The sequence below is a fragment of the Nesoenas mayeri genome, assembly GCF_963082525.1.
Source record: "Nesoenas mayeri genome assembly, chromosome: 14".
Classification (NCBI taxonomy): Eukaryota; Metazoa; Chordata; class Aves; order Columbiformes; family Columbidae; genus Nesoenas; species Nesoenas mayeri.
The window spans coordinates 1,711,813-1,854,056 of record NC_137556.1 but is presented as its reverse complement, the minus strand read 5'-3'; the positions used below and the strand labels follow the sequence as shown (position 1 = coordinate 1,854,056).

The 142,244-nt window shown below is 46.2% G+C and overlaps 3 protein-coding genes across 8 annotated transcripts; 2 read left to right on the top strand and 1 right to left on the bottom strand.

Annotated features, from left to right (window-relative positions):
• Positions 1–28,418: 28,418 nt before the first annotated feature.
• HTR4 (5-hydroxytryptamine receptor 4) lies at positions 28,419–83,944 on the top strand (the record flags this gene model as incomplete). Its single annotated transcript, XM_080352934.1, has 6 exons — positions 28,419–28,477; positions 45,299–45,424; positions 46,385–46,585; positions 53,914–54,067; positions 55,826–56,394; positions 83,857–83,944. The coding sequence occupies exons 1-6, from the start codon at positions 28,452–28,454 to the stop codon at positions 83,942–83,944; spliced, it is 1,164 nt and encodes a 387-aa protein (XP_080209060.1). The 5' UTR covers positions 28,419–28,451.
• Positions 83,945–92,517: 8,573 nt separating this feature from the next.
• FBXO38 (F-box protein 38) lies at positions 92,518–114,846 on the bottom strand. 6 transcript variants are annotated; one of them, XM_080353536.1, is made up of 24 exons: positions 114,778–114,822; positions 113,528–113,659; positions 112,829–112,934; positions 112,093–112,278; positions 111,087–111,220; positions 109,800–109,963; positions 109,209–109,374; positions 108,720–108,857; positions 108,277–108,414; positions 107,777–107,870; positions 107,225–107,355; positions 106,735–106,905; positions 106,344–106,486; positions 105,275–105,497; positions 104,527–104,646; positions 103,276–103,455; positions 101,282–101,983; positions 98,168–98,268; positions 97,314–97,416; positions 96,161–96,327; positions 95,669–95,814; positions 94,758–94,861; positions 94,386–94,499; positions 92,518–93,151 (listed from the first exon to the last, which is right to left on the bottom strand). In XM_080353536.1, the coding sequence occupies exons 4-24, from the start codon at positions 112,218–112,220 to the stop codon at positions 92,973–92,975; spliced, it is 3,546 nt and encodes a 1,181-aa protein (XP_080209662.1). In that variant the 5' UTR covers positions 112,221–112,278; positions 112,829–112,934; positions 113,528–113,659; positions 114,778–114,822; the 3' UTR covers positions 92,518–92,972. The 6 variants fall into 6 exon arrangements, 5 of the variants coding, with proteins under 5 accessions (XP_080209662.1, XP_080209663.1, XP_080209664.1 ...); XR_013922835.1 differs by lacking the exon at positions 92,518–93,151 and having other exon boundaries at positions 94,452–94,499; positions 94,758–94,859; XM_080353537.1 differs by lacking the exons at positions 112,829–112,934; positions 113,528–113,659 and having other exon boundaries at positions 114,778–114,846.
• A 2,173-nt stretch (positions 114,847–117,019) lies between these two features.
• LOC308045937 (organic cation/carnitine transporter 2-like) lies at positions 117,020–138,391 on the top strand. The gene is made up of 10 exons (XM_080353496.1): positions 117,020–117,586; positions 125,511–125,614; positions 126,468–126,622; positions 127,921–128,092; positions 128,862–128,988; positions 132,958–133,058; positions 134,329–134,543; positions 135,699–135,881; positions 136,344–136,479; positions 137,090–138,391. The coding sequence occupies exons 1-10, from the start codon at positions 117,194–117,196 to the stop codon at positions 137,175–137,177; spliced, it is 1,674 nt and encodes a 557-aa protein (XP_080209622.1). The 5' UTR covers positions 117,020–117,193; the 3' UTR covers positions 137,178–138,391.
• Positions 138,392–142,244: the final 3,853 nt, after the last annotated feature.

Sequence of the window (142,244 nt, the reverse complement as noted above, 5' to 3'; positions counted from 1 at the left end):
CTCCTTCTGTCTTAAATCCGTGCCTGAAAGCACAGCCAGTGATCTAAAGCAGCGATGGAGTTACCACTGCGGGAGCGAAGGCAGCGGATTCCACCGCATAGTGACTGTGATTCAGTCCTGATGAATCACTCAGCCACGTTTTTCCTCAACTGGATCTTTGGCTTTATTATTGTTACAGAAGAAAGAAAGGAAAAGGGGGGAAAAAAAAAGAAGAAAAAGGCACTGCCTTATCTCTCTCTCTAATCCTTTCCCAATTTTATATTTAAAAATGTAATTATTTTTTTGTAGGCATCCTATTCAGGCTGAATAAACCCTTTGGTAATCCTGGAGGGGAATCTGCAATAAAAAGCGGTGTGATGTAATACAACCAAAACTGATGGCAGCATTGGGGTTCAGCATAACCTGTTCTTGGGGTTCATAAACAGCCAGCGATGGAAGGGTCTCACGCTCTGCCTCCTCCATGCATCAAAAGCCATTCCCCACTTCATGCTTTGCACCTGGTAAAGCAAAAAGAGAGCGAGGATCCGATTGCAGAGGAGCGGTGGCAGACAACCTTGCTGTGCTCAGGCACTGCTTGCATTCGGGTATCTTTACATAAGGGGCTCATTTTTGTTTAAGCTTCTGGGAATGACTCCCTTGGCTCTCGATCCATGCGTCCCACTGTGCAGATAGAAAAACACTGCGCTGTGGTAGGGTTTGCCTGGGTGGAGAAATGGCTCCGTATACACCTGTTGCTTGTGGTGTAGAATATTAGTCTTCTCCAAATATTGGCATTACGGGTGCACCGAAGGGTCAGGAGGTGAGAAATGGGGTGGCAGGGCCAGCACAACCAGCGCAGCTCGTGCAATGGGTGAGCACAGGCTGGGGTCGCTGCCCTGTCCTCCGGCGGGACGTGACCGAACCCCGAGCAGCAGCGCAGCGTTTACCCGGCTCCAACTGCTGCGGCTGGGGACACGGGGCCTAAGGTGTCAACACCCTTCTCCGAGTGCAAATTTTCAGTCTGTCTTCCAGCATTCAGGTCGTCAGCGCATTTCTCTATGACTGGGACAGGAGTTCGCTGCGGTGCCAGAAGGAAGGGGACTGCTCATTTCTATGCTCCATCAATCTCCGGCTTGACGGACATGGGAGAGCAGCTTTAATCCCGACCCACAGTGCTGCCAGTCTTCGATCCAGTGAAGCATCTAAACACCTGCTAGGCAAGTGCACAAACCCATTTGACTTTGATTGCCTGCTCATGTGCAAACTGCAGCACGCGCTTGGCTTAGGGCTTCACACTCTGATGTTTTCCCTTTTACGCTTCCAGGCTCATTAGTAGCTGCTGCTGGAGATCCTGACTCAGAACAACAGTGAAGGCAACTGAGCAGCCTCTCTGAGGAGTCAGATCTTGTCAGGAGGAGCTACAGCTTCTTGCTCCGTGAACAGATATCAAACCATGTAAATCTGCATTTAGAGTTGGAGCTAGAGGCTATAAAAACAAACTGTCCAGGAAGCTCGCGTTACTCTGATGGAGAAGAAAATGAAGGCAATACAAAATTGTTTCAGGAATGAAACTTCCAGTTTTAAAATGATCCTTCTCGGCTCCACCCAGGCCAGCCTCATCTACTTTGTCCTTGGTGGTGCAAGTCTGAGAAAATCCAAACTATGACGAGGTGTTTCTTTGTGGATATGATCCCAGTTTTACTTTTCTTAAAGTCATTCTCTATCTTTCCGTTACTATAGTGATGAACAGATGCATGCAATAAACACGAGGCCTGGCAGCCTGGGAAGGCGTGTTTGCCTGAAAAGGCTGAAAGTACCACCAAATTTTTGGAGAAATAAGTTGAAAGATCTTTGCCAAAAACCTTCCAATATTTAAAAAGAATGGGTCCTATCAAACAAGTTGATAATAACTTGTATTTAATATACACTTGTTTCTTTAAATGTTCTGTATCTTGTCAGCAAGCAACATATATTGCAGTTTGTTGGGTGCTCTGGTTTCTCCTGCATCTCCACATCACAGAAGATGTGCAAGGACCTAAATCGTGATTATAGGCCATGAAATGGATAGCTACCAAGCAATAATCTGAGTTTTTGTGTGCTCTGGATCACCCCATTCCAGTGCAGTTCTGCTCTGAGAAATGACAGCTGGAAGAGCTCCAAGTGACGTTCCTTGGTGTGACCCACAAAGTGTGAGAGGTGCTGTGCGAGTGCAGGGATCTGCCTAAAGCCATGCCATGGATCTCGGCCAACAGGCTCTGTCTCTTGGAGTCAGATCTGCTGATGTTTGTAGCCAGGGGCTGCATCGAGTTGGAGAGGCCAAGCCAAAGGGCCTGCCCTATGGATTTGGTTTCAATTTGTGAGTTATCTGTATCATCAGTGTCTGTTGTGTGTGTTTCTAAGGGCACAGCACAGAGCCATGTAGGACAGGAGGAGCCCAGTCTCATGCAGACCTGGAGATACCGGTGATGGAGGAACCTGGAGCTGAACCTGGAGCTGTGGGTGAAGCTGAGTGCTGGCAGCTGGAAGAATATCACTTCAATTCCAACAGCAGGACCTGTCAGAAATCCTTCCTGCAGCTGTCAGTGCTGAGCCCCGTGTTTACACGAAGAGAAACTGCACAAAGGCAGTGCAGCTTGAAATCCCCCAGACACAAAATACAGATGTAGAAGGTGAGCATAGCTAAAGATGGAGCTGCTCAGATCCTGCTTTTATGCTCAGTCCAATATTGCAGTAGGTGTTTTAAAAATTCACATGATGAGCTAGTTGTGGTGTCTGCCTTTGCCAAGACTGAGGTTTGTGAAGGGTCACGGGGACAGATTTTCAGCTGCCAAAGCTCTAATAATTTCAAAGGAACTGGGCTGACACTGCAAGTGAAAAATGCGCTTCCAACATTTCACTGGGCTCCACTTCCCTTCTGCTATTTTCGCACACAAACAAACAAACAAACAAATCCCTGAAGTTGGCCTTACAAGCCGAGAGAGAGGGAGAGAGAAGCATCCGAAAGTCGTTGCCAGGGTCAAGGGAGACATGCCCTTCGCTAAGGGCGCAGATAAAAACTTGGGAGACGCGTGAGAGGGCGCTGCGGGGGCAGCCACCGTCCACCTGCGGAGCGCAGACGCGCAGCCCCGGGCGCATCGCGGCGGGACCGGCTCAACTTTTCCCGGCGCGGGCGGGGAAGGGAGCGCCGTGCGGGGCGGGCGGTCGGGGCTGCGCAGCCCCTCTGCTCCCGGGGCGGGGCGGGAGGAGGCGGGCGCTGCACCGCGGCCGCGGAGCGGGGGCAGCGCACCCTTGGCAGGCAGCGCCGCAGCACCGCCAGCACCGCACCGGAGACCGGCCCGGGCGGCCCCGTCCTGCCCCGCCGCCGCGATGCGGAGGCGGCCCTGGAGAGCCGCGCCGTGCGCCGCGGGGCTCTGGCACGGCGGAGGTAAGGAGGCGGCGGGCCGGGGGGAGGTGGCGGGGGGAGGCGGAAGGCACCTTGCCCCGGGCGGGCCGGCAGAGCGCGGGCTCCGGCGGTGGCGGGGTCGGGGTCGGGGTCGGGCTGCGCTCCCGGGCGCGCTCCACCCCCCTGCGGCTCGGCGGGCACCGCGTCCGGGAGCCGCGCTGCGCCTGCGGCGAGTTGAGTCGGTGTCGCGGGTTTGTTGCCGCCTTCGCCCGTTTTGTGCCCGTCTGCGCTCCCGCGGGGCTGCGCCGCTGGAACCGCGCGTGTCCGGGTCGGTTGTGAATGGCTGGTGTAGTAACCGGGCGTCCCGGTGGAGAGGAACGTTGTCCGCCTTTGTGTGCAGTGATTGTGGGCATCTGTGAGTGCCTACAGCTCTGGCACATCTCCTGGGGCTGCTTGTCTAGAGGCAACAGAAGGGGAGGTTGATGTCTGTGTAGTTGCACAGACAACCGGCCAGGTAGAACGGTTTTGTACTGGTGTTTGCTATCGGTGTGCGTACCGACCAGCTTTGATGCTACTGCATCAGTCCATCTCGTGGTATTCAACAAACTGCTGGAATTGTCAGTCGTGATCCGCAGGAAAGCAAGAAACATGATTCCAGCTGGGACAGAGCAGGAGCCTGATGCCATTGAGAAAGCTGGGCAGAGAGGCTGGTCGGACTCTGCAGGAACAGGAAACTTTGCTTGAGTGAAGGTGCTGAAAGAAGACGTTTGCCAGGAATGAGGCTGTGGGGATTGCAACAGCTCTGTGCGCTGCCAGTCATGCCCCAGGGTCCATAGTGCAGAGCTTTCCCTGCCACATCAGAGCTACCCAAGCTCTGCATCCTTTCCAGGCTCGTGTTGCTGGAGATGAGCATTTCATCGCTGCTGAGCACCGACCTTGCTCAGACTTACTCCGAAGATGAGAAAAGTTAGTGGGAGTCCTGTTCCTGTCTAAGTGCTTTGGCTCAGATACTGGGAGTGGAGCAAGTTTGTGGATCTGATGCCAGGAGAGACAGAGCTGTGCGTGTGAGTGAAAAGCTAGTGTCATTTCCTCAACCCCCCCGAGGCGTATTTCCCACCTCCAAAATAAACTGTCTCTCCCTGGAAGCTTCCTAGGAGGGTAATTAAAACATTTAACAGCTATAAGTTTCTGCTGCTTCAGGGCACTGAGGAAGGAGCTGGGTCCTGGTTTGCCAGCTCGAAGCTCCCAGGCAGCAGGGGCAGTTGGCCTGGACTGTGCTTTGAAGTGTGTGATGTCATTACAACTTCATTTCGTTTTAAAAATAAAATACTTTTAATGGGAATACTGCCCAGCTTTTCTTGAAGGAGAATAATTTTCCCAGTCCTGCGTTACAGCAGGGGGCTATTTTTGCTTGGGATAGCGAAGGTAAGGTAGGGTTTCCACAGGTGCACCCACCTTTGCTCCGGGGCGGGGGGACCTGGACGCCAGGCTTCCCACGGTGTTCCCACCAGGAGGGGGAACTCCTGCGATGTGCAAGGAGCAGCACCAGCCTTCCTCTCCTCTGCAAAGATCTTCACTGCTTCCTTTCTCCTCCCCCAGCCTGACCCTGGCACCGTCAATACTGTCCAATAACGCCATTGAAAAACAAACAGATGAGTGAAGCTGTGTGTTTGCTTAAATAATAAATACTTACAGACTAAGGTATGTTTATGTTATTTCCTTAAACAGTCTCTTACTGGGGATAGACATAAATAGTTTAATTTCCCCAAGACTTTGTAAACACTGATTTAAAACTAAGAGGAGCAAGTGCACCAACTGCGCTTGTTGGCTCATTAAAGCCCCCTAGGAAGTCTCCAGATCGTACATGCAGCTCCTTTGCGCCAACTGTGTTCCAGTGAGTGCCATCAGTGGTTCTCCCCCGTCCCTTCCTCCCCGTTCTCTCAGCCAGCTGGCATGCCACGAATTTTCCACATTTGCTCCCTTTTTCCCAGTAGTCCTTATCTCCAGGAAATCTGAGGCAGGACAAAGGGCAAGGTACTCCTACAGGTAAGGGTGCCAGCCAGCGTGGGTCTAAGTCCTTTGGGTGATGACTGTCTGGTCTGGAACTGGTAAAAGGGGTTGCCAGGTGAATGCAAGGGAGATACAGTTTGATATGGGACAGGACTGTGGGCAGAGGTGTGGTGAGAGGGATGTTGGAGAGGAGGAGATGGGAATTCCCCATCTCTCCTTTAAAGGACACCTCAAGTCTCTCCCAGTTTCCGTGCTCCTCTGCTCCTGGGCTGGAGAGAGCAGGAGGCTGTGCCTGGGGAGATGGGGAGGACACGGGGCAATCCAGATCCTGGTGCCATAGTGTACTGGGATGGAGGAAGGAGCTCAAGGTGAGGTTGCAGGTGTCCTGTGCGAGGACCGGCCGTGCCTCCTACCGCCTCCCTCGCTGTAGGAGCAGCAAGCGTACAGAGAACATGCCAAGATGGTGCAAGGAGGCAACATCTTGCCTCGCTCATCCAACTGTCACACTACACAATACACAAATATTCCTCGTGGGTTTGTGTTTGAAACCAAAGCTGTTATTTGAGTGAACAGCAGGGGAGTGACGTCCTTCCAGCATTTACTGGTGCATGGGAGGGGAGAGGCGGCGTGGGGTGGTGGCCTCACGCCTGGGTTGGCTTACAGTAATCTCAGTAATTTCGTGGTGGAGCTGTGCTGATTTAGGATGCCTGGGGATCTAGCACAAGAACTGCAGTGCACGTTGGTATAAATACTGAGAATTCTGCAGGGATGACAGTGTGCCGAAACAGTAGCGTCTGGCGTGTCAGGGCATGATGATTACTAAGCTCCTGAGGGTTAAAGAAAAATCTTCCCTCATGGGAGAACTACTAATTAATTATCCACTTATGGCTTCCCTTGCCCATTTGCTGAAAAAGATGGTCATGAGTGCCAGGTTAGAGATTGTTCTCTGCTCACATGTGAGGGTTCCTGTGCTTGATTCCTCAGGTTGCTTCTCAAAAAGTCTTCAAAGTCTAAGAAGAGTAACACACCGAATTATATGGCACAGACATTTCTTTGGAAACCCAGTTGATTGCTCTGGGAAGCAGAGTTTTTAACACTGACTGTGAGGATGCTGAGGAGTAGAGGTGCCTGTTTCTGCTTGCCCTGCACTGGTGCCCAACATTTTCACCCTGCTGGGCTCAGCTGATGATGGCAACTTCTCCCTTCAGGCCTGCACTTCAGGTTTACATGTGTGGCATCGTTTCTTACCATGTATTAATTACTTCTGGGGTTGGAAAGCAAGGCAGTTCCTTCAGGTCTCCTGAGGACCAAACACCAACATATTTTCTGCTCGTGCCTCTTACATGTGTGCAGGAATAAAGCCACAGGAAAGGTAAACTCCACACTTAGCTTAGGGAGAGCTGCAGCCCTGAGGTCTCTGCCATGTGGGCACTGGGCAGGCTGCATGAAGTTGCAAAGAACCTCATTGTGGTGCAATTTATGGGGAAGACAAGAAAAGTGCTTTGTGGCTTTGACGTTTAACCTCCTTGCACTTACGTTTCCCGGGGTTCCCTGTTCTCCCTGGTGTGTTTTGTTGCAGGGCTGCCTTTTTCCTGCAAAAGCTGGTGGTTGTGTAACCTTTGCCTGAGCTTGTGTGGAGCGTGGATTACCTCCCACAGGACCGTTAACGAGCGGGTCAGGAGATGGGAGAAGGATGAGCCATATGCTTCTTCTCTCAGCTAACATGAAACCGAAACCAGTATTTTCAAAGCAGTTGACTTTAATCTGGTCTTGTTGTATAATTCCATTGGAGTTATTTGTCTTAGAACAAATAATTTAATTTTGGCCCCTCCTCAACCGTAATGCGTTCGAGTGGCTGCAGACACATGGGTTGCAGTGAGAGACACAGCCGGCGAAGCCCGGTGGAAAGCAAATTACCTGGTAATAAGACAAATTGAACGTTGACAATTTTATGTGATTAGGGGAACAATTAGAGAAAATAGCAGAAGTGCACTTGCCCAGCGGTTCGTGTGCTGGTGGACATGGGGTGGCAGCTGTTCTGCAGGGCTGGAGACATCCCTGGGCACAGCGCAGTGACCGCCCTGCCGGGTCCTGTCTCCCGACTGCGATGGGAAGATAACAATGAAAAGCCACTTGCTGGCTTTCTGTGCTGGTGATGCTGGCGTGTTTTTCCCATGTCCTGATGCAGACAGGCAGGTTTGCTTATTCACAGATGATCTGCGTTATACAGAGCCATGACTTAGTTTTGGCTGGTGCAGCCAGGGTTGTATCCAGACCTGTTGCACAAAGTTGAGCAGGGAGAGCATTTTCTTCTGGGTTCTCCCCTTTTCTTCTGAGATCCCTGTAGCTGTACGGATCACGTTGCTGAGGCAGGTGGTCAGTGCTCTGCCTTGGGTGTATCTCATCCCCTCCTGCTCCACCCTGCTCTCACCTCTGTCTCTAAAGATGCTCACACCCACAACGTTGTTTAAAGTCAGTGAGCTCTGCGTAAGCTCAACACCTTCCAAAATGAAGCCTCCGTGGTGCCACTGACACATGGATCGGTTCCTGGCTGCATCCCCGCACTCCCTCTGCCTCCTTCCCTGTCTCTGTCTTATCTCTGAGAGTCGTCTGTGCTCACACGCTGCGAAGCTGAAGTTGCAGTCGGTGGCCGCAGTTCAGCGCTTGCTTTGTGGTGGCACAGCTGGCGGCCACACGCCCCGGGGCTGCCGCTGGCTGTGGCAGAGCAGCAGGGCAAGGACTCCACCCCAGCTTAGAGCAAGCCGAGCAAAGGGCCGGCATGGGGTGGCGACGGGGCACGTGCTCAGCCATCTGCTCGGGCTCCGCTTGCTCGGAGCTGTGTTGCTGTCAGGGTCCTTATTTTCTTTGACTTTTCTCCCCCGTTTTCTGGTTGAGATGGCACACACAAGTTCTGCCCTTACAGTTCCCATGGAGACAGGTATGGTGCCATACATTAAAAGGGGGTGAGGCACAGTCAGCTCTTGCCCGAGCCAGCAGTTACCTGCGTTGATTTGCACAGCATCCCTCCCAGCGGGAACCCAGGATAAGTCCTTGTCACATTCTTTGTCTTCAGAAACAAAACCCTAACCCATACCCTCCTCTCTTATTTTGTGTGTGGGGCACAGCAGGAACATCCGAGTGTTGGGCTCTGGCACCCTGGGGACACCTACACTATGGCTAGTCCTGCCTGCAGGTTTTTTATGCTTAAAAGTCCTTGAAATGAGTAAACTTTGACATTATCCCTTTCAGCATCTGAGCAGCCATTCTCATAGCGTCCATGTAAAGCTCACAGTACTGTGTTCAAATGCAGAAGGGTTAATTTGGACTGATGAATGGCAGCAACTGAATCCATCTATTTCATGTTCTTTGAGAAGGGAAAATAGTCAGTACTCTGTAGGATACTTGTAAGGTACAGGAGACTCTTTTGGGCTGGGTTTGCTTGTGAAGTGCAGTGGAATGGGTCTGGACGTGACCCCTCTACCCTCATTCCGAGCTTGGTGCAGGTAAAATGGGACCCATGGCAAGGAGACCCACTGTGCAAGTGTGTAAGAGCTCGAAGCCAGTTGCTGGTAGAAGATGAAGTTCCCTTCTCTCCTCCTCTTCGCTTTCATCCACTTTCCATTCTGGAGTTATCCATGTTCTTGGATCTGACTTCCAGGTCATGTCGCTCATATTGCTCATGCAGTTCAGCATCTGCAGCTTTCAAAGTCTTGCAGTAGGAGCCAAGCTAAATAATCCACCCCATTTTTTACCATATGGATATGTCAGTGAAGTGCGAAGCAATTATCTTGTTGCTGGTATGAGTTTAAGAGCCTTGCTGGTCCAGGAAAAATCACAGAAACTGACTGCAAACTAATTGCAAAGATGCCTTTTATGAGTGCACGATTCTCTGTGCGCTGTGCTTGGCTGCATTATCTTATTGCTCAGATCTCTTCCATTATAACTCGTAAAAGAAAACAACCAGCCCTATCTGCACTATTTACATTTAATAAGATAAAGCGAGCATTACTTGCACAATGGTGATTAAAAATAACCAGGAAAATAGGAAATCAGAGGAAGGAGGGAATTTCCTTTCTTCTGCCCGCTGGGTTCAGGATTTCCCCGATCCACTGAGTAACCATTACTGCTGAGGAAGTAACTGCTTAAAGAGAGGAGAAGAATGGGTTCTTCATGAGACGCCGTGGTGTGTGAGACCTGCGGGGGAGAGTCTGTCATGAAGTCCAGGCAAAGTGAGTGCAAATATCTGTGAAGACCTATGCACAATGTAAATTATTAGCTCATGGAAGGATGCTAATGGTTTTAAGCTGAATGGTGGATGATCCATCCCTGGAGACATCCCAGGCCAGGCTGGACGGGGCTCTGAGCACCCTGAGCTGGTGAAGATGTCCCTGCCATGGCAGGGGTGGCACTGGGAGCTGGGAAGGTCCTTTCAACCCAAACTATTCTATGATTCTATGATCTCATGTGTTTCCAGGTTCCTCCCCATTGCATTGGATGTCAGGGTGTGTGTTCAGTCATCGCTGTGAGCCCAGCCTGCAAGCCAGGGACGCCAACATGTGCTTGGTGAGGAACAAAACAGGCTTTGAAAGCTCATTTATAGAACATTTCAGGTTACTTTGTAGTTTTCAGGGTAAATAGGATTTTTGCATGTTTACCAGTAGCCAGGCGTTCCTGCTGCGTGGCGCTTTGCTGACGAGTGGGACTGTGGTCTGTGAGCACGCTCCGTTATTTATTATTAGCAAGGATGATAACGGTGGCACCAGATTGACTGTGTCTCTGGCTCATCCGTGTTTATCCGCATCCCGAGAACTCCGTCCCCCTCAGCATCGCCACCTGACAGATGAGCTGTGAGCTACTCAGGGATGTTTGGCTCTGCAACGTTTCCCAGTCAATTCCTCTCCCTTCCACAGCCGCATCCCTCTCCTTTAGCAAACAGCTGATCCTTTACTACTCTTTGGTTCCCCGGGCATTTATTTTTACAGCTTTTGTTTATTTAAAAACAAACACACATAAAAATTAGCAACGAGAGCCCAGATCAAGGATCCAAAAATAGGGAACCCAAGAGAGACCGAAAGCTCTCATCCTGGCACGCGAGAACATTTTTAGGTGATGAAGACTTTAAAAATCCCAGCTAAAAGCAACAACAGCAAGAAAAGCACCCCAAAGACATCTGCAAAGAAAAATGGCAAACACTGCACACAGTGATTATCATCCGTCACGGAAGCTCAAACCCCAGGCAAAAATAGCGTTGGGCAGAGGGTGCTGTGCAGCACGGCATGGGGCAGCCGCCCCACATCGCTGCCTGTCCTCCCACCCCACTGCTCAGGGAAGGGGTCCCTTGTGGGGCCGTGCGGTGACATCGTGGCCCTCGGAGCCCTGTGGTGACATCGTGGCCCTCGGAGCCCTGTGCTGGCAGCCGGGCCGGACACGAGTTGCTCCCGGTTTGGACGCGGTTGCTGACCGCAGCACGGCGGAGGGTGCGCAGAGGGAAGATGGGAGGACACATTCTGCCTCCCCAGGGAGCTGCAGCCCTGCTGGCCCCAAGGGGTTGTCCTCCTCCAGGGCTTCATGTCCTGCCCACTTTAGGTGGATCTTCATGCCCGCATGACTCCGTGTCCCGGGGAGACCTCCTCCGCTCAGCAAAGGGAGGAGGATGTGCACCGTATGGTGATGGAGCTCATGGAGGAACCTGCTTCTAAGTAGATGTTCTTCTTCGCATTAAATAGGAGAATAGGAGATGGGTGGGCAACACCAGAAATTATTTATCATTTAAATCCCAGAGCATTTGTAGGGGTTGCCTCCCCTCGTTCCCTCCTTTTATGGCAGCCAGATGCATTATCTGTGTCCCTTGTGGAGACTTTGTGGGGAAAGGTCTTCATCCCATCAGCTTTCCTCTGGCTGTCCTTCTATAAGAGCATTACTTAGGCAGTAAACACCTAGCTGAAGTTTAAATTCCTTTGCTCCCCTGCACTTTTTAAACAGTGAGTGAATTAGGATTTCTGTTCTACTTGGCGAAAGGAAGGCGGGGGCTCCTTATCTGCTCCGCTGTGCTGTTGTTAACAGGGGAGACATTGCCAGACTATCTGGAGCCTCTTCTCTTGTAAACTCGTCTCTTTGTCTATCTGGCCTTCGTGAGCAATGCTAAGCCATGACAGCGGTCCTGAGCGGTGCTCAGAGTGGTCCAGGGGAGACCGTGGTCTGGGGAACGCTGTCTCCCAAACTTCTGCAGTAGACAGCTCTGTGTGAAGTTACGTCTTAACGTAGTTACGTGTTATAAAGCTGTGCTCCCACATGGGGACAGATTCAGGCTGATGATGCTGAGCACCCTGTCAAACATGAAACACTGCATGGCCTCTCTCTGTCATCTGAGTTTGTCAAAACACTTAAATGGAGTAATTTTTGTCTTGGCAGCCCGTGTGCTGTGCCAGGTGTTGTGCGTCCTCCAGCCAGCGCAGCGCTGGGGATGGAGTACGAGGCTGGTGTAAATGGGGTATCATGGTATGTGGTACCATATGGTAAATGTGGTACCAACTATGGATGGGACTATGGGCTCCTCAACAGCAAGATGCCGCTTCCACTGCCGGGAGCGTGCGCGTCTCACATGAATGAACATGAAGCCACAGTAGTCATCCATCCAGGTTTGATTATAAATACAGACGGTTTTCCTAAACAGATTTTAAGGTTGCGCTGTGTCGGGTTTCTGCTGAGCTTTCCTTCACACGTGGCAAGCGTCCTCTGGGGAATCCACGGTGTCTGCAGAGATCTGCTCCTTCCACTGCTGTGCTGGGTGTGCAGTGGCCACTGCAGTGTGGTCTCTCCACCTGAATTCAGCTATGGAACGTGGACATTTGCAGGGAGTCCCTACAAGCACATCGCTCTTGGTGACGATCTGCCCCTGGTGGGGATCGACCTTAGCACACCCAAGTGCCCCCATCTAACTGAGTGGTTATGAAGATGGATCACATGCAAAACTCTGAAATCTCACTCCTGAGGCTTTCTGTAGGACTTACGCTATATTCAACTGTTGGGGAAGGATCTCCACATGAAGACTGATGGACCTGATGACTAGATGCGCTTAGGCAGGAATCGCTGACTGCAAAGAAGCAGTTGGAGAATGATCGGTTAGGAAGGTATTGCATGGGAAAGGACATGAAAGTTAGAAAGCAGGGAATCAGCAAAACCCACCGATTAATGCTGAAAAAGAGCAAACACAGTAGCAGCATTCATGGAGAGGAATGTGATGTGTAAGGCAGGGGAAGGAGCCCTTGCTCTCAGCACACTGTGCAGGATGGGTGCGGGAGGGACTGCGGAGCTGGGACAGGCTGGGCTCCGGGCTGCTTTGTGGTGCTGCTCTCCAGACACAGGACCCACTGCAGAAAAGAGAGCGATAAACACATCTCAGTGTTTGTTTGGAGTGGGAAAAGAAGTCACAGCAATAAAATGCAGCAAGAAAGATTTAGGATAGAGCCTAGAGTAATCCCTACGTGTGGTCCCCTGGGAGACAGTGTGAGGAAGATGCGGAATCTCCATCCCCATATGTCATCTGCAGCAGGTTAAAATATAGTTGGTTCTGATTAAACAGCTCCTCAGGGTCTCTCTTCAGCCCTTCTTCTCCATCTGATTTTTCTCTCCATGGCCTCAGAGTCTGGTTTATAGTCTGTCTGAAGAGAAATGTGACGCTGAAACAACTAAATGACAGACCTAGCGGATTTTCTTGGTAGTACTTTTTTGCACTACTCCCCGCCCCCCCCTTTTTTTTTTAAGTGACAAATGGAAACTTCCTGTGGGAAAAGTCTGTTTTCTGTGGAGTGTGGGTTTTTTTGTGGAAAAGCTAAAATCACAAAGAGAACTCATGGGGTAAAACTGTTTACTTGGTGGATCTGGGCACCACCATGTAAAAGAGATATAAAGCTACTGGAGAGTGTCCAGAAGAGGCTACAGGGTCGGTGAAGGGTTTGAAGGGGAAGCCGTGTGAGGAGCAGCTGGAGTCACCGGGGTTGTTCAGCCTGGAGGACACTGAGGGGAGAGCTCATGGCAGTCACAGCTGCCTCACAAGGGGACAGGAAGGACTGACACCGAGCTCTCTGATCAGTGACAGAGCCCAGGGAACGGCAGGAGATGTGCTGGGGAGGGTCAGTTGGACATGAGCAAAAGGTTCTTCACCCAGAGGTGCTGGACACTGAACAGGCTCCCCAGGGAGGTATCACGGCCCCAACCCAACAGTGTTCAAGAAGAGACTGGACAACGTCCTCAGACACACGGGGTGACCTGTGGGGAGTCCTGTGCAGGGACAGGAGTGGGACTCCATGGTCCTTGTGGGTCCCTTCCAGCTCAGGACATCCTGTGATTCATTCTGTGATCTACTGACTTGATGGTGATCAGAAGTTTTATTGGATTTGCCAGGTTGGTGCTTATGATTTTGATGCTGTTATTCATGAGGGTGTTATTCCTTTGAATCAAAAGCATGGTTAAATATAATAAACGAAAGATACAGATAGCAGGGGAGGAGATTGTCTTGGTTCAGTGTTTCCTGCTTCCCCGTACAGATGCACTTTGTGCTGGTTGCCATGGGTGTTTCTGAAGGGTGCGTTGCAACCACGGCTACTCCTGCCTTCTTCCTGACTGCACCCAGGATGCGAATCCCAAACCTCTTGGTGCTTATTCAGCGTGTGTTTCCTGGCAGCTCCCCCACCCTGTGAGCCCAGGGCTACCCGGGAAGGTAGAGAAACAAAGACGGACTTAGTGCATGGCGAGGGTTAATCTTCTTTGTGCTGCTCCTTTTCACGGTGGGCTTTGGAGAAGCCATTGGTGTGTCTGCCCTGGGCTGGCTCCTGTCCCCACCAGGTGCGAGATGCTCATTCCCAGCAAGCAGGTGGCTGGGAGAGCACTGGGCTGCAGGAGCATCATCGCTCTGGTGCAGGGAATGGCTGGGGAGCAGGGCCTGGGCACTATTTGTTCAGCCAAGATAAAGGACTTTACACTTCTCTCTCTCTCCCTCTAAGGTGGATTATTATATGTTTTTTTAATGTTCACCATCATTCACTAAGTAGGGGGCTTTTATAAGAACACATCTGTAATTTCTTTCATTAGCGATGTATGTGCAGACACAAGGTTTTGGGTAGTCACCAATCACACCACTTACTGCTTATTGTAATGTCCCAACACTTTCCCTCCCCCCTCGCCATCCCAAAGCAATTAGCAGGAAATTCAGCTGCTGCCTGAATGGACACATTTTCAGCAATCTTCCTTAATTCTTTATTTACTGTAAAATAAGCAGGAAAAAAAAGGCGAAATCTGTTCCTCTTCCAAGGATGGATTAGTTTTCATCACATCTCAGACTGTCTCTCCCCTGCCCCTTCCCCAGCTCTATTCCCATTTCCGATGAGCTGTGATGAAAAGCAGGCAGGAAAACATCTGATTGCTGCCCATGAATTCCTCGAGTGAACACGTTTCAGAGGTAACAAGCGTGACAAAATCAGAGCTATTCTCAACCAACACTTGGAGCTGACGCTGTCCCTTCTGCATTAGACGATGACTGGTACTGAGTGACTGAAACTTCCGTATCGTTCATAGCAGGACCTGGTGTAATTTCCTACCATGAAAAGCAAAATTAAATGCCCAATGCGTATAATAATGCAGGTTTTTAGCAATGGGGATGAGGCAAGGTGAAGCCAAGGCGCTGGGTGTCACATTTGCTCGGCACTCGTGTCCATCACTTGATGTGTGTGACGCCGGGCTCCCCATTTGCGGGGTCTGACTGGAGCAGCTGGTGTCACTGGGGACTGTTTACATGAGGCTCAATGGGAAATCACTTCTGTAAACACTGCCAAAGGAGTGGATATTATTTATTTAGTGTGATAATGCAACAGCAGTGCGTTAGTCAAACAGTAATTAGCAACAGGTCATGCTGTAATTAGGGAGTCTGTTGCAGCTGGCTGCCTCTTAGTGCCACCAGTAAGTCAGCAAGTATCGGGGGGTCCTTAGGGGATTAGTTTGGGAAGCAAGTGCTTTCAGGCACAGTTAGGACTGTTGGTGAACATGTAGATTTTCTTTGCCTCCCTTTATCCTATCAATTATCGCAACACAAGGCTCTGAAGTGGCACTTGCCTCTCTTCTAGTTGCATGAAATCTTGAACAAAAGCTCCAAACAGCTCTCTTGAGTGATTTAATCTCATCTGAAAGAGCTTGAAGTCTCAGGGAGTACAAAGGAGTAATTCTTTTCTCTCCTCTTACAAAGGGGAGAGACCTGTTCTTCAAGCACAGGTCTGTATTTTACATATGTATTTTTTCTTTTCCCTTCTTTTTTAAAAATCAACTTTCCACAGTTCTATTGTCTGAACATCAGAAGTTTCTCTTGCTTAGACAAGCAGTGAGATTTTGGCAATTCATATGTGAAAGGAAAGAAAATACCTCAATCAGTTCAACTGCATTCATGGGTTTTTTTGCTGAATCTTCCTTCCACTGACTGATTTGCTGTGTTCAGAGAATGAAGGACTGAAATCAGTGACTAGAGATGGCAAATAACTACCAGGTAAATGCCACACACATCAGTCTGGATACATGACTCAATCTTCACACCCTTGGATGCTCCTGCAGTGCCTTTGCATTGCGGTTTCATCTTTGGCTTTCCCCTCCATCAGCCGGACTGTGTGAACGGCTCCTATTTCTGCTCCCCCTTCATCAGATGGGCTCACAGATTTTGCCGTGCAGAGATTTGCCTCCTGATCGGAGTGTGTTGGTCGAGCTGCGCTGCTTGGCTGCAGCAGTTGTCATCAGTGCAAGTCAAATATGTGCATCTTCTCACTTGTCTGAATTTGCCTGGTATCAGCTTTCAGCCTCCAGAACATCATCTGCCATCAGGATTCTCCCATCACCAGCGTCCTGTTTGTCCAGTACCTGCTTGCAGGACACACTCAAGTCCTTCATCTCTCTTGGAATAAACTAAATAGATTGCTCGCTAGAAACATCCTATGGTAAAAACATCTCTTCCAGTTCTTTCCTAAGGCTCGTGGCCTTTCTCCTATGCATTTCCAACTATCCAGCATCTTTCTTACATATAAACATGGAATAAGGCACTATAGCAGTCCCATAACTGCTTTCTCATTTCAGGATCCTCCTGACAATTACATGACTCAGGACAGTAGGCGCTTGCATTGAGCCACTGGTGAGCAGGCACCTCATGTCCTTTTCAAAGTCATCTCTTTCCAAGGCCAAATTGCCCCCGTCCTGTAAATACTGCCTTTATTTTGGCTTCCAAATATGCTGCCTCACCTTGGCTATTGGATGCGGGCAGTGCAGATTGCTTGGTGTCAGCATGCTGCCCCTGAGGTAGATCAGTCCCCCTGATCTTGGTCACCAGCAAACTGAGGGATGATTTAAAGAGGTTTTTCCTTGACCAGGTGAAAAACTGAATAGCAGGAGCCCCAGTAACAGATGATAAACCCAGGATTGTTAGGCAGCGTTTCCATGTTTGCATATACATTTGAGGCCTCTGACTGCGCTACGTTTAACTCTGCTCAAGAGTCCTGTACAGAGTCAGTGTTATCTTTGTTTCTTTATCAAAACCTCATGTAATACCGATCAAATGCTTTTCTGAAGTAAGAGAATACAGCAGTTTATTTCAGCAGTATTGCTGTTGATTACCGTAGAAAACGTCAAGATGGCACACCGATCCACACTGATCTGCCAAATTCTATTCCCTGCCTTTAATTCTCGATGAACCGTATTCTTTATGAGGCATTTTATTATTGCACTGGAGAGCAGTTTTGCATTGATAGGCTTATAATTACCTAGATTATCCACTTTATTCTTTCAAAATATTTGTACATTTTTTCCTTAACTCTGATTGTCCAAGTTCACTGGAAATCAAGAGCAACCATGTGTAAAGTTCCTTACCCAGCTCCCTAAAAAGTATTTTTAGAGAAAAAGATGCCATTGTCTGGACTTGCTAATTTTGAAGCGTGTAGCATTAACAACTGCTGTTTAACATTTTGTTTAATATCCGTGGGGATGGAAAAGTTCATCCCCACATAATACAGCTCCCAGAAATAGAACAGAAGTATTTATGGGTGGTGTCTGCTTTTCCTGAATCATGGTCAACAGCGCTTCCATTCTCCAGCTGATCAGCTTAACTTTTAATATTTATTTTCTTTGCAATATGCTCAAAACCAACCTGTTTTGCAGCCCACAGATTTGTCTGCAACTGTTACTGTTCATGGCCTGTTTCCAAGCCTTTGCTGTGTACCCACAGCTACCAGCATCCCCTTCCTTCTCATTGCAGCATCTTTGAAACCACTCCCCAGCTCTGACATCCCACCCGTGTCCGGCTCCGGGGATGTTGGGCTGAGGATCCTCTGTGCTGCGGGACTGACCTGGTGGTTATCGCTCTCTTCTGGTTACAACTTTCCTTTTTGTTCCAGCTCCCTGTTTTCAGCTGTGTTAAAAGCATTAGATGTTGTCTAAACTCTTTAATGCACGTTTGTTTCTTTGTATATTCCTGCTTTGGCTTTTTCTTTTCTGTTTGCTCCTCAGAAACATAAAGAGCTGCCACGATCACGTTTCTTACTCCAGTGAACATTTCCTCTTTGTGTAGCTCCGTGATGTCCCATGCAGAAGCCTTGGCCCAATGCAGTTGTGCTCATCTTCTACATGGTGCAGCAGGATGAGAGAATAACCCACAGCTGCTCCAGGGTAACTGGTGCTTCATCACATCTCATCCTCAGTGGGATGCACATCCCAGAGTCCCTCCTGTATCATGAGGAATGAGGCCTGAATCCCTCTGCATTCAAGTCCTGCCATATTTTCAGTTCCTTCCTCCCTTTGGGGGTTTCCAGGTTCCCTGCAGAGCTGAAGGGAGTTGGGGATTGGGAAGCCTGTGCTTCTCTAGCAACGCAAAGGGGGACATGGTTACCACACACCCCCCATCCTAGAAAGCCTGACAGAAACCAGCCTGAGGAGATTATTCAGGGAGCAGCAGCCTGAAATGAGCAGAATTTGAAAAATGCACTTGTTCAAAGTGTGTGTGCCGGTAGAAATAACTGTTCTCTGTGAAACAACTGAACATGAGCTGCATGGCATCTCACAGTTGCCAGGTGTCTGGTGCCAGACACAATTAGCATCGGGACAGCTTTTTTTACCTGGAAAATCTGGCTGATGAGAACTCACAGCCCACCTGAAGCATGTCCTGTCATTCTTTCTTTGGAAATAACCATTTGAAAGCAGTTTGCCCTGTGAGCTCACTTATCCCCCTTCCCATCAGGGGTGCCGTAAGCCTCACAGCTTTAGCCCACCAAAGAGCAACCTCCAGGTCTTGTAGCTCTGAGCTTATTTCGATTTCTGTACATCTAATGACCTGAAAAGGACTGAGTAATTTGGTAATCAATCTGAAAGAAGCTGAAAACACCAGCAGCATCTTGGGAGGTGCTGAGCTCAGCTGAGTTCTCTAGGAGAAGATGCTTTCTAACCAGGGGCACACCAGCTCAGCCTGTGGCCCCAGGCTGCCCTTTATAGCCCAGCAGGGCTGAGCCTGGCTTAACAAATCGCTGCTCTGCAATGGGACCACATCTTGGTTCCAGCTGGGGTGACGAGCCCACAGTGCCCACAGCTGGGGCTGGGCTCGTGTGAGTCCCCACACCCTGAGTTAACATCCCAGTGAGGAGCTGAGTCTGCAGGGGTGGTTTTAACTGCTTTTTCTCACCAAAAAGTGTGTGCTCTGGCTGTTCCACTCTGCCCAGCACCACAGAACATCACTGCTTCATTGCTGCAGGATGTAAGTACCCACAGCCATCTCAAAGTAGTTCTGTTACTGCTATGAAATACTTGGGGCAAACTCTTCTGCAGGTAACATCAGAGCCTGTGTGCTGAGAATGTGTTATAGCACGTTCCCTCTTGCATCATCTCTGTCTTTTTTAAAAGTAATTAATTAATTAACCTTTTGACTTTCCCTGATGGTATCAGCTTCTTAACCAGCAAAGATGATGGCTGTGCGCTTCATGTATTCTGTGCAGATCTGGAGAACCGCATGGTCTCTTGGGGGCTGGAATCATTTTAGCTTGCTGCTCAACTAATTTTTTGAAGTGAGCCAGCGGCAGATCAGGTTTAAGATGAGCATACTCGGCCCATTTTCTCTCCAGAAGCTGTCATCCTTTAATGGAGTGTGAAGCAATGGCAGCACGAGCGTGAGTCAGTTGGGTTGGTCACATATATCTGCAGCTCAGGGATCTGGGGGTTTTGTCTCTGCCTCATTTTCTAAGATGTCCTGTGGACTCATGCGTTTCCACCTCCTGGCTCTGCTCTGCCTGTGCCAGCCACGAAAGCTGATGCCAAAGTGTGAATGTGATGCAGTGGGTTAAACCGTGTGGGATCAGTGCCCTTGCTCAGACAGACGTGTCTGTTGGCAACAGCTTCACACTTGTATTAGTGTATTTGTCTTAACCCCCCAGGTGTAGAGGGTTTGGGGTTGGTTGTTTTCCAGCAGGGACGGTGCTCATGTCGGAGCGGGTCTGTTGGCCCCCTTGGGCAGGAGGGGGTGAGGTCTGTGCCTGTTGGCTTTCACACCAGCGGTTGTAATTTCCACCTAAGCCTCTGTGAGATGTTCTCTGCTGCAGAGGTATTCAGAGAGGTGCACCCCAAAACTCCCCATCAATAACCAGTTTGGTCAGAGAGAAGTAACAAGGAATATTTAATGTCTGAGATCTAAAGCTTCACTTAAACCATTTGCACAGCTGAAATCACAGAAGATGCAATTCAGCACAACCCTACTGATTTATTAGTCATAGTTACATAGGAGTAATTACCACAAACAAAGATACCCAGGCCAGGAAAGACTCTTCGTTTCTGCTGAAGTCCAGGGGTTGCAGAACCATAAACACAGAGACTGGCGTGTCTCAGTGCCCGGCTTCAAAGCTGATTATTTCCTGCTTGCATTTCACAGGCTACAAAACCATCTTATAGCAGCAATAAAAATAAAGCAGAGGAATTTTATTCCAACACAATAAAGTTATAGTCGTGCCTGACCTCCAGATGGGGAGTGGAATGTGTCCGCCACACCGCGAACCACGTAGGAAATGGGGCAGGAGCCGAAGGCGGCACACAAGGCGAGTTACGCCCGGTCCCTCTTGTGCTAGGGATGAATCACGGTGCCTGCAGTGCGGTGGCAGCCTCGGAGGCTCCTCTGCAGAACACCACGAGGAATCTTTCCTGGCTTGCTCCCTCGCTCTGACTCACGGTTGCCCTCCCCGGCCCTGGCGATGCGGTGGCTTTGCAGGCAGGACGAGAATCCAAGCGAGAAACCTGTGTTTGCAGGTGACAAAGGCTCTCCTGCACAGATGGCAAAGCAAGGGATAACATCGCGTATTAAAACACGGTAGCTGAGAGTGACTGCGGGCTCTCCCTGTGACATTTCAGCACTGGGTGGCAGGGGGAGATGGTTCCTTCCTCTGTCCTTTCCCTCGGCTTCTCACAGCGGCAGCTGCCATAAGCGGAGCCCAGAGCAGCGCAGCAGCGTGTCTCTGTGATAAGGTGAATGCCCACGGTAATGTGCATTTTCCATGGGTTGTTTGCTTTGGAGCAGGGTAGCTTTTTGAACACAAGGCTGGAGCCGTAGGCTGCTGTAAGCCAGAGGATTGTCACCAAGTGACGGTCACTGCCTGTGATGCTCTCGTTGGTAGAATGAACTCTGCCCTGAGACCACCACTTGTCTCTAAAGTTCATTTTCAGCGGGAGGGCACTATGCTGGCCAGTAATTTATTAGAAGATTGGTAAAAGCAAGGATCTCGGGCGAAGTGTAGAGCTGCTCTCAGCTGCAGCGAGCACCAGGTTGGGGAAGTGTATTTTATAGCGAGGGAAAATTTACAGTGATTTATGCGGAAGTTTTATGACAAATGAGCAAGAAGGAAACGTCATAGCCCTGTTTGAATCAAACACATGTCCTTTGTGGTCAAGGAGCACTACCATTGTGGATTGGCCTTATAAACACAAACCCGGTTGTGACAGTGTCATGGAAATGAAACCCACCTGTGCTTCCACCCATACTTCTGATGCACTTACTGAACTCAACCACCCTTCTTGCCTTCATTTGTTCATTGGTATCTCTTACTGTGTCTTGGTTGTTTAAAGAGACCGGCAGCCTCATGCTGGATATCTTGCTTGGCTTCCTATGCTGAGGGTTTGATATTGCGGGAAAAGACTGGGAGTGTTTTGGTTACCAACCGATGGTAATTGCTAAAGGTGAGAGCGGCAAGTTGTGAAAACTCATAAAACTACTGTCTCAGTAAATAACCTCTCAGGTTTTATAGCTGCTTTCTCTCCTCTTATACAAACGTAGCACGGTGTACACAAGGATCTTGTGCAGATGTCTCTGCATTGGAACAAAGTCACCCTTGAACAGCCCATAGAAACTTTACTGCTGTAAATATTTGGTCCAAGCGAACAGGTAGGCACAGCTGCTTCCATGTGGCCTTTCCAAGGGGCCAGCCCTCATATTCTGGTGCCTGTTAGTGTGGTTTTGGCACTCAGACGTGGAATTTAAACGTTCATTGTGGAAAGTGCCGAATGTGTTGGTGTCCGGTTGAAAAGGCACAGGGGTCACAAGGAAGCACAGCCGGTCTGTCTGCAGACGGGCGAGCACAAGGTGCTGGTGTCTGCTGGGACCCCTGCGGTCCCGCGTCCCTCGGGAACACGAACCTGTTAAACTCAGCCCATGGCGTTTGGGTTGTCAAGCCAGAGCCTCTCTCCATGAGTTTTAAGAACCATTCTGTAAAATAACCCTTCAATGAAAGGACATTTCTTCTCTCTTTTTCTATTTAAAGCTGGACTCCTTTTTCTTTTTCAGATGATGTGTCAAGTCTGTCTTTTTACTTTTCCCCATTTAAGCAAAGTGCTGTATTTTAACCTGCTGGAGTGACATTTGATTAAAATCCGCCTGGCAGTCTGTCTGTGCTGACAACCGAGGGGCCGCTTATCATCTTTGTCCTTGGTGGGAAGGAACGAGACAGCAGTGACAGAGAGGGCAAGAAGAGCTGGCGGAGGGGGCAAAGCTTTTATCACAAATGGGTGGTGGAAATGGAATTATTTTATCTGGGAGTGAAGAACTCGGATCACTCTGGTATTTCCTGCTCCTCAAGTGCTTTTCATGGGCAGGAGTTTCTCTTGCAACTCTTTTAGGTTTTGGACTGCTCTGCAGTGATGAGCAAGGAATGATCTTGTGGTGGAGGTGATGGCCACTGCAGAGCATCACTTCAACGTGGCCCGGGAAGATCTTGTCCAGTTGGCCTCTGCTAACAACTTATTTTTCTCTCATGATGATGAAGACTATGACAAAAATCACAACCCAAAATGTGAAATGTGGTGGGAATTGAGCAACAGCTTTTTTGATTCAATCAGAGCTCTCATTTGGCAGATGTTCACTACAGAAAGTGAGGAGCCTCTTGAAATCACAGTTTCAGGTAGTAGTAGAGTTAGAGTTAGAGTTCTTTCTCTGGCCTCAGTCAGGAATCACTAATACTGGCTGAAAGTTAAATGACTCCCTGTACTTCCAATAACTTATACTCTAAACGTGAGGACAGCAATTTATATGGGATGGCTAAACAACCTTTCCAAACATCTATGAGATTCTTTTTATCAGTCCACCGCTCTTTGTTACCCAATAACAGTGGACATTGACAGGACACCTACACTGAAGTCAAAGGCTGCATCAGGTCATCGTCACTGCACAGCACCCTCTGCTCTAAAAAGGTGAAGCTGGCACAGGATGGGAAAAGGGTGGGTTTTACCTTATATTTGTAAAGGCAAGAGTGAAGTCCGAGAACTGCAGTGATCAGTCCAGTTCTTCTCAGAGAGTGTGAGAGACTCAGAAACTGCATATAGTGGTTTTTTGTTGTTGCGTGTGTTTGTTGGTTTGTTTTTTTATATCCAGCTTCCTCCTCTGTGGTTCAGTAGAGCAGAAAGAACAGTATGGTGTTTGTCTGTAGGTAAGATGAAATGGGCTTTTCTGACTGCTCAGGCCACCCTAGGCACGGCTTAATTTAAGGTGTCACAAATGATGAAGCAGCACAATCCAGCACTGCAGGAAATGGGGGTGTAGGTTTTTCAGGAGAATGACTCAACTCTTCTGTTGCCAGCAGCTCAGCAGTGGCAGAGAGTGGAACTAGATGGGGCTTGAGTGGGATGGAAAGAAAATGGATGGAGAATGTGCCAGTGTCTCAGTTAACCACTGCCTTGCAAGGAGAATGTCCTACCAGGCTGACGTGGCTATGGCTGTCGTCTGGTGGGATGTTTTAATCTGGACGGTGTAGACCAAGCCCACCAGGTAGAGCAGGTGAGTTTGTGGTCATGTAAGAGACGGGATTAACTGTTGGCCAACAGTTAACTCCTTGTGGTCTCTTAGAAGTGAATTCTTAGTTAATACCTTAAAGCCACTGAGTGAAGTTTCCCCAAGATTCCCTACAGCTCGGTTGGGACGATCCATCAGTTTGTCCTTCTCCTCGTTGGGTTTTCCCATTCCTACCCCGCACCACGTGGAGGTGAGGAGGAGAAGGGCAGAGGTGGGGGAGCTGCTGGGGTGCTTGGTGGTGTGTGGGGTGGAGGGGCGAGGCACAAGCACGCAGCTCGTCCCATCCTGACGGCTTCTGATCCCCTGGCTTCCCTCTGTCCCTTGCTGAGGCTGGTACTGGGTCGTCATTCCCAAGTCAGAGCCAGTCTCCTGTGCAGGGGTGGCTGGACTGGTCACACACAGATGGTGTGTCTGTCTTGCTCTTTTTTGGTGGCAGTGGTTAGTGGAGAAGACATTAAGAAGTGGAGCTCTTGCCTCGCAAGGGAAGTCTATGGAGCTGTCATGTCAAACCTGCTGGAGGTGCTTTGCCTGTTATTTTTTTCTATTTAAAATGTGTTGTGCTTTGCTGAAGTGAAAACACTGCAAAGAGTGCTGACTTCAGTTACGTTTCTCTGGGCGAATGCTTCTTTGTGAAGGTCTTTTGTTTTTCTTAAGGGTTCTATGTTTGATTTTTTTCTTTTTAATACAGAAAGTTTGAGGTATTGCAGGGGTCTCTGTGGTGCCACGATGGTACATATGTTGTGTAACGTCATTGCACGTTAAAATTACAAAACTTTGCAGAAAAGAATAAAGCGAACAAGATGACCCCAAACTGGAATTTTGACATACAAAATCGCTGAAACGTTGTCTTCCATTTTACAAAGTTATCAACATTGGGTTTATGCTGGCACCTGAAAGAGTGAAATCATTCCACTTCTCTTAACTGCCTGAATTTGGCCCCTCATGGTAACCAAAGTCCTCAGGTCGATTACTGTGGAGAGTTTTAATTGCCATCCCTGATACACACGCACAATGTCAGAGAAGCTCTTTTGTGCGGAAGGGAAGGTACACGTGTGATGGGCCGGGTCATACAAGGGTTGAGTGAGGAGGTCAGTGTTATCTTTCTGAGGCAGAAAACAGCTTCCTAATTGAGTATGAGGAATCATTTTAATACCAAAGAATAGCAGCAGGCCCTCTGCGTGAGCCAGATACATTTACAGAATAACTCATGGAGGTTTTTTTATTACATGGTATTGACGTCATTCTTCTTTCTTTGTTGGGACTTCAATGACTACCGGTCTGACCACGGTGGTGTCATGGGGAGAGCCCAAAGGGAAGCGAGATCCAATTTTAAAATCCATTATGGAAAAGCTGCCAAAAGCTAAATAATTACAGCGGTTTAGTGTCCTTTCATTATGTGCTTTGTCATATGGGGAAAAATGAAAGTACTAACAGCCCGCAAAGCACCGCGGGTCTCCTGTGCGGTGCTGGGAGATCTCCCATCCTGGGGGGCTGTGGAGTGTGATGCTTTAAATACGTTGCCTGTTCAGACTCCAGTGTTGCTTGTGTTTGTATTTGTGGGGAAAAAGATGATGTGATTGTGGGCGGAAAAACGTGTTCTCAGGGCAGGAAGTGTAAAGAAAAAATAAATCATGTGTGAGCTGCAATATAAGAAATGTGGTTGCTGGCTGTCACACGGTGCACGGGAGGTGTAGCTCTTGGTTGTATACAAACTTCCTAGTTTTATCAAAAACCTTAATTTTTCCCTATTTTGTACCAAAAAATGTTATTTCTAGTGTATAAATAAACACAAAGCAAGTGAAGAAAATAATGGAAACAAAGTTTTCCTGTGTTTTGAAGTGTGTTACACGTGCTGTGACTGAAGGAACAGTAATGCTGGTGCTTAAACACAAAAGTACATGTTGATGATTAGGCAAGACAACAGTTGTGATTACACTAAAGTGGTGGGTTTTGCTTGATTTAGAAAGCACAAGGGAGTACAGGGGACTGGGATGGTGCAGTTAGGTTACATTTTCTCTGTCTTTTCTTATTCCGACCCCCCGCTCTTGCCAGCTCCCACACACACATTTCCCTTGTAATTCAGAACTGCAACAGGCGTGAACCACAGCAAAGCAGTTTCATAACTCCCCATGTAGCAATAAGCACTAAATTGTCTCTCCTGCATAGCAAAGGAACAATTTCCCCTGGAGCAGTGTCAACAGAATTTGCCCGTATGTGTCATATCTGTCCTATCTCAACACCAAGATCAGTTTAATATCTACAGTTTATGTTGAGGTGCTGCTTCTGCCCTCATTCAACCTCTTTGTGTCTCCCTGGTGACCCCAGATGACAACTCGCTTTTGAAGGATTAATTAAGTTAATTTAACCTATATGCCAAACAGATGAATGACATGAAGTAAGGGGTTACTTAAACCTCTTTGGAGATGAAATAATCAGGTTTCTTTTTGTCTGTGTGAGCTCAGAGACTATCGGTTGTACTTTTACATCCCCAAGACCATCTTCCTGGATATTCTCCCTGCACCTTCGACAGGCAGCTGGCCCAGCAGCTTGCGAGGCGTTTGGTCTGTGGAAGGACTCCAGAGCAGGAGCACCAGAGAGCTTTTTTCCCCCCAAAATTAAAGTTGGAGGTCGGATCTTAGGGACATAGAGGTGACTTGTTCAGAAAACTCTAGACCTCTCAGCCTTATGTTTGCAAAATACATCAATAGTCCTTAGGTCACCAGGTTCCAGGGTGCCCTTGGAAACACCAGTTGAATGCTTAAGCTGTAAATAGTGACCAAATTCTGAAGGTTTCCACCCTCAGGTAAAAACACTCTTTTGACTTGAGTAAGCTTTGCTTGCAAAATTAAGTATAGTCTCTACCTACTGAAGTGCTAATTCTGGTAAACACTGAGCCAGGCCTGGACGGTGGGTGTTCATTTGCAGTACAAACCTGGCACCATATCTAGGAAGCCTGAATCAGTATTATTGCAATCTTTAATTTGATGCCAAGTAACCACAATGATATTATTTGCGTTTGAGTTGTCATTAATAGCACCGTGGTGGTGGCGTTATCCTTGGCTCTAGAGACACAGCACAGGAGGCAATCAGCCATCTGAAGCGCTCAGAAATTTATCCTGTTTTTTTTCCACTGGATTAACAGCAGCAAATACATGAACTCTCTATTAACGTGGTGCATTCATTTCTTTGGAGGCATGATGGAATTTGGGTAGAATTAAAAATCCCATTAATATTTATATCACTTAGCGTTACTGGAAGTAAGTACATTTATTTTAACTTACGCTGCAAATCATTTAGTTCTTTGTAATTACAGTACTGCTATTCATGAGGCTGCACAATACAGTGTCACAGGAAACCTATTTTAACTTAGTGGTAAGTCAGTGTTTTAACTTTGTGTTAAAACAGAAACTAATTTACTAAGCATTCTTGCTTGTGTTTCCCCAGCCAGATTTTGCAAACCTTCTTCAGTTGGTCACATTTAAGCTGCTCTTTGTAGCTTTGAAAGTTTGGAAGTTGGAACGCCTTGGATCCAGTGCAGCTGAGATGTGTGTGCGCTGTCGCATTTAATGTGTTGGGGGTTGCTCCTTTACATATCCCAGTGCTCAGCTCCTCGGCATCACCAGAATTGCAACATAATGTATTTTCCATAAACTTCATAAGCAGTTGATCTTGGAGGAGAAGTCTTGTGAATGGTGCCTGTATCAGTAACTCATGTTGCTGACGTTTATTTCTAGAAATAAGACTATTTCAGGTGTGAGGGTCTTTGGCAATATATATAGATGGATCTCTCTGAGTTTTTACCTTGCAGAAGGAGGGGATGGCTTGACCAGGGGTATTTCTGTGTGTGCCCCTTCCCCGGCAGCCCCCAGAGCTCGCTGGGTACAGCACAGTCTGCCCCCTGCGCTGCTTTAACGCTCTGCTTTGTGTCTTTTGAAATTAATTTTCTGCTCACTTATTTGTGGTAATTACAGGGAAGGAGCTGCTGCTGTTTGAGGCAGCACAACACGCAATAGGATCTTCCAACAAGTGACACAAGGTGTCTGCAGAGGACTGTGACACTTACAGCCTTAGATGTGATCTGTGTCCTATGCATGGTCTCATTACTTCTGCCTATGCAGCTTCTCTCACCCTATGGAAAGGGAACGTTTGTCCAGAGATCTTTTCTGTGTGCTGGGGCAGCCGGTTACTGCCTCGTGCACCCAGAACCATCCTCTGGGAACCTAAATCCCTGAAGTTCCCAGGAGAAGTGATGATCACGGAATGGATTAAAGGCTGGTCTTAGATTCCATGTGAAGACCTGGAAGCTCCTAAGAGGAAGAATTTTGTTGCTGTTTTGGGTAGAGCCAGTGCCCGGCTGGGACCCTGAGGCGCTCTGGTGGCCCCAGGTGATGCAGGAGTGGGTGGTGTACACACCCCTACAAAAGGTTGTCACTTCAGTGTGATTTTCTCCTCCCAGGCATGCGTGTGCCTTAGTGAGATACAAATATGTCAGGGTAGATAACAGAAAATTGTGTTATGACAGCTCTGTGCAATGGTATGACATCATTTTGACATGTCTGCAGAACTTCTGTATTCAAGAGAAGCCAGGTGAGAGGGGCAAAATACAGCATGTGAGTGTCTTCGCTGGGGTAAACGTGCACCTGTGAGAGATCCTTTAATTTATAACTGTCCTTTCTGACTCTCTCCCCTGCAGGACGAGGTCTCTTCTATGGACACTGAACTCCCAGCTACCTATGCCTGTTGCCTGTGATGGAAGAACTTGATGTTAATGTGAGGTAGGCTAAACTACAGGGCTCCTCCCATACCAGCAGCCGTACGGTGTGTTTGCAGAGCTGCAGGGTGGTGTTTTCTGTTGGCCTGTAGATGAAGGTCTCTGCTCAGGCAGCAATGCCTGGTCTGGGCTTTCCCGGAGCTTCTGTGAGGATGTGGTGTCGCCCTATTTCTGTAAATGTCGGATGTGGTGTAACTGAGTCAAGGAGTTTCTTGCAGTAGGATGGCCAGGGCCCCATCAAAGACCAGGCACAGGTCCAGCTGTTCCTGCTGAAAGCCTGATCTTAGGTTTTTTGTCTTTTTGGTGCAGTTGTCTGAAAACTTACCACTTCATCTCTGCTGCCTTATTGCTGGGGAAAGCAAAAAAGTGACATCTCTGAAGTAATGTCAAACTCCCGGGCACACTACTGAATGATCATTTTGATCGCAGAAGTGTGATGCCAACAGAAACAGTTCAGAAAGGCTGGAGATGCTGTTTGCAGCTGTCTCCGGGGTGCAGGGCTGGCGTCGGCTCTGCCGTTCTCAGGCATGACCTGCAGGGACCTTCTGCAGGACTAGAACTTGTCGCTTTTGTTTCTTGGGGTTTTTGACACGGGCCACATTGCCAGTGATGCTGAACCCACCAAACCCACTCACACAGAGACATCAGACTGCCCACCAAACCCATGTTGCTGGCCCAGACATGGGAGGAAGCAACATTCCAGTTGCAATGGGACCTGTATGTTTCCACAAAGAGTTTTAAAATCCACCCAGGGAATATCTTTTTGATGTCTCAGGGTATTATTTCCATGAGTAATTCTCTATCCTTCCACTGCCTGGACACTCAAGTGACAAGTCCATGGGGAAATGTCCTGGAGAAAATCGCTCTGGTAGAGACAGATCAAATGGATGTCTTGCAGGAAACCTTTCCCTAGGGAGTTACGGGACACAGATCAGGAGGAAATGCAGGACAGAAAAGACGGGCACAGAGTCTTACACCTCAGGGGGATCCTGTTGTGCCACCCTGTCCCGACCGCTTTTTAGCTCTCGGACTTTCAGGTTGGGATGTGTCTGTGTGCAAGACACAACCTGCTCCCTGCAGTGACATGTACAGAGCGAGAGGAATACAGCTTCAAAGACAATTTTCTCTTCTTAATGAGCCTGCTCGAAGTGCTGCGCTATCACAGAGAACAGCTCTGGTGCTCATTCACCTACTCAAGTGCCCGAAAAGTCACCAGCGGCTCCAGGTTGCTGCTTTAATGCACACTTAGCAGGTGGCATTTATAACCCGGTAATCAATGCTGAGAGGTAATGTGTTTTGCTTAATGAAATTTGTCTTGCCTTTTTAATAGCAGAAGTGTAGTTAAATGCGTAGGCTACTGCTGTTCTCTCTAAAGGGAATTAAGGTGCTGACACCAGGCAATTTTCCCTACGATCTTTTCATTCGTCTAAAGACACTAGGAAAGAAAATCCTCTGTTTTTCACTATGGTGTAAAATAATCCCCGCTATACGTTTCATCATTCATAAAAGGAAAACCTTTCAGTTCATAAATGCCGAGGGGTGCAGAGAAGCTGGCTCAGTGAGTGCCTGAGCCACAGGCACAGGGCGTCTGTACCGCAGGGAAGTGTGACATTATATTCACCTTATCCATAGATATTTTAGTGATGCGCTATTTGCCATCAGTAGAGACAAACACTGCGTATGTCTGACTCAGCATGCACGTTTTGAGGTGATCTATTGTAGTTTTGTAATTCACTGTTTGTAGGAAACAATGGATCGTTATCTGTTTCTTCCTACTTTTGAATTTTACTTTAATTCCAATCCCTAACCCTGGTCCAAACAAAAACAGCCCCAGCCAAAACCTCACCCTTTCCCCAACCCCCCAAAACCAAACCCAAATAAAACTGATTTCTGTCAGAATTGGGCTTTTTCTTCCGACTCGTGCTGCTTTCCCCTATGTGATGTAGCCTGTGTGCCATGAGAAGTGCTTGGGAGGGAAGGGGTTTGGGTGCTGGGGGTGCTGGAGCATGGGGGGTGTCCTTTGGTCAGCTCGCTGTGGAAAATGCCCCTTGCACAGACCTGGGGAAAAGGTGTTTTGGGAATAGTCCCTTAAGAGCCTCCTCCTGGAGACCAGCGTGGTCTGACCCTGACCCAGCGGGAGGATCTCGGGGCGAGAACTTCTTGTTTGGTGAATTATTTCATCTGACTTCCCCTTTAGATGCCAGAAGAGGGAATGCGAGGTATTCCTGGGGATCTGATGAATGAAAATCCATAGGAATTTGGAAGCGCTCCTGACTCGATCTTGATTCACCGTTCCCCAGCTGTTGATCACACGCTGTGGTCAGATCTCGCTTCATTTTACTTCAGGAGTGATTTTATTCCTGTGTTCCTGGGGGCTCTTTCTGAGCTGGACCAAGGTGTCCGTCCCTTCACTTTGTGCCATTGGTTGCATATACAGACTTTGTGATGGGAATATGATTTTATTTTGACTTTGCACTTTTCCAAACCATGAATTTTTGGATGTGAGAGCTTTGCTTGTCAGCTACTAGTAGCTGTTTCTCCTTTATGTGCCCTGATTTCAGCTTTTTTGCTGAGGTGTGAAGTTATTGAATGTTTTCTTTCAGAGCCAGGGGCTCCCACGTGTTGTGTCAAACCCCATGGTGGGCACTGGGATCCGCTGCCTGTCCCCATGGGGCTCTGGATGCCCCAGTGGGGGAGTTTGCTCGAGAAGGGGAGCAAAGCTCAGGGATACAGAAGGTGCTTTGACAACGTGGGGACAACCGCAGGGTTGGAGGAGAGAGGGGCAGGTTGGCTTTGTTTGGAGCTGAGCCCTGTGCAAGCAGCTTATTGCTCTTTTTCATAGCGACAGGTGCCAGGGTGTCCCGCTCCAGCGCTCCTGCCATCCACAGGTTTTGATGGGGTGCCCAGAGGATGCCAAGTGATGAGCCGCTTTACGTCTCTGTAGCCACCGGGAACACTGCAGACAGACCCAACTGTACGCATTTTTGTTGCCGTGGAAAGATTTGGCTATGAATTTTGCAAAGGCTGCAGCGTGAGGTTAGAGAGACTTTGCTGGGAATTTTAGGCAGTTTGCTTTGGGACTCGTATTTATCACAGCTAAGGGGCTGGCAGACCTCGTTTTTCTCTAATTCCAGAGTAGAAAAATAAATGACCTCGCAAGTATTTCCAATTTGTATTTTATAGAGTTTTTTTTTAATTTCATGTGACTCGATGATTGTTATTGGGCACATTTATTATAGGCAGTAAGTTAATGATATACTGTCAAGTGGCTTGCAATGAAAACTCGAACCCATGAATCAGTTAGAGTATGGGGGGCGGGGGGGGGAAAAAAAGCTGTTCTCTTTATTCTCTTTGTTTCAAACAACTTCATAGAAATGGGGCACACTGCAAAGGAGCACAGCGGGTGCTCGGTGGCCGGGGGCTGGTTGCTGCTGATGGCCCTGGCTGGGGGGCAGGAGCTCCTGCAGGAGCCTCCCCTGCTGCCCCCCAGCACAAACCGCTGCTGCTGAAGGTACCACTTGGGATCTTCTGTTTGGAGCCAGACCTGGCGCAGGGGGTTTAGCCAGCAGACTGCTGCCCTACCTGCTTATGGCAAAGAGCTTGCCCATGGTTCTTGTAAATTTGTGTAAACCTTCAGAACGTGGTTGCACTTCTCTTTTATAATTTTGTTGTTGTTTCTGGAGCATTAGACAGTTTCACTATCACACAGATGCAATGATTTTGATGGCCTCAGACAAAAGGTTGAATTGCTCTGGGTACAAAAGGAGAATAGGCACAGAGGTGGTTTTGGTGTGGTTTGTTTTATGGGGTTTTTTGTGCCTGTGGTGCGTTTTGGTGCAGGGCAGCAGGAAGGCGAATCACCGGGTCATCCCCACGTGTGGTTTATCAGTTCGGATCACAGAGCATTTAGCAAGGGGACTTGTGAACGCCATTCCTCTGGGAATGTTACAGCAGCAGCTCTGTGCCATGTGCTCTGCAGTCCACAACGAGGACTAAAGGTTTTGAAGCATGAGTTCAAACCATGCAGCTTCCACACTAAGGTGAGGTGGGGACATTCGTGCAAGGAGACTGGGCTAAATCTAACCCAAAATATCTCCCATGTCATGCATAGAGTGGAGGTGGAGGAGCCTCGGTACCAAGTGCTTTGATCTGCTCCCATTGTGCCAAGTTCCCAGCTAAAACAGACATGGTTTGTGTGTACAGAGCTCACCTGGAAGTCCAGGGACTCCTGTTTTTTTGTGTGTAGGGAGGTACATAATAACTTTGCCCATGAAAACTGTGAGAGGAGCTTCTGTGTGACACAAACAGCACATGCAGACCTTGCTGAGCGATCTGGAGAGGCCCAAACAGGGAGGACTCTGCTTCTTTTGGGCACTTACCAGTGTAGGTGGCAAACGTGTCAAGCACAGGGAGTGAGCAACGGCCTTTTGAAAGACTATTAAAGCCTTCTAGACCTTTGGTAGGACTTTCATCATCTCACTGCAGAGCATTCCCTGTAGCCAGGAATGAAGTAAAGGTTCCTGTTGGCACAGGAGTCCCTCCTTATCTTGCAGCAGCTCAGTCTGACTCCTTTACATTGCTGGGAGCACAGGTGACTCAAATCTGTGCTAGTTCTGAATGGCGTGGTTGGCTGTTCTTGTGCATTTTCTCTTCTTGGAGCACCACCACTCATTGTTCGTTCATTCATCCCATTGCTGAGGGTGCCGCATGGCAAGCCCAGCGTTTCTAGCTCCTGGGCTGCCTCCGTTTTAGCTGAGCAGGCACCACAGAGGACTATTCATGATGATTCTGCCACCACCCCACAGCTACCGGCTGCTCAAATGCTGCTTTCAACGGGCTGCTCGGAGCTGCTCTGCTGGCGCAGTTTGAAACCCACTGGCTCAAGCGTTTTGAAGGCGCTTTGGGCACACGCAGGCTCTGGTGTGGTTCACAAGCAACAGGTTGGGAAGTTGCCATTTACTAACGAGTGGCAATCCGAACATTTCTTAGAAGGTGCTGACTGCTCTCCATGTGCTGGCTGATGTTTCCACCCTACTAGTGCATGCCAAATATTGCCCGTGTAATTGCATTTCAGGCAGCTTTTTAAATATCTCTGGGCTTTGAGAGCTAAGGCTGTGCTCCAGGTCTCACACCAAACTCTTTGTGGGTCCTTGGGCAAATTGTCAAGGCTGATTGCTTGTCCCCACTGTGACACCTGGAGCTCCTGACAAGCTCCAGCACCAGCAGCCCCTGTTCCCCAGGTCTGTATCTGGGAAGGCAGGACTGGAAGAGCAGCTGCCGGTGTTTGCAGAGCAGTGGTTCTGCTGCAGCTCTGCTCTTGGGCAACAGGAGCAACCTCTGCTGTTCAAATGGCACTTCTGAGCATGGTCGGGACTGTTCGTGTACTTCACGCTGCATAAAAGGCTCTTGTTTCCTCAGGTGCTGAGGAGAGGCTGTTCATGCTATTGAGAAATATGCTTTTGAAAAAGAAAGTCATGGGAACGTTCAGTGCGAGTCAATGGCTTTTATATAAGCCTTTTTATTGTAGCTGTTGGTGAAGGCAGACTCCCTTTGCTAAATCAGCTATGGAGAAACAATGCGTTATTTGAGTTTGTCACAACAGTAATTGCTTTTTATTTTTAAACTGAGCCCCCAAAACAGCTGAAGTTCAGATTGATGTTAATTGCCTCCAAACTTGGCTTTATCAGCTTTAGTTTTCTCAGTTTGTTACTGAAGGTGTTTTTGTGGCTTGAAGTGCCCTGAAGAACTCGGAGCCCTCCAGCACTGCTGTGCAGGGCTCATTAATCTTGTCTTGGCTGTGAGAAATGAGAAAGCAAGGTGAGGGAACAAGGAGTCAAATTGGTTGAATTAATTTTGTGTATTTGGAAGCAAAGAAAAATATTCCATTATTTAACCCAGCTGCCGTTCCCTAAGTCCTCATACAGAGGCATAGTGAATGTTATTTCTGATAACAGATCTTCTGGATGATGTGCCCCCTTAAGCCTAGTTTGAGTGAGTCCCAGCTTTGGAGCCTGTGCTGGCCCAAGAGGCTCCTTTCTCCATGGGCTGGGGACCCTGCACCCAGCAGTGGGACCAAGGGGGCAAGAACCTGTGAGGAACAGGCAGAAAACTGAGCTGAAGGGGCTGCTTGGGCAAGGAGGGGCCGGAACAAAATAAGCATCTCATTTAATGACCCAAAGTGTGGAAAACAGAAGGGTTTTAGGAAAAAGCTCGTGTGCTCTGAGTGCCCTGCCAGGGGGGTTTGTGGAAAGCAAAGAGCTTAAGATTCTTCCAGCAGGTTGCAAAGTAAGTGTTTATTCTTATATATACACAAGATCTTTTCTAAACCTCTCCAGCTTCTAAACTTTGAGTCATTAAATCATTGTTTATCTCGGCTTCTTTGGTCACATTTCTCTTTAGGTGAGAAATACCAAGCTAAAATAACAAGCCAAGGGCAGCTTGGAGGACTCTTCTTTTCCTAGTCCCTTTTCTAAGGGGAGAGAAACTCTAATCCTCCTGTAATATCTGCAGCATCTGTCCAGAAAGGTATTTCCTCATGCATTTCTGTGGAGACAGACACAGTGATCGAGAACGTTTTCTACAGAGCCCTGTCGTCTCCGCCTGTGTCCCCAACAGGGACAGTGCAGCGATCATAGGAGCGCACAGGTGAGAGCCGAGTGTTTCCATCTTCATCCCTTGGTATACAAGTGGTCAAATGTCCTGTTCCGCTCGCTGACCTGGTGTGGATGAGTGCGCTTTGTCCCAAGAATACGGGCAGGCAGAATATACAGCGCTAAAAAAGCACAAAGTAAAACCCTACAGATCCCTTATGAGGCAAAACTTAACAGTAGTGATTTACATCAGCCGTAGATGTGACCGTATCTAAGCTACGCTGTTGAACAAAGTGAACCATTCTATACGTAGCCATTTGAAAGGCTGCCCCTTGCTGGGTTTATAGGGTTCAGCCTGGGGGTGCTGGGGTGGTCGGGCACAGCAGGGACACCTGGGGATGATTCCACATCTGGGAGCACTAAAATGCACAGGGTGTTTCTGCATCTGCAGCCACAGACCTTGCAGAGCATCATTTCCCATCTGCCAGCACTGGGTGCAAGAAGAGGGGGGAAGCAAGAAGGCACGGGGCAAGCAAGGCATGGTGTAGAGGTTCACCTTCATATTTTTGGGCTACCAACCAAAAGCCCTTGGTAGCCAAAAAAGCCCCGAAATAAAGTTCTCTCTTGCCAAATGCTCCATACAGCCCAGGCACCACTCAGCAGGAGCGGTTGCTGTTACCAGCCTGGGCACTTTTCATATCGTTCAACTTTTTTCTCAGTTTCTAGGGAAACACTTTATAGCACTATATTTATCAGAACATCTTTCCAAACACCTCCGCCAACACTTAATTAATGGAATTTTTAAGCCTGGCTCCAGCTTCTGCAAATTAATAGTGTGTGCTCCTTTATGGCAGCCGTGGAGCAAGTGAGATGTATGTACTCTGTGAAATAAGGTAGAGATGCAGCAGCAGAGGGGCAGCTCCACCACTTGTCTCTGTGTGCGGGGGCCCCCCCAAGGACATAGGGCCGTCATGCACTTCTGTGGTATTTCTCTCTGCTTTTATTAGTGTGCCCTAAGGAATCTGAAAATGCCCTTGACAATGAGCTGGGCTGTAAAAATTAACTTTTCGGGTGTCTTTCAGCACATCCTTTCTTTAGCTTCAGAGTCTCTGCACAGAGTGCCAGCTAGTGAAGGTCTGCAAGATGGTTAAAACAGTCCCAAAGCCTGGGATATCCTGGGGCAGACCCAGCTCTAGAGCTTGGCAAAAATGGGCATTGCCATAGCCAGCAGCAGGTTGCCCCGAGCAGGGAATGCACTGGACCTTGTTGCCGGTTTTTGCCCGTGACGGCTGCCTGGAGGAGCAGCTTAACCCTTGACTTTTCAGGGCTGGCCCTCAGCATTAGGCTAGTGAAATTCAATTTGTCTTCACGTTTGGGATTTTTTGAGCCAGCCATGCTCAGAGGTTGTGAGTAAAGAAGCTGGGAGTGGGTATCAGGGTGTCATGGGGGACGGGATTGCTGCAAAACGGGAGCTGTGTGGGAGGCACGGGGCCAGATGAGCCATGTGAGGGTTAATAGGGCATCGTGAGTCATATTGACAGCGCTGTGTTTCCTTACAGAACAGATGCCATGCTGTGTCTCAAAACCAAAGGCTATGGGCTGTAGTTGGAAATCGAATGGCTTTTCCCCTTCCCTCAGTGAGTTAAAATTCCCTGAGTTGCCTTTGGAGAAGTGCAGGAAGGTGGTCCTGGGATCCTTGTAGACATCTTTCTGGGGATGCTGCCTGGGGCGCAGGGCTGCGGTGCCCAGAGCTGCGGTGCTGGTACCTGCTCCAGATGCTGCTGCAGCGCTGTGCGCAGCTGCACAACGAGCCGTTCGCTGCTGGGGAAAGAGCATTTCTGCTCCCTCGAATATGAAAGATGCCGCAGCAAAACATTCTGTGCTATTTGCTTGGCTGTGTGTCTAGGGTCTACAATCAGTTATTAATAAATGACTGTTGATAGACTATGCCTTGGAGCAGAGTGCGTCTGTGGTGCAGATAAGAAATGTGTTTTTCTTCCTACCTGGTTTGGTCTTTCCCGTGTTTATTTTGACCTTATTCTGCTGTGTCAGTGAATTATCAGTGATGTGACTCCTTGGTCTGGTAAACAGTCACAGGTCTGAACCTCGGTCGCTGGCTGAACTTACTGTCTTGTCCTATCTCTTAACTGAGGACTTGCCATCACATGTGCCCTGAGCAGCAGCCTCTGCCTCCCCAAGGGCAGAACATTAGGTAAAAGCAGCTATTGTCTGAACAGGAGATGCTCACCCCCCCACACCGCCTCCAAAAAAAGGTGAAAAAACTGGGAAAAAAAAAAAACAACCAACACACACCAAAAACTTCCCCAGCTCGAGGCACTGAAGATGACACTCTTGGTGACACGCTCTATAACAGAGGTTTTCATTGGAGATCAAAGCTGTAAATGGATTTAGCCAACTGTCCCTCACCTGAAATACTTATTGAAGTTAGTAACAAGGTTTAAATGGCCAGAACTTTAATCACAAACCAAACTAACTTTGTGTTCTCATCCTCAGTTAAAACGCACTGTGCTAGCTTTCCAGAGATGTCACTAATTAAGGTTTTCGGTGCTTTGTGGTTGGCAGGTGCTGTTCCGTTCCCAACAGCCTCGCAGACCCCTAAGCAGAGACTTTGAGAACCTGGTGGCCCCGATGGGCATCCTGGCTGCTCAGCGCTGCCAGTTCCCTGCTCTGACGTGGGGCAAATTACCCACAAAACCATATGGTTGTTACAGTCTGTTGTTTTCCTTTGAGCCTCGTGTTGCTTGGTCGGTCCCTTCTCTGGCAGTTGATAAGGGCGTTGTGCTCTCAGTGTGATTTTTGTAGGTGTATCTAAGGTGCAGGCATCTCACCTCTTTCTTCTTGGCTTGTCCCAAAACGTTGCTAGTAGACCCACAAGATCCAGCTGACGTGCCCAGTCTTTCTTCCTCCATAGGCTTTTAAACCCTCAGACTGATCCTATGTCTCTGCTTTGTCAGATTTCAGCTCTCTAGGCTGTTGCTTGTTTCCAGGTGTGCATGGGCAGTAGGTTCTGGTTTCCAACAGGACTCTCTGTTTCTCTTTCCATTTCAATATGCAGCTTCATGGCTTGTTTTCCGTTCTACAGAACTTACCATCTGATGGTGCTGACCCTTGAATTGGGACTGCCCTGACCCCCCTGTTTTCCCCTTGAACTGTTCTTCCTTGTCTTTCTCTCACCCCCAGTTCTTGGACCAGTTTCCTCAGCCAGCGGTAGGGAAAATTATGGTACCCAGTAATTCATTTAACAATCGGTCAGTTATCAAACTGAGAGATTTTTTCACATCAGCACACAGTGAGATAACGGGGAGAGGCAGCCGCCAGCTCACAGTTACGGATCAGACTTGAAGTTCATAGAACCTGTGAGTGGAGAGTCCGTAACCCGATGTCACCAAGTAACTTCTAGGTCATTTCTCTCTCTTGTGGGGAAGAAGTTCTGTCCCTTTGCATTGCTGTCATCTCCAGGAATGGCTGTTTCTAGGAGTCTTGGTTAAGGGCTTCTGCACAGTGAGACGTTCCTCCTGGAAGCTTTTGCACGTGTTAGCCAAAGGGAATCGCAGTGGAACAAATGCTTCCAGAGCTTCTTAGGCTGGTCTGGAGGAATGGTGGTGACTGCTGGCTGGGATCCGCGTTGCATCTGAGCTGAGTATCTGCACTTCCCATCTATGAAGAGGTCCCAGCTGTTTGCTTTTCCTCTGTCCTGCTGCTGGCCCGGGTTGACATCCTTTCTTGTTTATTTGAAGTGAGAAATGTGATGGGGCTTTTGTGGAGATTATTCAGAACATGCGCTTAGCTGGGGACCTAGAAAGAGGTTTAAATAAAACAAGGCATTTCAGTGCTCTGTTCTTGAATCAAGGGCTTTCCATGCCCTTGCTTAGAAATTGCACCTATCTGGAGCCTAAATATAAGAGCGAGACTCAAAATTGGAACACGTGCTCTGCGGGGGAAGGTTTCTGGCTGCCATCGCTGGACCTATTATAGCCTTACCAAACTGGTCTTTACGGTAAAACCCATCTTGATGAGCTCCACTGTGCTGTGCCTTAAAAACTCATTGGGACACACAGTCCTATGTTGTCTTCTTAAAAGAAATGAACGTACCTCCTGCTGTTGTCTGAATGAGCTGGGAGCTGGGTTTGTGTGTTTCACAGAAAATGTGTTCCAGAAATCAGCGTATTGTCTTGTCTGTGCCAAGTCTTCCATTAGCTGGGGTAACAACAAGAAACTCTCTCATTCCTCCAGATTCTTGAAACTGGGAAACTATCCAGGAGATACTAGAAGTTAGACAGCCAATGGATGTATTTGTCTTTTATTGTCCAAGGAGTAAACAAGCAATGGGAAAAGTACACAGCCTGAATACTGTTAATATACAGCCTGATGCCAGGACTCTTCTACCAGTATTGACCGAACACCTCTCAGTTAAGACTGTTTCCCTGGCTGCAAATACTGTTTGCAAGAGCAGAGCAGGACCTTCGTGCTTTTTGATTTGAAAGTCTCGCAACCTTTATGCTTTCAGCAAAGGTGGGGACAAAGGTTTTCCCTGGTTTGAAAATGAGAACTCAGTATGGGAATACCAATAAAGACAAAGAACTGCCGTTACGATGTTTTGATAAAGAGTTATCTGTGAGGAACCAAATGTGTGTGGGTAGGGCAGGACTTGTTTGTTTTGGGGAAAATGTATAAGGCGTCAGGGAAACAAATGCTTTTAGCCCAGGAGCCCAGGCTGTGCGTGATCGACCTCGGTGCGCCTGGTTATTGCAGGAGGCACCGCACAGATTGCTGTGGGAAATCGGAGCTCTCAGAGGATGTTTAGCATGAGTGTAAATCTTGATTTTCCCAGCTCACTCCCATGCCAGAGAAGGTTTTATCACAAACCTGCATCAAGTTACTCCCTGTTCCTAAGCCACCGTGATAAACTTGAGATAGTTGTATGTAGATGTGTAATGGTGATGTTACTTTTGTCTCCGCAAAGTAGAATTATTTTATACACTAACTGAATTACAAACATTCTTGTTCGAAAGTACATACTAGACTCTGTTCTCAACATCTATAGAATATGAAAGGGAAACGAAGGACAATTAATGGGAATGCTGCTGGGAAATAAGGTGCTTTGCAAAATCAGACCTCCTGAGTGTAGCTCTATGTGTTGTTTGAGCATACAGCCTGCGCTGGTTAGGATTGCCATATGACATGAGATAGGCAAGAGCGACTTATCTGGAAAATAGAGGATAATCACATCATTGAGATGGAATATACACCTAAAGTCAGGTTTATTTTTGTGCTTCTTTCATCATCTTCCATTTTTCATTAAATTGATGTGTAGTTTGGTAGATGCAGGGGATTGACTTTTGAGGAACAATTCTAATTAGGAACTGATCAAGACATTTCTGATTAAAGGCATGTTTGATCTTTGGATTTATTCAGCGTTTATGAAGGAGAAATGATTGCTGCAGCATCTGTGCTGTTCTTTGTCATGTGCATGAATTCCTACCTATGCCAGAGTTTTGATTTTCTATAGTTATAGAGCATTTAGTAACCTTAAAATAAGTAGATGCTGCGTATCTGTGAAGTATTGTTATGTTTACGTGAAAATCACAGGGGGATATTCAGCATGTGAAGGGCGCATTGGGAGTAAAGTTTTGAAACTTGGAAGTGTATTGTAAGGAACAAAACATGGTGCCGTGTGTGAATTTGTGATTTGTGATTGCACGGGGCTTTGCACAAGAGCTCTCCTGTGGCAGTTGTTAGTGGATCCTCCCTCTAAATACTGTGATCTTCATCTGCTGCTCATTTCATAAGTTAACTTTAGCTTATATTTTAGGTGACAGTCTAATGGTTTTTAAGGATTGTACTTGCACAATATCCCTTCCTATGTGGGTGTAAATTATGTAACGCTTGATCTGCTGCTGGGGAAGGAGCTGAGCCAGGATTTCATCCCTCATGGTGTGATGGTAGAGACGGACGTGACTCCTGGGCTCCCGTCTGACCTCCTGCAGGAGGAGGGCTCCTAAGTTTGGGCTGTGCCCGGAGACTCCCTGGGTCTGGCTTTGTTTCGTACCTCTGCCACACGTTTCCCATCAGCTGTGCAAACTGCTGTGTCTCTCTTGAGGTTTCCGACCTTCATCCACATGAAGATCCCGATAAAGCATTGCACCATTCAGGATCAGTTTGCAGCCCCAGATCCGATTTCCATGCAGAAAAGGCAAGAACTTCTGCTCGTTTAAGCTGTGGTGGCCACAGAGCCGGAGCCATTGCCCCCGATGTCTCCCAAGGTCCTACAGTGTCTGGCAGCTCCAGCATGAACCCGCTCCCCACACATCCCCATCACTTGCACAGCCCACACACGGCAGTTTTAAAACCATTTAAATAGCCTGTCTTCTTCGCCTCATCTTGACAATTGATTTTAATCAGTATTATCAGCTGCTTGGAACAATCCTCTAGTAGCGCTCAGCCTGCAGGAGATCCATGATGATCCTCCAGGATCAGCGATGTTATCAGGAGTTTTGTCCAGGGGGAGGTGACCCGAAGGTCTCGTTTGATCCCGCTCGGGCTGCTGTTTGCAGTGCCACCCTGTGTTGTTGAGCCCCACGCCATGGGGGCAGCAGGTCGGTTTGCAGAGCATTTCTGAGGTTCAAACCAGCCTTAAAGCAGAAAACCTCATCCCTTCCCACCTGCCCCACCACTGTGGTTTATTTGGTTAAAAAAAGAACCCAAACCAAAACCCTCCGCACTCAAACCGGTCATGTGACTGAGTTATTTTGATATGTGGAGCGCTGTTTATGTCTGGCTTGTCAATACTTTAATTAATTTCAATCTGTTTGTAAAGCAGAAGTGAAGAACATAATTGATTTGAATCCATTAGAAGTTGTCCTGCCATCTGCACGGTCTGGAGCAAAGTGGCACAGGCAGTGTAGCAGTTGGGGGCATTAAAAGAAATTATATGCCTCTGGACTAATGCTGACCTCTGATTAATATTTTTAGGTGGCAGTAGAAAAGAATATAACAGCTGGAAAGCCATAGATCAAGTAATACCTTCCCCATTGTCATGTTTCTATACTGAGGTGCACATGGTTGGGTTTACTCATAAGATAACATCTTGATTTCTAAGTGTTTAACACTCAGCCTCTGATTTTATGCCTAGGAATAATCAGGGGAGTAGAAAGGAGGAGAGAGAGGCAAATGATGGCTTGTTTGTACTTAAGGACCTACATGAGGTATCATGTCAGCTGGAGTTACAGTGGGAAAAGTCATCATGGCTCAGTTGAAGACAAAGCAGACTGACTCCTGGGTATTCCCCGTCCACCGAGGCCACTTTTAAATCAAGAAAGCTCTTTTCTAGGCTGCACTGCTCTGAGCTTTTAATCTCCTTCAGTGAGAATCACACACGTCCCTTGTTACAAAGTGCTCACCGTGGTCCCTGCCGCCTCCAGGAGATGCTCCAGGTCATTCCTCTCTGGTTGGGAAATGGGCCATCCGGCCTCCTTTCTATCAGCTATGTACAATCGTATATATTCAACGCTCTCTTTTGCACCCCTCCCCTCCCGCCGGGGGATCTGTGCAAGGCCCAAGGTGCTCTCAGCATCCAGCTGTTCATCAGTGATTTGTCCCGCTGCGGTGACAGGGAGGTCAGGGCGGGACGTGTACTGAGCACCGTGGTCTTACCAACGCAACTGAGCTGTGCAGTTTAATTGCCGCATAAAATATGCCAAAGCACTTGGGGTGTTCACAGGAAAGTAGAAATCGAGCTTGAAAAAATAGGTTTTGGTTTTTTTTTCCTTCACATTAATGACTGTACAGAAGAGCCTTTTAGATGTGTCCATATATGGGTCTCAAGCATTCATTCCACATCAGTATTTCACCTTTTTCCTTAAATGATTTCTAGATTCCTACTAACCAACAATCATTTTGTCTGAATCTCATTTTCTCATAATAGCAAACCCATCAATCTCTGCTTTATTAAACAGGGAAGCATGCTTGGAAGCCAGAGTACTCAGATTTGATCAAAGATGTTATGCAAACCATTGATTTTAATTTGCAGCAATATCCACTTCTTCCATTATTAACAGCTTTAAATTACTGAGACTGAATAATTAACAAATATTGCTACTTGATGATAGATTATTCAAAAGGTAGATGTATGGAAACGTAGCCCAGATGACCGTTCTTCCTGCATCCCCAGTGATGCGAATGCCTATTTAATGTTCCCCAGGGGAGCGATGCAACATGGCATGAGAGAAATACTCCTTGGAGAGATCTCCCCAACACTTTTGGAGCTATTATCACCGCGAATGCTCCACAGACAAGTGTGCCAGTGTGTTTCTGACCTGCTGGTCTCTGTTCAGAGCCCTGGGCTGCAGGCAGCCAAGTCAAATGCTGCAGATGCCACTGCCCTCGGGTTGCCTGTCCCCACCAGATGGGAAATGTGGCCTTAAAACGTGACCCTGGTTCCTGGCTGAAGCACCTTTAGTCTTCAAGCAGGGCAACATCTGGTGGAGTGTGGCTCAGTGCTGGCCTCCTTTGGCATTTCCAGAGACTGGTTTGATGAGCAAAGCTCAAAATCTCTGTGCACTAAAGAAGGGCTGTGGTGGGGAATTCTCTTCAGTGTCTGTTCAGTCGCAGAGCTCTGTGGCTGGAAGAGGGGGGGTCTCTGTCCTGGGCAATAAGCTTGTTCATTGAGCAAAATGTCTGGGGGCACAGAGCAGACCTGAGTCTTCACCTGCCATAACAGTCCCTGTCCTTCATGAGCCCAAATGAGAGGAAAACATCTGGGTTTCTTACAAAAGGAGATGGCAAATACTCACCTTGCAAGGATAAATCTCCTTTCCACCCAGAACCGCATCCCTGCACTCTGGGTGTTATCGCTTAGCAAAACTCAGCTGAAATTCAGTGTCAATCTTCTGCCTCGAAGCACCAAACTTGGCCAGTTATAACTTCTGAATTATAACTTCCTTGAGGCTGTAGGAGTTTTCAATGCAGAAAATCCTGCTGCTAAGGAAGAGCACAGAGGTGTCTGCAGCTATTTCTGTCCTAGCTGCATGGTGAAAATCATCATTTCTCTCCACCTCCAGAGCCCTTTTCTCCAGCATCCTGGCAGCTCCCTCCTCTCCCGTCCCACAGAGCCGCCCGTGCCCGTGTCGTGGGGAGCAATGTGCGCTGGGGGTCGGGCACCCGGCTTGTCCCTGCTGTGTGGGACATGGACACCGTCACCCCTGGGGTGGCAGCAGCAGCAGTGGGGTACACCTGGACAGGAGGGATGCCACACAATGGGAAGAGCTTGGGGACGGGGCCATCCCTTTGTTGGCAATAGCAGGCGACAGCCTTGACGTTTGTGGGGGTGTCCTATGTAGGCACAGCTGCTTTCTAGCAGGAGATGAGCAGGCGGTTCAGATCACCTGTGAATTTACTGCTTTGTGTTGGTTACTGTGAAATGTTTCTGTCCAAGTGCAAACCCATTGCCTTTAGGATCAGAGCAGCTCATTCAAGGAACCTGTCAAATCAAAACGCTGCACTCCTTGTCTATATATCCCTCTGTGGGATGAGGCCCCTGCGCATCCTGATGCCAAGGGCCTGTCCCTGGGCAGCGCAGTGTCCCCACCGCAGGGAGGGGACTGGGATCTCTCAGCAGGAGCCTCAAAATCCTGGGGCTTTCCTTAAAAGAACAGTGGGCTGAGCCCCAAGGTCCTGCATGCTGGAGTGAGAAACCACATCCATGGCCAGCTCACCCCCAGCAGGACTTGGGGACAAGGGGGGTGTCTCTCCCCTCGGTACACGCTGCAGAGTGCAGATGCAAGCTGCTCAAATAACGCACTGATCAGAATTGTTTAGGGACGGCAGAAGGACGCGCAAAGCTAGATAAGACAAAATATAAATCTAACTCTGTCTGGCTCTGTATAAACTAAAACATCATCATCCTCTTTACCGCTCTGCCAGCGTGTGTGTGCTGCCATGCTCACCTGGGAGGAAAGGGAACATCTTTTGTATGGTGCTGCTGAGTGTGTGGTTTGACATTTAGTTTCACAGATGCAGCCCTGGAGCGACGTTAGCCTATTGTGAAGGTTTATTTAGACAGGTACAATTACAGCTCGGCAGTGAAGGTGCCTTTGATCCCGGCATCCCCATTGTTCCTGAGGCTTTTCATCCCCCCCGGTACCCAGCTAGCAGCCTGTGGCTGACACCCGCCTTGGAAGTTGCTTCTTTTCTCTTTTCTTGTGCGTGCTCCCCAGTTCGAGTGAGACCTTCGGCGTCGCGGAGAAGATCGTGCTGCTCACCTTCATCTCTGCCGTGATCCTGATGGCCATCCTGGGGAACCTGCTGGTGATGGTGTCCGTGTGCCGGGACAGGCAGCTCAGGTGAGCCCCCAACCGGCCAACTGTGCGGGTGGGCACAAGGGAACCCACACTTAAATAGTCCCGTGTTTGCAGCTGAGGGCACAAACTGCTGCGATGAAAAGTGTCTGTGGCCGTGCATTGCACCACGGTGACATCCCGCTGACCTCAGTGCATCCCCACTTGGATTTACACTGTGGTGGCGGCATCGTTTTGTTATCCATCCGCTACATTTTTAGCACTCTCGGTGTAAAAAAACACATAAATCAATGAAAAACAGAGCTAAGCAGCAAGTCCTTGGAGAAGCAGGTTGGCCTCTATCCCTTTTCCATCTCAAATTTCCAACCAAGCCCATCAGAAAACCACACAGGTCATGGTCTCGCTGCAGTTGTGCCGCAGCTTGGCAGATGCTGCCGGTGATCTGGGGGGGTCACAGGCAAAACTGCCGTCCCGAGGAGCTGCTGCCTCACTTGATGCTGCCCCTGGGAGCTGTGAGGAGCACAGTGAGAGATTCAACAGCCTCTATTCGTATTCTGCGTGGGATTTTTAATGGATATAATTCTATTTTATTGTTATGATTTAAAAAGTACTCTTCAAGTTAAAATTACAGCATCGGTCTCGATTCTTCTCAGTGCTTTCTGTAAGGATTTTCTCAATTTACAAGTTAAAAACAAAATCCTCCTCCTCCACTCCAAACTCTCCAATGCAAGCTGCAAGGCTGAGCTACATGCAGGGGCCTGTGAGCATCTATTTGCCTCTTCTGCATGAGCAGAAAGGTGTTTTTATGCAGAGAACCCAGTGGAAATACAGCTGCAAAACCCAGGAACAAGCTAGAGGTGACCATGCAAAGCAAGGAGTACATTAGAGAGGACTTTTCGGTGTGACAGAGCCAGTTAGACCCAAACACAAGCCGAAATCTGTGGCCATATGTAGGGGGTGCTGCACTGAAGTTATTCCACCCTAATTTTGTGATCTATCTTGCAGGAAAATCAAGACCAACTGTTTCATCGTTTCCCTGGCCTTTGCGGACCTGCTGGTGTCAGTGCTGGTGATGCCGTTCGGAGCCATCGAGTTGGTTCAGGACAACTGGATCTACGGAGAGATGTTCTGCCTGGTCCGAACGTCCCTGGACGTCCTGCTCACCACGGCATCCATCCTGCACCTCTGCTGCATCTCGCTGGACAGGTATGAGCAGGAGAGCACGGAGAATCAATAGAGTTGCTTTAAGTTTCTTCAGTGTTGTTCTTTGTCAGCAGTAGCCAAGGGGAAAATACGAACCTGCTGGGAACCGCAGAGCAATGAATCTCTCTCAGTAGCTCATTTTGGAGGGTGCCCTCTGAATCCTCATCAGCGTAGGAAAGCTTTGAAAGGAGTGAGATTTGAATCGACAGAGCAAGCCAGGTTCTCGGCTGCTCTGCTCTGTTTGCATCGCTGATCAGATGTGGCGCAGTTTCTTCTTTAAAGTCACCTTCAAGATGTGCTGCTCGCTGGACAGGGAGAAAGCAGCTGTGCCCAGCGATGCTCGCTGAAACATCTGCCGGCTGCCTGGGGAGGTGATTAGCAGGGGGACTTACTAGGTTTTAAATAGCCATCAGTAAGTAATGATGAGACGGTCGGCAATCTGATTATATGACAAATTCCAGCTATAGTTTAGAACCAAGCCATAATCCCCTGTGCCCTTTTCAGCTGGAAAAGCATCTGATCTCGCACAGCTCCCGGGGAAGGGGCTGAGCGAGGGCCAGCGGGCACTGTCCGGGGTCTGCGAGATGTGGATGTAACACAGTTCCCCCTGTTGGCACTCGGCAGCAGATGAACGTGGGGTTTGCAGAAGTCAAGTCTGAAAGCACTAAGCAAAATAACAGGGCAAATGGCCACGGCACAGCCCAAGGGATGTGCTGTACTTATTAATCTTTGCAAGCCCTGTAGAAATATGGTGATTTATTGTGCCACTGTTGCTGCCAATAACCCTCCACACACACCAACCCACACGGGGACCATGAGGGAGTCCTATATCTGCGTTTGGCAACATACGCTTGTTTGTATTACTAGCTAAATTTATCCAGTTCCAATTAACTGTTCTCTTTAGCGGTTTTCTCAGTGTAATTATCTCAACACCGGCAGGCCGTTGTTTTTCTAATAAGAATTTAATTTTGTTAGATAAAATAATTTTAGGCCATTTTTTTTTCCTGGACAAGCGATGCATAACTTCATTTTATTTGGCACAGTCAGAGACTGTAGCTTATTTGCTCAGTGGGAAAAAGGAAACGAGAAAGAGCTGTTCCTTCCAACAAAATGTAAAGATCTGGTTATACAGAAGCCAGAACCTGTTTTCACTGAAATATCAGCAAAGCCAGTAGTGCTGTTTTAATTTCGCACAGGCACAAATAAATCGAGATCCTCGCTCCTTAGGCTTCACCACTTGGTGGTCAAGGTTCAGCTGAAGACTCTGGCCCAGTCTGGATTCCCTGAGGGAGATGAGGAGCAAAACCACGCTCAGATTTGGGCTTTGTGGAGCGCGCCAGAACAGAGCTCCAAAAACACAAAGAAGGGCATTTTGTAAACTAGCCAAATTCTTATGTATAACCTGTGTACTGCGAGGAGAAGCAGCGTCTCTCTTACGAGATACGTGTCTGTGTTGCCTGCCGTTTCCCTCGGTGCCCTCAGCTCCTCCCGCTGTCCCTGGGGTGGCAGCTCCTGGCGTCTGGCTCCCTCCTCTTCATTTCTTTGGCTTCTCTTTCCTTAGGAACTCACAAACAAATCAGCCTCAGTGTTTAAGGCATGGTTCAGACACATACAGCCACGGAGCCTGTATGGGCATGCTTGTTGCACCCCAACTTTGATAGACAGCTAATAGCACCCACAGTTTTCACACCCTCTTGTTGTCTTTTTCCTAGATTATTTAAAAGGGGCAAAAAATCATTCAGTATGAGTGTTCAGTAAATTCTCCTTGGCTCATTTTGGCCGCAGTGATGATAAAACATATGGTATATATATGATTTTATACGTGCACGTGACACCAAATGGTTTGAAATGTGGGCCACCCACAGAACCAGTCTGTTTATTAAAGGTGGGTGTGCATTTGTCTGTCTGTGATATCTAAAGAGCCTCTTGCAGGGTAGTGTCTACATACCTGTAGCTCAAACAAAATTGTATTGCAAACCAGGGAGATGCTTTAATTGTTCTCCAAGGAGTTATCTAATGCAGCTAAGTAATTCTATTTCTGTAATGCCTGGAAGGGAAGGAAGAGCAGCGGGGTGGTCAGAGCATCACTGGTGCTGAGGCAGGAGCTCAGGGCTCCAGGGCTGCTCTCTGGAGATGTGCCCAGAGCAGCTTTTCCGCTGCCATGGGCTGGAGGAGGCGCTGGGCTGCCCACGCTGCTGGGTGCCCAGATGTGCTGGCTGCTGGGTGCCCAGATGTGCTGGCTGCTGTACTGCTGCTTGCTTCTCCCCAGCCACAGAAACTGGTGCATGTTAGCGTTGTGCACTCAGCTGGTTATCTAGATTCTTAGACCTTTTATTTCCATCTTGGCCACAGATCTCAGTGACAAATGCAGTCTCATTGTGTCGGTATTTGATGAGTGTGTAGACAGTCACTGCCACAAATAGCTGTCCTTGCCACAGACCACAGCTAAATTATGCTGCCGTCAGCCCTAGGTCACCAATGTGTTGAAATGCAATGCTGTTTCTCAGACTTTCCATTTCTCATCTCCAAGAACCTAGAAGCTATTAACTTGTAATAGCTGCCGGTGTCATTGCTTAAAAGTTGATGTGCTTTTTGAGATTATTTTCTTTTTCCTGGCAGAAAGGCAGGATGTGGTGCACGGAGTGTGCGTACATGTGTGTGCACGTATGCATAGGGTTGTTCATACAGGCAAAATGGCAACAGCAGATTCCCATGGTTTACAACACTTATATTTCCACAAAAGCCTTAGACCAACACAGTGAATTCAGCATTCGGTTGTGCAAGGCAAGAGTGTAATTGAGGTTCATTTTCTGTCTGTTTTCTCTTTGGCTTCACAGCTTTCCTTATATCTGCCATCTCCTGTTTTCACATATGCACAAGTTTAACATTAGGCAAGCTGTCCATGATCCTGCTGCTGAGGAATGTGATATTATGTCTTCTTTACCCAAAGTGCTGGAGGCTGTTAGGTACAAATGTGTTGCCGATGTACAATTTATCAGGCATTTATATCTGCTTTCTGGTCTTATGTGTAGCGCCGGCTGTACAGACGAGCTCACTGGCAGGCAAAGCACCAGTCTTGTTGGGAAAGGATGAAATATTTTGCTCTTGCAGCTGGTGGACGCTGTGTATACAATTGACTGCAGCAGCTCCGGCTGGTGATGCATGTAGAAATATGGAGGAAATCGCCCCGCACACTCGGGCACTGGGTCTCTGAACCCTGAGTGGTTTTTTGTGGCTTTGGTGAACATGATAGAGGTGGCTCTGCATCCCCTGGGGGTGCTGGGAGAGTGTCCGTAACACTTTTGGGAATCGATCCGTATCACTTGAAGACCAGGGAGAGTCACATGCGTCTTCCTGGAGGCAGAATCCGGCCACCGCACTGCTCCACAGAGCCACCAAGGGCCACATCACAAACCCTCAGCAGCCTGACGTCTGCAGGGTCACAAGAGCCGTAAGTGAGGCCATAGGGGCTATGGATTTGTTCTTTTGAGCCATCTGCAACATGTTAGCGCTTGACTCATTCATGCGGCAAATGTCTGATATGGGAAAGGAAAAGTATTATAGTAACCTTTGCTTTATGGAGCTGCTTGGAGGATCTACAGCTCCAGGAAGGGATTCTTGTATTTCCCCTTCAGCGAAGAATGTCATAACAGAGGCGGAGAAGAGGATGTGTTCACATCCTCTGCTTGCTGGGGGTAACAGGGAAGTTAACGTTTTCAGGGAACTGCAGAAGCGTGGGGCTTGGCTGATAATAGTAAGAATTAATATTTAATTCAACTTGGACATCGTATTAATCATTTGTATGTATAACATTTTGTATTCATCCATCACACTGTCATATCGGTACATAATAGATATGCTTTATGAGCACAGGAAAACAGCTTTAGCTTGAAAAGAAGCAGAAATGTAGAATAAGAAAATGTCTTTATTTCAGCTTTTGACTAAAACTATTGATAATCTTAGAGATATAATTACTTTTCTCTCAGTGAATAACTAGCTGCTTAAATGCCCAAACCACCACATACATCAAATCACCAGCTACTGCAAAAATCGGTGCGACTTCAGTGGCTTCTGTAGGCACACACAGATTTCTATTACCTGACTCTCGGGGCCGTTGGATGGAAACGCTGCCGAGCTGTGGGAAGTGGACAGTGTGTTTCTCTGCCTCCCTTGACATCAGCAACATTGTCACCTGCACTCGACTGCAGAACCTCGTTATCCGTAACGATGTCGGGCTGGAGGGACCCAGCTCTGCTTTCAGAACACAAGGGAAGTTATGGTAGCAGCAGTTAGCAAAAAAAAAAAGTGTGTATATATATATAATCTTTTGACATGTAAGCGGAGGAAAATTGCTGCTGAATCACCGAGAGGGAAGAAATATGAGAGCTTAAGATGTCATTTTTACAGGCATAATTTTTGCTCTAATGGCCTTTAATAGCATGTAGAAATCAGCGTAACGCTGTCAGCTGCAGCAGAGATGGAAGTACAGAAAGGTAATAACTAAAACTGCTTGGAAGAATTGTTTTTCTGCTGTAGTTAGTTAGCAATGTATCATGGGTTTTCTTTCCTGTTTGCTTATTCAACTTGTGGAATGGTAGACGGTGTCTTGGCCGTTCTTCTCCATTTATTTATTGAATTTCTTCTTTTGCCCTTTCTGCAAATAAATGTAGTCACTCGTGACTTGCAGTATCTTGCCATCGGGCATGTCACAGGAATCCTTTGATGTCCAGCACTGGGTAGCACTTTCCAGTAGGTGTCTCTCAGATAGCAAACAATTAAATACACCAGACAGATCTCCGGTGTGTATAGAGTCAGAGGAGCAGTTGCACGTAACGCCAAGAGAAGCACCATCTGTCCTAATAAGCAGTCAAAAACATTACCGAAAATACCTGCTTGAATTCAAAGGTCAGTTTATTTCCTGAATGAAGGGAATCTGGAGAGCAGGAGGAAATCCAAATGCAATAAACTATTGCAGCACAGGACAGGGTTACACAAACACACCGTGGCTGATATGAGGAGGGTAGTTATCCCAGGAACAAGGGAAATATTTATTCTTTCCTCTGAAATAATTAAGATATTGAAATCTGACCATGATGGTCTTGATTGTCTGATAAACTCAGGAGAATGTAGGTTGGAAAGGAGCTCTGGAGGTCTCTGAGCCAGCCCTCCTCTCAAAACAGGGCCAAACATGAATATTTAATCTTTAATGAGGCTGCTCAGGGCCTTACCCAGTTCAGTTCTGCAGATTTTGGGGCTGGACACCTTGTTCAGCTTGTGCTCCAATGAGGGCAAACTCAAAAGGAAGTAAATCCTGTTCCTGTAAATGATTTAGCGTCACCTTCATGGGAGGGACGTGAGGGACATGTTGGTGGGGACAGGGACAGGACCCCCTGGTGGCCATGGCTGTTGGGATGAGCTCCATGGGAGGAACATTCCCCCGGTGCTCTAAAAGAACAGTTACTGTCAAATACACCATTTCCTTTACAGTGAACCTTTTCAGAGGAGTGGGTTGATTTTCATCAACACACCAAACCAGAAGAGAATGTAGAAACGATCAAATTGAAGTAGTTGAACACTTGTTTCAACAGTTTTTCCCCTGTGACATTTTGAGTCTTCTTTCAGAGAGACTTTTAAAAAATGTTTTCTTTTGACATTTTGATATTATCTCAAGACTTTATGTGGAATATATCATCTGATTTTACCAAAACAAAGCGGTTCAGTTGACTCCACATGACTTAAAAAAAAAGATTTAAATTTGGAAATTCTTAGATCTTTGTGCCTGGATAGCACAAAACTTTTAGTTTCCACTCAGATCTTGATGGAATAAGTTGTACACTTTGAGGACATCTCTCTAATACATACAGGTGAACTGTCTGTATGTGTGCATTCGCATATGTTGTATTTCAATGTGCTGCTGGCACTTAGAAATTCTCTCGGGCATCTCCTCAGGGCAGCGGTCCAGCTTGAGTGTGTGTTTGCTGATTTTGGGGCACTAATTCCTGATTCTGCTGACCTCATAAAATTGATTTCTATAGACACTGAGCAGTGAGGGTCTCTCTATGTGCACGTTATACCTTGACGTTGAGGTTTGACTCAAATCCTCTGACAGAAATCACTCCTTCCCTTTATAAATAGCTGTAGAAACTGCGGCCACTTTTTAGCTGCCGTGCTCCTGTCCTATGGGGCTCCATATTGTGTAGTTTCTGTGCTTACCCAATCTGCAAACTACATCTACCAGATGATCGCTATTCATTCACTAGGAAAATATATTCATCAGGCACACAGCTGAATGATACATCCAGTTATTCAGAAGACCTGAGAATTTGCGGGCGGTTCTGTTGTGTCTGGACCGCGGTTCCCTCTCGCAGCTGCGGGTCCATCAGTACTAGGCTGTTCCTACAATGTTTGCTGAAATCCCAACATCTAAACATCAAAAACATTTCATTGGGAACCTGAGACAGACTGTCAAGTCAGGATCACCGAAAGTCTTCAACAGGATGCCAGGGTTGCTGCTCTGCTGTGTCTATGGGCAGAAATTCATTTCAGAGTGACTTGATTTCCAGTTTTAGGTCTGATGCACCTTCCTGATGCAGAAATCCGCCAGCAGGTGGGTAGCACAGGGACCAAATGAACAGGAGGATTTATTTTTTATGTCTCTTTGGGTAGATGTTTTTAGTCCATAGCTAGTTGTATTATGAATATGTGGGATGGATCAGGAGGAGAAAAGAGAGCACAGGGCACATCCCCTTGGTGGTGAGAAGACTAGAAGCCCTGTGTAGACATTTGTTCTGCCCTCGTGACAGACAAGAGGCTGATTCCTGGGTGGTAGAAAGGGAGCTGGGTGATGGAGAAACGCCCTTCATTTTACTGACATTTTCACAGCTTCCAAACACTTTGTTCATTTGCAATAACAGCTTTTGCAGTCTTGTCATAATAAACATCCATTGCAGTTAGGAAAACCCCAGCACTTGGGGATGGCTGAAGGGAGGAGGGTGCCCTCCTTCCCCGCAGGAGGGGGTGGAATGTGAAGTCACCCCCCTACTCTGCAACCCGGGACACACCACAGCATTGATCCGTGCCTCGCTTTTCGGAGCTGGCAAACAAAATACTGGCTTTCCCCTCCAAGTCACTATGAAACCTCATTTACTCATGCTGGGAAAACATCCTGAGCTCCTTGTGGGGAGAGACAGTCAATGGAAATAGGCTATTGACTCATTTTTTTCCTGTTTTGAAAGGTGGGAGAAACAAACTGGAAAAATGCTGTAATTTTATTTTTAGAAGACTTGGAAGTCTCTTTGATGACGGTTGTTCTCCTGCTCTCGTCCTTGCAGGTATTATGCTATCTGCTGCCAGCCTCTGGTTTACAGGAACAAGATGACTCCATTGCGCATTGCCGTGATGCTTGGAGGGTGCTGGGTAATCCCGACATTTATTTCTTTCCTCCCTATCATGCAAGGCTGGAATAGCATTGGCATCATCGATCTGGTGAGTAACCAAGGAGGTAGACCACACTGGTGTCAAATACATTCAGTGCTGAATATTCTTCCTGAAAAAGCAATATTCAGAGAAAAGAAGGCAAGAGAGGCTGAAGGAGAAACCTCTTGTTATCGGTGCAGAGGAGCCGCTGAATTTCTGGAGGATGTCTCTGAGGGGTTTGCAATGACTCTGTCCTGGAAGGGCTGTCACAAAGACAGTGGTGGTTCTGGGAGAGGATTCTTCCTGCGGTTACTACTCCTTTGGAAACACACCAAGCCCAGCTGGCTCCCGATGGGCACCCAGGGCGTCCTCGGTTCCCCGTGGCCTCTGCAGCTCCCGGGGGATTTTTGGCCACCAAAGGCTGAGCTTGGGGCTCCCTCCTTGAGAGCCAGAAAGCCCAGATGCCCCAGAAGGGATGGTGCTTTGGGCCAGTCCCATCAGCATCCCTGGCTTGGTGTGAGCTTTGAAGTGGGGGAGAAGGTGAAGTTCCCCCATGCAAATCATTTCAGCAGGAATCAATTTTCCCACCACAGTCTGACTTCTCTTGCAGGGTCTTGTCTACAGGGCAAGGAGTTAAGAGCTGCAAATCCGCTCTCCTTCCAATCTGGAGATGCAGGAATTAACAAATGGCAAAGTGTGAAAACACCTTATTTAGCAGAGCTTGTTTAAAGAGATGTGGCATCTTCTATGCCAAGTCTCACTCAAGGAGCTATGAATACTTTTTGGCTCACGGAAAATAACAGCTGCAAGCTGCCAAGCCTCTAGACAAGGTGATAAAGCCAAAAATGCTTCCAGACAAAGCACCTTTAGGTCGTGCACTAGTAGAAGAAGGAGGCACATTTTGTGTCTTTAACCAGGTATCTGATTTCTTCCACTGATTTCTTCCCCCAACCTTTTCAGAAAAGACTCGGCACCGTGCAGATTTCAGAAGCTACATGCTGAGGGGTAGTGCAGGGTTCAAACACCATCTAGTGAAAATTCTTCCTAGTTTACTTTGGAGGTAAAAATCGTTGTATGCCAAATTAAATAATTTTTCTGTTATTGTTTTAAATAGGAAATGGGGTTATTCTCTTGTCAGAATGAACACCAAAAATTATGGGCCTGATATCCTGCAGTGACATTGTTTTGCGGCAAGAATAGCCTCAGAGAAGTCCTGTCCACCCCGGCTGTGCCTTGTGTTCGCCAAACTCATATGCAAGACTCTTTTCTTCCCCTGCTGTCTCTGTTTCCATCTCAAGTCATTGACCAGATCTCAGCCTCCGGACTCCACCTGCAGAGTCCTGCCCGCAGCCCCTGTGCCTGGGCAGCTCAGTGTCACCCCCAGCCTGGAGCTGCCCCCCAGCTGCTGAGGCCACCGCAGCTCAGTCCTCCCCGTGGGACTCAGCTGGGTGAAACCGGGGTGTCCGTGGTGTAAAACCATGCCCTGATGAACAGAGCGGCGAGCACTGCACAAAAAGCACAGCACAAAGTGACGTTACCCCCCTGCGCTGTGTCTGAGCTGGGGTGTTAGGCTGCTTTTCACTGGCCGAGTTTGAGGCATGCTTTAAGATGTGAGATGCTGCAAGGTGGGCTGGTCCAGCAGAGCTGGGGGCCAGCAGGGCTGGAGAGCCCATGGGGCGAGCACAGGCAGCAGTGGGTACAGCAGGTACCGCGGATGGGAGACGGGAGGGAGGAGGAGAATCCAGAGGCGGCGGGGGTACGTTCTAACAAACAGACTGCTGGTGTCGGAGAAGCAGCGCTGAACTCCTTCCCTTCTTCCTGCCCCAGATCCAGCAAAGGCAGTTCAACAAGGCTTCCAACTCCACCTACTGCATATTCATGGTCAACAAGCCATACGCCATTACCTGCTCCGTGGTGGCCTTCTACATTCCCTTCCTCCTGATGATGCTGGCCTACTACCGCATCTACGTGACGGCCAGGGAGCACGCCCGCCAGATCCGGGTGCTGCAGCGCGCGGGGGCCCCCGGCGACGGCCGGCAGCACCCCCCGGACCAGCACAGCACGCACCGCATGAAGACTGAGACCAAAGCTGCCAAGACCCTGTGCATCATCATGGGGTGCTTCTGCTTGTGCTGGGCCCCCTTCTTTATCACAAACATAGTGGACCCTTTCATAAACTACACGGTGCCAGGGAAGCTGTGGACGGCGTTCCTGTGGCTGGGCTACATCAATTCAGGGTTGAACCCTTTCCTCTACGCCTTCCTGAACAAGGCTTTCAGACGTGCCTTCCTCATCATCCTGTGCTGCAGTGTTGAGCGATACCGAAGGCCTTCCATCCTGGGGCAGACGGTCCCCTGTTCCACCACCACAATAAATGGATCGACTCATGTACTAAGGTGAGTCTATCTCGGATGCTGCGAAATGCTTGGAGTCAGTAGAAAGAGCACTCCTCTGGAGTTGTTGTGAAGGATTTGGTTTCTCTTTGCGTTTGAAATATCTGATCGGTTAAATACTTAAAAAGGGAGGGGGCAAGAGAAGCACCCAGAAATCCTCAGGGTGCTCAGACAGCCTGGGTTTGCAGATAACAGATACGTGTTGACACGTGCAGTTTATCCAGAGGCGTGTTTGGGAAAGAGTCTGAAGAATGCCCAAGTTGTGTGTGCGTTTTGGCAAGTCCTGCTGTTTGGTGTGCGGGGAACAACTTGACCCCATGGGGAGCACCTTGGGGGAGGCTGCCTGCTCCGTCTTCTCTAGCAAAGAAATCCCCGTTGCCCCTTCTCAGTTCTGCCTTTGTAGCCCCACCGACCACTGCTGTGTCTTCTGAACTAATGAAAGGCAAAGGATGGACTGTGCCAAGCACCCTGGTGCTGCTGGTACCTCTCTTGGGGGAGAGGATCTTGCTGGTTTGTTTTAGCAGCTCGGGAAATGGTGGCATTTCTGGTTTTTACTGTAGCTCCTGTGCAGGGAGCTGAGTGTGCCGGTGTGGGTATGGCACGTAGTGCTGGCAGTTGGCAGTCTGGGTCCCAGAGAATCTGAGCCCCACACACCCCACCCAGGGTGCTCGTGGCAAGAGGAGAGCGCGTGGGCTGTGCAGTGCCGGGGTGTGGAGGGCTCTGTGCTATGAGACACCCGCTCCTGTCTTCTCGCGGAGCCGAGAGATGGGAGGCAGAGCACAGGGGGAAGGGAGGGAAGAACAATCATCTCCTGGAATATCAGAACAAACTGCAATCTCTGAAGAAAAACATAGTTTTTTTCTATGCAGCTATCTGGAGGAGATTTGGTTCTTTTGGTAGATGGGTTCATGGTTCTTCACATGTGGATGAGGGTTTAGTAACTGTGTCCAGAGCTGAATGTGTCCGTAGACTAAATCAGATGCTGAGCACTTCCCAGCTGAGTCTGACGTGCTGGTTTGCCCCAAGCTCCCTTCTACAATGATCTCTGGGGTTTTTGAAAGAGTCCTGAGCCGTATAATGGATGGGAGGTGGGGCAGGGCTGGTCACAACCTTGAGACAGACCTCTCAAGCTTTCCAAGTCATAAAGGACATTACAACCTATTTATCTCTGCTGATTAAAAAGTTAGTGCAAGGAAACAGCGAGGGAGTGCATGACAAAAGCAGGGAAGTCATCTCTCTGGTGGGACTCATGCAGTGAAGGTGGCCTAGGTTTCCACACATGCACTTTTTAATCCTTCTAGGTCTCCTGACAGTAAAAGGAAGCAGCTCCTGTTCTGTATAAAGCGGTCATTTTAATTGATTTGGAACTCTTGATGTAAAAGCATGATGTTATCTGTTGGGAAAAGCTCTAGTCTGATTTTGAGTCCTTACCGATATGGAGGACCATTGTTAGACTGCCTAATTCAATCCCAGCCCTGCTTCCTGGATCAATGACACGATGCTAGATATTTATTTGGGTTTGTACACCTAAAGCGGAAGGCTTCTGCTGGAAAATGAATTCTCTTTCATGTAATGATATTTAGCTGAACTTCTCAACAGCAACGTGTCCTGTGTTGGGGAACAGCGAATGCTGGGAACGGTGCGATGAGATGGACAGAGATGTGTGTGGATGATCTGCCCTCCCTGGAACTGGGCGGCTTCTCACACAGGGCAAAAACAGGGTTTAAAACTCATTTTTGGTACCTGAATAAGTTCTATTATGGATAGCAATTCACTGTCCACCTACTTCCCTTCTGTTTCAGCTGCGTAGCTCGTAACCAAGACCTTTGCACAGCTGTGCTGAATGTGTTGGGTGGTTTCCCTCCTCTCCAGAGATTAATGTGTTTTATCAGTCAAAGTGTTTTTAGACAATGCATATCAGCATTTGCAAAGAGCTCAGTTTGCCTTACGGCTATTAATATATATATATCTCTAAGCAATTATTGTTATATTCTGATATTCATTGTGGCAGCAGACATCTCTCAAACTCAGAGCTAATTGTTTAAGTGCATTTTAATTTTAGGTTAACCTCTTTTTCTTTTTTCAATATCTCATTCTGATTGCTGTAGATTTTAGTTTAAGCATTGTGTGCGCCGCCTCTTTCTCTGTAAACTCGCTGTGGAAAAGCTTCCCCATCGCTCCAGTTAAAATTGCTTCTAAGGCTTTTGACGTGCGGGTGGGAGAGAAGAGCTCGCTTATTCTCAAGACATTTTGGCCAGCAACTTGGTGTCTCCAGGAAGGTGTCGGGGGCTTTCAGTACATCTGCTGTGATTTGGTTGCCTTTTACCGTTTTGCCGCTTTCTGGATCCTTAAGCATTGCCTGTATTTGTGATGCTGCTGGTGCCCGGTTCACGTGCTCCATCACACTCGGGTACCGGCCGGGCCTGTCCGCAGCGCTCGTCCCCCTGCGATTGCAGTTCTTAGTCAGCTGGAAGCATCTTTACATCTTAAACTGCGCGTTTCGAAACAGTGAATTGGCCATTCTGAGGTTTTTATTCTTATTTATTTGGCATAGCAAATATTATAGTTGCTAACATCTGCAGCTCAGGATGCATTTGCATCCTGAATAAATGGCCTGACCCCTGAATTGATACAGATGTGGTTTTGTTTTGGTTTTGCCACCAGTAAGGATACAATAATTTCTTTATGTGTGCCTTTGGGAGTACATAATGTCTTGCAAGTGCTGCATCAACCACTACATCCAGCTGAGTAAGGCAATTTCTGCATTAGCTGATGATTTCCAGTCCTTACTTCTGCATCACTCTTCCTGCTCTTCGGCCGTCACAGGCGACCTTAGCATTGCTATCGTCCATCAGACAAAACAGCCATTTTAAAGTTCAGGCAGCCATAATTTAGGAGGCAGTTTTGCCACTCATCTTTGTTCTTGTTGCTATGTTGTACTTTACAATTGCATCTTTATCAATGAGGTTTATACCTGGCATGCGATGCCTTCATTGATCACAGCCCCATCAATGGGGGATTTTTCTGGCCTCTCTCTTTGACCCTATGTCTTCATTTAATCCTGATTAAATTAATTACATGATTTCTCCTGCTTAAAGAGCTCATTGAACCACATATGTTGCCTTTCTCTTACTGATGGCAAAGTTTAGTCCTCTCCTTTGATATGTACAAGCTCCTTAATAGCTGAAGTCTTTTTCTTACATTGCAGGGATAAACATGGATGTATTTTCTTACTACTGATGTCAAACCATCTGAAATCCTATAATCTGATAACTGCTTTCACTATGAGCCTTTGTGTTTTGCAGGCTTTGCAATCAGAAGAGTGTCATATCTTACCATGCGTGACTAGTGAATCCTGGCTGGGAGAACCTGTGACTGACACGTGTCACAGTCCCGAGTCTGGTTTTGAATTTCCAGAGACAAAGCAGATTCCTCACCCTCTGCGGGGAACACTTTCATGATTTCTAATAGCTTTCACTATTGTGTGTTTTCTAAGTTGTGGTTCTTCTTTAAAAATAAGTCCCTCTTTAATTTCTCCTGTTACATCCAGTTAATTCATTTACTAAAAATTCCTCTCTTGCTGTTTGTATCCGTATCATCTTATACCCAAAGTTCAACGTAAGTAGTTAGTACAAAGCAAGTTAACCAACCTCTATTTCACAAATTCGTATTTGAATTTAACCTGTAAACACTACTTCAAATTCATAACCCCTGAACTTCCCAAGAGGTCATTTGAAGCATAGAAACTGTAACGAGCCCACTCCACATCAAGTGTAATTAATTGGACTGTGAGATGCCAGAAGGAAAGACTAGCTCTGTGCAGCCAGAGGGAGCTTTTCTAGGAACGCCTGTGTTTTTGTGTTAATTTAACTTTTCACAGACCAGAGGCAACAGTGTGAAGGGTAGTTGAAGGCATAGGGAGTGATGTCCATGGCAAGCTCAGCTCTTTCCGAGCGATGCTGGGACGTTGTCACTGCGCCCTGGCAGGGTTTGCTCCAGACCACCAGCAAAGCGCTTTGAGAGGACTCATTGTTTGGATTAGAGGAAATAATGTCATCTGGAAGCTGAAGAGGTCTCTGCTGTTAGCCCTGGTGTCAGTGGCAGCTGCTGAACCCGCCGCAGGACTCGGCCACAACTCCTGGGAGAAATGCACATTTCTTTGTCTGAAAGATCATTCTGAGGGAGTGCTAACATGAACACCTGGTGCTGAAGAGGTGGGCTCCTTCCTCCACAGATGTCACAGGCTTGGATCCAAGGGAGCTTCGGCATTTCTGTGTAAAATATTTATTCATGAGCTCTCAAGTGCAGAGGCATTCTGACCCCAGAGCCGTGACGTGGGCACGGGTGGATGCAGAGCTGGCTGAACTTGCCTCAGTCTCATACGTTCACTGCAGAAAATGTGGGGACTTCCAAGAGTTTTATATTGCTCCTGTGGAATGAAAGTTTATCCGTTAATAGAGTGAGGACTTAACTAGCAGATAGATCATTGATATTTTTTTAATCGGGGGAAGAAGACGTTAGCTGTAGCAGAACTGCTGCTCAGATTTGTGTGCTCCCACATATAGCAGAGTCAGAGACTCCTACCCTGGAGTCTTCACCTGGACTTTCTTTACATTTAATTCCAGGGGACAGATGCATTGCAGGTGCACCTTTTGAAATGAGTTTTGCACAACAGAGCAATCCTTGGGATACAGCTGAGCTGTATGAGTTTTCCTTGCATGAACACTGTGCTGGAAAGGAGGAAGACTGCTGAGGTCCATCCCGCATTCCTCCTGCTCTCTGATGCTGCTTTCCCTCACTGAAGTCAAAAGAACCATCTTGCTTTGCTAAACCTTTACTGGCAGTATCTGAGCCAGTACTTTGAGTCAATCGTGTCCCTCAAGGAAGCACATTGATTCTGTCTGACACTCGTTAGTGTCACTGTCACTAACAGTCTTTAAAGAGATTTTCTTGCAGACTTAACAGAAGGAGTGTTAATTAGGCTTTTGGTTTGTGTTATTCCATAGGCCCATCAAACACAGTGCAGCACTCAGTAACTAAAGAGGCGCATGGTACTAAAGAGCATTTAGCTTTTTCTCTAACATTCTGTTTCTTACCTGGGAATGTCAGGTGTAAGCCTGTGTTCCTTAGATGTTGTTCCTTAAATACTGACATGGAATGCACGCATGCAGAGGAAATGGACTCAGAGACTCATGCAGGCAGCTGGGCCACCTGCAAGTGATGCCACCCCTGCTGTGAATCCAAGTGCAGCTGGATGCATTTGCTTTCAAGATCATTAACTTTGCTCTAGTTCATAAAGGTGCTCTTCCAGGCCAGTTGTTGATCCTCTTGAAGCTACTAAGAGTGTTGTCAGTGTGTTCATTCCATCCCATTTGGAGTTGCAGAGGACACTGGCTCATGGGTCACTAGCCTGGGCATTCACTTGCCGATACCTGCAGACCAGCAGGTACTCGCATGGCCCGTAGCACCAGCAAGGCGTTGGCATGGCCTTTGCAAGGGCATCAGCCTGCGGTTTGCACTCCTGGAAGAAGAAGACAGGCCCAAATAGTTTGGGAAACACCACTGTAAACAATAACCCTTTCTGGACCACTTTCAAACAGTCTAGCACAACTATGCGGATATTACACTGAATTTAGCTCATCTTCGTATACATCCACTTGTACAAAGGGAAGAATATTTTTGTGCTTTGCCTTGGTATGATGTCGTACATCATATAATGTGACATCCTCAGAGGAACATTCTGCTGCTCTGAAATCCTTACCTCTCTCAAAATGAAATATAGAAATTCCTTTAGCCTCAAAGTCCTGGCTGTGGATTTTTCCACCACTGGAGCCACCTCTGGAAAGACACGTAACAGCGGTTTAAGTGCAAATCACAGTAATAAACTCTTTTTTTAAGTGGAAGAAACATGATCCAGATTTGTCACTGTGGAAGGAACGAAAGGATGCAGCATTGCTACATGAATTGTAGCCAAACAGGCAAACTCGAGTACTTGCCTCAAAGAAAAGAAAAATCAAGAAGCCAGTAGCGTCTTACGTTAATGTTATGTATGAGTACTCTTATCACTGTAAGCTGTGGTGGTGCACAGAAACAGTAACAGTATATTAAAGGCACATATAATTTATTCATTGAGATTCATGCCCAATCGTGCTTTTCTGATACATTTCCATAGCACTGTAGTTAGTATTTATTAGCAGTGAAAACACTTTTTAACACTTGGATAAAATACTCGAGAAAAGAACTGCACAAAGCAACTACTTCGTAGGCAAGAAAGCAATTACCAGTGACACCTCAAGAAGCGTTACCAGATCTTCAAAGAGCTCCGCTTCATACCAGCAACAGCCCAGCACCCAGCGCTGTTGGTGCAGAGGAGGGGGACGTTTGTTCGACAGGAGCATCACGTCCACCTCCCCATCACATGCACCTCGGCATCCTGGGCTCCCGCGTTACACACACACACAGTATCACAGTATCACAGTATGTTTGGGGTTGGAAGGGACCTCAAAAGATCATCCAGTCCAATCCCCCTGCTGGAGCAGGAACGCCCAGGTGAGGTCGCACAGGAACATGTCCAGGCGGGTTTTGAATGTCTGCAGGGAAGGAGACTCCACACCCCCCCTGGGCAGCCTGTTCCAGGCTCTGACACCCTCACTGAGAAGAAGTTTTTTCTCAAATTTAAGTGGAACCTCTTGTGTTCCAGCTTGATCCCATTACCCCTTGTCCTATCATTGTTTGCCACTGAGAAGAGCCTGGCTCCGTCCTCGTGGCACTCACCCTTTATATATTTATAAACATTAATAAGGTCACCCCTCTGTCTCCTCTTCTCCAAACTAAAGAGACCCAGCTCCCTCAGCCTTTCCTCACACGGGAGATGCTCCACTCCCTCCAGCATCTTGGTGGCTGCGCTGGACCCTCTCCAGCAGTTCCCTGTCCTGCTGGAACTGAGGGGCCCAGAACTGGACACAATATTCCAGATGTGGTCTCACCAGGGCAGAGTAGAGGGGAAGGAGAACCTCTCTCGACCTGCTACACAGCCCCGTGCGGCTTCTGTGCTTACACAGGAGGCGGGGAATAAAATCCAAGGAAACCACCATTTATGAAAAGGTCTAAGAAGAACTGCTGCTGCTTATACAGGACGTTTTTCTGCTCCATTCACACTTTATGAGGCTCTTGTTGACTGGTCAGAAGGAAAATGCAAGACTGGGAACAGGAGGTGGAGCTGATAACTGCATTCAGAGGCACTGATTGTCCATTACACTTGGAGGGTTGGTGGGAGACCAGCAGTACCTCGCTCTCCACCAACAGCAGGGTATTTGTAAAGCCAGCACAGGGTGCTGGTGAGCAGCCACGTGTAGTTAGAACCTCACTAACAATTAAATAGTAAGCGCTGTATTCCTGTACTGCCATCCGACAAAATGAAGGAGCTCAATAATAACTCCTGCATCCGTACTTAAGAAAAGCAGACTGACATTTCCAACACACTAGAGGTGTCAAAAAGCTCAAGGATCACCAACCAGGGACCTATAGCAGGTCCGCATTGCCTCATAAATCACATTTCTTGGCAGTGAACATATCAAGTTGCCATGGGTAGAAATTAAGTGACTTAGTTACTACTCCCTAGACTTTTGTTTAAGATATATGGGTGGTTTCTTCAAAAGAGGCTCTTCAATGAGACCAAATGGGCTGGTGGTGCTTGGGAAATTAGGAAAAGAAAGACGATTTAGCTCCCAAATCCCCTCCTAGAGCCATACTGAAGAGCTTTTGCAAAATGGGCTTAGAAGAACATTCCTGCCTAAAATCATATCAGTGAGCCAGAAAAAAGATATTTTTTAAAAGCTGAAGGATTACCAAAATGATGATTTATGAAAAAAAGGATCCCAGCTTATGGCTTTTACAGTTCTAACCCAGTTAGTTACCCCCACTACTGTGAGAATAAGTTTCCCCTTTGGTGGGAGGTTTGGGGATGTAGCTCTAACTTTGGTATTATTGAAATATAATTTCTCGGTGTTTAATGTCAGGCTGGCTGGGAAGCATCTTCCTATTAACTGTCTCTGTGTTTTTCCCTTTCTCTCCTCACTCCCTCACTGTGTCTGTCTTTCCTCCTTTCTGCACTAAAAGTGGCTGTTCCTCTGTCTCCAAGCTCCTCCTGCTCTTCTGCAGCAGACCAGCTCCTGTCTAACCATGAACATGCTCTGTAAGTCCTTTCTTTTATTACTGCAGCTTTGTGTGTGCGTGTCTGTTCGGTATTTATTGTAACACATTTTAAAGCCTTGTTTAATGTCTAGCTTAAGATTTGTGGGGGAAAGGCAGAAAGCCCAGCTGAATGGGGATGCTTCACCCTAGCTGATGATGGTTGTTCTCACTCAAGGGACTGTGTTACAATAGTGCAAAGTCTCATCAGTAGGTACCACAGAAGAGTAGAACAAGATACAGAGGACAGTAACGACCCGGAGTTAATGTCACATTGCAGCCACACAACGTCATAGAAGAGCTTTCTGTGGCCCTTGGCTGGCCCAAGCCTGACCCATAGAGCATACAGGACTTACAATAATTCCTGGAGTTTAGACAAAGACATGAGGGGTTCTCATTGGGATGTGGAGAACTCCAATAATTCCAGTACCTTTCTGAAGCCGGTGAAATCTCCTCAGCTCCGAGGTGTCCTCTTCCCTCGGGTTCCAGCTGGGTTCCTGCCCCAGTGGGACACGCACCATGGGAACACACCAAGGCCGGGCACTTCCAGACATGCAGCTCCAATTAGCTGAAAATTTAAAAAGCAAAAGGAAGAAGCATGAAATTTTCTTCCTGCTCAAAATGTTTCTGGAAAGAGGGTAGAGAAAGGAGAACTCATTTTGGGACCAAGAAAATCCTGGTGGTCATGATGATAATCTCCCTGCCTTAAAACTGGGATGATAAGACACAAGAGCTGATGTTTGACCAGCCTTTTGCATCCTCATTTTGGGACCAAGAAAATCCTGGTGGTCATGATGATAATCTCCCTACCGTAAAACTGGGATGATAAGACACAAGAGCTGATGTTTGACCAGCCTTTTGCATCTTCCATCAGGAGGCAGAGTACACCTGGCCTTTCAGATGCACACACACAACCCTCAGCATTACTGATCCTGCTCTCCAGACCGTGCCCTCTGCATCTCGCTGATGAGTCCACAAACCCGGCAAGATTGCACCTCTCAGCACCCACAAAACCTCCAGTTGCCCCAGCAGATTCGTGGCAGGCAGGGGGTTTCTCTTCCCTTCAATGCGTTCGTTTATTCCTCATTAGGACACTCAGATAGTGAAGAGAGGCAGCAGATTTCAACAGTTGCTTTGAGACAGCAGAGTTCAAAGGGGAAAACGCAGTTTCTGTTTCTGCCATCTGCAACGCTCCGTAGCCAGGTCCCCTGGGTAGGACACAGCCTACGTGGAGTCAGAGCTGTGATCAGCTGCAATCTGCTCCGGGTATCGGTGCTCGACCTGCTTGTGAAGTTTTGCACTGCAGAAATCCCAACTACTGATGGGAAACTGGCAGCATCCCTTAAAAAGCTGTAAGAAATTAAAGACATTCCTCAGCAACAAAGGGTTGCCAAAATGCCTTTTTGAAAGCAGCCGGTGTAAACTGAATTAGCTGCTAATATAAAGTAGACAATGCAAAGTAGGAACCTCGGGCACAGAGACAGCATCCCTGGCTGAAGAGGAAGGGAACACTGAGCACTTCTCAGAGGACGCAGCATGACAAGCGAAGAAAAACCTCAGTAGCTTCAACATCCCCCAGTTCCCAGCTGTCACTGAAACTTGGAGGATTAGGAGACTCCGGGGTGTTTCAGAGGTGGTTGGATTACCCCCTGGATACACATGCAGGTACAAAGTCACCCATGAAGAAGAGCTCTTTGCAGTGTTCGGGGCAGGAGAGCAGTCTCCCAGCAATGACCACCAGCATCACCACGCACCATTTCATCCCCGGTGGACTCAGTTCCTGCCTCAGAGGCCACAACAAGCAGATCTGTTTTTCAGCAACATTCAGATCCTTCCCCAGCCCCAGAGCCACCGTGTACAGCCAGACAGGCCCAGAGAAGAGGGAGCACCATGTCTCACTTGGGAGAGAGGAAAGACAAAGGGAAGTACCTGGAAGAGCCCAGGTACAAACCCCAGAACTCCCAACCCACAAGGATTTCCTCAGCTGAAACAACACTCAGTGAGAACAAGATCAGTACAGCTCTCACTGCCTCTCATCACTACCTTTTATAATCTCTTTCCCTCACCTTTTCAATGCTCCTTGGGATAACCAAGCACTAACAAGGCTCCTTCAATCATTGCACCCACTTCAGCACCCAAAAGGGCTACTCTCCCACCCTTGCTCTTTTATTTCCTCCTCCCCACCAAGGCACTTGGTGCTAATGAGGCTCGTTAGGCTTCCTGCTGCCCTGCCCATCTCCCTGCCTGGTGACCCTCTCCTGGCCAGGCTCTGTACACAGTTCAGCTATGACAAGGATGCTATTGGGGCATTGAAGGACACTGTAAACAGGCAGCATCAGGGAGAGCTCCATTGCCTATGAGCTGAGGATTATAGCTTTTCATTTTACTCCTTTATCTAAGCCACTGCCTAGGACCAGCTGTCTGTCTTCTTCGGCTCATTTTTGTGTGTCTGTTAATAAGCATGCACGGAGTGCAGGTGCCATCTCAAGCCATCAGATCCTTTCACCATGTTCTGTCACCTTCTGGAAGGCCCCTGGGCTCATACATGGGTGGGACAGGACTTGTCCTGGCCCACAGAGCAGCAGGAGCGCGCTGGGGTGGTGGGGAGGATGCGGCGGTTCGGGAGGGCAAGCACGGCTCCTGATGACATGCGTGGGGTCAGCGGGGCCTCCGGCTGTCGTGTCTACCTCAGCTGGCCTGACAGCCAAAGGCAACACCCAGAAGTTCATCCCAACCTTTGCTTTCCTTCTCACAGCCCTGGCACCAGCAGCTCTGCCAGACCTTCTGGCCAACCCCATGAGCCACTGTCACCCCCACAGCTTACATCAGCTCCGGGCAAATTGAACACAGGCTAGAGATGGACCTGGGGTGATAAAACTGCCTCTCTTTCTATCCTTGTTGATGTCCCTTGGTTGATGTTGTCACAGTTGTCATTGATGAGGTTCTCAGTGAGGCTGATCTGAGATCCTGCTGGGGTTTTTTGAGGCTTGAAAGCACCAAGAGGAAAGCTGTCAGCGCTTGTGGTAGGAAGACAGCTGATTCAAATGCTTCAGACATCAGGAAAAGTATTTTCAGCTTGTAACACAAACCTTTCCCCACAATCATCCTTGGAGACTTCAGGTAGAATGTCACTGCCAAGGAGAAAGAAAAACTCCTTTTTGTCTTCCTACTTTAACGATGCATTAGCATGATAAGATAATCTCTGGTGGGAGTTACAGCCGTAGTCATACAACAGTTGTCTTGGAAAGATGTTTCAGCAACTCAGATGAAGGGCTGCGCAATTTTCCAAAGCATAAATCTTTCCATTTTGAAAATGGCTCTCAAAGAGCAACTGAAAATACCCAGCCTAGAACTGGCTTCCAGCTGGAAAGGGCGATAATAACGATCAACACTCCATTGCAAGCAACACACTGGGATTAACTGGAAGATTATCTGGCAGTTTGCTCCGTAGGTGCAGTGTGAACAGCATGCCTTGCAAATGCCATGTGCCTGTTCTCCAGCACATATTAACGTCCAGCGTTACGCAGCATTCACTAATTAGTCTGGGTGCAGTACGCATCCATTGCAACATCCTGACTTTAATCAAAAGCGAAGGAAAGAAAATACACCGGTTGATGGGGGGCATCGGGAAAGAGAGGAAGGCTTTCCCTTTTCTCGTGTTAAACCACGGGGTAGAAGAGGAAATTGGCACGTGTGTGTGTTCGTGCACATGTGCTGTGTTCCTGTGTTCCACTGGCACCGCTCAGCCGCCCCATCAGCATCTGCCGGGCAGAGCTGCAGCCCCAGCAGCAGGAGACCCTGTGCCTGGCAGCTCCTTGTCCTCTCCTCCAGACAACAACAGGAACGCCTTCTTTAAGATAACAGGGATTTCTCAACCAAAAATCGTGCCTCCATTCTCATTTATCGCAACCAACGACCCAGGAGTCATGCTGTGTTTTAGTGGGACACTTGAGCAGGATGAAGAGCAGGGCACGGGACGGGTCCTGCCGCGGAGTCACGTCCTGGGGATGAGCCACTGCACCGTGGTGCAGATGGCAGCGCCATTTCCAGAGCTATAAACAGTCTCATTGTCATAGCTCTTTGAATGGTACTGCCATATGTACCGGAAAACCAGCATCTAAGCTCATAAGGGCTTTGGGCCAGCTGGATTTTTCTCCCCGTTTGGATGGAGCCGATTCCAGAAGTATGAATGAAAGCTTCATGCTGGAATTAATTCCCACTCAGTACTTATTTTTCAGTCTCCAAGGATCATCACGTTCTCATCAGTTTCCTAACCAGCAAAAAACAAGTGTCCTGCACGTGGAGTGATTGCTGGTGCATCTGAACATCTCTGTTCAGTTCAAGAAGAAGGAGAAAGTTCATGGAAATTTTGATAGCAAAGCAGTCAGGCTCTGCCTATTTTTTCTTTAGCAAGTATTGTACTTTTATGGTAAAGTGTATTTGAGCGAGTGTATACGGGTGGGTGGAAAGAAAGCACCTGTCTTAATCAATCATCGGGGTTTGTGTTCGCCTCTGGTTGCATTGCTGGAGGAGTAACAGCTGTGTGCAGCAAAGTGAGAAAAGCAGGACGGCAAAGGGTGCCCCGAGTGATGCTGAGAGCACAGCAGAGCCCGCGCTGCCCGGAGCCGCCGTCTGCTCAGGGCTCTCCCCTCCCTTCGCTCGCTCTGTCCTTGCTGCAAGAGTTAGAATCACAGGATGTCCTGAGAGCTGGAAGGGACCCACAGGATCACTGCGTAAAACTCCTGTCCCTGCACAGGACACCCCACAGGTCACCCCGTGTGTCTGAGGACGTTGTCCAGTCTCTTGTTGAACACTGTCAGGTTGGGGCCGTGACACCTCCCTGGGAGCCTGTTCAGTGTCCAGCACCTCTGGGTGAAGAACCTTTTCCTAATGTCCAGCTGACCCTCCCCAGCACATCTCCTGCCATCCCCTGGGTTCTGCTGTTGGGAAGAGCTCAGCCCTGCTCCTCCTGCTCCCCTTGTGAGGCAGCTGGAGCTGCCATGGTCTCCTCTCAGTCTCATCTTCTCCAGGGGCATAAATATACACAGGGACTAAATATTTGTGGAACCATAACTAAACTCTCCTGGGCTTTGCCAAGCCTTTCAGCTGAGAAACGCCAGATATCTCTGTTTAATATTAGTCCAATTCCTACTTTAGAAGAGCCTACGGAGATCTGAGAGCCACAGCACTGGGTAACGTGTTTCTGATTGTGATGATTACAGATTACGATGACTAACAAGTCCAGGCATTTGCGACAAACATGCAGTTTGCTTGGCCACCCATTTAGAGACATATTCTAAGAACTAATTAATTATTTCGATTTCTGGATTAAACTATTGTGCAAAACATCCCATCAAACAGAGAACACTATATGGTGTGTTACTGTAATTAAATGAAGAAATAACTGAGCTTGAGAGGTGCCTGCAACACTTAATTTAGCTTAATTAAGCAACATGACTTACAGCTGGAGAAGATGAAACCGAGCAATCCAGAAGTGTCTGTGCCATCTGAACTCAGGAGGGCACACACCGGGAACACGGTGTTCAGCAGCACGGCAATGGCAACCTCACCAACCAGGTTTATTTAAGGAGGTTGTGTTTAGCCCCTGGAACACACCCGTTATTTTTGGCTAAACAGAGGCATGCCTGTTAACCAGGTGGAAGACCTTGGCAGCTGGAGATAAAGCACTGCCAAGATATACACGAGATTTCCTTTACAGCTAGATTATGTGTTCTTAATTTCTCTGCTCTTCTACTCTGATAGCAACACATCGTATCTGTGGAACAGAATTAGCACATTCCAGGCACAGCGGCTGTTTGAAATGGTCGGGAGAAATTAGCATTTCTTGGCTTATTCAGAACGAAAGGATAATTCCAGCATCATCAGTTCTTACTTCAGGAGAGAAACTCTAAGTGGTGTCTCCCATAAAAAGAAAGCTCACTTGTTCTGGGTCAAACTAAACATTAAAGAGAAAAAGAAAGCTAGATTTTATTCTTTTTTTCCAAGAACTGGGGAATCCCTGCCCAGAAATCCCATTTGACCCGTTACACCTTGTGTGCCTCAGTTGTGATGCTCTGTTGCTGCACATGTGCTCAGGGCATGCCAGTTTTTTCCTTGAGCCATACATCTGCCTAAACACTCTGAGGTCTCCATACCACCCTGTCCTTATGGCACATTCACAGCCAGCGTGGGAATTCCCACAGAAGTTAACTGGCTGTATATTACAAGTTTTGTAGCTAAAACCTTGTTTTTCAGACTGTTATTAATCACCGTGAGATCTTGCTCAGTGCTTTTCAATCATTCAGAAGCTGTAAAGCTCAGCAAGAAAAACACTCTTTGCACCAGTAGAGTCGGCTAAAATTACTTCCATTTTGGTAACTAAATTGCTTTTTGGGTGGCATATGAGGTGACAAGTCTATCTGGAGCCACCAGATCTTGTGGTCCTTTTTGAAAGTAATTTCCTGATTGCATTAGGAACACAGGAACAGTATAATTGTCATCCCCACTTCTTAGATAAGGCTTATTTTTCAGGTCACCCATTCTAGACTCCTGTATTATTAGGGAAAACACTGAGATTCGGCTGCAAGCAGCTCAGGGTGGAGATTGTGGCGTGTGAACCCATTCGGTGGGTCTGCAACAGCAAATAATCTGGGGGTCAATAAGGAGGTGAGCTGGTTGTTAAATGAACAACCTTTGCGATCCAAAAAGTTGCTTGTCATTTTAGGCTGTCTGATCCTAAAAAATACTGCATTTCTCTGACATAATTCATGTGATTGTGCCCTGAAAACAGTGAGGGTTGCGATCGCGTGGCTCCTTCCAACCCTTCCCATGAGCATGCAGGTACTTACCAAGGCACCTGGGGCTGGTTGCTCCGTGGCTTCCAGAGAACGTGAGAAAGCCGGGCTGGGTTCTTTGTCACGGTCGAAGGGGCAGCGGCCACCTCGGGGCAGCGTCTTCAGCATCCCAAGTCCTTCCTTTCTCTGTCTTTCCATACTGGTGAATTCTAAGGGAGAGACAGCAGCCAGCTCCTTAAGGTCTGATGTGATAGAATATTTTCCCTTCCAACTCAAATTATCCTATTCTATTCTATTCTAGAAGAAGCTCAGAGCTCTCAAGGTCAAGTCAAGCTTCAAAACAGGAACATCTAACCAGGAGCTCAGTGTTGATGTTCTCAACATCACAGGCGATGTTTGGAAACTTAATTTAATTGCTATGATTGAAATCACCCTTGTCCAATGTGCTCGTTAGCCGAGGGTGTGATGATGTCCTCCCCAAATAATACTGCTCTCAGGTATTAGTTTTCAGATAGCACGATTCTGGATGGAAAACAGTGCCACAATTTAAGACATCCAAAGATAGATATTTGTATTTGCTCACTTACAAATAACAAGTGATTACAAGCACAAGCAAAGGGCTTAGACGCTCAGTGTGTGAAAGCCACATGCTTTGGCCAAATCAAAGATCTCTGATCCTGAATAAATAATTTCATTTTTAAAAAGAATTACTGCTGTCAGGCTATTCTAAGCAGCAACAGAAGTGCAAAGGATGGGCACTGATAAAGCAATAAAGAACAAATGTCTGCAGAGTCCAGCACACCTCTTATTATTTTTCTTATAAGGGCTAATACACTTTTGCATTTTTATAGACACATAGATGAGGCTACATAAAAAGGGGCCAAAACTTCCATATTTTATACATATCGCAAGTATCACGCCAGTCATGCGGGGTGTGATTTTTTGCTAAATTATTAGGCAAAGTGCATCTTAAATGGCCTCGATGTAATACCAAGAATTGTATTTACAAAACTTTGTTTGTTATTGGGTGATAGTTGTAGTTGAGCCAAACCCGCAGGCAGTTGCGTTCGAAACCTGCTGGCTAACATGCAATTTTCTCTTCCATTTGCTACGTGTGTCATTGCTTTGCTTTTCCTCAAGAATGGGAACTAACATAAATCTGAGCAACAGTGATTTACCAAAGCAGAGCCTAAGGCAGAGATTTATAGACTATGTCATCTCCTCTGAAGCAGAAAATATCGAGGTCCAGAAGCAACCGAGGGATATCCCAACCTTCAGAAGTTTGAACTTATTTGTTTGCTTGTGCACTTTAAATTTGAAGGCAATATATAAAGCAATGGACAGGTAAGGGCTGCTGGGTTTGTGAGCCCTGAAGGACACACACATCTGCAGGAGGACCTAAAGAAATCAAGTAGCCCAGTGGTAACAGCAGGTTTTGCACCCTCGGTTACAAGCACAAGGAGACCGGAGGGTGACATCCCACCAGCTTATGCCAGGGCTCAGAAAAGCTGCAGTGCGGCGGGTTCCGTGATACATCAGAATTACTGCACAGCACAGGCTGTGGTGCTCTGGGCAGCAGGCCCATGGGTTGAAGCAAACCTGATCAATACAACCTCATTGGCTCAAGCTGAAGGCCCTAAACCAGCATAAACCAGGGATAAACACAGGTGGGGTTTTGCTTAATTCATGTCCCGTTTTGCTTTTACGTTTTAGACATTCTGTGTTTAAATAAGAAACTGGTATTTATCGTGCTGGATTAGACTAGGAGGAAATTCCTTCAGTAATGTAGCCATTGTCATGTAGACAGAAGTTTCATTTGTGGATCGATTCTGCACTTGCTGGTTCATCCACTCTTGTTCCCCGTGCCTCCGCTTGGGCTCTCGTGCTTTCTGAGCTACTTGTGCCAGGAGCTGGGGAGGCTTTGGAAAAGCTCATCTTGTAGAACAGAATTTGCCAGTTACAAGATTTAGTGACTTTGGGCTTATCTGTCCCATCCGAAGCACATCAGTCTCTTGATTCTGAATCCGTATGATATTTAAAACATACAATGACTATTGCCACGGCACAAATGAGAAGTATATCATCTCTGATTTGCCTTGACAGTTTGCATTCAGATTTAGGTACCACATACTGTTGTGGTTGTGCTCTGTCATTTGCAGGTGTAACTATGGTATGTGACTTGAATACCAATGAAAATACATATTCCACAGGCCCATTCCAAAAACCTTCAGAGAGTCACATATGCTTAAAAGACTCAAACTTGGCTGAGTCAATGCAAAGACTCAGTATTCATAAAACATTTTTGGATTGTTTTCTGCCAGCGTTTCACTTTACGTCAAGTAGAATAAATTACTAGTTTCACCTGAAACTTAATTTCCCCACCTTATATTTCTGAAAAAAAAAACCCTGAAAACTTAATTGTGTCAGCAGGGGAAGGAATCCGACTATCAGTGATTACTGTGTGTGTTTCTCACAGCTGATGGCCAGATATTTTGATTGCACTAGTTACCTCCTTCTATGATCAAAATCAGTACATTGATCAGTACAGCTCTTAAGGGTCACACTCCAATCTACAAGGCGTTTGGGTAACAGAGGATCTCAAAAGGGATTGTTAGGGCTCTTTTTACTTCATGAAACCCATCAGAGGATAAATATCTGCTTTGATTATGCTCCCTAGTTCTTGGATTTCCCTCATCCTCCCAAAAGCTAGAAACCGTTTGCATCAATACTCCTTCCTCCTCAGATTTTTACCTCTCCTGACACTTGGAGAAGCGTCCTTGGACATCATGTACTCAAATGTTCCGACTGAGCTTGATGGTTTTCTTTTGGAGATCTCCAGAAGAGAAGAGGTTCTGCTTGCTGTGATGCTCAGATGAGAACATTTCTTCCCCTGGTCCTTCTTGCACACACAAGCTCAGAGGGTCCCTGGGCCTGGAGGAATTGGCATCACTCCTGTGAGGTTCTCAGTAGCAGATGTCCAGGAACTACTCCTGTTGAGACTGGAAAGGCTGAAGTCAGAGAACAGGCAATCATCACAGGATGTTTGGGGATACAGCGAACAGAAAATGGGGACTGAGCAACCTCTGAATCATATCGGAATGAAGAAGCTGTCGGAGGCACCTCCTGTCCTCCCCAGCACACTCCTGAAGACAATCTAACCTGGCTGTGAAATAGCTCTTGGCAGGGAAGGCAGATGAGCAAATAAAGCATCATCCTTCCTGAAGAACAACAGGGAAATGAAAACACAGCCACCAAGCAATATGCACTTATTGGCTTAATTTGGTATTGGTTTTAACCAAGCTAAAAACGAGGAGCAACCGTCTCTGAAAGTGATGCAGGAAATTAATGTTTGCAAGTGGGGTGTATATAGGAGAATGGAGCAGGAGGGTCTGCTGCTGCCCTTTGGGAACAAGTTTAAGTGGAACCTTTTGTGTTCCAGTTTGCACCCATTGCCCCTCGTCCTGTCACTGGTTGTCACCAGCAGAGCCTGGCTCCATCCTCCTGACACTGCCCCTTTCCATATTGATCCCCAGGAATGAGTCCCCCCTCAGTGTCCTCTTGTCCAGCTCCAGAGCCCCAGCTCCCTCAGCCTTTCCTCACACGGGAGATGCTCCACTCCCTGCAGCATCTTGGTGGCTGCGCTGGACTCTCTCCAGCAGTTCCCTGTCCTGCTGGAGCTGAGGGGCCACAACTGGACACAAGATTCCAGATGTGGTCTCCATTGTGGTGTCTCCATTGCACAAGGAAACAGCTCCAAGGGGTTTTGCCACTATTTCATTCCAGAGCTTTGATGAATGGCTTGTGGTTTTTATCTTTGCAGATGAAAGGTCTAATTATGCCAGTTGTGAAATCTCAATTTATTAAAAAAAAAATCATTATCTTCCATTTGAATATTCTTAATTGATCCTGCTTGTTCTTCAGTAATTGAAACACCTTAGTTAAAAACCAGAAGCCTATTATGATCTATCCCATCTGTGGGTAGTTAAAGCTGCTCTTAATGTGATGCTGTGTATTTCTAACGTAAACGAGCACTTCCGAGTACTCTCCTAATTATCAGATTTGGGTCTTTTATGAATGTTGCATTAATTATGGTGCAAACATGAACTGTAGGCCAAAAACTTCAGGTAATTAGAGCACATAAAGTAGTGTGAAACTTAACATTAATGAGAGAGAAATGGAAATGCAGAGTTAATGTGAGAAGGGGAGAGTGCCCATGTTGTGTAGCGTGGCATTGAATGGCCTCGGTCACTTGCTTACTTGTTTATGCTGGTGCTTATAATTAACAAATAGATTTATATCATTGAAAACAGATCGTTTCCCTGCTGATTTTAAACTTAGCTTAGTTTCTGTCCTTCAGTGCCCAAGTTTCTGTTTCTCTTGTGGAAACATCAACTATTATAACATTAACAAGTTGTAAATCTGTGATGGAGGGAGTCAGCGTCTCTGGATTGACTCCATCACCTTGGTTGCTGTGTGGATCCCATGTTTTTCATCACCAGTCATTGTCACATTTATGTTCATAATATCCAAAGTCCAAGGCCTTTTGCTGAAGTTGAGCAGAACGTCCTGCAGCGGAAAATAGGGAAACTTATAAACATCATTCGGGTCAAGCAGCTGCAAGACGGAAGCCTAAGGAAGGTGGGAAAAGAGGTGTCCTGAGCCCTTGCTAACCTTCTGTCAACAGTTTCTTAAAATAGCTCACTTAGCTGATCTTGGTAATTATCATCTTAAAAGGTTATTACTCAATGCAACAATGAGACTTTATAACATCATGCGAAAGGATTTAGCCAGCGCCCAGGGATGATGACATCCAAAATGTGTTCCTTCAGCCCTGTTTTTATTGAATTCAACCCTTTGCTGCTTTACTGACCTGTGTGATATGCCTTGGTTGACTCAGGCCAGGCTCCTAATTAGTTATCTTCATTAATCAAGCTCTATCCAACCTGTTTCCCATGCCAAGTGAAAGGTTGTGCTCAGCACTCTGCCTGAGAGGCCACTGTGATTCTCCTCCATTCATGGAACAAGAGTCTTCTGAGCAAAGGAGCAGCGTGCTGGGATTAGCTGTTGAAGTTAAAGTAGCCCGAATGGGTTCCTATTGTTTATCTTAGACCAAATTAATTAATAAAGCCTGGAAATAACAAGAATTTTTACTAAAAAGGAAGATGTAATGAGCACTTGTGGTTGCAGGGAAACGAACTGATTGGGTCAAGTTCAGCAAATGTTTTCAGCAGGAGAACGTGAAAAGAGAACAAGATGCTGAGGTGTTTTGACATTTCATTTCAAAATCATATTTCAGCTTATTATTTGCCTGCACTTTTAAAAGGAGTTAAACATCCTCCTTAAAAAAAAAGATACATTTCTACTGTAAACACAAAAATTAATGAACTGGAAGGGATTTTGCTCTTGTTTTGCCAGAAGAAAATAGGCACCTTCTCTATTGTACATCAAGCTAAAGCAGTAGTGCCTCCGTGTCGGTGCAGTCACATATCCACCGGACATTATCTGCTCGCCTCCACTTTTGGAGATAGAATAGAACCATGGAATCGTTTTGGTTGGAAAAGCCTGTTAACCCAACACTGCCAAGGCCACCACTAAACCGTGTCCCTAAGAAAGGACAGAAACAGTATTGGTAGCTGCTTGCTTTGTGTTCTGCCACTCGTCAGATACAAAGAAAGTCATTTATTTCTTTTCCCAGCTTATTACTTCCTTGGAGAACTGTCTGCAAATGTTAAACCCGAGGAGGCATTAGAAGTCTTACAAAATGTACTGGAGGCTGGATTACGTGGGCTGGAGACAGCTGGCTTTAAAACCTCTAACTGAAATTTAGTAAAGAATGATGAGTGCTTAATTCCAGCTCACAAGGTCTGAACAGCCTTATTTGATTTAAAGATAATTAAGATATTCAGCATAACTGCTTAAGAGTGGAAAAAAATAAACACATCATGAGATAGAGATAAATTTGTATTTACATTTGACTACAAATGACTTTAAAATCAACATTGCTGTCATATCTGTCTAAATAATTTAGCAATCCAAATGTTTTCCTGAGATCCAGATTTTCACCATTCAGCTGCAACGCGAAAATGGAACTTTTGATTATATTTCTGTGGATTTTGCTCATGTTTTCCCAAAGGACTGCATCACGTCTGAGGAGGAACGGCCCACTGATATTTGCTCCTCTTTATTAAAATAAATGAAATAAGGCTAGGACAGATTCAAACTTGGCTAGGGCATTTTAAGAATTTAGGAATGTTTCATCTTTGCTTATGCTGCTTGAGACATCAAATCCACGGGCTGGGCGGTTTTACACACAGGTAGATGATCCCTCCCCAGGACTGGAATAAGAACCAGTGGAGGCAAAGGAAGGTCCTTGTTGCAAAGCTCAGTGCAGAGCATGGATTGAATTTCCTTGGCCATGTTACAGATCCCGACCACGTCTGGTCGGCTGTTCCACCCCAGGGCTCCAGCAGGTGATTTAGCACATCATTGCCTACCCCAGGCCCTTTCCTCAGCTAATCACATTGGTAGGGGCTCTGCAGCCCGTCAGCTGGCAGTGAAGAGACATGGCCATGGGAGGATGGGATGGAGACGTTCATCTGCCATCCAGCCTGACCAGCTCCCAGGAACCGGCCACAACGGCTTCACCGTCCCCATGCAGGGGTCCAAAACCCTGCAGCCCCCTCGGGCAGGAGCCCTGCGCTCGACAGCGCACGGGAGACAAATACCAAGGGTATCTCTACAGAGTTTAAGGGAAAGTATCTGATATTTGAGGGAATTCTCTTGGAGCGGGTCTCACTGTGTTTTCTCAGTTCAGACACTCTTTTTATATTCATTGGTTTCTTGTATGTTTAGAAGAGAAGTTATCTCTGAATTGGCTTGTGTTGGCTCACACAGATCGTGAGTAGGTGCAGAGGGAGACCTACCTGTAGTAAACTCACCTTGGATAACATGCTGGTCTCCTCTGGCTTGCAGGTCAACCAGACGCAGCAGAAGAACGATACACAAAAAGCTTAAACCTCATTGCTCAGAGATCTTGGAAGTATTTCATCTCAAAACCAGGGAGAAACCCACCGAGAAACAGGAGCTCTTCGGCCTAGAATTATTAGATACAGCAGTAGTTTTTCAGCATTGATTATCAAATCGACTTACGTCTTCTGCAGTGTTGATATATATCGACAAAAAGGCAGAATGAGCTTGTAATTTCTGGCTCCCTTTGGGGAATGGTGTTGAGCAGGTGGCGGGGTGTTCTTCTCATCCCGCTGGGAATGGCCAGATGTGGCGGTTCACTCAGCAGCTGGAAGCCGGAGTCGTTCAGCCCAGACTTCACAGAATTACTGGAAACCTTTCCATTTCATGGAGTCTACGAACCCATTAATTGTGGGAGAGGGACATTTCTGCTTGGACTTTTTGAAAATCAAAAATGCAGATATATTAAAATAAAGTGTTTCGTGAAAATGCATTTAGTTTGGTTTATGTATATTCATTTTTTAACAGAAAAGTGGAAATGAAGCAACATGTTTTGTTTACATTCCATTTTGACATTTTGTGTATTTCAGATTAAAAACCAAGGCTTCTTTTGAAATGAAAAATGTCACAAATTAAACCAGAAAATTCCAGAGATTCTTGGATTTTATGTTGACGCTCTTCTCCATTTTCTGAATGTTTCCCAGAATTTCCCAGTTTTCCAGAAGGTCAAAAGCATCTTTTCATGGAGGAAATAGCATTGTCACTGGGATCCGGGATGGGCTGTGTGATCTTCCCTGTGCGCTCCCATCATAGACGTGGCTAAATAGTGATGCCAACCAGAAGCTGTAGTGCACTTAATGACATCTCTGTCACCTATGGGCAATCATTTAATGTGGGTCGGTGACTGCCATAAAATATAGAATTAAAGGACTGTTTTTTACCTGCTCCTGAAACAGGAACAAAGCAAGCAGATGCATCACTGCCTGGAATAACTAACAAACAGTCAGCTTGAGCTGTTCTCCCTTTCCCTCTCTTTTATAGTGCATTTATGAATTATGTTGTTTGCATTTATAATTATGGGACTGAACAGATGGTGGAAGGCTTATTTCAGAATGATGAGTTCATTAAAATAACCTACTCTGGTCTGCCAAGCGATTGTTAACCGTAATCCCAATTTGGTGTTCAAGAGAGATATTTATGCTTCCTCTGTAAGTCCATCTGAAAGAAATGGAGCTTTGAGAAATGGACACCGTATTGAGTGTGAAGCCACAATAATGGTGCGGCGTATCTTCCAGATGGGAAAGCACTGAGAAGTTGTGCAGCTCTGACGGGAAACAAAAAGAAATGCAAGGAAAGATAAATTGTGGACCAACTTCATTTTCAAATCCAAGAAAAGTTTCAATTCTTTGTTCAATTCGAAAGCTTGATTCCACTTACAGTTGCAGCCTCCTCCTGTACCCTGTGCCCTGAGGTGGTTGGGTTCAGTGATGGTGGTTTCCATCATTAAAAATGTGAATCTGTTCTCAGGCAAAATGTAAATCTTCAGAGTTTATCACATCATACACAGTAGCATTTTGTCCTCCTCTAATCCTAGCAAGTGTTTACTTCTGTGAAGAGGCTTATGTTGTCACTGAGAGAAATCATCCCCTCTTTGCTTTCCTTCTTGGAAACCTCATTTTACCAGCTTCACTTCACCAGCTTCATCATCTTGCAAGGATGAATCTGCAAACAATTCTTTGCACTTCAGCTCCTTTGCCGTATTTCATTTCTGGGATCTCCTGCTCTGCTGTTTTCACACCAGGATCCTCAGGATCTGGTCAGAAAACAGATGAAGGCAGAGACATCATGTCAAGGGTTCTTTGTTGAGACTGAAGGAGTCTCCATTTCTCCCATTCTGGCTATTATTCAGGTTCTAATTCCTGGTGCTCGCATCTCCTTGTGCAAACGTCCCACTGAACCAAAGCTGCGTGACCCTGTCTGAGCGCACAGGGAGCAGGACCAGCGGTGGGAGGAATGGCAGACACGTAGGAAAGTTGATGGTGTGCGGGAGCTGCTGCCACACGAGCCCTTTGGCCCGTCGTTGGTCCGTCTGGAGCTGGGCAGGGCTGCCCCTGCGCTCCGTTTGTTATTCATGAGCAGCATATGTACTAATGTGATCCAAACCCTGCGGAGTTTCTGTACCTGCGAGGGGCCCTTTGCAGCAGCCATCGGGATTACCAGCCTGCAGGCTGGTGGAAGAAGGATGGGTGCAAATGTTCAGAGCAAAGACCACTGTTAAAAGCTGGGGGGTAATTTGGGGGTAAAACAGGTGCAGAATAGCAAGCTGTGCTTCCCAGGCTGGCGCAGCGCCGTGGGTGTGTGTAACCAGCGTAGGCAGCTTTATGTAGATACCACAGGCATGAAGGGTGGTGGGAGGCATTTTTGGGAAAGGGAGCAGATACCTTCCAATTCCTGTCCGTTCCCCACTGTCCAAAGGACCCCGGGAACCGTCTCCAAACTGGACGGGTGGCTGCGAGCTCCGATACAGGGGTGGCACACACCCCATCGGGGGTTCCTTCCTCTCCTCCCGGGTCGTGCTCTGCCAAGGAGATGGATGCTGTTAGCTCTTGTGTTCAGAGCCAGCATTCCTGCCCCAAAATTGCGCTGCTTTCCACTCTGCATTGAGACAGGCGTGATCCTGGGGGCCCGAGCTGGAAACCGGGGGCTGCTTCATCAGGAGAGGACTAAGCAGGGACCTCTGGCTCCATGGAAACAGTGACTGTTTGTCCTTACGGGTGAGGAAGCCAAAGATCAGCAACTTCTTGGCTTTGCTTCCTTAATCAATCATACAAGCTGGTGTTGGGGATAGCTCTGCAGGGAGTGAAAGTGGGAAGAGGACAAAGAGCCACTGTATCGCTTGGTGTGTTCTCCCTGGTTCTTGCTGAGTTCCTAGAGTAACGCTGGAGCTCCATGTTCTGGTCATGGGCCTGCGAAGGGTAACACAGAGCTCCCGTCCACTGTGCTAAGAGCTAATCCAACCAGTTAATTAAAGAGTCCATTGGACTGTCAGAAATAGCAGGAGATGCAGAAGCAATTATCTCCAAATTGGTCGTCATCACAATTGAAGTACTATTTGGCAAGTATGTGAATAGCCTGCAGCAGGGTCCCTGTATAGGTCGTAAAGTCTTTCCATTATTGGGCTTTATTGCTGGGTGGTGATGTTTGTGATCCCAGTAAAGCTGTCAATGAAGTGAGTGACGCTGTCCCCCGGGGTGCAGAGGGCAGGGGCAGCCAGGGGTGCTGCTGGCAACTGAGCTTGGTACCTTAACTTGCCAGCGTATACAAATCCCATCAAAGGGATATTAATATAGTCAGGAAAGCTGAACGACTCATTTGCTGCAGATAATTCACTTAATGCATTTAAACCTTTTACATTTTTTCCTGCTCGCATATTATGGCTTCCTCAGATGTATTCATTACTCAAACCTACTTGATAAATTCCTCCTGAAACGTTCAGCCCACGCACCCAGGGTCTGAATGCTGTTTTCTTCTTGGGGTCGGTGACGGGTCCCGTGGTGCTTGGCTCCTCAGTGGGGCAGAGCTGAGGCACATCAGGTGAGGCCAAACGGAGTCTCCGCTGCAGCCGCGCTCCACCTCTGAAACTTGCTTCCCGTAGATACAGATGCCTGAAAAATTAACTGTATTTTTCAAGAGCAGAGCAGTTAAGATACGGTGGTGCGGAAAAAGCAGGTCTGTTATAATTCTGCCCGTTATCTGACACTAAATTGCTGCCATGTTACTGGCAAGTGTCTTTGAACTTTCATTCGAAGAAACCACAGTACGCAGAACAGCCCTGGTAACACACTGCTGGCAGAGGACTCCAGCAGCTCCTGGAGATGCTGGTAAGACGTTTAGGAGTGATGTGCCCGCACCAGAACAAGCCATCACCCCACAGTGCTGCCTTCGGATGCTCTTTCCTCCTCTCCTACCCGTCCTCTTTCCCCACAGGGTAAACAGCTGGAAGTGTTGAGCTTCAGACAGACACAGGAGACCCTGGGACATCTTAATGACTTCTCTTTAGCTTAATGCGTCTTTGTAACAAACGGCATCACCTGCTAACTTGCTGCTCTTGCACAACTGTGTTCTGACTGCTGCGGAAGAGGAGGAAAGGTTTGGCTCTTTGGCTCTTTCAGTGCCTGTCTGTTGTGCTCCCGAGCAAGTCCTGAGTTGCTCTCCAGTCTGTCTGCTTCGTTCACAGGGCAGAGGGGCTCCTGGCTCTCCTCTCTATCACCCTTTGCAGCAGAGATTTTGCTCTGCTGGATCACCTCACCCTGTGTGCTATGTCTGACTTGGTATCAATTAAAATTACGTTATGACTTGTATGCTTCATGGTCATGTAATCAGAGTGTCTGTTCAGTGCTAGATGCAAAATGTCCTGTTTCTTGCATCGAGTCTGTATCTTGTTGGCAGAATTAGCACATTTTTGAAATATATGATCATTATTTAAAATGATGGAGTACTAAGGGACGATGTTTAATGGATACATGGGCACATACAGTGACATGTATTAAGCAACCAAGCCTGACCATGTTGAAAAACAATATCCAGTACATTAGAAGGTAAATTCCTCTGGCAACGTTCACCAGGACAAATTCTGATGGACAAAACTACAAATTCTGTAGTTTATACCCTGCCTTTCATTTTGAGTCCATGGCTGATCTACTGGAACTGGTGGATACATCATTTGTAGGATACTCAGCTCATCTACTTTAGACATTTCAGTGACATTACACGCACCTCAGGGGGAAGAGCTGCATGTCATTAGCAAACTAAACCAACAGTTCTGTTCAGAAAGCCTCGTTGAGATGGACAGCAGGACACGGGCTGGTAGATGAGCACAGGGTGAGAGATAACGTGGGCTTCCTCACATCTGAATTCTGCTTTTCCATTTCTGGCCCAAAGCCTGGAAAAAGTATCAGAAAGGTATATGCATGACATGATACCTCCAAAGGACACAAAACATGAACACTGGTTTGATGACACAAACTAGAACTGGCACTAAACCCAGCTCTGCAATAGACAGACAGTACTTTCTTTTGTAAGTGGAAATGCCCTGAAATGTTGGTCTTGGTTTCATCTTAAACAGCATTCACTTCCCAAGCTAGTCTCAAATGATTCTTCAAATGTTTTTATTGAAGACAGTAACTGAAATGCCTTCAGCTTTAGTCCACCCACTGATGACCAGTTAGTTCTTTGGTCTGGTGGTCTGGTTTCCTCTCATTGCCAGCCGCGCCTTAGGTACATGAAAACCAACACGTTCTTGGTTTTCATGCATTGCTTTAACTGCATCAAACTGAAGATTTGGTTCCCTGCCATGGAGCAAAGTAGGGATTCACATTTGCTTAATGTGGGATCTGGATATTTGGAAGATGTACTGTCTTAAGATGTACTTTGTGGTTGTCAAGAACTCATTTTACATCAGCCTGTCCTTTTAACTAGCACTAACGTATCTTTCTTCATGTTTTTCTACCCCTAGGTACACTGTTTTACATAATGGGCATCATCAGGAACATGAGAAGCTTCCCATCCACAACGACCCTGAATCCCAGGAGTCCTGTTTCTAGTCATGGTCCTAGAAGAGGAACAGCCCAGCTGAATGAGCGGGTTCCTTTTAGGATACCCAAAGGCTTCACGGACAGCAGGACTCTATGAAAACTCCTTCATCTGCATTGCCACGGTGCCTCCTGCGCTGACTTCACCTGAACGTCCAGCTGCACCCGTGTGGGGCGATGGAGAACGGGAGGTACAGGAGCAGAAGACTTTCCTGGATTGCCAGGACAGCCGGACTCTACGACTGTGTCAGAGCCTTATGGGGAGTGAGCTGTTGTCTGTTAACATAAGGAAACAACACAGACACAAACCACCCAGGGCAGGGATTTGTGTTGTTCCTTTCCAGCTGCCCCCATGTCCGAGCCACCTCTCCGTCCTGTGACACCACGATCTTAAAGATGACAAGTTCTGGCTAAAGCCCTGACACGATGGGAGACTAAATGCAGGTTTTATCTGTGCGAGGTCCTGCCCACTGGTGAGCAGATGCTGTCAGGAGAGAAAAAGCACTTTTTCTTTGGCCAAATAAGAGGAAGCGTTTGCCTTTGGTTACAGTCACTGGTGGAAGCTGCTGAATCCCCCTGCCCTGCAGAGCTGGCTTTGTCAGCGCTTTCATTGTGTCCTGGCCAGGTGAGCTCGCTGGTGGCAGACCCACTGGTGTACAGAGCACCTGGCACGCCACAGTGGGACCACAGAGACATTCTGCGCTGACAGCGGGTCCTGCTGCCAAGGGACAGTGGCCACCCTCTGCCACCGATGGCCAGGACGTGGCCATGACACTGTGGCCCAGCAGCCAGTGCCGTCCTGCTCTGGGGCATTCGAACCAAGAGGAAAGGTTGGCCAAGAGCCAGAGTCAGTCTGTAATACATCACTAAGTGCCATCTTGAAAAATACACCATCTAAGAAGCTTTTCTAGCTACGTTAAGAAGACAGACTTCTACTTACGTTTTCCATCTTTATTTTGCTGTTTGTTTCCGTTCCCTTCCAGTTGAGGCAAGAAGTTTCCAGACTTTCAAAGTATCACCACATGCACATGTCTGTTTGCAAAGATCTCAGTCTTTAGCTGCTTCCTGCATGTAGATGTTGCCGTGTTGCTTGTGAGATGCTTCCACCTTTGCATGGAGAGGGCGCGCGAGGCTGCGGAGTTCGCGCCTTCGGGAGAATGGTTTTCCCACAGTGTGAAATACCCAGGGTGAAGACCGCAAGCCTCTGCCCTTCTTAGATGAAGATCGAACCCAGAGATGCCACCCGGAGCCTAGGAAATAAAATGGTACTTTGTTATATTGTGTAATCATGTACAGATATTTTTAATGTAAAAAGAAAAGGCGACATTATTTATTATTTTTTATCAGGAATGTGTGGGTTTTTTTCATTAAAAGCTTCTAGACCCAGGAGCTTAACATTATAAATATAATTATTTAGTAATGTTTCTGTTGCTATGTGACAGGTATTTACTGTAAACAAACAAACAAATCCTGCTTGGAATAAACAAAAGTGTTGCTCAGTAGGGAAAAAACCTCTTTGCATGATCAGAACAAGTGGCTCTATCACCACGGTGTCTGGCTTCTGCAAATGCTGCTTCTGCATTAAACTGCCACTGATAGCTTCACATCATTTTCCTTTGGGGTTCTAAAGGACACTGGGCAGGAACAGCCCTAATTAGAGGAGAGTAGACACCGCTGTAGAAAATGCTGTCAGTTGAGGAACTGTTGGTGTTCTGGTGACAGGTGCCAATGGGAAGAACACAAGCGCTGCGAAAAGAGAGGCTGAGATCGTTTGAGCCAATTCCTGATCCGTCGTTAGGAACGGTTTGGCAATGATCTGGTTTAACTAGGCTGTGTTTCCAAAAGAAGTTGTTATCAGTTCAGCTCTATTGTTAACACCGAAACAGAGCAGCAGAGGAGAAAAATGGCTCATTATTGAAAGTTTGGAAAAAACCCATCCGGGGCCACTTCAGTCCTACGATCTCCACTCTGCAGAGCTGCTCGTGGGGGTTTGTCTGGATTGGGGTCTCAAGGCTGCAGAACAGGTTGTCTTGGTTTTACCTCAAGTATCAAATTCCTGAAAAAAATCCTAGAAAAGCTTTTCTCTTTCCCCATTAAAAGGCATCGAAATATCGGTGTGAAATGTCTCGGAGTGCTATGGAACCAGCAGCACGGGGATGCTATGGTGCTGGTGTTCGTTTCTGCTGTTGTCCTTGAAGTGTTGTCGTCTGTATTTTTATGTGTTTTAGTAATATATCTCTTCTTAATTTAAAATGAACTTCTCAACACTGAATTTTACTTGAGGGCATTGTTCAGAAGGCTCTGTCGATGGGGTCAGAGGCTCACTATCCAAAATGGTCAACAGATCGGATTGGAAAAAAGGCTCCAATTCCAAACACCCTATTTGAATGAAATATCAAACATGAAACATCTCTGGCTAATTGCTTATTGTACACCTGCCATGAACCACCTGGCAGCTCCTGCTTAATAAGTCAATAATCTCAGCAATGCTTCTGTGAACCCAAGAAATGACATTGTCCATCATCGCTAATGTTAGAATTTCTACTTAAAACCAGCTGTCCATGGGAAGCACTCGTACCTGATCGCTGAAGGCAGCTGCTCCTGTAGCCTCTGAGTTCATCTTCCCATTGACCATTTTGGCTTGCAGTGTCTTTGCCTGTGCTGAATAATATGTAATGCATTGGTTGTTTCTAAAAAGAATTAAAAAAATCCTCTATGTACACTGCTCACGCTCACTTCTTGTAGTGTTTTCACTCAAAAGAAGCTGCCACCACGCAATGCTCTCCCCTGCCTCGCAATATACTCCAACAGTTCTCACATCACGGGAGAATCTGGCCCCGTTGCTTTGAAAATACTGACGAGCTCTTAGGTTATAATGCAAGCTTGTCATATTTGCCCACCAGCACAATCCTGCACCACGTTCTCCTGCACCTGCCCTTTCTTTCACACTTGGTGGGCACTGACCCCTTCCTCCCTCGCCCGTGCCGCGTCCACCTCCCATCCTGCGCTCAGGTGCTGCTGCAATGGGCATCACACTGACAGGCGCTTGCAAATGGGGACTCATATAATTCTGTGTAGCTCTGTTTCTCTGAGCTCCGCGGTGAATCTGACTGAAAAAGGATGCTCCTGTCTTCCCTCCTTTCCCTCTCTTTTCTACCGCCTTTCACAGATTCACTCTAATAACCATATATTTAATTATTCACATCAATATACGAGTAGTACTCATCAGCAAATTACCACACCACCACATGTACGGTCCGGGAACACTTTACATTTCTTTGCATGCAGTAAACCTCAGAAGCGTTAAGCACGATGCCTGCTCTGGCTGCTTCCTGGGGTTACAACTGCTGACACTTTTCCTCACCAGAGACTGTGCACGCAGAACAACCAGCTTATTAGAAATTGGCTGTCTGGGCCTTTGCTAAACCGTCTTCAGGAGGCTGCTCTGTCAACACAGTTGTATTGCCATATTTCTGTGTTTTTCTCAGCTCCAGAGGTCTTGCATGATATTTGTTAGCAGGGCACATGCAACGATGCATTGAGGTCACTTGTGCTGCAAGAGGGAAGCAGAGCAACAGGCTGAGCGCTTCCAAAGGCAGACTGAAAACCTGGCCTAAGACTAGGGCTGCGGGTAACCTGCCCGGAGGCGGCGGGCGCAGCGCACCGCGCGGCGAGCCACGCTCTGAGCAGCTTTCACCACCCCGATACCCAGGTTACTCAGACGCTAATTCACAGTCACGCTGCAAAGTAAGATTTGGAGACAGAATAAACACGTCGCCAATGGGAAGCTGCGTTCGCAAAACAGAAGCTCCAAGGAAGAGTGCAGAAGCCACAGGCTTTAATTAGCTGATGAGCAAGCCTGGAGGGATGTGGAGCAATGAGTGGATGACACTGTAAATGTCAGTGCTCGCAGTGCCAGCAGCTCTGCTGCTCGGGGACATGGACGGAGATGTGGCTGCAGCCCAAGGGTTCCACAGGTCACGCTCAGAAACACCACGCAGGTGGGTGAGTCCTATGGGGAAACGGCCCTTCCGCGCTTATCATTCACAGTTCTTTCAACACTTAATGTGTTTTCAGTTCTTAGTCTTGGAGAGGGCAATGAAAAAAAGAAGAGGAGAAACAGTATCTCAGCAGAATAATTAGAAAAATGCTTTCAATAAATTCTCAAAATCCTTTCCGTTTAGTTCAGAAGTGTAATATGTGACCTGCTCCTCTTACAGGATCCTGTGCCTACGCACAACAAGAAGTGAAAACGTTTACTGCAGTGTCTTAAAAACGAAGCCAATCGCTTCCATTGGCATCGCACTGCAGACCGTTGCACCACAGTCCATGGCACTGCAGTCCATGGCACCGCAGTCCATTGCACCACAGTCTGTGGCACTGCAGTCCATGGCACCGCAGTCCATTGCACCACAGTCTGTGGCACTGCAGTCCATGGCATCGCGGTCCATGGCATCGCAGTACTTTAGGATCCTATTTACCTTATGTGTTCTCTATTTAGATTCCATTTCCCAGGCACTTCCGCAACTCTCAGCCGTGATCAGCACATCCCTTGGGGAAGAGTCCAGCGCAGGGCAACAAAGATGCTGAAGGGAGTGGAGCATCTCCTGTGTGAGGAAAGGCTGAGGGAGCTGGGGCTCTGGAGCTGGACAAGAGGACACTGAGGGGGGACTCATTACTGTTTACAGATACCTAAAGGGTGAGTGTCAGGAGGATGGAGCCAGGCTCTTCTCGGTGACAACCAGTGGTAGGACAAGGGGTAATGGGTTCAAACCAGAACATAAAAGGTTCCACTTAAATTTGAGAAGAAACTTGTTTGGGGTGAGGGTGTCAGAGCCTGGCCCAGGCTGCCCAGGGGGGTTGTGGAGTCTCCTTCTGTGCAGACATTCCAACCCGCCTGGACACCTTCCTGTGTAACCTCATCTGGGTGTTCCTGCTCCATGGGGGGATTGCACTGGATGAGCTTTCCAGGGCCCTTCAACCCCTGACATTCTGGGATTCTCTGATTCCAAGCTGCTGCCCCTTCCTGCTTGGGAAAAAGAGGCACAAGGCAGTTCAAGCGCTCGCCTGCAATGGCGCACGTCACCTCAGACTCACTTTGCGGTGGACAGCTGGTCAACCGCTGCCTCTGACCAGCTGAATTCAGCCCTGAAAGAGCTTATTTCTCTTCCCTGACTGTAAGAGGAGACCCCTCTAACTAGCGCCTCTGCACTAGACATCTACCAAAGCTATAGCCCATCAGGAAGTGTATTGTTGAGCTGTTAAGTCAGACCCAGCCCAGGGAAGATAATCCTTCCTGTTTAATTCATTCCCCGAAGCCACATGCATGGAAAGCAATGAAGGAAGCAGGGGACAGAAATGATGCAACCGTATCAGAGTTTCCTTTGTCATCTTCCTCACCTATCAGATGTATTGTTTGCAGAGCTGCTTTGAACTCCAGCGAACAGCTCGCTTTGATATCCAGATGCAAATATCGCTGTTTGTTAAGCGGGCTGTAAATGGATTTCATAGCTCATTCCAAAGCTGCCACACATGATCACAGCAACGCTCAGAGCTCCAGCTGGCGTTGGCGTCTCCTCTGTTGGAGAAAGATGAACAGAGCGGGATCACTCAGGTACCTCGTTTGCAGCATGACAAGGGAAGCCCATCAGGTACAACAGGAGCCATTTCGCTGCCTCCTGAGCCCAGTTTAACCCTGGGCAGGACCAGTGCAAACCCATTCTTGCCCTCCAGGGTTTGACATGGCAATAGAATCACAGTCTGCCCCAAAAGGGAACAAAACCAAGAGACAAAGGGAAGCTCAGACACAAAAGACCACACTGCTTTACAACCTGGAAGCTGCAAACCAAAATCACTCAAGCCTGGTATCTCTACATCAGCTTCTATAAATGTGGTGACAGTTTTCCACATGGTATACAGGATCCTTTGGAGATATGTGTAGGATTCAAGAGGATGAAATGGACATAAAGTATCATGTTTTCTAGATATGACATCAAACTGTCTTAAAAGAGGTTGTTAAAACACCCAATGGGTGCAGATTTGTCAGGGTACAATACCCAACACTTTTAAATCTCTAAATATACTCTGCTGTATTTTTTGTGACCTTGCAGAATCAAGTTGCTTAAACACCAAAAAAAAAGGAAGGAATGATCGATTTCTACTTAGTTTCCCTAGGGCTGTTACAGAAGGGTATTTATCTATTTATATCAGCTGTTCTTTGCTGATCTTAGCTCAAGAAGAGGTCGTGAACCTGTGTCATGGGAAGGACTTGCATCTCACACCGGCAAAGTGTTTCTGAAAGAAAGAAAAAAGTCAAGTTCCATTTAAAGTAAAAACAACCGAATGATCGTAAATGACTTAATTCTAAACCTTAGTTTCCTCTAAGTGGCCAAGAGCGTGTGCCAGAATTTCTTGAAACCGAAGCGGCTGACCCTTCGCAGGAGTCATTGCTCCCCGCGCCGCGGCGGAGGGACACGCGGCGCGGAGGGACACGGTGAAGCGATCGCGGGCGCCGCTCCCTCGCCGGCAGCGCCCCCTGGCGGCCGCCCTGGGGTGCAGCGCGCTGTGCGGATCTCAGAGGCGGCCGAGCCGGGAACGAGGGTCAAGTTCACGGTCATCGCCAGGTCTGAGCGCCCGTGCGCTCTCAGCTGTTTGATCTTCGCCACGGAAAAGCAGCCGTTTTGAGGCCTTGCAGCAGGAGCAGCTTTGCAGCTGGAGCTGACGCGGGATGGAGCATGCGAGCCCACCACGAACACACCACCGGCCCGGCGAGCAAACCATTGCTGGCGTCGGCTCCTGCTCACACAACTATTCCTGTTCATGTACTACTAATAGTTACTTATTTCTCTAACAAAGGTTGAGCAGGAAAACAATCTCTTCACCTGCTTTGCTCCTCTCCTCACAGTTTCAGACGCAGAAGTGGGTGCAGAGAGCAGGTTCCCCGGCCAGATCCCAGGAGATAGACACAATTCATTTAGTTATTACTCTGCTGCTATGTGTAAAAATGGGTGTAAAGTTTAAGAGGTTAAAACTACCGCAATATTCAGTTGCTCACTGAAAGAAATACTGAATATAAATAAGTACATTATTTGTATAAATACTTCTACAAAACACTAAAGTTAGAGATACCAAATGGATACTCCAGAAACGCAGGAGCATGTTCGTGTACGTGCTGTATTGAAATGGTAAACATGACTGAATCAATGACTCAGATCACTCGAAACACTTCTGGGAAGGGACACAATTATGGTTTGTCTGAGTATCACTGAATATATTGTCTATGGTTAAACATATTTGTTACAACTAAACCATTTACTCTGATCCCACATTGAAGCGAATGTAACATCATTACCTGGTATCCAGCACTCCTCTCCATTAGAGGGAGCAGGTGTGGGACGATGCTGCGGTACCCGATCTCCTGCTGCTTCCATGAGGCTCCATTCTCCTCCTCTTATTGAATATATTTCTAGTCCCACGTTACCTGAAGACTTTCCACAGAGGGACAGACGCAGAGAAAACCAACACCGCCTTTGCTGCATTTAGCAAGTTTTGCCCCTTCAATTCTACAGAACCGACGTCACAGAAACCCCCATTAGCCACGTTGATACCAAAGAACCAAAATCATTAACAGCAATGCGTAAAATTGTACAACGGTATAGACGAATCTGCCCCGTGCTTTTTACCAGAGTAAGTCAGGAAATTGTCATTGTTATGCTGGTAACTCTGCAATTTGGGAAATGTGTGACCGAGAGATGAGGTGGCGGTTGATGGCCCAGCCTGGGTGAGGGGACACGGCAGCCCCAGCCCCAGTGAGGGGACACGGCAGCCCCAGCCCCGGTGAGGGGACACGGCAGCCCCAGCCCCGGTGAGGGGACACGGCAGCCCCAGCCCCGGTGAGGGGACACGGCAGCCCCGGCCCCACACACACGCGTTTCACAGCCCGGGAGTCTGTGCAAGTTCCACACCCACAAGGCATCGACCAACAGCGCACGAACCAGCTGCTGTAACACTGACCTGGGCGCTTTCACACCTCCATGTGCCATCTGCAGCAAATTCTGGCCATCCACACAAAACATCTATGGATAAGGTGGGAACCAGGGGCATATACAATAGACAGGGGCAAAGAGCAGCAATATTTACTGACCATATGGAAAAATCTGCATTCATGAGCAAGCATGAATCAGCCTGACAGCTCCGTCTGAGTCAGATGGCTCCTGTAACAACACAGCTACAACTACGCAATTACACATCCCTTTTCCTGCCTGGCTTAAGGGAAAATTCAGCATTGAGCCAGCTAATGTGTGCAAATTCCCATTAAAGAGCAGAACCAACAATTAGCAACTTATTTTTCATATTAGAGTCAAGTTAGCTATTAAAAGGAAATCTAACGGTACAAAACGCTTTAGAACGTAACTTCAGTTTCCAACGTGCTAAATGTGGGATTTTTCTTTCCCAAGAAGTGTTTCTAATGAACTCCAGGAACGGCCACAGATCACCAACTTTGCCACTTTGTTCTGCTTTTGGCCTCTTTGCAACAGCTGTAGAATAATTCTCTCTCTTTAAAAAATGCACACAGGACACAAAGATTGTGCTCAACATGTTTACTCAGACCGGACTCTTAAATGCTCAAGAAAAAGGCACAGATTAAAAGAGACTCTGGTGACTCTTTTGAACACAGTAAATGAGATTTTGTCCATAAGAAAACAAAAATACTGCTATGAACTGTATGGGGTGAAAATTAAAATATTCTTCCCTGTTCCTAATTATTGGCCTTCATTAAAATGGAATTTAAATTAAATTGTATAAACATATGAAATAAAGTCTCAGGAAGTTTTTCTTTTGTTTCCTCTATGTACAAATCTTAGTATACAATTTTTACTTTTCATTATACATTTACTACATACTCTTTTCCAAACCGTGCGAGAGCGACTGCTACGGATGTGTTTCACGCCAATGCTTTGCATTCCTGAAGGATCCAGCCGTGTCCTCGGGCGGCAGCGCCCGTCGGCTGCGCAGGAGACGGGGGTGAGCGCGGGGCCGCTCAGATGTAATCGTCATCCACGGGCTCCCCGTTGACGTCGCAGTAGTGGATGAAGATGGCGACCACCCGCTGGAACACGCCCTTCTTCATCTGCCGCAGCTCCGAGATCTCTTCTCCTATTGTCTCCATGCAGATGTCCGCGGATAATTGTCCTTTCCTCCGCGGTGCGTAAATAGTAGCTGTGGAAGGCACACAAGAATGAAAAGTAGAGTCTTTCCTATGAAGAAATTCACAAGCAAATCTGGTTTGAATGAAACAAGTCTTGGAAAACAAAGCAAACAAAAATCTTCCATTGAGCAACCACGCTTAAGGAATTTCATTGAAGCAGCAAATGTATTCTGCCTTCCCCACATCGAAACCTTTACATAGCTCCAATACTCACTTAATGCACACAAAGTCCATATGTTTGCGAGTAAAGGGAATCTCAGGGAAGGACAAAACCTCCCTGAGACTTACTCAGGTTGTTCATTGCAGTGATCACTCACATGCTACATGTGAGTCCATTAGGGATAAAGCAGCAATCTTTATTTTTTATGGCTTTAAATTAATATTTAATCTAAGTACTCTTTTAAATCAAATAAATATCTTTCTTATAATTCAGACTACACGCTGAACTACAAGCATTAAGTCTATGAATTAGTTTCAAATAAAAACAAAAATATCAGAGAGAAGTATAGCCAAAAAAAGACTTTTTCCTTATCCTCTTGAGCTTCATTTCATTGAAATGAAGCTAAATAAGAATATCCAAAATGATATCAATTAAAAATACCTCTAATGAAGGAGATTCCAAGGTTTTCCTAATTAAATAGTGGAAGAACGTATTTTTTATCCTGCTACCAAGCAAGGTTCTTAATTGGCCCCTGGGAGCTGCTCACTATAACATATGACAAGTTTTTAAATAAAAAGAGGCACATCTATGCTAAACTCCAACCCCCATAATTTCTGTTGCAGAGTTTTCAAGTCCAGTTGTTCCCTCTCTTCTCCCCAGTTTGAGTCTCGCTTTGCTGGGTTCGGTCCAGCTGAGAGTTCAGCCCAGCCGGACCATCACCAGTAACGCCAGGGAACTCCACCAAACATGAATCGCTGGGCCCACCCATCACAACATGGGTTTGGTGTGTGTTTGAAATGCATCTGCTCTTCTGGGTCTGACAAACCCACCACATTTTCAGGCTCAGCACCACCCAGGCGCTCTGATTTTGTCAGTGTTGGGGGTCTCCAGCTGGTTGATTCACTGTTTTCAGTGCTACGGCCCGTTCCTGTGCTGGACCCTCTCTTCATTCAGCTCCCCACTCTACTACAAGTACAACTACTACCAAAAATACCATAAGAACTAGAAAACTGAACTAAAGGAATGCATTGTCAGCTTGGGAGCAAGCAACAAGTCCTTTGAACACATCAAGATAGATTACTCACTTCTCTCATCATCCTCAAAGTCGTAGCGAGCGTAGCTGTTTGGCTCGGCTGTTCTCAGAGACCTCAGCCAGGGGAAGTCGGTGATCATGGAGTACGGGGCACCATCCACAATGCCTACGAGACAGGAAGAGCGCACACAGAGGACAAGGTCACTCCTGCAGCATCAGCACTCTGCAGCAGGTAAACTTCACCGACATCACACGCATTGCTCTCTAATGCAGGTCACTCCTCCTGCCAGTTCCCCCAGTCTGGGCCAAAGGTCCTGTGCTTCCCTCGCAAGAATAATGGTTCACGTCTCCTGTAACTTGATGTGAAATTAGTGACCTCAGCAAGAGACTGACCATCAACTTTCAGCTCTCTATAAATACTCACCTTCCAGAGTGTAAATATCTCGTCCCCAAGGGTACTTAGTGTATTTCTTCAGGTCTTCCTCAGTTCGTGTAGCTTCAGGGAAGAACTCGTATTTAATGAGCTCTCTAGAGAGAAGGAGGAAGAGATTACAGCCAGTAGTGATAGGAAACGTGAAGGCAGGAGGAAGAAAAACCAAATGGGAAATGCTGTTATACCACCTTTCCTTTAATGAGCCTCAATACACAGAAACACTCCTCTGAGACCCTCCCACAAACTCGGTGTGCAAGCCCTTCGCTTTGGAGAGTAACCACAGAGAATATGTGCCGTTTAAATGAGACACCAATTAATCCACCTCTTCAGCACAGCTTTCTATCTGTACGGAACAATCCAGCATAGCTGCAACTAAACAAAACTTCACAAGTAAATTTGTTCTCTTAGTCATTTTAGTGAACAAGAACAACAAACCCACTGCTTTAAAACAGCAGCATGAGAGCAACTGTCTACAGTTCCCTGCTGTTGGGAAGTTTTGCTCCTCAGTAAGGAACGGACAGCGATTGCCCATCATCCTCCCAGAAAGTAGCATGATTTCTTGCACTAAACCAGTCTCTCTCTTTTTTAATAACAGAAACTTGTTTTCAGATTCAAAGATACCCCTGAGCCACCCTGATTACTTCAATGTTCCATTGCATTATGGCTGGACGGAGTAGAACTGGAGAATTCCACAGTATTTTTCAAATGGTTAAGTTTATTTAATTGACATTTTGTATCAGATACATTTTGACATTGAAATTCTACCTCGCACCAACTCAACCTTCAATAGCCCATGAACCATTTCTTTTTAATTGGGCTACCAGCAAGTCTACAGCTCGACTGACGCTGTAGCTGCGGAATCAGATTGAATTCTGTAAAGTTCCCGAAGGGCAAATACTCACTGGTTGATATTCGCTATCGTGTCCATCCAGCTCCGAACGCGCACCTTGTTGCGGACATTAGGGGGGTTACTGAATTCATGAATTATGCAAATATGGTATGGGTAAGGCCCACTAAATATCTTTTGCTCAAGAGTCAACGTGTCAACCTGTGAAAGGCAGGAAACAAAGACGTGTCAACACAAAAAACAGAGACATGACTTGGGAGTCAAGAGCAGCCAGCTACCAAATCCCCCAAATTCTGGGGGAACGTGTCCAGTGACAAGAAATTTCAACAGCATAAATAATCAAGTACACGATTAAGAGGAGTAAAACTTTCCTAAGGCAGCTTTGCCAATGAATGTTCTTGTGTAGTGGAGTTTGATGGCAAATGTCTATTCTCTGATGTGTTTCACAGCTCCAATACACAAGCAAACTCGCATAAAATTACACAGTGGTCTAAAATACATTCGCTTTCTCAGAACTTGTCTCAGAAGGTGTTGGGTTTTTGTGTACCTGCTGCATTGGACGAAGATAAATGATCCGGTTTCTTTCCGGTGGCATCCTAAGAATCTGATCCAGAACCTGATCCATGTTTAACTTCTTGCACTGCGCATAGTCGAACCGATTGACGACTGGTGCATTTTCTACTTTTAAGTGTTTCAATACACGGCACCTTGTAGCTATAAATCAGCAAACAAAATGATTAAAAGAAATATAATACTGAAAAGACCACAGGAGCCTCCTGTCAGAGATTTTCAAAGTCAAGAAGGTAAACGAGAAACGCAAGCACCAGACAATTACTGAAGTAGTTTGCATACTTGGGAGCTTAAGTATATCAAAGGAACAGACTGGCTGTTTATCTCTTCCACATTATCATCAAACTTTGAATTTGTGATGCAGGAAGAAGAGTCCTTTAAAAGGCTGTGTCAGACTTTATCTACTGATAAGCTTTCTCTTCCTGAAATGGGTTAGGGCTGCCACACCTGAAAACCACTGACTTCAGAAATCACATGAAGTATAGAGTAATGTGAAGCCATACAACGAAAATTAAGCTACTTCCTTTCTAGTAACCTTGCTCTGAGAATATTCTGGAATAAATGAATAGATCATTTCTTCGTTCTCTGCTAAGCTGAGATACCTCACTTCAGAAGAAAACGTTTTATTTAGTGTAGATGTTGCGGAAAACAATAAATGACACAACACTTGAGCCCAGGACTAGTCACACATCCTGGTGTGTGAATCTAACGCAGCTGAAGTGCCATAATGTAAACCAGATCTTCATCATGTCAAGGAGTTCAGTATTTTCGTGTCAGCTAAATAAGCTACGGAAGCAGGAAGAAACAAGGGAAAAAACAGGGTGCTCCAAAACTCATTTCATCAACTTCCCATTATTTTATTATTACTCTTCAATAAACATCTCATCTTCCCAACTGTCACATAATTTCATTTGTTGATTTTCAGATATTAATCCTCATTAAACCTGCCATGACTTATAAGGAAAGAGGCACTCAAATTGAGAAGCAGCAATATTTGGTGTTCTAAGCATCAGCCCGATCTGCAGCAAAGCGGCTGCTGAATACAAAATACACAGAGGGCTGACTTCAGTTATTTCAGAAATTTCTATTCGTGCCAGACGGAGAACGTACACTTAGCATTAACTACATACCGTGTATGAACATCATTTTGGGACAGTCTTTCAGTACCAAGTCTGTTATTCCACAGTTGGTCAAGGTGATTCCAACAAGGTTTTTTGATTTCAAAGTCAGAACCTGATGAAAATTTAAAAAAAGAAATAAAAACCATTACAGGGCAAAAACAAAGAAAAAAACTAAACTGAATTGTAAGAGATGCTCCCAGATACAGAAGGATATTAATTGGATACTAATCAACATAATAGAGCTCCTTTTTGCAACAGATATTCGAGACAACTGGGCTACTGAAGGCAATGAGAAAAACCCCAGACTTCCTGCAGATCAGCACATCACAAAACACAGAACAACAACTCCACGGGTTAAGAGGAGCCGCATCAGGAAGCACAACACAGGCAGCCAGACCTCGCAATTTCTCCTTCCACGACTGATATGCACTGCAGAATTAACTCACGTTACTTATATACTAAAAGAACCTCCATCCTGCAAAGTAACAGCTGAGCTGCTCTGTCCAGAGATACAATTCCATGCCCCATGTTTCTTTTACCAGCAGCATGCTGGCATTTCAGAAATAAATGCCAGAGAATGAGCTTTTTCCCTGCACATCAGGTAGGACTTCATGTAGCACTATAGCCATGAGCATCTGGCAAACTTCACGTTCAGCTTTAGCTTATACTTTGCTCTTTCCAGAGTCAAGAGTGCCACTGCACCTAACACAGAAATTCCATATATACAGTTAAGACCAAAGAGAGCAGCAGCCTCAGCCAGAACTCAGCTGGCTCTGCGCACAAGACAAGTTTGTGTAACCCCATCATCATCCGTGAGCATCTCCAGCTGAGAAACCTGCAGCAGATGAGGAAAAAGACCTTACTTGAATATGATCATCTTCAATCACCGGGTCACTCGTGCTCGTGGACTTGTCCGCTGTCCTTTTCCGCTTTGTGGTTTGCCGTGGCTTTGGCTTGGCCACCTCTGCAAACAGAAAACCAGAGCAATCTTTCCTCTGTTTCCATTGCAGGAGACAAGAAGGCATTCCCTAGCGGAAAATGGCCAGTAACAACAGCTAGTTCTTACACAGGCACATCAAAATACCTGTCTGGCTTGAAAACAAGTACATCTTTTTTCCTTGCGCAAAAACCACTTTCAGGTTTGTTGCTCGGAATCATTCCTGCTAAATAACTTGTGGCAGGGGGTGGGCTGTTCATAGATGGAAACACAGGAATGCTGAACTACAAGTTCAACATCACAGAAAGATGTGGAGTCAAGAACAGAAGGTGATTGTTACACTACACTTAGTTCTCTGCAGCAAACAGAACATTCTTGACAAATACAAGAACCAAAAGAGCTTTAATGTTTTAAATAATCATTTCCATCTACTTGAAAGTCTGCTCTTTATAACCAGGTCACTAAGTCTATCCTAATATTGCAAAGGATTCCCAGGTATAAGATACTTTGATGTTCCATCTCATGCACCCATGACACCAAACTCCTGCTGGCTTTAAAAGATGAGGCTTTGGAAAGAAATGGTGATAGCTGACCACCCTTACACTGCCTACAGTAAGAGAAAAAACCCCTACAATTGATCTTCTGTGATTAACAAATCAAAACGAGAAATTATTTGACTAAAATTAAGCTTCTCTTGACTTTTTTGTTAAAACATACGGCATATTCACAAAGATTCATGATCAAGATAGAAGCGCAAAATATTAGAGACTATGTATGAACTACCCCACGCTACACTACCAGTAACTGTAAAAAAATATGTTTTCCTACTTAACATCAAATTCCACCAATATATATGTAACACAAGACATTCATTTGGCCAACGAGCCCATTGCTTTAGGGGATTCACAGGCGGAAATAGATAATATTCAGTACTCAGCTGGGGACCCACAAATGGTCATCATCAGGGGAATTTTCCAGCAGTTCCCAGAATATGTGCAGACAGTGCAACCCTTCCTGGCTCTATGATGGGAAAAGCTTCCCAATTCTGTGTGGAACTGTTCAAGGTGCAGCCCAGGGCCGAAAAAGCTTGACAGAAGGTTTAACATAACACGCGTTTTATAGAATGTGGAAAGCTCGCTCCACCACAAATGCAAACTAAAGTTACAAACCCCAAACTTTTACTACAAGAAAAAGTGTGGCTTACATTTTTCCTAAGTAAAAATCAACATTACACACTCCAGTTGTTCGTTGGCCAGTCGGTGGTGATCACGCTTTTAAAACTTCACTGTATTTAATTTTTGACTTGTTCCATCGTTTAATGTGAGTAAATAATTTAAGAGAAAAGAAAATATTTCTACTATCAAACATGGGTTTGTTACAGAAGCCGAAAAGCACAAAGTCATTACGCCAGAATAACAAAAAGCAGTCATATCCACGGCACATTTTTAGACTATTTATTGAACAGCATTTCCAACTCTGTAACAAAGCATTTTCAGGTTATGCACTAATGAGTTGTATATCCTATCCTGGTTATACACTAACGAGCTGTATATCCCACCCTAGTGAAGAAAAGCACTGGAGCAGCCAGGCAGAAGAAACCTCACTGCTCTATGCATTAAATACAGATTTTAAAGTGACACATCAAGTCTCACATTCTGCCTCAAGCATCAGCCAACATCTGATGCTTCAAAGAAGAAAATCAGTGCATAAAGATATAGGGAACTGTATGAGCTGGGAAAACAGTTCTGACTCGTGTAGGGTAAATACAGCGAATACTGAGACGCTCTTCTGCACGAGCAGAACGGATCGTTTTCCTAACAACCAAAACGGAAAACAGATCCTTTCAGAAAGATTCCCTAATTTAATACTCCCATCTGACTGACTTCATGTTTTGGTAATGGATGAGGACAGAGAGAAAATATTTCATGTTGATTTTTACAGACTAATTACCAGTCATAATGGAGCAGAGCAGAAACCAGACATTTTAAATTTAATAGCAAGATCATTTCTCCCATCTGAGATGCGTCTCACTACAGAAAAATCTCCTGGGCGATGTAGGGTTTGTTAACACTCATGAACATTATGAGAAACTGGAAAGACACCAGGACATGCTGGGTTTGAATCATTCCATGTTGCCAGAGATAGGAATTTGCTATCAGTCCTTTCTGCCTCCAATGCACACACTTCCCTAACTCCCACCTCTCATTTTTCAGTTTCATTTGACTTGTCAGAAATTCTCAGCGAAGAATCCTGGATATGAGGCAATTACAAAGCGTGCTCTGTCAGACTAAGGTGAGTATTTTGGAAAGCAAGTATATTTGGAAGAAACAACAACTCTCGCTCTCACATACATTCTTTTCTCCCAATATCTCTGGCTTCCTTCCAGCCCTTCGGGACTTTGGTTCTATTTTATGGTTTTGGTTGTTTTACATGATGTGAAGCATGAACCTACTTTACAAAAAGACAATTTTCAACAAGTTTGATCACCACGCCTTAAACACTTGGAAGTAGAATCCAATATGCAGGGGCACAAGCGTGGCTCAATTATAATTATGGTTTTCTTTATTGGTTGATAAAGTATCAGTTATTAACTTTTGCCTTCTTGCTAAGATCTGAGCGTACCTGCTGTCTTCTTCCTTTTAAAGGGAGAATTTTAATGGGGGAGACAGTCTTATGTTTCAATGAATAACAGCCTTCACAGGAAGAGAGAAGCTGTCAAAAGAAGTTGCATTTGGTTTTCAAATGAGTAAATCAAACACTGTTTAGTATGTACGGATAACACATACAGAAATACTTGCACGGAGAAAAGTCACTGGCACTCTTTCAGAGACCTGTTATTTCGCCTGGCTACGGCAATGAACTCAGGCACTTCTGTTCCATCAACATCCTGACCCTTTGGCAAACCATTTAGTTTTACATTATTAACCAATAAAATTCACATTAAACTTCAGTATTATCTGTGGGTGTTGCAGTTTTTCAATACTGTCTCATGCCAGCACAGTAGTTTGCTCAGAAATTAATATATGCATACAGGTCATACCTGACTCGGACACCAGAGGGACACAGGACAGCTTGCTTCTAGCTCTCGTTAGTGGTCGCCGAGGATACTCTTCTTTAAGCTCCATCTCCCAGCCCCTTGGCTGCGAGCCCATGCTCTCCTCGTCCCTGGCAGGCCCGCAGGCACCCCCACTAGTCCTCTCGTCACTCGGCCCTCCTGCAGGCCCACAGCTGGGCAGAGTCCTAAGTGCAAAATCGGCAGCAGCGCTGTTCGGTCCATTCCTGCAGGCTCCGCTCGTGGACGGACACTCCGCATCGCAAGACCCACTAGTCCTCTGCTGCGCATCCTGCGGCTTGTAGCAGCAACATCTGGAACAACCAGAGCTCTCCTCAGCGTCTCTCTTGCTGGAATCTCGGTGTTGACAAGGCGAGCAGACACAGCGCCCAGATTCAGCCCCAGCACAGGGGCTGCTGGCCGCCTGTGCGCAGTCAGGGCTGGGAGGAACAGCACCGCAGGAGCTGGATGTTCCCGTTGATCCTGTAGCGTTACTACAACCTGGGTAAGAATCTTTGCTTTTGTTCCTTTCGGGCATGTCACTTGCTGCTTTCATGTCCGCTTTAATCTGCTCGCTCGTTACTTGACAGCCCTTCTCACAGCTGCTCTCCTCGGCGTGGAACGGCTTCGGCTGCGCCGCCTGGCTGGCGCCACATCTCTTCCGCAGCGGCGTCTTGCCTTTGCCGCTCACTGCAGGAGTTCAAGAGAGAACAAGGAGACAACATCATACACCGTCTAAGCAAGTTCCAGACTCCTTCGACACAGAAGGCAGCCTAGAGGCCAACAAAAAAATCTTGTTAGGACCACGCTGCTATTCGCATGTTAAGGGATTTCAGAATATTTCCAGTAACTGCTAAGTCTCCGTCATGTCTTGCAGCTATTTCTGGAGTGATGTGCTGGGGTGTTTGTCAGTAAATGAGATATATAATTGCCAGATACATAACTGCATGTTTTCACAAAGCAGCTAACTGCTTTAAAAGGCCAAAGCACAAAAATACAAAAAATACTGATAATATGCTTCTGTTTTCTTAAATATGAGAAACAAGCCAGAGGAATTAAATAGTAACAGAGACAGGACTAAAGTTTATGCTTTCAATCGCAATCCTTAGCTCCCTCTGCTGGGTATGGAAAGTGGTGTCAATGGGTAACAGGCTCCAGTCTACAGATGAATAGAACACCATAACAGTGTCCAAATCACAACTGGAACTTCATGTTTCCAGTCTTAATCTTCTCAGCTAATTACAGTAAACCAAGCCCCAAAAAAACATGATTGGCACTGCAAAAGTTTATGGATGTTGTCCAGGACTCACACCTAGTGCCGTGATGTACAGCATATAGATGTAATGGACAGGGAATGTCCTTTTCTCCATCTTTCTACAGTTGCCATACCACCATGAAGTTCCAGACCACCGACTAAGTCATACTAATATACATATATATATATAGATTACTCCTCCTCCTCCTCTATATACACATGCTGTAAGTGTTGTTCAGAAGTGAAGAAGACAGTACTGAGCATCTCCCTGAGAATTCTAACCAACCTCCACAAGTCTCATCAAAGTGAAGTAGATCTTAAACTGTCCCCTCCAGGACACTCCCCACGAACCAAAAAAATGGCTACAACTCCGGGATTTGCCCCAACAGTCACGTTTTGTTTCAGCAGCAATGCACTGATAGATGAATCGTATAGACAACATAGATGCAAATTTGGCTTCATAGAATGATACATTCTGTGTACTTAGAAACCCAAAAGCAGTGCAGCACCACTATTTCTGTGTTTCTGCACAGCAACTGTGTGATTGGAGCTCAGATACATGTGTCCTTACACCTCCATACTAGATTTTAACAGGAAGAAAAGAGTAGGGGTCAAAGAAACAAGCACGCCTGTTACAAAGCTGGAAACAGAACTGAACAAGAGGGAAAGACTGAAGCTCAAGAATAAGTTTTTCTCAGGAGTGCCCAGGAACCCATCTATTCCACACCTGAAGTCTCTCTCCTTTCCACTGGATCTCTGCTTTTCTCTTCTCCGTCTGAGTAGTTCTGTGCAATGCTGTTCGAGATGCAGGCTCTTGAAGACCCCATGTTTTCCTCCTCATCTTCACTGTCTGAATCGTGGACAGTAACAGGTGTTGCTTTTACAACAGACTGAATGCCACTGGGTCCTGAAATCAGTAGAAGAATGCCAACAGCTCCAGTAAAAATAAGCCAAGTAAGAATTAAAAGGCTGAAGAACTTTTAGAACTGCTTGAAAGAACAGCACGAGATGAATTTGGTTCAGTTTAGCCACCCATTCTGTGGTTCCCTCATTACAATCCAAATACGAGAAGAGCAAAACACTGCATTTCAGCATTAAAGCATTCTAGTTTGGAAAGGGAAGAGTGTCACAAGGTAAGACAAACCACAGGTTTTCCATAATGTTTCTTTGTTTCAGAACGGCTTAAAGGTTCTCCCGCAATACTACGAGTAACCACACAACTACGTATTATAAGCAGCCCATGAAACCTCCATCACAAGGACACAAATGTCAGCCAGAACACTTGCAATTATCCTTCTAAATCCCACCAGTAGAACTGGGATGGAGAAGCACTGAACTATCAAGCTTCAGCATAAATGTGCTGTGGTAGTTACCTGTCAGCTACTAACCAAAGGCATTAAACAACCACAATGACATCTCTGCCTGTGGATACACAAGGAATGAACCTTTTCAGGAGTTATCTTGAAAAAGTGAACAGATCCAGCATGTGCGCACGTTACTTCACATTGTTGGAATATTTAGTGGAAAATTATTTTCTCCAGTAAATAGCGACTATAAAAGGAATCAAGACTGTCTTACGTCACTAATGTGTGTCACTAATGTAAATTAAATTAACACCAGAAAAAGTTATTTTGGCTTGAAAAAAAGCACAAAAGAAACCACATGCTACAGTTAAAAAAGGCCATTAACACCACCATCAGAACATAACAAGCTCATTCAGGCCTTCTGAGTCTTTTGTTACAGTCAGCACAAAAATAAGGCTTTAAGATCAAGATATTTTTCTCCAGATCAAGGATTGCAAAACAGACTTTTAAAACAGAATCGATTTCCTCAGAGCAGTAAGCTGTGCTAGCATCACCATTCCAAACCAGGCAACCCAGCTGAAGAAAACCACCCAAAACCAGACTTACACCGAAAAGATTAACCCCTCAAAAGAAGGGGATATCAAAAGGTAATTTCTTCCCCAAACCAACGTCACCTGCTTGCTCTTCGTCGACCTCCATAGGAACAACAGCCTGGTTGTGAGCTGGGGCCTCATTCTGTCCCAGTCCGGCAGCCACCCCTTCTTCATGTGCCACCTCCTCCATCTCATTCAGTGCTGGAAAGATTCAGGTAAGGTCAAGAAGAGGAAACACAAGTGTAGGAGGAATTCAGCTGGTACCCACAGAGAGTCAGAGAATCATGAAGACATAAGTAACAGCTGCCTTGATTCCTTCAGTGAGTCCCAAGGCTGCACAAAGTCTCTCAGATTTTTTCTACGTCTCTTTAGCCAAGGCCCCAGTCTAACATTTGGGGTTTACTTTTCCCAAATTTTCCACTCCTCCTCAAAAGTCTTGTTCTACTCAACTGAGCAGCATAAGCAGCATTTACACAGTCGCTGCCTCCAATGACTTCTGCCTTTGCTGGAAAGTTCTAAAATATACCATCTGACACTGATGTACTCCCAGCTCTGACCAGAGGAGCCCTGAAATCATTTCCCACTTTCACAGGTATCACACTGAAACTCTACATGGTTAAGATCCATACTGACAATACAAAGATAGCTTATATCACGCAGGTATCAGAGAGGTGCAGATAGCCCTTCCAAAAGATTAAAGAAGTTACATAGCAGGAACTGAACGAGCAACAAGCTTTCAATGTATATTCACAGCTTCTCTAACACTCCAGGTAAGTGGCAATTCAAATAAAAGCACTCCCTCCAAAGGTTCGCAAAGATCAGAGCTTACCCTCAGCTGCAATCTGCTGCTCTTCAGCTTGACCATCTTGCCGCAGCTCATTCTCCTCATTCTGGTCATTTGGGTGTTGGTGATTGTTGTGGTGGATGTTTGGATTATTGTTATTCTGGTGGTTATTGTTGTTGTCATTGTCGTTGTTAGAGTTCTGATTGCTGACCAGGGCAGAGGACACACCAATTCCTGTGCCTGCGCTTAGGCCCACACGAGCACAGCCCTGAAAACAAAGAGCAACTGCTGAGATTTGAAAACACAGACCCATCATTGACAACACACCCTAAGGCCAGCAGAAAAAGCATTCAGTCGGCAGTAGCCAGGGTAGCAGAAGAATATGCACGTGAAGAACAGGGAAATTGTCCCCAGTATGTCCCCATGCTACACACTGCACAGCTCCAGCCTGAGTTTGGTGGCCAGAGCTCACACTCCTCTGTGAATTCCTACTGAAAGGGAACTCCACAAACCACAGCATCTCATTCAATTAGATCATATTTCACTCGTTATGAGACCATGTTACATCAACACAAATAGACTATATAGCCCTCCCAGAACACAGCAGCTTCAAGACAGAATGACCAAAGAAAGCAGGTTTTTTTATGTAGGCCGTTTTCATTACAACTGTTACAAATATTTGTGTTACAGTGCGGGAAAGGGGACAACACGAAGAAATAAAACTGGAAAGCACTCCAACAGGGGAACAGCACCCCCATTACACCCACCACAACATCATAAAAAACCCTTAGCATTGTAAACAGATCCCTAAGTATAAAAAAGATATCATATAAGAAGGAGCAGCAAAATGAAGTAGCAGCAGACACCTCAACAGAAACACAGAATCAATGTGGGTCTTATTTCCTGGTCACATATCGATACAAGGTCATACCTTGCCACTGCTCCCACCTGCAGAAGTATCATTCTCTCTAACATCATAATAGCAGCTGCAAACCAAAGGAATTTATTTGCCAGGATATTTAATTAATTACATTTAAAAGGATGCTTAAAAGCTAGAGCTCACCATATTTCCAATGAGCTGGCAACACAAAAAACCATTCCCCGAAAGACTCACCTTAGGAGGTTCACGGAACATCTGGTCCAAAGAAATAAATTCTAAGCTTGGCAATAACTCGATGAACTGACTAAAAGAATCTAGTTTTATCGCATGGCATCGCACCAGGGTGAGGTCAACCAGTCGGGTCCACCTTGAATGATCTGCGGAAGAGAAGAGATGCATTTCCTGAAGGATTCCTGTCTCACTTTTCATTATACCCTTTCCAGATTTGAGAGGCATCTTCTGTATCTCCATTTTGACTGCTACCAGCATCACTACAGTTCCAAACCAAGCACCATCTACTGGACTGACCAAGAAACAGAACAAGCAGTACTATGAGCAGAAAACTGCTTGTTTGATATCACAGCTGTTCATGCAATATCCCTAACATTTCAAAGGTGTGCAATACCTGTGATCCAATTATTTGGGTTATGTAGATGTGGGCAGTTGTAAATGACGAGGTACTTGATGCAAGAAAAAACTTCATTGACAGCTTTCATACCAATATCTGTAATAATTCCTGGATTTTCAACCACATCAGCCAAGCCATACTTCACCAAGTCTCCATTCGTCATTTTACCTAAGAAAAAGATAGTAGCAAACACAGCAGTAAACTTCAGAAACTTGCCTTTTACAGCATAATTTTCTAACTCCCTGGTTTAGTCCAATTTTGCAAAATGGATAAGATTATTACTTCATTTCAATAAAGCTGAGACTTTCCCAACTTCAGTGAGAGGTTCAGGAAGTGAAGAAAAACATATTTGGCTGCATGGGATCAGCAGCCTCAATATAGGTACATTAATATTCTTTTTAATGACTCCTAGAAAGTGATGGAAAACACGCAACTTATTTAATCTTTATATTTGTCAACTAATTTATGCAAATAAAAAATGTCATACACTGTAGTAAAAACTCATCAACATATCCTAGATGAAGAGTTTCAAACTGTGGAAATTCCAGTTCAGCCATCTTCAGAGCAGAAAAAACACCATCTTTGGTCAAGGAAGGCTGGATCCGCACTTCATGCAACCTAAATGCAATTAAAAATTGTTCCTGTTAGAAGACACGCCAAAACTTCATTGCCATAGAAACCACTCAACAAGATACCTTCTGGTAATATAATGTAAATATTCTTTCAACAACGGCAGGATTAAGAGGATATCTGTTGTCTCTATGGCAGGATTTGGTAGTTCCATAGCAATATAGGAGTTGTGAGACTAACAGCACCACACTTTTCAGACATAGCTCTAAGGTGGCAGCTGATGACACAAAGTGACTCAGAAGTAGATATAACTCCTATTATTTTAATCACAGAATACTCCTGCTCTATAAAATTTAAATGCTCACTCCTTCAATTTTTGAAGGTTGTTCTGCTTCTTCACATTCTTGGACTTCATTACTAAGATCCTCTGAAAAAGGAGAATGGGGAAAGAAGATGCCAAGGCCCGTACCTTCGCGCAGCAGTTATGATGAGGTAGCCAAGATCCACTTCAAGTGCATTCTTGCAAGCTCCCAGAACTATAGTGTGCAAATTCCTAAAACCACCTAACAGATAAAAAAAGACTCTTTCACTTCAGTCATAGACCACAACCTTAAACGTTAGACGTTTCCACCAGTGTTGTCTTGACAGGTGAATTAACAAAACATAGCTGTTTTAACAAATCAATAAAATACATCTTTGCACCCAGCTCCCCTCCAGTCCTGCAGGTTCTACTCACCAACAAACGCAACTGGAAGGTTAGCTTATCAGTCGAGAGCTGATTACAGTTAAAAGATCAAAATAATACTCAATACAGAGCTCTATTTAGCACCATAACCATAGTTCCAAACTTGATACCTTTAAAATAATAATCAGGAAAGGATACACTACAGACACAAAGCTAGGCTTACAGGCCTCCAGTATTTGCTATTTTATTTTCTTTTTAAGTATGAGGGATATGAGATTTCCTACCTGATCTCCAACTATCTTCTACCACATGCTGGATGAGTCCTCCAAGAAATGGAACACGAACCAGTTCTAAATGCTCCAGATTTCGAGCAGAAGCCAGGCCCGTCACTAGAGGAACATACTTCAAAGAATTGGTGGGTCCTACACAAATCAAACCAATACAGACATGGGAGGTTGTTCACTTCATAACGTTGAACGTATCATGTTAAATAATTTTTAAATGTCCACAAATATCCATCTAGATCAGGAAGTCAACAGAACTACATAGCACCAAATAAACTACAGGAGAGATACATTTCTATCCAACACCATGAGTAAAACAATGACTGTCTTCAGAATCTTGTGTTCTAAGACTTCCGTTTACAGTAAGTGCCTCTGCAGCTTTAACAGAATCAGTACATTTCCCATATGATAAAACATCCCCTCCATACATGAATCTCTCTTACCAGCACAGTTCCTCATGACAAAAGTGCGTAAGCTGATACAAAGGAAATCTTTAAAAGGCTGTGGTTTGATGAGTCTCACCCACTTCAAATAAAGGTGCCTCAGCATTGGGATACAAGGAATCTCAGGGACATTCACTCCTAATAATAAATAAACAAAACAAACATTTTAAACAAGCTTTAAACTATAAACTCAAGGATAAATGTCTTTGGCTTACCATTCTGGCTTTAAAAAGGAAGTCTCTGCTGTGTGGCATGTAAGAAAAGCTACACACATTTTGAACACAAGTTCTCCACCTCAGTTTGTCAACACAGTGTTTTAGAATCTGCCCTTTAGACCTGCTATCAGATATAGATATATATATAGCTACTAGTATTTAAAACACGCCACATGTCCAATTCCCTGTCTTAAAAGAATTAGAGTCTTGAGGAGTTTCAAAGCCTTTAAATTCACCTGTATTGAAGCCAACTACCTCACCATTAAACACTTACCTACTAAGTGCAAAGTCTGAATTTTAGCTCCTATAGGAATTTTCAGCTTGTTCTCTGGAGGAATTGGAAAAGCACCATTGCGATTACGAAACTTCCCTAAAATATGAACTTGTGGCATGTATGTCCAAATAGCTTCCACCAGCTCTAAATGAGACGTCTCAACGCCCTGGATAAAAGGAAGTAAAACAAACACTCTATAACACCAGTTCAAGCAACAATAATCCTCTTAACCATGTTAATTTCTCAATAACACACTATACAGAACGCAATGTGTTATTTCGCTTTAAAATTGTAGCAAGACTTGTCTTTTTAAAAGCAGAGGGATCAGAGTTTTAATTCATTTCTGGACTTCAGAGCACCTGTGATTCCCACTGGTGCAAATAAAATAGTAGTCATTTGCAAATGAGTTGCACGTTTGCAGATATGGTCACAATTAACTGCTACTCTGTACGGCCAGGTCAGAAAGCAAAGCCCAGGTCTGAACACAAGGCACTGGAAGCAATAATGAGTCCCTGTCACGTTTCTTTTGCTCTGTTAACATGCAGCATCCCAGCTGCTGAAGGAGGTTTTCTCTCAAGCCGAACCACTCACCAGCAGATTTGGACAGGCCTGCAAAGCCTCTAAAACTCCAGGAATGCTGAAAGCTTCATGGCCACGGACTCTGCGTCTTTCAAGATACCTGGGATGAAGACCATAAAGTTGTTCAATGTCTGGCATCTTCCTCAGCAGCGTTAGGAAACTGGAATCAGTGAAACCTAAGATAACAACAACAGACTTGGTATTTGTGTGACAGCAGACACCCAGCTGTAAAGGCAAAGCCAAATATCTTGTTCTCTTTATATGGTAGTTTAAATTCTACAATGTCAGAAGATTTACTCAATGATGCAATAGTTTGTCTTCTACTTCCAGATTCTAGAAATCGTGACCTACGTACTCTTCTGCATTGAATTTTGCAGCTTTGCTATAGGTTTCCTCCAGGGAACTGCACGGCTATAGGGTTAACTATACTTTTCCCCTTCTCAGACGAAGCACCTCTGCAAACTGTCAGGTTTTGCATCTCTGTCTTTCCTGGAATTCTATTTATCAACTACATGGCTCAAAAATGCCCAGCTGGATGAGTTACCTGCAGTTCATCACTATCCACCACACTCACAATTCTCAAAGAAATAAAACAGCTTCTTAAAGCAAAGGATTACTTTATTCTACATAAGACAACACATAAAAAGGATTTTAAACTAGTAAGTTACCTGTATTTACATCCACCTTAGGTGAGGTCTAACCATCTACCTGACAGTGCCCCTATCAAATCTAACTTTGCAGATCCTCTTAACTTTTAGAATTCATCCATTTTAGTGCTCTCCCCCAACAAAACCCAGCAGTGTAATTTAAATCCAACAGAAATCCTAATACTCACAGGGTTGACCTAGGTTGCCCAATTTATCTATTGATCTGAAGGTGGCTCGAGGTGTGACATCAAAACTTATTTATTCTTACATTGTTAAGTGTTGGCAGATGAGTTGCTCTCTCATTCCATTGTATTTTTTCCTGCCTGCATGCAAACAGCCTCTTCTTGGATTAACCCTTGGATTAACTCCCTTCCAATAATCAGACAAACACAGACTGTATTTACAGACTGCTACAGAGAATCCCCGTTTCTGCTACACAAATATCCAATATATATATATACATACACAGATAAGTTTTCCAAACCACATAGGCAAGGAAGTTACTCAAAATCTCACAAAAGTCAAAAGGAATTAAACATCTAACTCCTTTTACTGCTTTTGGAAACGTACCCTGTATGTGTCATGATAAACAGCAGGACAGCACAGGCAGTTCTGCTCAACACCACGTTAATGCCGTTAAGGCGTCACTCACCAGTGGGCATGTATTCCCACCAGCGGCCGGCACACAGATCCACCACCTTCACCACACGCAGGTACAGCGTGACTGCCTCCTTCAGCTTCCGCGACAGGCACTCCATGCACATGATATCCTGCAAGGGAAGGTACCTTCGGGGGAGGAAAAAACAGCCCTCTGATTTATCAAAGGTGGAGCCTTTTCGAGTTTGTCCAAACTAAAGAACATCCCAAGCATGACAACACAGATTCATGTATTTCTAACACGTAACAACACAAGTTCAAACAGAATTTTCAGACTGTACTTTAATGCAGTGGGAAATTTTGCTAAGCAGAATGACTCACCAATTTTTGACACCGAATATAAGGTATTTAAGGTACAAATATAATATTAAAACGGAGAGGTGCTTTAGTTCTCTACTAAATACTGCTGACCAAACCATTTGCCACAATACTTTCTACATGGTTTAATTAACAGTACTTTCACTTTCTAGCCCACACTAGCATGCTCAATTTGCAAACATTTTGGAGAGCTACTATTTTTAAAGAACTTGTCAGTAAGATGTTATGTTTTGAAAATAATAGGCACAAGTGAACATCTTGGAGAAGGACTGTGCTGTAGGAAACACTACATACTCATCCAAGTTCCCTTCCACACTCTACAAAGCAGATGCAACAATTTCAAAACATGCACCTTAGCTATAGAATACCTGAGATACATTTCTACACCAAAATCAATATTTAAACATTTGTTACCACACGTCGGTAAACGTAATTAAGGAAATCTTTTTTTTTCTTCTTCATTCTACCATTCATGACATTCACATAAACTAATTTTCGAAGTATCCAAATGAATTCTGCGACTGAAAAACCATTTCTCACCCCTTTTTATCTAGTTTTTATCCACCAGTTCACTTGTGGTACCTTTATAGTTTCTGAAGATTATATGACACAAGCATCAATGCAGGTAAGGTTAGGAAAAAAGTACCAGAAAACAATCATTTAACTTGTGACAAGCTGCTCACCTGAAGATGTGGCAAAGCACCTCATGAGAGAGCTGGTTCATATAGTCCTTTGGCTCATCAGCTTTGGTGGACTGGGAGCCGTCCCTGTTCACTGCACTTGGCTTCACGCTTTTCCGCCGGGGACCCATAATTGAAACGATTTCTGATTAAAGGAAATGTTCACAATGTTATGCAAATTCAGTGCAACTGAAAGAGAAAAGAGACAGAGAGTACAGTAGGACACACTAGTTAAGCTTCGTTTACCAAAAACCACAGCAAAATCTGCCAACAAGCTGACCTGAGTTAACTAAGAAACAGCAAAATTCTTCCAGCAAGTTGTAGTTTGCCCAGTACATGAGGTCTCAGGCAGAGCCTGATGATTATCAGATAAACTCACAAGTCTCTTTGAGCTAAGGGAACCTGACAAAGAAGAAAATCACCACAGACTTAATAAGAGACCAATTCTTTTGAGTGAAATGTCTTCAGAGATCCCATTCACACACTACTAGATCAAGACGAATCGCAGGAAAGCTGTGTGGGGACACCAGAGCTTACCAAGCACATCCCAACCAGACACGTTCCACTGAAACAGAAAGCCCACAGCCTCTGTCTAGCAGAAAAAACAGGCTCCTACTGATTGTTCCCCAAAAATGCCCTATTAAAGGTCCTCAAACTAACTCTTCTTAGAGGTTAGAACATCAAATAAAATATTCATGTTGCTTAATTAGAGATCAAAGCCCCAGAAAAACTGAACAACCTTGCCTCAGCAGCAGTGGGCAGGATTTCCTCTCCTCTTTCCCTTTACTGAATTTACGTGTTCGTGTCTACATTGTTCCTGCAGCACACATACAGGCACAGGAGGACTGCAATAACAACAACACATGTTTTACTTAAAAACATACAAATCGATTACAATAACAAGTAACTAAAATAAATACGACCTTCATGTTAATATTAGAATAGGTGAGTTAACACCTCATGCAGATGAACAGCATGAGAAATGTCTTCAGTGCTGTTTGGCTGAGGAATGCCTGCTGGGAGGCAGGTAAAGCATCATTAACTCATAAACCTGTTTAACAGGTTGAAAACCAAAATTCAGCGTACAAGGAGAAACAGCTTTAAAAAAAAAGAGACAGACATATTTTGGGAAACTTATCAGAGATGCATCTGTTAGAGCATTCACTGTGATGTAAACGTACTGCAATGTTTGCTTCACGTTATGTGGAAGTGACAACTCGGGACAAAACAAATACCTCATTTCATGGAAATGAAAAGTTTTGCCTTCCCCAACACAAATTATTTATATGCTGGCATAAAAATGGAAATATTGATAGCTTCACCGTGATCTAAAAACACGTGCTTTCCCACATTTTTGTATGCGTTTTAAATTAACAACTTGATGTTGTTATAATTAATTTTATTTAAAATAGTGATATTAAAATAACTAAATTAGCACCTTCTGCCAGTGAACAGCAGGAAACAGCTCTGGTCCCTTGGATTGGCCAGGACTTCTCCAGCTACAGACACTGAGTTTGTTGCCTGTACACGTTCGACACTTTTTGGTACACACTGGAAAGGTTTGGTACATCTGTAATAACGCGTTACAATGTTGTTCAGCTTCATGAAGTCCAAAATTGACTTCAAACTACTTACGGGACTGGATTCCAATGAAAGTATTCCTGATTGAATTCCTGAAATATCCCACACATTCCCAGAGAATGTTACCTGACCATTCCATTTGAACAGAGAGCAGAACACAACGCGAAAAATTCTAGATTGATACAGGCACGCAACGGAGCACAATACAGCAGTGTTTAAAGAACAGCATTAAGAGGACCGCGATATAAAGTAAGTAAAAAATATATTAAACAGACTAGGAAAACAACTAAAAATTCCTGTAAGATTTAAATACATTGGGCACAACCTGCCCGCTGAGTCTGACCCGTAGCGCAGTTTGGCTCCTGCCACTAAGGGGAAAAGAAGGACCCACTCTCTTGAGGCACCAGTTTCTGCACAGACACGTGCAGCTTGGTACTATTTTTAAGCTAACGTGTGCTGCTTTAACATCTCATCCTACATTACCAAGCTGACCCCATTTTCAAAAAAAACCCCTTCAGATATTTAATAAGGCTGATAGAAGAACAGAGTTTCACTTTTCTCAACGAATTCAGGAGTCTCTTGTCTGGACCCGCAGCTCCTGTGGCACCTTCTCCAGCAGCAGCTGCCGACACTGAGCTTAAAAAGCCCCGGGGAGACCCGCAGAAACCCCCGCTTCAGAGAAAAACGCGGAGAGAACGGCTAAAGACGGCCTGGTAAGCGCTAATTTAAGAGGGGTGTTTCCTTATGGCAGAAGGAGGAAAAAAACAAGTTTATTTTTGCTGAGATAAGCGATACAGAAGCAGGTTTCCCCACAGCCCAAACGCCGCCGGGCCCTCCGCCGGGGGGGGCGGCCCCTAAGGCGGCGTCCCAGGGCTCCCCCCGGCCCCACAGCAGCGGGGGGACGGCAGCTCCCCCGGGCCTGTCACATCGGGAACGGCCTCAGCGGGCCGGGCAACCAGCCCCGGCCGGCGCAGGGAGACAGCAGCCCCGCTCCGCCGCGCCAGGCCCAGCCCCCGCGAGGGGGTGGGAGGCCGGCAATGGCCGGTTCCCCGAGCCCCACCGGCTGAGCCCCCGCGGCCCCGCACCGGCCCCTTACCGACCCCTTACCTGCCCCTCAGCGCCGCCCTGTTGTTGTGGCCGCGGCGGGGAGGGTTCACCCCGGCAGCCGCTTCCTGCCCGTCCCCTTCCGCCAGCGCCGCCGCGCTTCCGGCGCTACTTCCGGCGCCGGCGCGCCCCGCCCCACCCCGCCATGTTGTGGGCAGTGAGGGGCGGGGCCGCGCTGCCGGTCTCGGGAGGGCCGTGTCGCGGCCGCCATGTTGAGCGCGGCCGCCCGGGGCCGCCATGGCGGTGGTGCTGCCGCCCGCTCCCCCCGCAGCGGCTCCCAGCGCGGCTCCGTCAGAACCTGGCAGCCCCGGGACCCCTGAGGCGGCTGGCGGGACGTGACAGCGGGGTGACAGGGCAGAGACCCCCGTGTCAGACCGCCGGGAGCACTGAATGCCGGCTGAGGTACAGGGACATGAATGGGGTGTTTTGGAAGGAACTGAGGAAGGCCTGGAAGGTCGGTGGGGAGTTCTGGCACAGCAGCCACCAGATGTGCTGAGGTGTTGCGGGTTAAACCAGCTCACAGACCGCGCTGAGGTCCCTTTGCACACACGTGGAGAGAAATGGAGTTTATTAGAGTTACACCCCAGCCTGCAGCTCTGTATAAACTGGGAGGTGATAGCGACATGTCACCAGCAGAGGCTCCAGCTCAACCCCAAGTCCTGGTAGCTGCCTTTGCCGTGGTGTATTTGCAGCATTTGGGGCCATCCTTTCATGAGCAAATTTGAGCTGATCCCAGAAAAACAAACAAACAAAACCCGAACAAACAAAAAAATCCCACCACCACTATTTAGTAAACATCTTGAAGGCACATTTTTTCATGCAGCCCCCAATGAACTGGCTAACAAAGCTCATTTATTACTAAACAGACTATTTGTGGTTTATTTTTTGTGAAGACCAACACGCAAAATCACCGGTTTCATCATCATCTCAGAACAGACCACAACACGGTTGTGAAACCTGAAGTAAAGAAGTGAGTTTTTATTTTGAGTTTGCTGAGTGAGTCACAGAGAAGCTCTTCAGAAACCCCACATGTACAAGGTGCACTGGGACCGTCCCCTTTGCAGGCTCGTAGGGCAAATTCTTGCAGCAACATTCACGTTTATCTCATGTTACTCTTAGACCATGTTTATTTACTCTTAGACCACGTTTATCTCATGTTACTCCTAGACCAACTGTGAAATGGCTTCAGGAAATGTTCAGCTTTTCCTCTTGCATGTTAGAAGCAATTCTCATGGCTACAAAAGATCGAATAACTGCTCTGTCCAAGTCTTGCTCCTCTTCACCCCTCAGCTGACTTTTCAGACCGTCGCTGCTGCCTACAGCAAATACAGCAGGAAAGGGCTGATGCCTCACACAATCTGCCCACAGCTTAGCATGTTACACTGTCTTTCAGTACAGGAAAAAAAATAAAAGCAGGAGAATGCAGCACAAGACAAGAAAATAATGACCGAGTGACATCTGTAGTGATAAGAGGAACAAAAGACTTTTCGAAACCCCCAGGCATAATGTAACAAGACTAATGTAACAAGAGCTTAACAGAGAAACAACAGCTGGAAGATGCTGCTGTAGGAAATTACCATCTTGCCAAGAGGCCCAGGTGGGATCTCTCAGCAAAGCAAATTTTATTAATGATTTTGCAAAACGAGGTGTCCTAACTAAACGCTGGCACATGTAACGGGGCAAAAGCCCCTGCTTATATTACCCTAATCCCGGTGTGAATTCCCTCCCCTGTCCCCCATCGGCTGGCTCTGCTGGGTTTACAGACCACCCGACCCTGCCTCAGTTTACCTGCCTCATTCATCCAATTCTAACAACCCTTGCCCCTTATCGATTTATTTAAAACACAGATTCCTGGCTCTTTGGCCACCCTTCCCCCTAGATTAACTTCTAAAGCACAGGAATCAGTCTGCATTCCAAGATTAGTTCGCAGAGGCTTTGTTTTACATTAAGGATTCATAGTCTGATGTCTCTCAGTCCTTTCCCGCGCTGGGGCCAGGCGCCGGGTCCCCAGTTTTATCAAAACGTTGCTCCTGCAGTGGCTCCGCACGCTGCTGCGGCCAGAGACGAGGAGGGGAACCCCTGAACGCTTGCGGAAAAACGGGGCGAACGCTGCTGCCGCCGCCAGGCCCGGCCGAGCCCCCGGCGCGCCCCCGGCCGGGCGCAGGGCACGCCGGGAGCCGCCGGGAGCCGCCCGCGCCGGGCTGGGGCTGCGGCTGCAGCTCCAGCTCCCCTGCGGCGCCGGCAGCGGCTCGGCCCCACCTGAGGGGCCTCCGCCTGCAAACCCCACCCCCGGCCGCTCCCCCGCCGGCGAGGCCCGGCCCATGGCTCGGCGTGCGGCGGGCTGCGCGGCGCTTCGGAGCGGCCGTGTCTTGCCCGCGCCACACGGGCCCGCGGGCGACGGCGGCAGCTCGGGTGCGCCATGCGCGACTACGAGGAGGTGACCGCCTTCCTGGGCGAGTGGGGCCGCTTCCAGCGGGTCATCTTCTTCCTCCTCAGCGCCAGCATCGTCCCCAACGGCTTTACCGGTCTCTCCATCGTCTTCCTGGCCGGCACCCCCGAGCACCGCTGCGCCGTGCCCCGCGGGGCCAACCTGAGCGCCGAGTGGCTGAACAACAGCGTCCCGCTGGAGGTGCGGGGCGGGCAGGCGGCCCCGAGCCGCTGCCGCCGCTACAGCCTGGCCGCGCTCGCCAACTTCTCGGCGCTGAGGCTGCGGCCCGGCTCGGACGTGGAGCTGGGGACGCTGGAGCAGGAGCCGTGCCGGGACGGCTGGGAGTACAGCCGCGCCGTGTACCGCTCCACCATCGTCACCGAGGTGCGGGCCGGCGGCAGCGGGTTCCTCTGGCAGCGGGAGGCGCGGGCGGGCTGTGCCGGCAGTGCCGGGGGGCGTGCGGGTGTCAGAGCAGCGGATTCTGCTGCTGCGGCCCCGTGGCCGAGGGTCCCTGTTAAATCCGGAATGATCAATTCCAGATGTTCTGTTCACTTCCACTTGCAGAAGTGTATGAGGAGAAATGTGATGATAAACTTATGTACTTTGAGGGTGCCACGGAACTGGAACAGGCTGCCCAGAGAGGCTGTGGAGTCTCCTTCACTGGAGACGTTCAAACCCACCTGGACACAACCTGCTCGGGGTGAACCTGCTTTACCCAGGGGCTTGAACTGGATGGTCTCCAGAGGTCTCTTCGGACACCAACCAGTCTGTCATTCTGTGAATTACTGTCCAAACGCAGCTCATTTCCTTGACCAGCATGGCATGTGTACAGTAACCACTTGATGGGTTTCATCTGGTACCTGCAGCAGTGGCTCAGAGCAAGGGTCAGCACAGGGACACAGTGTTCAGCTCGCTGGGTGATTCAGAGATGCCTCTTTGAACCTGGGAGTTCAAAAGGGTTTGAAAAAGGCAGTTGAAGTCACCCTGACTTGTGCAAGGTGCAGCAGTCAGGAGTCCCTGCTTTGATGCTGTGTCCAAGAGGGCTGAACTTTGCTGGGTGCCCACGATGCCTCTGCCTTGGTCATGCCTGTTGCTTTGGTCTCCCTGCTTATCTGCTGTGACGGGTTGGGGTCAGGTTCTCCTGTGCTCGAGTACACCTCTGGAGTCAAGGCTGTGTTCAGGTTAACCAACCACAGATGAAGCTGTCGTGGTTGTCCCCCTTGTTTCAGGTCAAAGCTGTACAGACCCATGGGCACTGGTTAACTTAAGATACAAAGAAACAGATTTTGAGGAATACTTAGATTTCAGAACGTGTATAAGTTTTTTTCAGAAGGTTTACAAACTGTTTGTACAGTCCCATTGCGTGTTTGTGCCTGTGGACAAGTTTTACAGAGCTGGAACTAGATTTGCCTTTATTCCTTGCTTTATAGAATGGGTTGTGATGGGTGTTGGGGTAACGATGGGTGTGAGTACTCAATGACAACAATCTGATCTGAGCACAGAAATCTTCCTCGCGAGGAGTGGGGTGAGGACAGGAGCAGGGACAGGAGCCATGTCAGCACAGGGGGGCATGGACGTGGTGACACCAGAGCTGTTGGAACAGCCCCTTGAACAACTCCAACAAGTGGCACAAAGGTGAGAGAGACAAGCTGCTCTGGATTCCTAGATCCTGGTCATTGCAGAAACGCGCTGTTGTGAAAGCTTGGGCTGCTCTTAGGGCAGCGTAAAGCAGTTGGCATCTTCTCAGGGCAGTTCCATTCATGGGTTTTGTTCCCAGTGCCTTAATATAATTGCTAACCTTTCTTAGACATGGTTTCGGCCAGTACTTCTTTGCTGAGCTTTGACTCGGTGCAAATTAAAGTGTCTTGAGCTACCAGAATATCGTCAAGGAGTCTTATAATCTATAAGAAGCCGGAGCTGCCAACATTTTTATGAGACTCCCCAGAGCTCTGGCCCATTATCTCTGTGGTTTGGCAGATGTTTTGTGTCTGTGGGAGGTAAAGTTGGTCTGCCCGGACATCATGTGCTGAGGCAGTACTTTTTTTCCTTTAATATTAATACTTCTGAGAGAGTTTTGCAAGAGCTGTGGCCTTTCACCTACTTGCAGGTTTCCAGTGTTAAACTTGTTTAATTTCTTAGCTTGTTGGAGCAGCTTTCATGATTCACTAATCTTGTGTTTGGTTGCCTATCTCTAACTTGTTGAATAATCATGAGGACCTTTGTCCCAGATTTCTGTAGCTGACACTGGGAGGGGGAAGGGAGAATTTTTTTTAAGAAATCTTTTTCCTGAATCTCTCGGGACTCGCTTATGGTTCTGCTTTTCAAAGGAGACTTAAAACATGCAGTTCCCTCTCATTTGAGAAGAGACTTCTCATGCATACAAACAACAGAAGGTTGTTATTAGCCAGTCTGCAGTATTTAACCAGCTCCTTTGTAACAAATTTGCTGTCTTTTACTTTTTGAAATGCTGTATCTCAGGGAATCAGGAAAGCTTTACTGTGGCTCAAGAAGCCATCTATGTTGTTCATGTTCATGTTAGGAGCAATAAAAATTTATATGTAGTAGTAAAAGGAATAAAGCCAGGGGTGATTAAGGGAGAAGGCTAACTTCTGCCAACCATGGCTGTTATGGGGCTATACTGAATAACTGCAAATAGAATTGAGCAGTGGAGTCATTAAGAGCATGAGCAGACTAGAAATATGATAAGAAGAAGATATGAGAAGACATTAGATGATACAGCAATCAAAACATTTTAGTCCATGCAGGACTAATTTCTATTCCCTTCACAGCAGGGGTTTGGGTGTCCTGCGGTGCCGTCAGACCCCTGTCCATGAAATCAGTGGGTTATAACAGACCTTCAGGGAACAAGCAGAGATGTAGTGGTGACATCTGGAGTGACACAAGGGAGCCTGTGGTACAGCTGCCCAATGAGATGTTGTGATGTTCACTCTTTCTCTGGAGACCGAGAGGACTATCTTGGTTTGCTTTACCACAATAATGACATGGGCTCATGGTAGACACTGTGATGTCCACAGGTTTTCTGAGAGCAGAGCCAGCAGCTGAAGTGTAGATCAAGCCTATATCGTACAAGTTCAGCTCTCACAGAACTCTTCATTAGTGTTGCTCACCCCCATTATTTCTCATTTTTTAAAACAGATGCGTCCTCTTTCTTGCTGGAGGTTAATATCTGCTCGTTTTTCTGGCTGAAGTTCATACTGACAAGTTCTTGGCCCCAGGAACTGATAAAGTTGTGGGAAGACCATTAGGTGATTTACAGGTACAAATTCTTAGTATTAATAGTCTTGTCAGAGGAAGGAAAAAGAAGTCTGGTTTTAATTTAATAAGATGAATAGCTGACAGGTGTACAAAAGTACATCTAAATTGCTGAGGTTTTCAAAGGTGAGGTTTAAGAAGTACCTTATGCAGGACTCTTCAGCATTGTACAAAGTACAGACATTTCTGACCTTGCAATATAAAATAGAGTTGGTATTGTTAAAGAATGATACCAACTCTATTGATATAAGTCAAATGGAAACAATGAGGAACAGTGGACAATTAATGGTCGCGTCATGTTCCCATTGTGCTGTCTGTACCTCAGAGTGAAACTCAGCTCATGTTTCTCAGTTTCTGATGCCAGTGCCCTGTTTCCTTTTTCTCCAGCCATCTCAAAAATGTGATGTACGAGGGAGAGTTAAGTTTCTGCATCGGAATGATCAAATATCTGGCACTCTCCTTCCTGTTCTAGTCAAGTTTTACATCTGTAAGCATTTAAAACAACTACAATGGGAGAAATTGAGCAGAATGTATATTTTGTAGAGACAGACTTCTGTTTACATTTAGGTGATGAGCTTTAATGTAAGGCCTGAAACTTCAAAGTATTTGTAATACATGAATGTATTTTCAGAGGAAAGGGTGTTTGATAACTCTCATGGCTCTCAAGTAAGTAGGGAATATCTGTGTGGGTATAAACAAGACCAGATTCTGAATCGCAGGTCATTAGTACTCGGTTGCGAGACACAGATATTTTTTTTTGGAGAACCTGCCTCTACTTGCAGAGAGAAGCAAGTGGTAGGAGAGAGTACAGGATATCGCATCGGCTTCAGAAATTCTTCCTAACGTGTTGATTTTGAAGAGAAAATATTTGCACATGGGACTATCCCACTTAATTTTTTACTCATGTGTGTTATTCTCAGCAAGAAAGGAAAACAGTTTAAAAAAAGCGTGGAGGACACGATATATCGTAGCTGTAAAAATTCCTTTTCCTGTAAGGCTTTTCCTTATATAACAGGGCAGTAACCAAGGAAGGCTCTCAAAATTGTTGTATTTGTCACAGCTCATCTTTGTTCAGGGCTCTAATAATATTATCAGGGAAGGGCGAGTGCTCCTGTGGTACAACAGTTCTCTATAATCGGAGAAACACCCTTTTTTTTCAAGTGAGGTCCTAAATTAGGTTGTTGGTGGCTTTGCAACTGCTTCTGTAGCTTTCCCAACATGTTTGGCCGTAGTGTGTATTTGGGGGTGGTATATAGTTGTTTGCTGTGACACTGTATTGCATGAATTGTTGATGTTTTTCAAGAACTCTCCTCTAATCAGACTTGCAGCTTCCGTGCTGTGATGCATTAAAAATATTGGGCAAATTTTAGGCTCAGATAAGACAGGCATCTTGTTCCTGGCAGTTAGAATTTTGCTAGTCCTGTTGTACCATCTTGGAAGAGATGACAGAATCCTAGTGACACTGAAGCAGGGTGGTTTTGAAGGGCTTAGAGACCTCAGGGGAGTGGTTGTTTTTACGTGTGGGGTGGCAGTTTGTTCGGCTGGCCATGTGCCATCCTGGCCACCTCAACCTGCCTTGCAGTTTTAGCTTTTATTTTATGCTCTGAAGGCTGTTCCATAGTTTGCAGTTCAAAGGATTCAAATATTTAATCCTGGTGACTGAATTTCATTGTGACTGCAGTTTGTGTGAAAATTGTATGATAGTTTTCTTTTTGGATAGAGGTGTTATTTTAATGTTCGATTTACTAATGTGAAGGTGTAATAATACAACAAATACCGCTCTAGCAGGACTGACACGACACTAAGCACATACTCGTACATGTGCTGCTTATTGCAATTCTAGCTAAACATGCAATAATGCTTCTTGTTGGGGTTGCGTGGTGATGAAAGGCTGGAAGCTGATAAAATGTGTCTGGGGAGGGTCCTGTGTTTTGGGGAGAGAGTCTGAGGGAGCAGTTTAGGTTTTTCATTCCTCTCAGTTTTGTAACTGGTACTGCCTTGTAGCAAGGGCCTTGGAGCTGTGGTTCCACGTAGCTGACCTGCCGTCTGAGAGATGAAAAGGCTCTCCTGAAGAGATGCTGAAGTGATGACTGTAAACACTTGGGACTGTTTCATACTCTGGCCCCACACCTGTGCCCCACAACCAACTGCTTCAGCCCCTCTCCTTTGTGGTATCTCCCACCTTCTCCCCCAAGCTGTCCCCATTTTCTGGCCATCTCCATGGCCTGTCCTCTGTTCCCATCCCCTCATCCCACCTGTCCTCACCAGCAGCTGGTACAGCCAGGAAGCTGTCACGGAGGTGCAGATCTCACCACACTCTCGCCTCCAATGCATAAGAGATTATTGCTGCTAGAGTCATCGCACCAACCCAAATCATTGTTCAGGAAGGAGCTGCAGTGCAAAATATCTGCAAGCTGTCCAAGTAAGAAACGTTTAAATTGTAGTAGAGTATGTCCTCTTCTTAATTAATTAAAACCAAGTGAGAGCGCTCTGTGCTGCACCTTGAGCATTGGGTACCGGTGTTCTGGAGCTTGATGCTTCACTACATCATCAGCTGCTCTTTGAAACAAAGCTGGAATGTTTTTCTCCTGTTTGGAGCCCTGAGATACTGCTGAGGTTGACCTTATTGCGTTCACTAGGGCAAAGGCTGTTACAGCTGGCGGGCTCATCCGGAGGACACTAAGAAGTAAAAATGGCACATGATTCTGGAGCAGTGGGTGAGGGCAGCCTGTGTCCCAGAGCTTTGCCAGCAGCGGGACACTCGCTCTGGGCGATGCTGCTCGTTTACTGGGGCAAGGGGTAACAGACCTTAAAATCCCTTTGTTCTGATTGTTGCACATCTGATGAGTCTGTAAATAGCTGGTATTGCACAAGCCAGGTAGTTTTCCCTTGAAAATTTGTTGCTAAAGTTTACCTCGGTGCCTGGTTCAGGTGGGCTTCAGCGTGACGGCTGCTGATGTTGCTTTCAGAGTGAACAGAAAAACTACCTTATAATCATTGCCACATTGTAAGGACCGATATGTTTCCACTTGCCAGTGCAAGAGGCTTTTGGCAGAACAGTGCGAAACATTTTAATCCCATGAACTTCTCCAACCAACGTCTCCACCTCAGTGGTCTGAAGGAAACGTTTGTGGCTGGGCACAAGCTCAGCGTGTCTGGAAAGCCAAGTGTTGTGCCAATACAGAGTGAAAACGTCCAGAGAGATGGAAGGAGACGGCTCGTTCAGAACAGGGTGGTCAGCTGGAAAATAGTGACTTTTAGTGATGGTGGACTACAAATCACTGAGCTGGATGTTTGTCTCGTTAGATCTTTAGTTGTATTATTGAAGACGTCTGGCTCCAGTAGTTGATACAAAGATGGTTCTTTGTGAGTAGGTGAATTACTGCAGGATTTGTACTGGGAGTGATACTTGTTTTCCTGGTATGTGCCATCAAAGGAAGGCGGCTGAAAACCACCGAAACCTTTGGCCTCTGTAAATTCAGTAACGATCGTTTGCTGCGTATTTCCAAGGTGCCAGATCAATTTTGCTGAAGCTTCCTGGCTTGATTCGCCTCTGTGGTCATCATGGAATTGCTCAAACTTTCATTAATCTATAACGAAGTACAGCTTTTGTCAAATAAATACAGCTTTAATTATAGATGATGATAAATTCTATGATTCTATAGATGTTAATTACAGTTGCTAATGTAAATATTGATAACTAAAGTTAAATCCCTTACATGAGTGGTGTACGTTTGTTAGCACTTGTTTCTTCCATGAAACAAGTGGTGATTCGGCTGATTTTGGGAGTGAAAGGCGATTGCCGGTGTTATTCATTCGGTGCATGGTTTTCTGTGATCCCTCAGCCTCAAAGTGTGCACTGGGTGTAGTTGTAGCGAGCTGTTCATAGACTGAGGGCATTGAGATTCCTGGATTCGAGGGTCTAATGCCGAGGAGCCGGGGCTGGCAGGGACAGCCAAGCGCTGGTGTGGAGCACTGATGGGTGTTCCAGTGCAAATTAAAAAAGAATAACGAAGAGGAAAACACACTATACTTAATTATTTGTAATTGGGGAGCAAGGAGGATGAATTCTTGCGGTCAGGGTGAATATTTTCATTTCAACCTTTTAAATAGAGATTAAAAACTCAAAGTTGCCGTCCATATAACATCAGAACCCGCAGGCTGCTGGGCGAGCGGGGGCTCTGGGGCCTCCCCAGCCCTCCTGCTGCCTTTGCTTCTTCTCCTATTTACACACCTTTCTCCTCCCACATAACCAAAATAAAATTAAGACTCTTTCAATAATAGCTTTTGGTACAGATACAAAAGTAACACAAGTGCCATTTCAAAAACATCAGACTGCAGTGGGCAGGAAATGTCAGACTATTGCAGTCTTCATTTAATGTCTTGTCTTCTTTTTTCATTTCGTTTTGGAAATCTTGGTTTGGTGTATGTTTCGATTTGTATTCCAAAGATTATAATTGACGTTAGTTAGGTTCCCAGTGGACAGTCTCAAAACCATATTAAAATGTAATAAAGGAGGAGATGTTTTTTTCAATATTCTTGTTTGTATAGTTCAATTTCTCTTAAATTAGAAATGTGTTGGGTTTTTGTAATGGCAAACTTTACTGTGTGCAGGGCAAATCAAGTTTGGGATCTGTTCCCACTCCTGAAGGGGCGGCAGAACCTGTGAACAGGAACTGAACCAAGCGCGTTATGGAATTATTAGTTACCATCGCTCGTGTATGTGTGGGGGAAACACCACAGCCCTGTGCTGTGTAAAGTAATCCACAGGGGTCACACTCCCCAGACGCATGGTTGGACTCTATAAAGGTTTTTTCCACCCAAAATGATTTGATTTCGGGGCTGGGGACTTTCCCCTCAGCATCCCTCCTATTATTTCCATGGAGCTGTATCTGTGCAGCAGGTCAGCCACTCGTTTTTCTTGCGGACGTTTTCTGTCCAAAGGCTACATTTTAATCCGCGCTCAGCCAAGGCATTTACAAAGAGGGTGGGAAATGGTGTTTATTAGAAGATTTTCCTGTTCTCTTTCCCGCAGTGGAATCTGGTGTGTGACAACGACTGGAAGGCCCCGCTGAGCACCTCCATGTTCTTTGTGGGTGTCCTGCTCGGATCCTTCGTATCGGGACAGCTCTCAGACAAGTAAAGTATATGCCCAGAGCTGCTGGCTCTGCCTCCGGCTCCTCTGGGGGCAATTCTGGTGTGTGATGTTTCCCAGAAGTGTCTTTGTGCAACCACTAACACATCTGTGTTCTCTGACTCTGTGATCTGAGTGTACACGGAGTGTGTGAACATCCTGACACAGAATACAATGTTACAAAGGTTGTTAGTGAGTGTTATTTTATCAGTGAAATCACTTCTGGAGCAAGTTGGTTTTATGCCAGAAAACAGGTGTAGGAGATAAGTTTCACCTGGAAAAATCAGACCAACGACATTCTCTTCTAATTACTTTGGACTATGTCATCAGTAGAATTGCTAGAATCCCTTAAATTGGTTTGTTTCTTTACCAAGTGGAATGAAGATTGCAGCATGGGATCGCTTACTGCTGATAGTATCTTATAAACCTGAGTTTTATGGCTCTTTCAGAAGCTTTCCTTCTTTTCCCTTTTTCACCACGCTGACCTGTGTCCTGAACCGTACGCTCCTTAGAGAAGCAGCACCTAATACTCTTGTATTTTAAGTAATTTGCTCCCGATTATTTGTCTCCCAGCTCATCCTGTCAGTAAGAAAGAAATGCTATTCCAGCACTTACTGAAAGGCAACTTAACTACCAGCATTTAGAATGTTATTTTTTTCTTGGCCAGTGGATTTTCTTAATATATTTAGAATAGTTGTGCCTGGGTTGCATTTCCTGAACCTTTGCTTTTTGCAGATGTTTTTCATCTCCCAAAGCATGCCTATGAGTAATGTTATTTTTCTGTTGCTAAACGTTGCATTCATGCCTGTTGTATAATTCTCTCTCTTTTTGTTTTTGTTTTCAATCTGTCCATGAAAGGTTTGGCAGGAAGAATGTGCTGTTTGCAACTCTGGCAATGCAGACGGGCTTCAGCTTCATACAGGTCTTCTCTACTAGCTGGGAGATGTTTTCAGTGCTCTTCGTGCTGGTCGGCATGGGACAGATCTCTAACTACGTGGCAGCGTTTGTTCTTGGTATGAAAGTCCTGCTGGGCACAGTATGTGTGCTCCGGTCTTGCACTTTTCCTGTTCCTTTTTAGTGCTGGCTTAGGGTTGATTTGTTTTGCCAAGCAACCCTGTGGAGACTGTGTCCTCACCACATGTGGGTCACTCATGCTCTGCTTGGAAGCTTCCAGCTGATACAAGTGCAAAGGGAATCAATTCTGTGGCTTAGCATCCACAAGAGGAAGGAGAAAAAAACCCCAACAACAAAAAAAACCCCAAGAAACCAACCAACCACCAACAAAAATCCCCCAAAAAACAACCAACCAACCAGCCAAGCAAAAAACCAGAAATGGATTGTTTGAAACAAAATCTGTCTTCCAGTTGGAAAGATAAGACACAAAAGACATGATTTTTCAGGGATTTGTCTTATCCATTTTGGAGTCTAAATGCTTATTTGGCATGAAATCTTGTAAGAGAAAAGAAAAATTCAAGTAAGCGTTATAAAGTCTGCCTAGAACAGCCTATAGTAAAAAAAAAGGCACAATGGTTCCTGCTTGGTATCTTTTCAATATAACTCAGACTGTATTTGATCAGATGGGAGCGTGAGTTACCTCACAAACCTGAGATTTAAGAAAAACAACCAACCAAAAAAACCCACAACAACAACAAAACCTATTTTAATTAATGTTATTTACAGTGACCTCACTGTCCAAAGTAGCAAATGTTGGCAAGAGATGGATTTTGGGCCAGAGGTGGGCAGTGCAGCTGTGGAAGCGGCGTGCGGCTCACCGCACCGCAGACGTTCTGCACAGCTTCTGTCTTCCATTTCTGTGGAAATGAGGAAGATTGTCTGTCTTAACAGTGAATTAGTCTTTTAGAAGGTGATACAGGGCAAGATCCTAATTTGGACACCTCTGAATTACCCTTTAAAGAAGCTCATCTCTTGCCTTAAGCTTGAGAGGACCCTGCAGAGATCAAGCTGAGCTTAAGGGTTGTGAACATTTAATAGTATGTTGCGTGTTTTTAGCTCCTTGAGTAAAACAGGAGATTCCAGGAACATAAAACTATAGAACTATTAGCTGCTTATAGCTACAGAAATACTGTGTGGCCTGGTTCCCTTCCTTTTGTACATATGAATACCTGAGTTGATGCAGGATTATTGCATTAAACATATTTGTGATGACTCTAAAACTGGATGGCAGAGCACGCTATATACCGTACCTACCTGGTGTAGGACACTTCAAAGCCAGTCATCAGAGTTATTTTTGATAAGTTGCTTGGTTGCTATTAAGTTGAAATACTAATCTTCACTCTGTTGTTTTGAACAGGCACAGAAATTCTTGGCAAATCCATTCGTTTGCTGTTCTGCACACTGGGCGTTTGTATCTTTTATGCCATGGGCTACATGTTGCTGCCACTGTTCGCTTACTTCATCAGGGCCTGGCGGATGCTGCTGCTGGCGCTTACCTTACCTGGGCTGCTCTGCCTCCCGCTCTGGTGGTGAGTACAACTCATTTAAACACATTAGTCCTTACAAGGCCTTGTCTGCAGATTTTTGGGAAACCAAAACATAAAAGACATCCGTCTGCACCAACTGAAATCCATGAGCTTTGAGGGCTGAATGAGAAACCAGTAATTGTGGGAAGCTAGGCAATGCGTAGGGTGACATACATACGACAAGCTACAAAACTTGCACGCCTGTGAGACTTAAGTGAGACTTCTGTGTTTTCTTCCATAGTTAATGAAATACTTTTAGGTAGCATGCAAAGTTTAAATAGTCCACATGGTGGTGGTGTTCCTTCACTTACACTAGCAATGTTTGTGATTCCATCTGGCTTCTTACAAAGCTGAATGACTCAAGTGAACTCTGTTTTCTGACTTATCTTTATATGACATGATTTATAGTTACTAATTTTAGGTTTGTTTTTCTCTAAGGATATGCCTCTTAATATACAGCATGCTGCTTGTATATCCGCATTTCCAAATCTCGTTAATTAAACGGTTTTCCCATACTTTGAAGGTTTTGTCTGCTCTTTTTTCTGAGTCATTGCTTATGTACTTTAGAACTTCTAAAATCCACAAATACATTTTAGTCTGTTCTTGTTCACTATACGAGCCTGCTCCTGTGAACCTGATTTCTGTTGTCTTTGCTCTAATTTCTGCAAGATGTGGCAAGTTTTGAGCTCTTTGTGCCTGGAACAGTGTTTGGGTGCCTGCAGCGGCGCTTTCTGCGGAAATGCGGACTCGTTATTCTGGACCTTTTCTGCAGGGTCATCCCGGAGTCCCCGCGGTGGCTGATCTCCCAGAGGAGGTTTCGGGAGGCAGAAGACATCATCCGAAAGGCTGCGAAAATGAATGGCGTTACAGCCCCGGATGTGATATTCGACCCTAGTGAGGTAAGGTTCATTTAGCAGTCCAGTTATTTGCTCGATCCGTTAATGACCAGGAGCTATGAATTGAGCTATGCCTGCAGTGTACTATGTACTTCTCAAATGGATAAAAGGTCATTCTCTTCCTGAAAAGCAGAATATCCTTTCCCTACATCATGAGGATTTGCAAAGCCCTTGCTGTCCCATTCCCATGAGAATGCCAGCATGCATTCTAATCCTTCTGATCCGGTTTACAACCTCCTTTTTCCTTTTAAACTAGTTTTTGGGGGAGGTAATGAATTTGAAGTACCTATTGCTTTGTCATCTAAATACTTGTGCTGAACAGACTTTATGCTTGTGTAGTCTCATATACAGGGTGTTCAAAAAGTGAACGCAATTTCAAAGATAGAGTGATTTCAACTTGGGTCCTTCTGTTTGAAACACCTTGTAGTTCTACTGAAGTCATTACATGGTATTAATTCTGGCCGGTGGCAGTGGCAAGAATGTTCTAGTTCGATTCCCTATTCAACTCCATTTTCTACTCCATGTTAAGGAGAGCAAAACTTGAGCTCCTCTCGAGTAGATCTGTAGAATCTGTCTGGGCAGTTGCCCAGCTGGATTCTGGTTGACAATTAACATTGTCTTGTCATTTATCTGAAAATACTTTATATATTCCCTTGCTTGACAAGGCCTCTATACCAGACTAAGGAAGATGGTCAGCCGTGAAACTGGAGTGTGCTTGGTATGGAGACTGAAACGGCTTCACTTGAAGTCATTATAGCTGAGGTGCAAACCAACCTCTCTGTCCACATCTATTTGTAGATAGCAGGACAGACATCCTGGTTTTGCTGGAAGAGAGTCAGAATGTCAGGAGAACACAGACCTGCTTACGATAGCTTTTTCCCTGGATTTTCATTAGAACATGCCTTTTTTTTTTTCCCCCTTTATTTCTCCTTCCTGCCTAAAGCATGAGAACTCACCCATTGCCAGCAGTGCAGCAGGAGAAGAGAAGCTCTGGCTCCAACATCTGCTTAAGGCCACTGTTCCTGGAATCCTCTGCCTCCTGTTCTTAGAAAGAAATGCTGATCTGCTTGTCTGTGCTGGCTGACCAGCAGCAGAAGGCAGGAGTGGGGGTGTTGCCCCAGGGAACACTGGACAACGGGGAAGTGCTGACTTGACTTCTGCACGGTGCTTATTTACAGATAAATCATTGCATGTCAGCTTTCAGCAACACAGATTAATGTTCTGACACTCAAAGGCAAATGAGCTCCCACAGGCACTGTTTAAATGCAGAAATCCTGTCCGCCTTCTTTTTCTTTTTTAAAGTAACGCTGTGACCAAAACTTCTGTGCAGAGCTTTTCTCCATCAGCGCTCTGTTGGTGCTGTTCTCATGTCTGCTTTCTGAAGAGCTGCAATGCAGAAACTTGCAGCCCCTCTTGCATTTTTAGGAAGCGTGTTTACGCTGCAGAGAGGCTCTCAGGGATCCAGCTGGCGCTGAGCCACTCCAGCCCGTGTCTGCAGCGTCCTCCAGCACAGCACCACAGGGCTGAGGCTCCAGAGGTTTCAAACCCTGTTAGGATTCTGCAGGTGACTGATCGCAAACAAGCTGCGGGGCACAAATAGGGTCTGGTTGGCTGAGTTATCCCGTGAAAAGTGGGATGAAAATGTTTGGATGATGGGTTTAATTTCACATCGTCATTGAGCCCTCCCTGCCCTTCTCAACTTCTCGCTCTAGCCTATCCTGTCCCGGATTATGGTGTCTGCTTATTTGGCTCCTAAAAAGCAGGGGCCTTTTCCTCATCAACTGTGACTTTGTATTCTGCAGTTTCTGGTTTTAGTTTGTGATTTGTTTGAGTTTTCTTTTTTTTTTTTTGTTTGTTTGTTTCCTGTTTGTTCGTTTCTTGGCAACAAATAGTGGCAAAACTAGAGAGTTCTTAGGAAGCATCATGTGATTGATGAGAAAGGGCTGGGAGCTGCGGAGCCGCTGCGTGCTGGGAAGTTGCCTTCCGGCAGAAGGAAAGCTGTCCCCAGCAAGAACTGTCTGCCCTTCATGGAAAATGGAGATTTATGAAAGCAAATACACAAAGTTTGGTGTTCGGGAGCATCACACCACTCTTTTATCCTGTAGGAATTCAGAACAAAATATCACTCAGAAATCATTTTCACCTGATCGCAGGGGTTACGTAAAGTTCATATTCCCGTTAGCTTGGAAACAGTTTAATAGACGTTGAGGAGATAATGCGAATTTTGAGAGTTCAGAGCCCCAAATTTATTTCCAGCAACTGGTGTGCCAAAAATAACATCACTAACTGAATCTGGCAGAGAGGCTGATGGGGAATTATGTTAAACTAATGGTTGGGTTTCTCTCTTTATTGGTGTGTTGTGTCCTGCAAAACGTCCAGTTATTTCTGCTGAATCCGCCTGATGCTTAGGGGAAAAAATATTGAAGTAGAACTAATAGAGAGTAGAGGATGGTGTATTAGACCAGGTGGAAAGAGTTCAGAAAAGTTTACAGCAGAGTGATTGCACTATTTTGAAGCTACAGCCATAGTTCCCTTTTATTAATGACCATTTGCCCACACCACAAGGACTGCACGGTGCCAAGAAAAGGCATTCAGTCTTTAAACACATCCAAATCTAATTTGACATTCGCAGGTCACAATGACCTGAAAAATCAAGGGAGGAAATATTCTTTGTATACAGTTTATTGTGCTTGCATGTTAGAGAGGTGTGTCAGGAAAGACCAACTCTGCAGGCGTGGAAAGAGAAGCCTTCACTTACATATTGTGAGGTGTCTTGGCAGCTTAGAATTCCCAAAGAGTCAACATTAAAAATATTTCAGTGTTACCTTTTCCCATGTGATAATTTTGAGGTGCTAAGGCGGGTGTGTGCTTTGCTGGTTGGATTCCTAACTGACCATAGTCACACATTCAGGCAGGTATGAAATGTCCTAACAGTAAAAAGAACCTGTGGAAGACTATAAGATAAAAATATTGTTAATGTTCTTTACTGTAGGACTGTTAAATTGATGAGTAAGTGGCTTGTGATAAATCCTGGAAACACACCATCTTTTGCGATAACAAAAATATAACATATCTAGACAGCTTTGGTTCTTCAGCCGTATGGTGTTGCCTTATCAGAGTTGATAGTTTTCATCAATGGAATTTGTCCTCTGAAATCACCTCTTACATACTTTGAAAAATCTCTCACTTGTTACTCCTTGTTAGGGGTCTAATTTAGAGTCCTGAATTAAAAACAACCAACCAACCAAAACCTTTGTTTTATTTACAGTCTTAGCAAGCACGACACTTGTTTGCATACTTCATGGATAAATATCTTTGCATTGTTTACAGGGAAGTGGTTTTATTTTGAGGAGCTGGAAAGTTTCATAGGGGAAAAGAGAATTGTCTTTGCTTATCCTCTTAGAAAAAGGTCTCGGAAACAGGCTGGACGGTGATGGGGACTCCAGCTCATCAGCCAGTTTGTCTTGGTTTAAACCCATTACTGTTAGGTCCAACATGAAGAGTCATTTACTAAACCTGTCCTGCTGCAGTTTAATCTTGTTATTTTTTGCTGTGTCTCGAGTGCACATAGAGGACAGTTTATCACTTTTTTTGCTGTTCTGTGAGGACCATCCTTGGTCTGTTAAGACACCCCCAGTCTTCTGGCGCTTGGGCTAAACAAACTGTTGCCATTGCTTTATAATTCAAGTATAAACGTAACAATGAGCTGATGCTTTGTGAAGCGCCGGGCAGAGGAAATGATTACTAATTTCAGCCTAAATTTTAAGTGACTTTAAATTAGGGAGGAGCTACTACTCTTCCAGGTAGTTGGCTCCTACAGGTTGTACATATTTGGTTAGCAGTGAGGCACCTGCTTGAGCTCCGCAGCGTATCAAAATACTGAGGTGGAAGTTGCGAGGGTCTGATTTTCACAGTAATTCTGCTTGTAGGAAGTTCACATTCCCATGGGATTTCTCTATGTTTGTTTTTCAGCTGCAAGATTTGAATTCCCAGGAGCAACAGACATACACCATTTTGGATTTGATGAGAACCCGAAATATCCTAACTATCACAATTATGTCAATTCTTCTTTGGTAAGCAAGTGTGGTTCAGGAGCGTGTAAGCACAAAAGCAGCAGAACAGTTAAAAACTGCTCTTTGAACACTTCAGGGTGTTCTGCATATGGAGGAAACCGGCTCAAAACCCAACATTCCACTGGCTGAAGCAACAAAGTTCTGGTTACGTAGGTTCCTCATTTCAGTAACAGTCTAGAACCACGTCTGGGTTGTTATTGCTTTCTGAAGCAGTCAGGCTGATCCTGAACTGAGCAAGAAGCAGACGGGCTGGTGATGATGGGTGGGAACCCTGCCTGATGCGGGGCCTTGGGGAACCTGGGGAACAGCTCTTCTGACTCTAACAGTCGTTGAGGAGGAATGGGTGGTGCCCTGTCCCCAGCAGGGACCTGCTGCTCGGAACACACCATCCCTGACTTACCTTCCCACCTCTTGTATTGCCTCTTAAAGGGATCAAGCTGCCTTTGGAGCTCTAATCTGAGATTTCCCGAGACTTTCCTGTTGGCTACTCTGTCTACCAGCCACCTCCAGCGTGGTTTTACACTAGCCCAAGCCTGCTTTATGCTCAATTTGATTAAACTGTTGTGATTTTCCTTCACTGGGAAGCTCAGTGAAGCTGTAATTGTTTAGAAGAGAACAAATGGAAAGGGTAGCTTACAGCCTGCTAGAAGATACAAAAGAGAGATTTAATTAGTGCGAGTACCTACGGTGTCCTAATGAAGAAGGTCCCTCAAGTGCTTTGGAGCTAACCAAGTCCTTTTGCTGACTTTTAGTGAGGCAAAGCCTTGGAGTTCAGTCCACTGAGCTGCCAGTGAGTACAAGCTGATGTGGCTTTTTGGGTCAAAGGATGACTTGGCAAATATTTAAGCCAAATTCCCTTGCCCATCACCAAGCACAGTGCTACCAACAGGCTGAGGAAGGAACTTGAGCAGAGAACAGTTCAAAAAAGACAATTTGGTTCTTTGCAGGAATGTCAGTAGAGTTTCCATATACTGTTGTCTTAGCTGCAAGTCCAATTGCTGGTTCTCAGCCTGAACTGGAAGTGAGCTGGAGAATTGAGGCTGCCCGACTTCTAACCCGCATGGAGTAGATCAGTAGTGAGTTCCTGGTTGCGTGTGTAGTTGTAGAAATCAAAAGCTGCCCCTTAACTGCTTCAGAGCTGAATAAATCTGGCAGGTGCTGAATTTGCCTTACATGGTGATTTCTGTGCTTGACTGAGATGTACAAGAGGTTCATGGTAACCTCAGGAAGAAGATAAACCTGTTTGATTCTCTTATCCCGCTTCTTTTAGGATGATAATCTCTGTTGGTTATTTTGGACTGTCTCTTGACACACCTAACTTGCATGGAGACATCTACGTGAACTGCTTCCTCTCGGCGGTGATTGAAGTTCCAGCCTACGTTATTTCCTGGCTGCTGCTCCGAAATCTCCCTCGACGGTATTCGATGGCTGCTGCGTTATTCTTGGGAGGCTGTGTTCTTCTCTTCATTCAGCTGGTGCCTTCACGTATGGAACCGTTAGTTGATCTCGCATATGTATGATGGGTGAAGGGCAGTACCATGCACTGGGCAGATGTAGGGAAAAGGTATCCCCAGGGGACTAAATACAGATATTAATTTCCTATTTTTGCCCCTCTTCCTTGGCTCTCGACGCTGCTGCGCAAGGAGCTCACACAACCTGTCAATTCAAATAGTTTTGTAGAAGTGGGTCATTGGCTTTGTGCTCTGTTGGGATTAGCACTGGAGTCCAGTGTTGGCCTTTAATGTTCATCCCTGGCATGGTGCCCTGGTAAGGTCTGAGTGTAAAACTAGACCTAGACCAGCCAGAGTTTGGTAAGCAGAGGCTACCAAGAGGCTGCAGAACTTCCTGAACAGCTGTCAGTGACTGTCCCTTACGGCTTCTTTAAACAGTTACATTCAAGGGAGTCACTGTGGAAGGATTTTTGATAAGCAAAGATGCTTGTACTGAATTAGTGTTGCTAGTTAATACAACGTTTGGCAACTGGAAAGGAGGACAAAATAACATGTGTTGGATATCAAACCATATGTGTCTCTGGGCCAGTTAGATCATAGGGTTACGGACTTGTTACTGACAATGATGTTGAATATGGGGGGGGGTGTTGTTGCTTAGCGCTTGTTTACACATCAAAAAGCAAAAGTGAATGTGCAAGAGCTGCCTTGCTAATTTTATACAGGTAATACATGTGTTGCGTTCTTCTTTTTCCCCTGTCCTTTGAGTCAGTTGGACAATGATACGATCTGTTTTGATTTTCAAATCTAGCTGTCCCAGTTAAAGTCAACCCAGTTTCCTATAATTGAATTATTGACTTGTATCTAGGAGTGTTAATGAGAAACCAGAGTGGGACACCAAAGTTAACTTGTTTCAAATGTTTAACTTTGTTCACTTTATTAAAAAGAGCAGAGATCTGGTCCTGAAATCTGAATGGACCTCTCCAGTTCTTGCTCTGTTCTCCTTATTTTTTGCTTGGCAGGAAGCCTTATGCTCAAGAGGAAATGAAAATGTTGCCCATGTTTCTCAACAGGGAAAAAAGACACCAGAGACTGGAATTAATTAGGCAGGAGTTATACAAACACAATGGAATTAAGAGATGCCATGAATTGTCAGAGCTTTATTGCAGTCCTCACTGTGTTTTGATTTCAGATATTCGTGCACTATCTGTTCTACTGGTGATGCTGGGGAAATTTGGGATCACATCTGCCTTTGCCATGGTTTATGTTTACACGGCTGAGCTCTACCCAACAGTCGTGAGAAACATGGGAGTCGGAGCAAGTTCCATGGCCTCTCGACTGGGCAGCATCCTCTCGCCTTACTTCGTTTACCTTGGTGAGTTAACGAGTCTGTGGGTGGCTGGGGAGATGCTGGTGTTTGCAAAGTGATGCTTGTACCCAGACCAGTGTCCTGCCTCTGGGGGTCACTGGGATTTTCTGCTGTCCCCTGTTTCCAGGTGTCTTGTAAAACCGCAGGTAAAAATGGGGTCTCGCACCCCTGGGGAAGGGTTATATGGTAGAGAAATTGTGGTTTGTGCCCCATTGAAGAGATGCCCTGAAGACTCACACAATCTTATTGACTCAATAGGGGCAGCTCTTACAGCTGTTGTTCCTAAAACTATGTTTATAACAACTTACACTTTGAATGTGAGGGGGGTTGGTTGGTTTGATTTTTACTGAAAGCACAAATCTTGCGTGGGTAAAGCCCTCTACATAGGTACAAATATCATCAGAGACTTAGAGCTGGTGCTAGCTTTTTGGGGGGTTGATTTTTATCTTATTTTTTGTATTCTGCTAGGTGCCTATGATCGATTCCTGCCTTACATCCTGATGGGGAGCCTGACTGTGCTCTCAGGAATTCTGACTTTATTTCTGCCAGAAAGCTACGGAATGCCTCTTCCAGACACCATTGAGCAAATGCTGCTGGTGAAAGGGTGAGTGTCGCCTTCTGATCTTAACACATCTGTTCTGAGGAGTCGACTCACCTGGGTATGGTGAGAGGGAGCAGCCGGTTTTGGTTGTTCAGTTTCTGCTCTGTTGAAGATGTAGGAGCTTGGCTGGAATCCTCTCTCCAAGTGTGTGTGTTCATACATACAAAATTAGGCTCCAAATTTATCATTTTACCCTGAGGACTGAATTAAAGTATGTGTGGGGAATGCATTTATAAAGGCACCTAAGAGCAACTATATAAACCAATAGTTTTATATAGTTGCTTTTAAAGGTACAGGGACACTTTGTGGGTTATAATCTCTCTCTAGGTTCTGAAATTTGTGTAAGTACTGGTGAACTGGGCTGAATTCTTCCAATTTAGCTCAACTGACCTAAAAAGGCACTGAGAGCGTTTTGTCCTTTGCCAGAGCTCTGGTTGGAGCCGGCGCTTCAGCAAACACCTGGTGTACGACAGGGACCTGTCCTGCAGAAGCCGGTGGGATGTGACAACCGGGAGGCTATAGTGATAAATAAGGCTCAGGATATCAAAGAGTTTTTTCTCTGTTCTCTTGGTTTTCAAGTAATTTTCTTTTGTCTTCTTCCTTTTTCCCCCAGGTTAGAGTACAGGCCTGCGTCTAGTAGCAAAAGGGATTCCAAGGAGGAAGAGGAAAATCCGGAGATTTTAAAAAGCACGGCTTTTTGATGGAACTCCTGTGCACTTCCTGGCGGACTGAAAGTTCAATGGACTTTTATTCTAAAATTCTTTCTAGAAAGGGCTAGTGGCAACACTTTATTTCCTGTAATTTTAACCTTATTTATTAATTTAAACACTGTGTTCCATACATTCTCTTTTTATATGACCATAAATACTGTTTAGCCTTTGAGATTCTTCAGCCACAGTTGTTTTAATGCAGTAGCACCATGGAACAGTATGTGATCAATCCTTTGTGACTTTAAGTGTCCAGTTCAGCTGAAAGATACTTGAAAATGAGTTTAAGGGCCAGCAGGGTGCCTGGGTTCCTCAGCAAACCTCTGAGCTAATGCACATCATGGAGTTAAATGCTTCCAGAAAAAGCTGCTAATTGGTTTTGATTCCTTGACTTGTCTCTGAACAGAAACTTATTTATTATAGTGAAGGTTTTGAGAACGCGCCTCTCTGTGGCCTTGCTCAAATGACTTTGCATGGGCTGAATTCGGTACGAAATTCAGAAGGATGCGAAGAAAGATTTTGAGAATTAATTCTAACTTAGTGTGGTTTAACCCAACGTAGATGGAAAGGGTTGTCTTGCACAAAGCGTTTATAGCACTGAAGTTTTGCTCACAAAATTCACTCGATTCCAATGCTGGTTTTTCAACTGTGTCTGTAGGGTGAATTTGTTTCTGTCTGACCCTGGAAGTGGCCATTTCCGGGCCATATTTATTTTGAATTGTGCAAAAGGTTTCATCTCTGTGTGGAGGGGGCGGCGTTGCTTTGGGGTTCTTCCCTTTTGATGCATGGTGGAAGTTTTATGTCTAAATTGTTTTCATGTCTTCTGTGCAATTTGGATGATGGAAATAATTTTCCTGTCTCTGTTCAGTGCTTTTCACACATGTGCACATACACACGCATACAATTAATAGATTTAGTGATAAATGTTCTGTGTTGATCTATGCCACTGCTTTGACCTCATGGTGGAGTGTACTGGGAACAAAATTCAGAATATATTTCTGATCTCTGGTTCTCGATTCAAGTGCCAACTGTATGATTGCTGTGAGGTCTGTTATTGCACTTCACTCATGTGAACAGTTAAAAAAAATATTGTTGACAATCTGCCAAGAAATTGTTCCTTGGGTCATGGAAGCACCCTTGGCATTACCTGTGTTTCTTTAAATACATCTTATGTATATGTACACACAGTCTCGTTTGTGCTGTTCTGATTCCGCTTTGACAGAGGTGAGATTTCTGTCTTGTGGCACTTGTTTGTCTTTTGTTCTGTCTTGTAGTGACTTAATAAACAGAACCTGGACCTTTGTAGCCGGAGCTCCCAGCCTCACTGCTGCGGCAGCTGCTCGGGCGCTTTGTGCTTTTCTTCTCTATGTAGCCAGTGGCAGCGGCTGATTCCAGCCTGTCCTTAACCAATACCCCCTATTCTGTCACCGGCTCCAGCCCACAGCATTTTGGTTTGGTTAAACTCTTTCTACCAGTGCCTTGAACTTGAGGCTTTGCTCTATTTTCCCTGCGCTTCCTCACCTGCTTGTTTAATGTTGTAATGTCTGGCAGGAGGTTGGCCAATGTCACCGGTCAGAGGACGATACCGTGAATCAGAGGTCTGTTGTACCATTGGTTCTTCTGAGGAGAGAAGTCCGAGCGTTTGGGCAGCTCCGGTGTCACTCCGGTTTAACAGACTCGCAGGGTCACAGTAGGTGTGTTCAAAGTGCAGCGTGGGATTTGAAGCTGATCCAAAACCGGAGACTCTGGGTTTTACGAGCCTCGCTGCACATCGTATAACAGCCTTGACATAAGCAAATACATGTCGGGAGAGAGCGTGTAGCAACCGGCCTGCCTTGCCCAAAAAGACATGATACAATTTGTCAGGCTTATCACCTTTTTGAAATATTCATTGCAAACTAAAGCTTGGTACAGATATTTTTCTTTCTTAGGCTTATTTCTAGGAACTGGAATGTTTAGAAGCAGAATCTTTTGTGTGCGCTGGAGAAGAATTATCTGATAACCACAGGAATCTGAGGCAAAACACATTGAGCTGCAACTTCCTTGTAATGAATTTGCCAGTGTAAACAACCCCATCCCATGAGTCTCTTCCTGAGAACTGCTTCAGAAAACAACCTGAAATGCAGAATACATGCTTGTCTGATACAGGAGCTGCTGTGGAAACTCCTGTCCTACAGCGCAGGGTCCATCTCACTTCTGACTTAGCTGTAATTTCTTACCCACTGTTTTATCCAGGTATGTGCCATAGCAGTGAAACTTTTGTTATGGAGTGTTTAAGTGTTCTGATGTTCACTAAAGGTTGTGGGGAGGATTTTCTGTTGGTTTTTTTTTTAATCCTGACCAGCTGGGGAATTTCCTGGTTGTGACTGATGCTACAAAACACAATGGCAAGCTCTCTGTCAAAAAATACACTTTTTTTTTTCCTTGCTTATCTTTTTAAAAACAAGTATGAGTCAGAAATATAGTATATTTAATATAGCATACTGGGTTATATTGTATTTTTTATCCTACTTTTTTCAAGCTTATCTCTAAAACAAGGGGCTCGGGTCTGACCTTCTGAGGCTCTGCTGTAAATGGAGCGCTTGGTAACTTCCATTTTCGAGACATTTCTGTCCCCTCCGTGGAGCTGTTGTGAGTCAGGGTGCGGGTGGGAGATGCTTCTCCTGGCCTGGGGGGGACAAGGGATGCACGGGACACCCTGGTGTCCCCATGTGAAGCCACACAGAGATTGTCCCTTCTGTAAAGAGCTGATGGGGTTTAGTACCAGTACTGGAACACGCTTAAACCCCAGTCTTGCCTAGTGTGCTGGCTGGAGGGGAAGGAGCGGTTCTGCTGGGAAAGCCGTCCTTTGTAAGGATGGAAGGACAGAATTTGCCTTTGAAAGAGGAGCTGTGATAAACCCAGGAGCTCCTTGTACTGAGGAGGAAGATAATATGGACTTGACATTCAGACTGACCTTAACCTGGGAAAAACTGAGTGGTTTTAGTGCCTGTAACCTGTGTTACAGCAGCAGTACAGGTTATACAAAACTGGGCAGGCAAAGTTCTCTTGCTAGAGAGCAGCACACCACAGCATCTTCAAGGAAAACAGCCTATGGCCTCGCTGGGAGCTCAGATCCCTCCCTTTCCAGCTCTGAGGCTGACTTCTGGCATCAGCTTGGGCACATCATATAATCCTGTGGCTTCAGTTTCTTGGCTTTCAAGTGGAAAACCATTAACTCAAAAAAGGTACCGTCATTTCTTGGGATGCTCGAGCTCCCCTCTGTAGTCCTCAGTTTCTCTGGCTCTCCTGATGGTAAATGCGATGCTCATCATTTAGTGCTTCATTCAGAAGCAGGTGACTCCTGACGCTGCTCTTGTTAGAGGTGAGAATGCCTCTCACTGTTTCTGAGGTACCGTTTGGAAGAAGCAAGCAGGGGAGGCGCTGCATTGCCCTCGGAACCGCTCTGCAGCGAGCCAAGCAAGGGATTGCGTTTTGAACACTTAATTAGATTATTTTAATTGCACAAGCCCTTCACGTCCCTCCACAAACCTGCCTGTGGGCGGGCGTTACCAAACATTCTCACTGTGCACATAACGACATTGTACAAATCCTGCTCTTCTCCGAGGATGTTCATTTGGAGATACGGTGATGCCAACACTGTGTCGCTGATCTCTTGGAATTTGAGGCTGATGTGTTACATCCATGTTTCTTCCCAGGCAGCTCCGTTCCATGGGCTCACCGAGGGCTCCTCTTCCTGACGCTCCCCAGGCACCAGCACTCATGAGGAGCTGACTGGTCTGGCTCTGCAAATGAATACCTGCTTCAGCATTGCTAGAACAGAACCTTCATCCTGGCAGCTGTAAATGGTTTTCTTAACGCACAGAACCAGCTCAGGCACAGAACATTTCTCTCTGAATCTATTAATTGTATGTGTGTGTATGTGCACATGTGTGAAAAGCACTGAACAGAGACAGGAAAATTGTTTCCATCATCCAAATTGCACAGAAGACATGAAAACAATTTAGACGTGAAACTTATGCCTTATTTATAAATGCCTCTGGGGGTACTTTAAACCAGTGATGGCCACAGCCTTGTCTATGGAAAGACAGAGAAATGTCTTCTAAGAATGTCAGTTTTTCTAACCGAAACTAAATTGATTCTTACTCTATTTTTTTAATAGAAAAATGCTTGTTATTTGTAAAATTCAGAATAAAATAATATCTGGAATTACCTTTAAAATTAAGTATTTTTTTTTCCATCTCCATGTTTTAAGGTGTTTTATGTAACAGAGCTACTTCATTTTTTGTGATCTTGTAGGCTTTACCTTGATTAATCTTGTGTTATATATAACGACTTATTTCCAAGGTGTATTTTCTAAGCAGAGAGGTGGTGTTGGCAGTGTGAGCGCTGCCCGTGGACGAGGCGGGTGGGCAGTGGGTGCTGGAGCAGAACAACCTGCTGGAACGTCCTCTTGCAGCTCCTGTTCTCCCGCAGCATTTTCCAAATGTCAGCGACCCAGAGAACCAGGAACTCAACATTTCTTTAGAAATGGCAGCTTATTGCGAAATTGCAAGGGGTTTCTCTTAAGACACTGCTTAAATATTGGTAGCAAAACCATATGGGAGTCTGCACGTGGCCCGAGACAAGGGGCTGTGCAAACAGCGTCACTGGATCCATCTCTGGGTTTCGTGGGGTTTCCCCACACGTGCCACGTGAAGCTGTATCTTGTAGACAAGCAGAAGCACCACGGGCAAGGGCAGCTGAGTTTGCTCTACCAGGAGCTCTATGAAACAACTTGGTGACTCTACCTGTTGTTGCCTGTTTTTTCTTACTCAATAATCAGTATTTGGCCCAAGGCACACACAGCTCTGGTTTATCCCTAAAAACCTCTGCCCATCTCAGGAAGAAATATCTCTGAGTTCGGACCAATCTCCACAAACGGTCTTTAAAACCTGGGTCACTTGTATTCTTCTAATGTATCATCTTACTTCCTTGTAAAGAATTGGAGTAAAGCAGTAAGGGAGTATGAAGATGAGACAACGGGGCAGCAGGAATTCATGTAAAGTGTTTACAGAACTG

What these genes read in the sequence shown, in the direction of transcription:
- FBXO38 (XM_080353537.1), bottom strand. Translation starts at nt 112,220, where the DNA reads ATGGGTCCCCGGCGGAAAAGCGTGAAGCCAAGTGCAGTGAACAGGGAC. An exon ending in TGTCATGAGGAACTGTGCTG is followed by an intron (nt 108,415 to 108,719) that starts GTAAGAGAGATT and finishes TGATTTGTGTAG; the next exon opens with GACCCACCAATTCTTTGAAG. An exon ending in AGAAGATAGTTGGAGATCAG is followed by an intron (nt 107,871 to 108,276) that starts GTAGGAAATCTC and finishes TTTATCTGTTAG; the next exon opens with GTGGTTTTAGGAATTTGCAC.
- LOC308045937 (XM_080353496.1), top strand. Translation starts at nt 117,194, where the DNA reads ATGCGCGACTACGAGGAGGTGACCGCCTTCCTGGGCGAGTGGGGCCGC. An exon ending in TCGGGACAGCTCTCAGACAA is followed by an intron (nt 125,615 to 126,467) that starts GTAAAGTATATG and finishes TGTCCATGAAAG; the next exon opens with GTTTGGCAGGAAGAATGTGC. An exon ending in CGTGGCAGCGTTTGTTCTTG is followed by an intron (nt 126,623 to 127,920) that starts GTATGAAAGTCC and finishes TGTTTTGAACAG; the next exon opens with GCACAGAAATTCTTGGCAAA.